Genomic DNA, 126,392 nt, shown 5'->3' on the forward strand with positions numbered 1-126,392 from the left:
ACAAATACCAAGGGCCAGATTATAGATTCCCTAACATAATCCCTCATTATTTGATTAGTCCATGCTTGATGACTCACAGATAAAAATTGTGTGTGTGTGTTTTTAAAGTGCTCTTTTAAAGCAAGATGTTTAGGTTTTAAAGCAAGTGGTTCAGGTTGTTAATTGGAATATTTGTTTCTGAATGGCATTTCTTGCACTATAAAATAAAGTGATCAAAAAGATGCAATTGACCCTGGATACTGGTCTAACAATAAACTGCCTATAAACTGTTACATTTGAAATCTTTAAACAGCCGTTGCTGTTTCATTAAGTGGGTTAGAAAATAGTAATAATAGCTAGACTTGAAAAAATATGAATAATGAATTAAAAAAACAGAAGTGGTTTTTTGGTTTGCTTATTTTTTAAGGCATTTGGATTAAAACCAAGGTTCAAACCAACCAACCCTGTTATGACTCCATTCAAACACGCAAATGTTGGCTGCAGCCAACAAATGATAAACGCCAGTCAGTCCACAGAGCCAAACAATCTTACACCCACAATGGCTATCACTGACTTCTCCATTGCTTCACTTGTCTACATATTGAGGACAGTTAGTCTTCTAACTCAGCAAAATATTTTAATGTCTCTGAAGAAAATAGAATAAATCAAGAATAGCCAACAGAAGTTACAGGGTGTCTCCTCTCAACTGAAAATAATTTGCTTTAAAAGGTTCCTTTGCCCACTGCAACCCTCAAGATCAACATTTTCTAGAAGTCCCATTGATGATCTTTCACCAATTTCAGATCATCTTCTTGAAGTTCTCAATTGCTTCTTCTGACTTCTGCAATTCAGTCTCACTTTGCTTTAGCTGGAAAAAGGGAAGAAAAATGTATTTATCAATGGGACACTTGAATCCTCTCCATCTCTCTATTTGAGTAAAACCATCCTATCCATGAGACCAGTACTCATGGTTTCATTTACCCATGTCAAAACATAACTCTTCCTAGGCATCTGGGGTCCTTCAGTTCATGTCTATGGTCAATTTCCACTGGTGTTGAGCTGGAGGACCTCCAGATGCCTACAAAGAATATCTTTCTAGACACCTGGAGGTCTTCCAGTGTGTCTCTATGGCCAACTTCTGCTGGAAAGTTTGCTATTATCTGTAATTTTCAGTATTCACGGTAAGTCTAGGAGCAAATCTTCCTTGGATACGAGGGTCATACTGTATTAATCTGGGTTATCTCATTGGAAACACACAGTCATTCCCGCTAAGAATCAATGGCGCGTTACAGAGTGCCAAAAAGCGGCACTCTGCCTGCGCTGTCATTAGCTGCGCTGAGAAGCCCCAGCAGCCAAACCGCGAGGCTTCCTGGTGCAGCTAAAAAGCGCCAAAATGGCACTTCTTCTTGCGTTGCGGAAATGAGGCGACAAGGCACCAATGGCGCACTCAACGCGTCATTTTCGCGACGCTACGTGCGTACGCTAAACGTCCGGCACGTAAAAATGGCCGTGCCCATGTGTATAGGGTGCAGCCATTTTTACACCCCCATCACGTGCTGGGGTGAGGGTGGTATGGACGCTAGGTCCTCGGCCAACCCCTAGCACGTGACGGGGGCGCCGCAAAGGCCCATGCGGAATGGGCCAATGACTTCCCTACTTCTTAGGATAGGCTCAGGTACAAACTTCTAATGATAATGTTACCTTGGCGGCATCTGCTTCCTGGACTTTAGTGGGAACTTTAGCAGCATAGTCTGAGCTATCCATGCGCTCACGCAGCCGCAGGATTTGTTTCTGCAACTCTGTTTTTTTGCTAGTCAGTTTGGAGATCTCTTTTTCAGCATCTATCAAACCCTGGCATTGGGGCAGAAAAGTACAGAGAAGACCACAGTGCACATTAATGGATAGCATGGAGTCAATTTGCCCCCAGTTATTAGCTGGACATATTTTCCCCTGCCTCCTTCCTGCTCAAAAGATCAATAGTTATCTTAGTGGATACCATATTGAAGTTTATGCTTTCAGGCTTCAGTATACAGGGTCTCAGCATACAAAATCATAACATTTTGATACCACTTTAACTGCAATGGCTCCATACTATGCTATCCTGGGATTTGTTGTTTCATAAGGTATCCTCTACTAGTACCTCACCAAACTATCAATCCCAGGATTCCACAGGATGCAGCCATGGCAATAAATGTGGTATCAAAGTGTTAACGATTGTGTAGTGTGAAAGAAGTACAGAATTTCTCAGTGGCTCCTCCAGCCTTGTAGAAGCTCTTCTGAAATGATGATACATTATTGTCCTTCCACCAGCAAGCAAAAAGCTTTTATTTATATGGATAATTAACCTGGCCTGTTAGGGTTTTTTTAACTGTTGAGTTTTTAATTAACTGTTAATGCTTTTTCTTTTAACTGTACAATTGTCCTCCATATTTGCTGGTTAAACATTTGCAGATTTGATTATTCATGGATTATTGCTTTTGCCACTGCCTCCACAGCTGCCTTATACATAGCCAAACAAACAAACAAAAGTTATCTCCTGGCATTTCTAGGTCCTCCAGCATGATTCTATGGTCAACTTCTGCCAGAACTGGACCACAGAATTGCACTAGAGGACCCAAAAATGACGAGCGAGAACACTGCTCTAAAAATGCCTACAAAAGTGTTCTCTCAGGTAAAAAACTTTTCCACTTTGGCAGAGATCTTGTGCCCCTAATGTGCACAAAAGTTGAGGGCCGGTTATATTTATTTTATCTGATTGTATCACTAGTCACTTGAGATAAAATTGGAGTATAAACCAAATAAATACATGTGACTTAATACAGCAAAGCCTGTAGCAGATGTGTAGCATATGATAAAACATGAGGTTTACAATCATCCTAGGCTGCATCTGCACTGCAAAAATAATCCAGTTTGATACCACTAACTACCATGGCTCAATGCTATAGAATTCTGGAAACTGTAGTTTTGTGAGACATTTAGCCTTCTCCATCAGAGAAATCAAGTACCACAACAAACTATAATTCCCACACTTCCATAGCATTATGCCATGAAAGTTAAAGTGGTGTCAACCTGGATTATTTCTACAGAGCACATGCAGCACTGGGCTCAAATAAACCTTCACTACACATCACCAAGCACTTTCCAAGCTCCTGCCCATAAACACAAGGGCTAGAAACATGGGTTTCCTAAGGTCCCTAATTCTGTCTCTGATTTCAGTTTTTCTAGAGGTGTTTCAGATGCATAGTTTGGAAAAACATGTAAGAGATGGGGGGGATTACAATGATGAAATTGCAGACTGTTTCCCCCAAATTATGGACATATTGACCACACAACTTCCCATCTGCTTGTCAACTTACTACACATGTATGTGCCTTCTGTTACCTTCAGCAAAAGGTGGACTGTGCATTTATCAGAGGCGATAGCAACAGCACAGCCAGAGGGGGGCGCCTTCCCAGGCTCCAGAACCAACACTTGCTTGGAGGAAGAAAGAGTACGGATGTATTCAGAGCACTGGGTAACAGCCCCCACAGTCTCAGAATCCAGACATTGCAAATAACCTGAGAAATGGCAGAAGAGGCAATCAGAGTCAAAGTTAACATTGAATTGTTTTTGTGGGTTTTTCGGGCTATGAGGCCACGTTCTAGAAGAGTTTATTCCTGACGTTTCGCCAGCAGCTGTGGCTGGCATCTTCAGAGAATTGAATTGAATGGATCATCCCTTTCAGGAGCCTTTGTTCCACACAAATACTGGGAATCATGGGGTCCTCCAGCGGTTGTTTGACTGCACCTCTCAGTCTCTTAGGCTGCATAGGCAATGGTGGGAGCTGTAATCCAACTGTATAGTTCCCACCCCTGCTCCTTGTAAGCTGCCCTCTACAGCCTTGATTTCTCGCCTAATAACTTCCAAGATCTATTGAAAGCACCATTTTAATTATTCCATCTTTCTGCCAAAATGTGATGGCAACAACCTGAGAAAAATTCTCTGCCCAGTTATTAAGGAGACTGCTCCCCCTGAAAGATCACCAAAGTCTCAGCCATATTTAGTGTTGTTGCCTTATTTCCAGGCCTGAAACGATACCAGCGGTGCAGTGATGTCCGTGTGGATGCAGTGCATGCGTGACGCCATTGTCCCGTGCTGTGTATAGACATGGCACCTTCAAAATGGCGCCATCCATACGAACTAGGGCTGGGAAGCGTGCGGTTGTTTTGGCTTCCGTGCCGTCTGTATCAGGCCTTAATTTCTCTAACATGGCTTCTGGGTCTGATAGTTCCAGTGTCTTCGCTGGGCAGAAAAACATGTCCTAGCCTAAACTCTGGAGATGGGCAGCTAACCTGATCCTTCCTTAAAAGTTATATTTTGATGGTACAGGAAGGTACACTGGAAGCAAACAAAAGCTTTTTGTGAGCTCTTGAACTGAGCACTTGTGAGAGTTTCAACCCTATTGAGGAGAGCAACCAGATGATTGTGCATTCTAGTTTAACACATGTAGTTTGGCAAGTTAATAATTAAAAATATTAACCCTCTACTTTGAATTAGAAATGCAAAAGCCATTTCTACATGTCTCTCAAAACACAAGAAACCTTGAAAAGATGTGGTTTTCAGGTTTTGATTTTAATTAACCAAAGGTAAAATTTCAAAAGCATTCTCATCCTGGTTCTCCCCATCCCATTCACAAGGGCCCTAGATAAGTAAATGTGGGGCAGTGCTGAATGGGAAACATGGGAGACTTGAGTTCAAACCCTGGATTAGTCTTTCCATTGAGATCAGTCATGCTCCATCAAGCTGTAAGTCAAAGTGCACAGTCCAGCAAAAAGATCCAATTTCACTGAGCTTTGAAAAGTTACTTTTTTGGATATCCCCCAGAATAAATCAACCACCTTATGTATGTGCGTTTAAGTCGCCTGTCAATTTATGGCAACCCTGAGAATTTCATAGGGTTTTCTTAGGTGAGGAATACTCAGCCAGTTCCTTACTCTGAAAGGAATTTGCTGGTATTTGCTGGCAGTCTCCTATTCAAGTACTAACCAGGGATGACTTGGTTAACTTCCAAAATCAAACAGGATCTGGTGCTGTTAGGGTATTTAGTTCATTGGCCAGTTTAACCACTCTGATTTTTACAACAGAACAGCATTTCACCCTCAGAAGCAGTCTCAGATAACCAGGTTTCTAGTTGGTACTTGGTTTAGTACTGTCCCTTGTACCTTCATAAAAGTCTTCCCTTCTGCCACAGTAACTACTTACAGTCGGCTTTGGTCTTGGTGAGGTTGTAGTCTGCTCGAAGTGAACGCACAGCCTTAATAATATTCAACACAAAGTCAATGGAACAGTCCAGGCTCTCATTTCTCCACCGGTACTGAGATAAGAGGAAAAAATTAATAACTCTCTTGGCTTACAAGTACGTTGGACAACTCAGTTTAATACTGAGATCAATAAATCAGAAGGATGCCTTGAGTTAAATTGGCAAATACTCTCACGACTCAGGATCTATTTTCCTGATTTGGTGACAAGGGAAGTACAGCCTTTGTTAAACTGAATGTGAATAAAACAAATGTTGGGGGGAAGTATTTGTCTTTTCCTTTTTGTTGCATGCATCTTAAACTTGGTCTCAAAATCTATTTCACATTCATTCAGGAGAACACTCTCCCAGGTGTGACTCTAGGAGTCCATCTGACCACAAGCTTGTCACGGCATTTACCTCTTCTGTGCTGGGATAAGGGGTAACACAGATGCTGGGAGGGTCCGAGGAAGGACACCGCCGTGGCAACCGCTGGAACAATTCTTCTGTGACAAATGGCATAAATGGGCTGAGAAGACGAAGTCCAGCATCCAAGCAGGTGTAGAGAATATTCTGGGCTGTCTGGATAGCCACCTCATCTTGACCAGAAAACACGGGTTTTAGGCACTCCTAAGTGATGAGTTTAAAACAGCTGTAAGGATATGGAGCACTGCCTTAATGCAGCCATATAAAGAAGCCTACAAAAGCCATTACTGTGCAGTGTGGATCTATCTATCTATCCATCCATCCACCCACAAATATACATATGCACATTTTTTCACATATATTAATAGCAGTAGAATTCAAAGATATTGTATGCTAGTCTGCAATATCAGTATGCAAAGATTTCTTACAGAATAAGCATTCACAGACTTGGTTTGCTTCCTCAAATGTGTGTATACATGCATCTGAGGAAGTAGACCAAGTCTACAAAAGCTTATGCTACATCTGTTGCTCAGTTCGTCTTAAAGGTGTGACAAGATCCTGTTGCATACAATTATTACCAGAAGAGTAGCATTTACTTCCATGGTTTCTGGGAGAACAGCAGTCCCTTCCTCTGCAGTTGGGGTGAAAATGGAGGATACTAGCTTGTTAGCAGGCTAATAAAATCCAAAATAAGACTCTAGCCATTACACTAGCTAACTTATATATGAGTGTATTATTGGAGTCATCTTCTTCTTCTTCTTTGCAAAATAAATAAATAAGAATTAACCCTCTGATGGCCCTCAAGAGCATAGATGTTCTGTACCACAAAAGAGGAGAAGGAATGCTTCACAGCGTCTACTCACCAGGTATACATCACAGAGCTCATAGAGCCAAAAGTTATACACAGCTGTGGTGATGCCAGGGAAGTCGTATGCTTGGAATCCAACATCACATAACTCCACAGCATGGCTCAGGCGACTCAAGATCCACATGTCAATGAGGCTCTCAGAACCACTGGGCTGCAAGAAAGATGTTTTCTGTTAATGATGAACTGCTCCTAGTGGTTCTGATGAGAGGAGAAGATGTGACACTGGGGACTGAGAAGAATTCTCCCTCCACAGTCTGTGCCAAGTTCACTGTAGGGCTGTCAATACTGCACTGCAGAGTATTTGCAGAATTACCTTTTTTGGAATAGAACCATTAGCTTCCTCTAGTCATCTTGGCCAGTGGACTTGCCAGCTAGGAGATTTTGGCAGGCGTATCCCAAAAAGTAACATTTCCAAGGTCTGAGCATTTGGGGGAGAGAACAAAGAGACAATTCCTTGGACAAGCTTACCTCAGGGCTGGGCTGTGGCTGGAATCCCTCCCCAAGGCCACGGATGGCAAATTTGGTTGCATTCCAGAGTTTGTTGCAGAAATGCCGGTAGCCCAGAATCCGGTTCACATCCAAGTTTATATCCCGACCTAAAGGGAGCAGGAGAGGAAAAGGGAGATCAAAAAGCAAGGAAAAGGCAGGCCAAGACTGAGTAGACAGAAAGTCTCAGATGGAGGTAAGAAAATTACCTTGAGATGTGTAAGCGCAAAGAGCAAACCGGAGTGCATCTGTCCCACATTCAGGGATCCCACTGGGGTAGTCAGATTTCTGTGAAGCAGGCAGAAATATGTATTGCACCCATCTTTTCCAGTAACTTTCATATATTGCTCCCAATAATCTTCTGTTTTAGTCTTAAAGTGCTCTCCCTTGAAACTTTGTAATTCAGATGAACCTTGACGTTAGTGGGTTTAACTTTCACAGATTTGATTTTTCATGTGTTTGCCCCGAATAATTAAATGGGATTTTTTTTTTTGGGGGGGGGGGGAGGGAGTTTTGCAGCCGACTGTAGAAAATCATAGCTGACATGTGTAGACTAGAACATGTAAAGCAAACTAAAAGAAGTTTAGTAAGACTTAAATACATAAAATAACAGTATCCCTGCTTTCCTTTCCACCCCTGGAGCTGTTCACCTTGCCACATCGGCTTTCATCTTATCTGGCCAGATCCAAGACAACAAGGCCTAGCATGCCGCATGAAGGCAGGATAGAAGCAGTGCTTCACTTGTGTTAGCTCATAGAGTTAGGAATATAGAATGAGATAAGGTTTGGGGAGCTTAGGGATTTTTGTGTCTCTTCCCACCTCTACAGAGGACCTGTGAATGTGGACTGCTAACCATACTGCCAATCAAGATGCCAAAACTGTAAGAACTTATACTAAATAAATTATAGTCATCCAAAAATTATACACACACACACTACACACAGATACTGTACTGCACACACCTGTATATGGAGCATATGTTTATTCTATATAACATATACACAGTAGTATATACCTTATTTGTCTTTAAAAGTATTTTGCAATTGTACGTCTCTCTTTGTGTACATGGTGCATTCTACAAAATTCTGACAGTTCTGTCTTCTGTAGCATGTCCAGCATTAGAAAAAAAATTAGCAGTAGGAAATTAAACCATACCTGTCCTTGTTTTGCTCGCTCGATTTCAGCTGGGTCCAAATTGCTGTCTAGCAACTGAGTATGTAAGCCCTATAGAAATAGAAAGAGAAAAAAGTTAACTCTTTTACAGGATGGTGCCAACAGGAGGCAGCTCAGCAAGGTAAAATCTCAGATCATTCCTCTTTCTTCAGCACTCCCAGTCCCAGGGCTCTCCAATCCCTCCAGTCCCCTTCAAACAACCTGAAGGGGGAAAAGTGGTTACTCCAAAGTCCAGCACACAGGACTGTTTGTTTTCTCTGTAACTCAGCTGCACAAATGCCCTTCCCAGATCAAATAAAAAGGGTCCAACCAGGTCTGGTATTCTATCTATAGCAACCTCCTCCAATCTGGTACCCTCCAGATGTGCAGGACCCATTATGTATAGATTGTCTCCTTTATCTGAATGCTTGAGACCAGAACTGTTTTGGATTTTTAAAGATATTGGAATATTATTATTATTATTAACCTTTATTTATAAAGCGCTGTAAATTTACACAGTGCTGTACATACAATCTTTTTAATTGGACGGTTCCCTGCCCTCAGGCTTACAATCTAAAAAGACACGACACAGAAGGAGAAGGGAGTGGTGGTGGGGAAGGGGCCTGTTTAGTAAGATAATACATATAAAATACATAGCAATACATGAAATGATTCAATAAAACAGACAACAAAAGAACATCAAGTAGCAAGTGACAATTATGCAATGCCTGGGAACGCTTCTCTGAACAGGATGTTCTTCTGCTCCGTTTTGAAGCTGGTTAAGAAAGTGATGGCTCTTGCTCGCGGGGGAAGAAGATATACTGAGATATACTGGAGATGGGACCCAAGTCTAAACATGAAATCCATATACATAAGGTATATATAAGGTATATATACACCTTATATACCTTATACACCTTATACTTATAGCCTGAAGGTAATTTTATACATATTGAATAATTTTGTGTACAAAACCAAGTTTGTGTACTCTAAAAGCAAAGGTGTGACTATCTCAGGCATCCACATGGACAATTTGGGATTTCAGAGTATTTCAGATCTGAGAATTCTAAATAAGGGAGACTCAACCTGCAGTGTCTATTTTTATAGCTTTGCTGCTGTGATCTTGATTTAGATTTCCTGCATGGCAGGGGGTTGGACTGGATGGCCCTTGCGGTCTCTTCCAACTCTATGATTCTATGAGCCTATCTATGGCTATTACATTCAAATGTTCTGTCAGTCTGTTTGGAATTGCTTCTAGAGAATCAATTATCACCAGAACCACAGCTGTTGCCTTTGTTAACTTTATTTATACTTCTCTCTTTCCCCAGCAGTAGGACACAAGGAGACTCAATATTGATTGAGGATGGTTTGTGTCTGCTCTTCCCACTGCCCTAAGTGCGAAAGGGCATGACTTCATGTATATGGGATCCACCTTGCTTTTTGTGTGTGTGTATTTTTACTAAACCCCAAAGTCTGCTAATGAGAGTCAGTTGCATAATAGACCCCTGGAGCATTTGTCCATCCACTTGATTTATTAAAGATAACACACAGCTTTCAATACTGAGTGCAGAGCTAAACACATAACCTGCTCAAAGGCACACAATTAATTCCCCCATTTTAAGGTGGGGAATGCGGAAGGCACTGGATAAGCAATGAAGCACAAGGCCATACATGGCAGAGGGTTTGTTTGAATAACAAAGAATAAAAAAAGTCTCAACACAAATCAACCAATGCCTCTAGGTCACAAAATATAACTTAATTACATACAATATAACAAAGCAGCTGTACAGCAAACAAAAACTTAGCACATACACTACTGAGAGCAGCTAGATAATAACACCCAATGGATAAAATAATTGTAGCCACTGGATTAAATGACTGATTAGATTTAACCCGTTATTAATAATAACCTTGTGTCTGCCATGTTTACAAAGTTACAAAGTGTGGGCTAGCTATATTTTCTGCTAGTTATTTTTCTAGAGGAATACTCCTACATTGTTTCTTTATTTGACTCATGATTATTTAGATTTGATTTGCACCTTTAATTGCCAGTAATTCTCAAACAAGCACAGCAGCTTTGGTATCATATTGCTTTTGTCTTTCTCATTAACTCAATTGAAATTGTGTAAAAATGGGTAACTTTCACAGCTGTATATGTAACTTGACAAATGTAAATACTGCTGGTTTCATTTGTGAGGTGGTAAATTTATTAAATATCTGTTAAATTTAGTTAAATTTTGTTATATTTGGTTTCTGTTAAATTTTGCACCTAGTTGGAGTTACATTTTGTTTAATGTGATTATTTTGTATACCAGTCAGCATCTGTGCATTACACTACTGAAGTCTATTGTACTGTCATACAAATGCTTGACCTCACATGCTGAGAGCAAAACAATCGGTCACCTCCAGTGTGATTCCAGTGATAACATCCAATGGATCGATTACGTTTCCAAGTGATTTGCTCATCTTCCTGCCATGGGCATCCCGAACAACAGCATGAAGGTAAACCTTAAAAGGAACACAGGAAATAAAGAGACATGCCGGGAACAATCAACTGTCAAATTCATGCATCACAATAAAAAAAGGTTTTTATGAGCCATGGTTTGTTGCTTAAGCCATTAATTGCATGGCAGATAACAAAAGAAATTATGGCTTGTCTTTCCCATTTCTGGTTTGTTTCTCTCCTCTCTCTCTCTCTTTATTATTTTTGCAGTGGGGAGGGAATCATCTCCTATTTCAGGTTAGGCAGCTGGGGAGACAACCAAGGGGCAAGGCATAGATAGATTTGAAGCCATCCTTTATATATGCCAAAATGTGTAAAGCAACAACAAATCATAACTCTTTGGCAGAGATAGGTTCACATACCACAAGGCATATTTCAGCAAAGCATAGTTTATTGTAATGTGGAAAAACAGTATCAGTTTTCACACTTTGTCAGCAATATTGGAGAGATTTGCCATTTTGAAGTTAACTGAGTCAATTTAAATATAGTACACTTCCCCTGATATGTAGGGTAAAGCTTGAAAATGTGATGTACAATAACTTCACATATTTCTACTGCATGTACATGTGGATGAACACAATTTGCCCTGGTGCCTGAGCATGTACATATACAGTTTCCCCTCTATTTTCACAGATTTGAAGTCCACGTCCCTCGCCAGTTCATGAGCGGCAAACTGAGGGGAACAAATGGGGTGTGCACGGGTGCCCTTGGGCACGTGCCACCATTCAAACCAATGGGGCTTGAATATTGGCAATTTTTTGTTTTTGCAAGGGGTCCAGAACGGATCCCCCCCAAAATGGAGGGACAACTATATTATAAAAGAGACACTTGTGAGGTGTGTATATGATTTCCATGCGTTTTTTTCCTACAGGGAAGCTTAAAAAACAGAAACCCAGATAGGCAGAGTGTAGCTTTGAGTTCTTCAGGTTAAAGACCAGCTTGTCTTCACAGAGTTTGTGTTAAGAGAAAAAGTAAACAAATAATGGTAGCAACATGGGCTTCTAAGGTAGTCTTCCCCAACCTGGTGTCCTCCTTATTTTCTGGGTATGATGGAAGTTTTAATTCAGGACAGCGGGAGGGCACCAAGTTGAGGAAGCCTGTTTTAAGGCAGACATGTTGCATGTCAAGCACATGTCCTCTAGAACCAAAACAAGTTAACTATAGCAGTACTGCCACTTAACCCTTATGGTAATTTTCAGAAAATGAACAAGCATCAAGGTGAGAACTTCAGTTAGTCTTTGAACAAGAACTTGATCAAGTGAGCACTATGGATTTCTCCTTTTACAACTACAACTTGAGGAGCAGGAGGACTAACTCTGTTTAGATTGCAAGCTAAGTACTGAGGATCAACGGCCTGTTACAAACGGGCAGGAAAGTACGTGCTCAGCACATACTAGGGTTAGAAAGAGGCGTCTCTTCCAGAAATGGCAGAGGCCGTTCCACACGGCCGCCGCCATCTTGATGTAGCGGACACACTGCGTCCGCACATCGCGCCCTGGAAATGACGCCGTGAGTGCACGCTTCGGCACTTGCGGCGTCTCTTCCGGGGCGCAGGAAGGAGTGCGATTTTCGCGCTACTTCTTTGCAGCGTCCGGGAACTGCGCCGTTTGGCTGCTGCGGTTCCCGGACGCTGCAACTGGCAGCGGCGCGAGACCGCCCGTTTTGGGTGGTCTGTAAAGCGCCAATAACTCCCAAGACAGTGCCTGCTCAGAGTGCTAGTCCCTGGACAGGTGTTGGTCCCTGAGTCACTGGCTGCCAGTTCCTGGTGAATTTTCAGGAAAGTAAAAAAATCAGCTATATCCAATGGACACAAATATGGTGCTTGTCCTTGGCACACTGGGAAAAATGTCAGCCTCCAATATCAGATAGCTTGAGAAGTAATGTCTTAAAGAGCCACCTGTAAGATAGATAGATAGATAGATAGATAGATAGATAGATAGATAGATAGATAAGATAGATAGACACACACACACACCTGAGGACCTAGACCACTTCAAATCTTACTCTGCAGGTTCTAAGTGTTGATGGTGCCATGCTTTCTATGAGGCTTCCATAATGTCTTGTAACTTAAGAGTTTTCACCATCTAAAATCCTCAGCCAGAAAATTCTACTGGATAATAGATTGCATGCTTAAGCACTGAACTAATGGAAGCATCCATCTAATTAAAAAGATTGTATGTATAGCACTGTGTATATTTACAGCGCTATAAAAATAAAGCTTAATAATAATAATAATAATAATCCAGTACAAACTTTGCTGACCAGTAATGCCTATGATGGGTGGAGAGGATGGGGAGGAAATACTGGATGCATCTACATAAATAATGCAGCTTGGCCTCACTTTAACTGCCATGGCTCAATCCTACAGGATCCTGGGATTTGTAGTTTGTAAAACTACAAATCCCAGGATTCCATAGGATGGCACTATAGCATTTACAGTGGTGTCAAACTGCATTATATCTGCAGTGTAGATGCATTTACTGTCAACAGTGCCAGGGAAGAAAATAATGAAGGTTCTTTCTCACCTCTCTGAATGGCAACTTCCCTGTAAGCTTTAGGCCCAACATAACCATGCGGGCCACCCAGAAGAAGAGAATATCGTGTCCAGTCTCCAGGAGAGTCCCAGGGTAAAAAACCTGGAGGTCTTCACTCTTCTAGGAAGAGAAAAAACAAATTGGAAAAGGTGAATGAGATATGGAACAGAGCAAAGGCCAATGAACACCTCTCCACCCATCTTCACAGCCCAGCTTCAGTCAAACTTACAGGATTTGGCCACCCGAAAATGGAGAAAGGAAACAGACCAGAGGAGAACCAGGTGTCCAGGACATCCTCATCTGGAAATGGGGTACATGAAACACACAAATCCACTAATTAGAGCACAAAGAATAGGATGTTGGCAAAGCACCATTTATTTGATGTTGTGATTATAACTCCCATAACACCCCACTGACCATGGAGGCTAGACATGTAGGTCAAAGCACAAGAAGAATACTAGGTTGCCTGTCCATGAACTAGGGCGCATATTGGTTTTCTTCTTTTTGTTCACAATCAAATCAGCTTTTGATGAAACAGCCTAACCTTTAGCCCTGTCATAGTAGATAGATAAACCATTTTTAAGTACTGGTATTTTGTAAATTAGTTTGTATTGTTGTTGTTTTTTGTTCTTGTTTATACATTTTTATGTGCAGTTTTTATTATTTTATTTATTTTTCACTTACTGTTGTTAACTATTAACGTTGACTTATGGCAGCCGTATGAATGAAAGACCTCAAAGTTACTCTATACATTGGGCCCTTTCTATATATGGGGGGGTCTCAGTCTCAGTTCAGCAATCTTTGCTTCTAAAAAGCTGCTTCAGACTAAATGAGATAAAGGCATATTTATAATAGAGAAAATAAATTAACTATGGTGTCACTTTACATACCATGTTCATCAGTACAAACGTGTAAAGCACTAACTCCCTGAGGTGTGAGGACCCCTGTCAAGGTGACAAGTGACAACAACTACTACTGCCTCACAACCCCCTTGTTAATTCCCCTCCTTAGTCGCCACAGGTTGTACCTTGCCGGAGGGAGATTTTGTCTGGGGTCACTCTGAAGACTTTAGCTGCTTTCTCTTTTGCTTCCTGCTCGCTTCGGCCACTAACCCAATATTTGCCATCTGTATCCTAGGAAAAAGCCCACAGATTATATAAAAATAGCTCTCTGCTGTATCCAGAAATAAGTCCAAGCTTTACACTCATCTGCGCTACTGGCCAATAAAAATGACTTAGGAGATGAATGCCTGAGAGCTAGATCATCAATATATTACAATTATTTAAAATTTGCATACTAGAACAATTCCAGTACTTACAGAATAACATTTCATCAATATAAGCCATCAGACACTGCCCATGTGCACTCAACTTTATCTTGTCTTAAGTCTGAGCTCCAAATGAGATATGAATATGGAAGATAGGGTTGGAAGGCTATTTGTTTTATTGCTCTTTCAAGAATGAAGATTTTGGCCAATCCTTTTACCTCACTATTTGCACTAGTCTACAATTCATCAACACTTTACGTCAATTAGGATACAATGGTTTAAAGTGGAGGGGAGGAATACAGACTTTGGGCTGCATGCAGCTCTCAATCTCTCTAAACCCTGGACTCCCACCTCACAATCAGGTGGGGAAAAAGATCCCCAAAGACCAAAAATACTACAAAACTGCACCATAGCACAGCAGTTTGGGCTGTTATGTCATTGTTCCCCTCTGCCACCCATGAGAGAAAAAAACAGCTAAAATTTGCTTAACATCATACTGGAAGTGATTTCATATGACTGCTGGGTTGCTACAAATGCAGTGATGCAGTTAGGGGATTGCCCACCATTGGTTAAGGGTCTTTCATTCCAGAAGCTAATGTTAATCCTAAAACAATGAATAATTAGTTTAGTATCAGATGATGGCATCTTTGCTTATTGTTTCTTTCCAAGAGGGAGAATATACAACGTAGATAAAAAGCATCCAGGGCAGTGCCAAAGCAAAATGGGTGATGATGTAGTTCATACCGAGGTGGACATTTTCCTACCAAGTATAACATTCCCTGCATTTCAACGCAGGAATGAGCCCCAGTGCAACAGTTTCCTGGACTGTAACTCGAATTCAGTTGAATACAACAGCATTCTGTGTTTCAAACAGCCGCTTATTTCCAATCACTGATCAAAGATAAGAGCAGAAACAGTTCACAAACTGGATAGGAAGCCCCTGTCAGCCAAATTTAGCCCACAGTCTGGATGCTTTTTATCTACCGTACTTTGTATGTTCTCCCTCTTGGACAGAAACAATAAGCAAAGATGCCATCATCTAATACTAAACTAATTTTGCATTGTTTTAGGATTAACATTAGCTTCTAATATCTTGGAAATCAAAATAAAAAGAAGATAAAGTAGCATTTCCCCTACATTCCTCTGGCCCCTCTTCCTCTTATTTATTTATTTATAATTTATTGAAGCATTCTACCCCTCTCTATATCAAAAAGAACTTGTGGGGTGGGCAAGCTTATAAATAACAATTTAAAAAATCAAAGCAATTTAAATAAGCAAAAAAAAAAAAAAAAACCCAACAAATATCAAACGTAGATTTTAAATAGTTTTTTGTGGGTTTTTCGGGCTATGTGGCCATGTTCTAGAAGAGTTTATTCCTGACGTTTCGCTGGCATCTGTGGCTGGCATCTTCAGAGAACATTCTCTGAAGATGCCAACCACAAATGCTGGTGAAACGTTAGGTATAAACTCTTCTAGAACATGGCCACATAGCCTGAATAAACAAGAAAAAACTATGGATGACAGCCATGAAAGCCATGCCCTATGAGGAACGACTTAGGAAGCTGGAGATGTTTAGCCTGGAGAAGAGAAGGTTAAGAGGTGATATGATAGCCCTGTTTAAATACTTGAAGGGATGTCATATTGAGGAGGGAGCTGATTTGTTTTCTGCTGCTCCAGAGACTAAGACCCGGAACAATGGATGCAAACTACAGGAAGAGATTCCACCCCAACATTAGGAGGAACTTCCTGACAGTAAGGGCTGTTCAACAGTGGAACACACTCCCTCGGAGTGTGGTGGTCTCTTCCTTGGAGGTCTTTAAACAGAGGCTGGATGGCCAGCTGTCAGGGATGATTTGATTGAGATTTCCTGCATGGCAGGGGGTTGGACTGAATGGCCCTTGTGGTCTCTTCCAACTCTATGATTCTATGAAACTACAAATCCCAGGATTCCACAGGATGGAGCCATGGCAGTTAAAGCGGTGTCAAACTGCAGTAATGCTGCAGTGTGGCAGCAGCCATGGTCCATCAAGTACCAAGGTCCCAAGCCATTTAGCGGTTTAAATGTCACCAGAAGCACCCTGAATTCAGACCAGAAGCACACTGCCAGCCAGTGCAATTCTTCTATTACCATCCCAACTTGGCCCTCATGCTCAGCAAGCCCTCAGTGACAGCTAGGTTTCTGTCTCTATATCCCAAATAGTTTTCACATTTCATTTCCTTGGCTGTAGAGCCCCTACCATCATGATCTGCTCACAATAGGTCCCTGATCCTACCTCTCCAGGTGGCACAGAGGGGTCACTGACAGTCACAAAATAGGCTGGGATACGATGGCCCCACCACAGCTGCCGAGAAATGCACCAGTCCCTAGAGTTGAAGCAGAAAGAAGAAAAAACTCATAAAGACCTACTCTGGAAGACAGTACAATTTCTGGTAAATTTAAAATGCAATTTGATACCACTGCAGAAATAATGCTATTGAGACCACTTTAAGTGCTGTAGTGCCATCCTATAGAATCCTGAGATTTGTAGTTTCGTAGCACCCTGTGGTAGAGAAAGCCACAGATGCTGGCGAAACGTCAGGAAGAAACTCTGCTAGAACATGGCCACATAGCCCGAAAAGCCCACAAAAAACTATGGATGCCAGCCATGAAAGCCTTCAACTTCACTAACGCACACAGTTATGAAAGTAGAGGAACAAAACTACCGATGAATAATTTTTGTAACTTAGTAAGTAAAATAAGTGAATGCAACAAATGAGATGAGAAACAACACAGAACACATCCTAAACACCATTTGGAATAAACGTCATGCATTTCTAAACCAGAACAAGCTGGAATGATGTAATCTGGACTTAATTGTATACACATAGAATTTTCCCCCCAGCCCCCAAATTTCTAACTTTTTAGTTGTTTCATCACAAAGAAGATATCTAAGTGAATTTAGCATCTGTGTGTGTTAAATTACAGTGTTATTTGACTGTCTCTAGTTAAATGGCAGTGCATTCTTATTATTAAATTTTTCTTTCACTTTATCAGCCTTAATAGTGAAGGCAGGTGCCAAGTATTAATATCTATCTAGCCAAAATAGGTCCACTGGGATCCAAGAGGGGATATTGGCATGGCCAGAAAAAATAAGGATAACTAGCCAGGGATGTATCAAGACTGTAGAATTAAAGCAGTTTCACATCACTTGAACTGTCATGGTTCCATCCTGTGGAATCCTGGGGTTTGTAGTTTGGTGAGGTATTCTGCCTTGTCTGTAAGGGAGCTTTGGTGCCTCGCAAACTACAAATTCCAGGATTCTATAAAATAGAGTCATGGCAGTAAAAGTACTGGCAACCTTCTTTAATTCTGTAGTGTAGACCCTAGGATACTGAACAGGATATACTCCCCTTTCTTCTTCTCCCAAACATATATTCTGTAACACTGCAGGCATTAAAAGAGACTCTCACCGGATATTGTCCATCCAATTGAACCAGGTTTTGAGATGGAAGTCTGGTACAATGCGCAGGTCCCCTCGGCGCACTGCCTCGGCTGCTCCTCGTGCCATTGTGTCACAGCGCACGTACCACTGGGGCTTCAGCAATGGCTCCACCACATCTTTGGAGCGACTGTAGTCACCAGGAAGAAAAATAGCGCTGAATTAGTTCATGCTAAGGAATGCAGACAAGACTGGCAGCTCACAAGAGTGATTCCCCTCTTTCAGGAAGCCCATCCTCCAACTTGCAATGTTGTTTCTTCCGCTATTTTTGCATCTTCTCAGTTCTGATTTATAGATAATCCCCTGTGTGCTAAGATACTGAGACACTAGGAGCACATTGGTGTAACCTATGTAATCCTGGGATATGTAGTTTGGTGTACCCTCCATATCTCACAAAACTACAAAGCCCAGGATTCCTTAGGTTGGAGCCATGGTAGTTAAAATGCTATGAAGGTGCTATGACTGAATAGTGTTAACGAGCTCTAAATACTGACTTGCTGTTGTATGTTTTCAAGTTGTTTCTGACTTATGGCAACCATAAGGGGAACCTGTCATGGGGTTTTCTTGGCAAGATTTGTTTAGAGGAGGTTTGCCATTGCCTTCCTGAGGCTGAGAGTGTGTGGCTTGCCCAAGGTCACCCAGTGGGTTTTATGGCCAAGTTGGGAATCGAACCCTGATCTCCAGAGTCATAGCCCAGCTCTCAAACCACTACGCCATGCTGGCTCTTGGTAAGTGCTGACTTACTAAGTTTCAATTGAATAACTGTATCTACTGCACCCCCTTAACAACTATGTGCTCATCAGAGTTTATCAGAGTAGGCATGCCTGATGGAGATGAAAGGCCCTTTCAATGACTGGTTCACAGGCTCCGGAACTTCCTCCTCAGGGGCCTAGAATGCTTCTATCTTTGTTGTCCTTCCAATGGCTGACAAAGACTTTTATATTTTGGCCAACTACATGAAACAGACTGTTTTTAAAGAAAAGTCTTTCAGAAAGGGTCTGTACGTTTTAAAGTTTCAGTGCATATTTTGTTTTTAGTGTTACAGAATATTGTTGTTGTGTGCCTTCAAGTTGTTTCCAACGTATGGTGACCTTGACCACGCTATCACAGGGTTTCCTGGGCTAAGAGTGTGTAACTCGCTCAAGGTCTCCCAGTGGGTTTCCATGATGGAGTGTGGAATAGAACTTTGATCTCCACAGTCCTAGTCCAATTCCCAACCACTTCACCACACTGGCTCCAATCTCATAGACACTTTTCTTATATTTTGACATTTTTATATATATTTTTTATCTTTACTATATCTATTTTAAATTGAGTTCTGATTCGGGGGGAGGGGGAGTGGCATATACATAAATAAAGTGAGTGAAAGAGCAAGCAACTGGACTGAGGCATATATGATTTAATTGCACATTAACATTACAGCTCTCTTTGGACAAGTGTTATGTGGGCATGCAGACATTAGCATACAGGTACTGCATCACTGGAAAGCCCTTATAGCTAGATGACACTAACGAGATGGTGTGACCTCTCCATGAAGGAAGTGTCATTCCAAAGGTGGTAATAAGACTCTCTCACTTTCTACAGAAGAGACCGAGCCAACAAAAATACAGGTTAGCGACTCAAATTCAAGTTCTCTAGCTTGCAACCTCTCCTCACCTGCAAACTGGTACCACCATGGGGTTGTCCTTCACCTCTCTGAACAGTGTCTTTTCTTTCAAAGCTTCCAGCACTGCTTTACGAGCATCAAATCGCTTCATTCCCTGAATGGAAGAAGAGAGGGAAGGATGAGAATTAAGCATCCATAAGATGGAAAGGCTTGTATCAGTCACTGAGCCAGTGGTTCATAACATCTGACTGTCCCAATTCCTTGGACTTCAACTCTGAGAAGCCCCAGCCAATGTTCAGGGATTCTGGGAACTGAAGTCCAAAACATTTGGAGGATCAATGCTAAGAACCACTGACAAATCCCACTGCTGAAATGTTCCTAAGGAAAATCTCATCCCAAACCCTAAAGTCAGAGAACAAGCATCAAGAGATCCTCTATCACTACCCCAGATGCATCCCACTGATACCAAGAAGGGAGGGGGCACATTGATGAGATAGCCGTCCTCATCAAAAATGGTGATGAAGTTGAGCCCATGTCGCAAGCCGACCTCATAGTCATTCTGATCATGGGCTGGTGTGATTTTCACTGCACCTGAAAGTGATAAAAGAAGAAGAGGGTCATTTTAATCCAGGATTCCTGTCAAGGGAGCAAAGAAGGGCATATCCAGATCAAGTATAAGCTCTCTGGTGCTGTTACCCAATTACCTTCTTTGTCTCTGCTACACAAATGAAGACACAAAGTAGACAAGGTACTCCTCCCATCCTTCCACTGGAAGGCTCTTCTAGGTTAACATTGTGTCCCTCTCCCCTTTCCATGGAAGCCTCTGCTTTCACCACTGCCAAACTGCAGAATTAATGCAGTTTGACACTGCTTTAACTGTCACAGCTCCATCCTATGGAATACTAGGATTTATAGTTTGTTGTGATACCAGAGCGCTCTGACAGAGAAAGCTAAATATCTCACAAAATTACAAGCCCCAGAATCCCATAGCACTGAGCCATGACAGTTAAAGTGGTGTCAAACTGCATCAATTCTGCAGTGCAGATATAGTCTCAATTACCAATAGACATCCGTTCATCCATTTTGGTTCACACCATTTTATTATACTTCCAGTTTGACTCCTGCCCACACCTATCTTCCTCTTTAAAGCAGGGATGGGGAGCACACAGTTTGCAGACCACATCTGTTATCCATGCACATGTTTGCTGCCACTGCTGTATTTTTGCTTAAACAACTACCACAGCCAAAATTGTAGCCACCAAACGTTGGTACTAATGCTAACTTCCTCACCCTAAAAAAAAAACCTATTGGTTTTTGCTTTCCCTTTTAGAAAGAAAGATGCTAAAATTGCAGAGTAGCAGAACTTTGTTGTACAAAAAGGCACCCTGGCACCCTGTGAACTGTGAAGATCTGATTCAGTGAGTGCAGTAGCCAGCCATCAAATTCCAAGGGCAGCAAGCATGCAGTTTCCCACTATAGAATTACCTAGCCCTGCTTTAAAGTTGCCCCCTCCCTGCCACTTCAATCTTTGGCTTCACCCAAAATTTCACTTTTTCCCCCAAGTAAGTCTCTTTCTACTTATTTTTCCCCTCATTCAGCTATGTATATGCATATACCTACACACCCACATACACATGTGCACATTCACACATCCTGGATGCTCTTTTGAGCTGAATCATCTCAAGGTAACTCTCCTAACAGGTGGAAGCAATCCACACTCAGAAGAGTTGTTATTTTTAAAATCAAGGCACACAGAGCTGTGTCTGCTAGACAGTGATCCCAAACGTACCAGTTCCAAATTCCATGTCTACAAAGTCATCGCACACAATAGGCAAGAGCCGTTCAGTGAAAGGGTGAAGGACACTCCGACCATGCAAGTGCTAGGAGAAGAAAAGGATTACTGCAGTTTACCCATGCTGAGGAACAACACCTTTAAAAAGACAACATCTGTACATCTGTGTTTCAATCTATTACTCCTTCTTCAATTCTTCTGTAAACTTTCCTTCCATGATTATACCCCACCAGCTAAGCACTCTATTCTATCTCATACTGTCCTGTACTGGAACTCGTGTCCTAGTTTTATTCCACCAGCATTGCTCTTGCAACTTCAAGTGGCCTATTGGGCAAAACAGGTTGGCTATAGTTGGCCCTCCATATTCACAGATTCTGCATGTACAGATTCAACTAACTATGGTTTGAAAATACTAACACCCAAAAATATTCCAGAGAGCAAACCTTGATTTTCCTGTTTTGTATAAGGGACACCATTTTACTACATCACTGTATATAATGGGAATTGAACATCCACAGATGTTGGTGTCCACACAGGGCCCTGGAACCAAACCACAGTGGATACTGAGGGCCCACTGTAACTGTTTGTTGAAGTGTTCCAAGAACATGACTTCTAGTAGAAGACCCATGCACCATTCTTTGCAAAGAATGAGTCAGGTCCTACTAACTGCATCTGGGAAGGCAGGAAAGGAAGACTTCACCTGTAGCAGTTCCATTGACATCTGAAAGACCACAAGGTCACCATCCCTGATGTAATTCATAAGTGTTCCATCTGTATCTTTATTGTTAGAGTTCCTCACCTGGTACCGGGGATCCTGAGGATGTACTGCAACAGCTGTGTCCCCCAGCATCGTCTCAATACGGGTTGTAGCCACCACTACTTCTTCATCTAGGAAGGAAAAAATGGGTGAAAGAAGCCACAATTAAGGGTGCATCTACACTGTAGAAATAATGCAGTCTGACATCACTTTAACTGCCATGGCTCCATCCTACAGGATCCCAGGATTTGACATTTTGTGAGGCACCAGCCCTCTTTGGTAGAGAAGGCTAAAGACCTTGTAAAACAACAAATTCCAGGTTTCTATAGGCTGGAGCTACAGCACTTAAAGTGATACTAAACTGCATTATTTCTATCATGTAGATGCATCCTAAGATTCAAGGAGAAAAGCTCCAGAGCACTGGTTTTCCAGATGTCAGCTGCACTGTCCAGCATTCTACACTACTGGCTAGGGTGAATAGCAGTCTGACAACACCTGTAAGGGCAGAAGTGGTCCACCCTGGTTCATATCATAATACTTGCCAAAGGTTTGACCACATTGCTTTACTAACCTGAGCCCTCAACCTTGTACGCGAAGGAGACCAGCACTCCAAATTCAACCTTCTCCTTGTAACCAGGCACAGGCAAGAGAGTTCGGCCTGTTAACTCCTTCTTATCCACCTGAGAAAAGGAAGATTCTATAACTCAGTAGAGTCTGCTCACCTGCACGTAACACAGATTAGTTGTACCCTTCATATGTTCTCTCCCACCCAATCACCTCTATATCAGAGATAGCCGAGTTCAGAGTGCATGACCAATTGACAAGGCGTTTGCTGCGATAAATGACCCCTTCTTCATGCAATCGGATAAAAGCCTCTTCAACAGCATGAGAGAGTTTCTGTTGGCAAATAAAAAACAACAAGTAATGGCCATTTAAACTTTTCCATTCTTTAACAGATGTTGTCATAATTCCATTTACTTCACCAAGAACTGCTCTTCCATATTGCATGATTGGGATCACTGCCTTTGCACCTAAAGGTACAATCACACCTGATTGTACTACTCCTATTATAAAAACAAAAATCAGGAAGTAAAGTGCCCCCATGTTCAACATAATACATTTGCCAGAGCAAACTAGAGTAGCAGGCTGGGCTATTTAATAGTCAACAGCATGAGCCACAAATCCCTGGTTCAGTTCTCAGCTCAAAAATGGAAAACTGACAAAGCACTAATGTAGAAGGATGAGGAGTAGAGAAGTCAATAGGTGAAGAAATTAATTAGGCAATGAGCATTTCCAAATAAAACCTTCCTCCAATCTGCTCTTTAACACAATCAGTTTCAGTCTCATCTCCAATTTGTTTTGAAACTCAGTTCTCCACTGAGCCATGACTTTTGGGTGACCTGGGAATGAATCCTTCCTTTTGTCCAACTAGAGCAAATCCATTAATCAATGGGATTTATTCTACATGTTGATTTACCATTCAACAACTCAGTTGATGCATCTAGCCACAATTGAGTTGATATATCTAGAAACAGAATCAGGCCATAGTCCTTGAACCTCTGTCACCTGGTTCACCTACACTGTAAAAATAATCAAATTTGACAGCACTATAAATGCTGTGGCTTCATCCTATAGAATCCTGGGATTTTTATTTTTACAACATCTTTAGCCTTTTGTTCCAAAGTGTGCTGGTGCCTCACAAAACTACAAATCCCAGGATTCTGTAGGATAGAACCACGGCAGTTAAAGTGGTGTCAAACTGCATTATTTCTAAATTCTAGATGTACCCACCATGCCCCACATCTGTATTAGAGACATAAAAACATTAACGTATCTTAGAGGTTTGGTGTAATGCAGTGTTAAGGAGCCTTTGGCCCTCCAGATGTTTTGGACTTTGACTTCCGGAGCCAATTGTATGACCAATTGTAAGGGCCTGTAGGAATTATCATGTATAGCAAATGAAAGGCCAAAAGATCCCTGCCCATATTATGAGGGAGATTGTGCACAGAAGACAACTGCCATATCCCAATCATTCTCTGAACTAGTAGTCATCATCCCTATCCCTCCTGTTTCCCAGTTCTGGACACAAGGCAGTTTACAACAGATTTTTTAAAAAATTGTTATAAGTTCACAAAACACAACAGTTAAGAAGTAATTAAACTATAAAAAATATTAAAAACTAGTTAAAAGCATAAATGATAAAAACACAAAAACACAACCAGACAACCAAAATCAAGCACATTGTACAAGGTCCAGCCCACCTAAACAAAATCAAGCACCTTTTGAAAAAGAATTTTTTTCCTATGTTTACAGAAAGGGAGGGTGCCAGTCTAGCTTCTCTGGGAAGGGAGTTCCAGATCTTCAGGGTACTTGAAAGGCCCTCTCCCATGTTGCCACCAAATGCAACTGTGAACATGGTGGGACAGAAAGAAGGGCCACCTCAGGGAATTTCAAAACACAAGCAAGTTCACAAGGGAAAATGCAGACCTTCAAATAACCTGGACCTGAGCCATATAGGGCTTTATAGGTCAAATCCAGAAACAGAACTCCAGCCAATGGGGGAATTGTGTGCTCCCTGCAGCCAGCTGAAAATCAAGAAATACACACACATACACACATGCTACAAATCTTACAGGATCCATAGTAAAACAGGCTCTGTCCCAGTCCATTGAGGAACCCAGTTTCTTCAGCTGATGGTAAATCCGATCCCCTTTCCTGCAAGAGAAGAGACACAGAAAATCAGGATGAGCACAATATTTGATTAAAAAGGGGTTGGAAAATATACAGATCTTGCTGGACCTAACTGTTAGCACTCCTCACCACTGACTATGCTGACAGCGCTGATTACAGCTGTATCCAGATGGCAGAAAGAATCCAGTTTGACACCACTTCAAGGCTATGAAATTCTGGGACTCTGGTGCCACAACAATCTACATTTTCAGAATTCCATAGCACTGAACCATGTGGTGTCAAACCTAATTGTTTCTGCAGTGTGGACGCAACCTTAATTAATTTATTGAATTTATATCCCACCTTTCTCCCAAACGAGATTCAAGACAGCTTACAAATGGAAGGAACAGCTAAAACCCTAATGTACCAAAGTTTAAAAAGAAATTAAATATTATTGTTATTAAAATCATGCTAGATAACAGTAAAAACACTTACACATATTTTAAATGTGGTTTCAGTTTTAAATAAAATTTTAAAAATTAGAAAACAGCACATCACGTATACACACACTACAGTTCCATCATTCACAATTCAAAAACATGTCTAAATAAAAACTGATGGGTGTTACAGGTCATCAATATGTGAAGGATTTCATAATTCTTAAACTTGTATGACGGGGTGATACAACACAACACACAATATGCTCAGTAAGAAGTAACTCACTCATTTTTCCACTTCCAGACCTCCTTAATGAATAGCTCTCTGCCAAGGTCATGGCGGGTCTTCCCTTGCTCCTTCCAAAGCTTCTTCTCCACCACGACTTGTGTGGCGATGCCAGCATGGTCACAGCCTGGGTTCCACAGGGTGGTCTCCCCCTTCATCCGGTGCCTAGAGGATGGAGGTGTTGATTAACTAATAGTTAATACAGACTATTAGTTGTTAATGAAATGAGCAGTCAGCACTCCTTGGTGTATGATATTAAAGTGTAACACTTTGAGGAAGAGTTTCTGTCTTGGGGATCCTGAATTTTTCCAGCAATAGAATGATAGTACCAATTAAGTATCCCTTAACTGAAATGCTCGGGCCCAGAATATTTTTGAATACAAACAGCTCACTGCCTACTGTACCTGTGAGGCCAGAGAGAGATGCGAGAAAATGAAGAGAGATGCAAGGATCTAGGAAACAGTAGGAATCCAACTGCAGCGCTTGGCACAAATCCACACATTCTGCCATTTCACAGATCATCATGTGTCTCTCCAGCTACATGCACCTCTCTCCAGAATCACTGGAAAAAATACACTGGGAGGAAAAAGTACAAAACATCTCCAGAGAGCCCACCAGCTGCTTGCTTCTGCCTTGTGAATAAGCAATCAGGAGTACAGCAACCACCACTTCTAAGCATCACGTTGGCATTAAAAAGGTTTCTGATTTTGGAGCATTTTGGATAAGGGGATAATCAACCTTTCCCAGCTACTGGTCTCTTTCTGACTCACAGATCTGTCTGGAACAGGGTCACATGAGTACAAGAGGCAGCTACTGGACAATATCCATAACATTCCTGGAGAAAGGGAGGGCTCATCAGTCAATGACCCAAGACAGTCCTGGATTAAGTCTCCAGCACCCCTAGTTAAAAGAACAGTAGTTGGTTGTTTGAGTAAACAACACTGTGCAATACACCTGCACACATATATCTACTGGACTCATTACTAAATGTATGTAACAAAGCCTCACACAGTTCTTTTTCGTTTAACACCAGCAATCTGAAGCAGCCTTAGAAAACAGATTATGAACAGAAGAGTGTTGATATTTTTCCTCACTGGTTCATTTCCCCACTCTGAGCCAGCAATCTGAAGCTGCCTTTTGTCATCTATGAATTCTGTATCTGGAACAATGTAGGGCCATGAGAGAAATGGGACAATTCTAAGTAGTGGAATTAGAAGTGAGAATATGTTAAGTACCTCACCCTGCCATCATTTCTCTGTTCACTATAGTAGTAATCCAAGGCTGGCTTTTATTTAAACAATTTGATATCAAGAACAGCTCAGTTCTGCAACTTCTATAACCCTCTGTCATGTAAGTGAAGCAAATATATTCTGCTATTTTCACATCTTATTCTAATTCGGTTAGGATGGCACAGCTGCACAGGGGACTCTATTTCATACTATCTTTAGAGCCTCAGGGGTCACAAACTCATTGGTGTGTTCTGAATGAAAGTGTAGATTCTCAATAATCTGAATTCTGTACACGGTATTGCACCTGATGGGCTTTCTCTGCATATAGTTCTCAGAATGGTCCTGAGAAGTACAATGGGCCCTTGGTATTTGCTGGGGTTTGGTTCCAGGACCCCCTGTGGATACCAAATCCATGGATGCTCAAGTCTCATAAATACAATATAAATACAATAGACAGTAAGGGGGGGTCCTTTATATAAAATGGCAAAATCAAACTTTGCTTTTTGGAATTTATATATATTTAAAATATTTTTAAACCATGGATAAACAAATCCTGGCTATGGAAAGCTGACTCCTGTCTGGCTTGAAAAGTGAGACTATCTGAATAGGGCAATTCAAAGACAAAGCAAAGTCGGGGCAGAAGGAAAGACTGAAGAAATAGCAAGGTGTCTCAGTGAGGCAGTGAAGCAAACAGTGGGTACACACAGATGCCTCACCATCGAGTCAGGGAGTCCTGGATGGCGTTGGTGAGTGCATGGCCAAGATGTAGAGATCCTGTGACGTTGGGTGGTGGGATACACATCATGAAGAGGCCTTTGGGGTTGGGCTCAGAGACACTGCGACGCTGGCAAGGGAAGAAAAGAGATTTTGCAAGAAGTGAGACTCCTATCTGTGGTTGGGGATGAATGGTTCTCCCAAGAGGTTTTCAGCCGCAAATTCACATTTAAGAGAAATGCAGGTTAGAAAATAAATGCTATTCAGACTGCATCTGCACTGCAGAAACAATCCAATTTGACACCACTTCAAATGCTATGACTCAAAGTTATGGAATTCTGGGATTTGTAGTTTTGTGAGCTATCTAGTCTGTATCAAACCTCTGGTGCCATAACAAACTACAAATTCCAGGCACCATGGCAGTTAAAGTGGAGTGAAACTCAATTATTTCAGCAGTGTGGATACAGTCTCAGAAGCATTTATCCAATAGTAAAGGGACTGGTTGAAAATCAACACAGGATCTTCTCTCACTTCTGCTGAAATACTTTCTACAGAATTAGAACTCACAAGGCTTTCTGAAGAGATAGTTGAATATAGTCCAAAATATTTGAGCCTCATTTTCATACTACCTGTTCAGACAGGCAATTAAAACAGAAAGTATTTAAAGCATGGGCTGGAGTGTTGTATTGTTTTAAAGTATTTTTAAAACATTTTTATCTTGTTAATTGTATTTTATTCTTTTACCATGTGACTTGTTTTAATATGGTAATAATTTTATTCTATTTTAATGTACCATTTTTGTATGCTTTTAATTGTACTGTTTTTTAATGCTGTGAGCCACCCTAAGTCCCAGTGTTTGGGAAAGGACGGATATAAATAAATAAATAATACTTCAAGACAAAATAGTGTAGTCGCTATTGATTTTCAAGATCAAAGCCTGAAGAGGTGAAGAACACTGATTTTGTGTCATGACAGATCATGACAAACTGACCCACTCACTATATTATCTAAGGGGTCGGGGAGGTTTTTGCCTGCTGGAACCCAGAAGTTCATACTCACCCCATACTCTGGTTTGAAATAACCCTGACTCTCCCACCAAGGGTACCAAGCAGCTTCAACATACTGAGGACTGTAGGAGTCAGGCATTGGGCCAGTCACATCTGGAAAGTAAAAGAAAGCAGAAAAAGCATGGAGCATGGTGGGAAAAGAAGACCACTCTACTCACACAACATAGACAATAAAAACTATGGGGAGGGGGGAACCTGGGACCTCTGCCTTCCCTCTGTCCTCAGCACAGAAATGCAGTAGGTTGCTACAGCAAGAACAGAGCAACCGGGGTTGCATGTATACTGCAGAATTAATGCAATTTGACACAACTTTAACTGCTATGCCTCAGTGATATAGAATTCAAGGATCTGTAGTTCTGTGAGTTAATTAGCTTTCTCTGTCAGAGAGCTCTGCTGCCATAAATCCAAGGATACAACAGGATGGAGCCATGACAGTTAAAGGAGTGTCAAACAGCCTCCATCCCTCTTTACCCATTCACAACCACACTTGGGTTTTCTTTCTGTCTCCTTATGGCAGACTAGGAACTTGTACTGTATATCCTTATTTACAAAGTGAGCTAGTGATTAATGAAAACAATGGCCTGAAGATTTGTTTAGGCAAAACACCAATTTTGACACTTCTCCTCCAGGATCCACTCTGGCCTCATCCTTAGTAAAAACACCCCCCCACCAAAAAAACCCTGGAAGTTCACTTTTGGTTTGCAAAAATAAACAAACATGGACACCATGCTTTCTCTCTCTCTCTCTAAACCAAAACCCTGTGTCTTGCTTTAGATAAGTACTGATGATCCTAAAGGCTTCTGAGAACATGATTCTTCTTTTGAGCCACAACAAAATTTGCTGTGTCTGATGCCAGAACAGGGCACCTGGCTGCACCCACCTTTCCATATCTAATGCAGCAACAGGGGGATTTGCAATACTAGTGATGGCATAGCAAAGTAAGGAGTACAGGGGGCCATGTAAACAGCCAAGGTTTGCAGAGGAGTTTCCAGGAAACTCTGCGGCAAACCAGTGTTCAAACTGACAGCTGTTTACCCTGGGGTTCAGACAGGATTCACTGGATCTGTGTCTGGTCGAGCCCAATCCTAGCCCCAGGGTTTTGGTCAGCATCACTTCAATTGGACAATGCGAGGCAAGCAGGAACATGGGCCTTTTGGCCCATGCAGACAACCCCTCAGGTACCCAGGTTGAAAGAGGCCTTTACCCAAGATCACAGGAGAAATCCTGCCAACTTGTACACACATCATTAGGCACAAGCTGCTGTTTGACTACAGGCTCAACATCTACAGTCCTTTAGAAGCAGTAACCCACCCTGGAATTGTTTTTTATGAAGGATAGTATATTAAGTGACCTAACTGAAGGTAAAAGCAATGTTTTGATACTCGATATTTAAAATACTTGTTGTCCTCATGTTCTTACTGTGCCCATAACAAAATGATGCAGTCTGATGCATTCTAGTTGAGCAACTATGCCCTCTTCCAGGATATTCCATCCTATTCACTTTCTCCATGGTTATCCATATTCCCAAACATGCACAGTCCTCATTGATCTGCTTCAGAGTTCCAATGGAAGGTTTTCTCCCTATAGATTTGTTTCTACTTATGCAAACTTTGGGTTTCCCTGGCAACTGTAATGCCTCCCTCTATTGCAATGGTTCCCAAACTTTGGTCCTCCAGACATTTTGAACTTCAGCTCCCAGAATGCTGGCCAAGCTGGCTAAGCTTTCTGGAAGCTGCAGTCCAAACACCTTGAGGACCAAAGTTTGGGAATTGCTGTCTATTGCATAGATGCTGCCATTTTGACCATTGAGGGATCCACCTCTGACGCTGCTGCCACACTGCAGAATTAATGAAGTTTGACACTGCTTTAGCTGTCATGGCTCCATCCTGTGCAGTCCTAGGATTTGTAGCTTGTTGTGCCAGTGGAGCTCTCTGACAGAGAAAGCTAAATATCTCACAAAACTACAAATCCCAGAATTCCACATAATTAGCCCACAGCAGTTAAAGTGGTGCCAGGCTGCATTAATTCTGCAGTGTAGATGCAGCCTGAGAAATTAATGCACTATTAGTACAGTATATTCAATAATTGTATATGATGTGAGGCAAAGTCCTCCCACCCCTCTCATCTTCATCTTCCTTCCACCACTGCTGACCATCAGAGTACCTTTTTTCTCCCCTGGCTTGGTTGGGATGTTATAGGTTATGACCCCAAGATCTTTTTTCTCCTTCTTTTCTGCTTTTGGTTTCTTCTGCAAAAATAAAATAAATCATCATCATCATCATCATCATCATCACAAGTAGTGCAGCTACAATCTCTCACCAAAATATTCCATCTTTCCACAATACACATTTTTTGGGAGGATAGGTGTGCCATATTCTCTACCCCACATTAACACACCAAAATTTCTATTTTGTTGGGATATATAAATTTGCTTTTGCTGTACAATTCTTACTTCACCCTGTTGCTGCTGCTGGCTTTTTTCTTTCTTCTGTTGAAACTTTTCCAGTTTTTCTTTCTTCTTTGCTTCTTTCTTCAGCTGGGACGCACTTTTGGGGGGTGGCTCTGCTAAGTCCTTCTGCTCTGACAACTCAGCTTCAGAGTGTGCCGCTGATTCTTTGAGAAAAGGAGACAACCAAAATGAGCTTATTCTCCATAGTTAATGTGCCTTGTTTAACCATCATGAGGAACCGACTTTCATGGCTACCCAGAAAAAAGATATGCTCTACCCACTATATGACCATGTTAGGGGAGGGTGATGGGAGCTGCAGTCCTACACACCTGGATGATATCAAACAATGGAAGGTGGAATCAACTAGTAGGTGCAATAGTGCAGCCCAATTCCCTACCTGAGTTTCAATGTCCTCTCTGCCAAATCATGAACAGTGTGAACAGCAATGCTCTCTATCCCATCAATGGAAACAATACAAGGAAGAAGGCTTTTGCCACTGGAATACTTTCACTATGGAATATGTAGGTCTTTAATAACCAACTGGCACGAACATTGATTTTTATAAAAGCCTTTGAGGACCAATGACTTTTATCTAAATTTGTACATATACATACACTTGTCCCTCCACATTCTCTGGGGTTAGGGACACAGAATCCCTGTGAATGTGGAAAAAACACAAATAACAAAAAATACTGTGCTTTTACATGAAAGAACACCTCTCTAGGAATCTGTAAGTCCTCCAGTGCAACTGTGTGGTCAACATCTGCCATACATGGACTATAGAATTGTGCTGGAGGAGCTACAAATGCCTAGTGGAGTGTTCTTTCTTGGAATCTCTAGGTCTTTCAGTGCGACTTTTGGTTAAAGTTGACCACAGAGTTGGGCTGGAGGACATAGATATTCCAAGAGATAACATATTAATAAAATCCTTGAATAATCAAATCCACAGAAGTCAAAGCCACAAATGTAATGAGCATAGCTGTGTGCAGATAAGCACCACAGTTCAAGAGGGATATTGAAAAGCTGGACCATGTCCAGAGGAGGGTAACCAAAATGGTGAAAGTTCCAGAAACCATGTCCTTTGAGGAGAAACTTAGGGAGCTGGGTATGTTTAGACTGGAGAAGAGAAAGTTAAGGGGTAACATGATAGCCAGGTTAAAATAATTCAAAGAATATCATATTAAGGGTAGAGCAAGCTTGTTTTCTGCTGCTCCAGAAACAGAGCAATGGATTCAAACAGCAGGAAAAGAGATGCCACCTAAACATTAGGAAGAATGTCCTGATGGTCTGTTTGACAGTGGAATATGCTGCCTTGGAGTGGTGGAGTCTCCTTCTTTGGAGGTTTTTAAACAGAGGCTGGATGGCCATTTGTTAGGAGTGCTTTGATTCTGTGTTCTTCCATGGCAGAGGGTTGGACTAGATGCCCTTGGGGTTTCTTCCAACTCTATGATTCTATGATAATTTCAAATTATTTTAACTTTTTAAACTGTTCAGTTGCTTAGTATGTTTTTAGAATGTTTAAATTATTGTTATTGTTTTAACTTTAAAAAAGTTTAAACTGATCTGATTGTAAGCTATAGCAGCATATATCTCTCTGGCTTTGCTTCGCGAACAAAGATTCAGGAAGGACGCATCCCGCACTTTGTACAAGCGCGTTGGTGACTAAAAAGGCCAATCTGGGACAAACAGATCCGGTTGCAGAATGCACAGCGGAAAGTCTCTTTGGGTGATGTTTCCGGGTTGTGGTTCTTTCTGCGTTGTCGTTTCTCTTCGAGACTCGTTCGCCGTGAGCTTTCGAAAAAGGCTGCAGCATCATGGATAGTGTGTCTGTCTCCATGCCTCCCGATGCGAGGCCAGGGCAGACCATTGTTGGTGATCAATTTGGCCAAGCCTGAGATGTTGTTTCAGGGAGTCCTTGTATCTCTTCTTTGGGGCACTCCTCTTACGCTGACCCGTGGTGAGTTCACCATAGAATACTATTTTTGGGAGGCAATGGTCCTAGAAACGTGTCCTGCCCAGCGCAGCTGCGTCCTCAATAGCATGGCCTCAATGCTGGTGATCCCTGCTTGCTCAAGGATAGCAACATTCGTCACATAGTCAGTCCAGTGTATATTTAGAATTGTGCGTAAACAGCGCTGATGAAAGCGTTCAAGGAGTCATAGGTGTTGGTGATAGGTGACCCATGTTTCAGACCCATAGAGGAGAATAGACAGTACAATGGCTCTATACACACTGATTTTTGTGCTTCGCCTCAAGTGTTTGTTACTCCAGACTCCTTTGTGAAGCCTTCCGAACGCACTATATATCTTTGCCAGTCTGTGATCGATCTCTTTATCAATCTTGGCGTCTGAGGAGATGATTTTTCCAGGTAGGTGAACTGCTGGACGGACTTAAGCACAGATGCACCTACAGTGATGTGGGGATGGTAGTGTTCTTCCTGAGGTGCTGGCTGGTAAAGAACTTCCATTTTCTTCAGAATGACTTCCAGTCCAAAGAGGTCTGCAACTGTTGCAAAACAAGATGTTAGGCGCTGCAGAGCTGCTTCCATATGGGCAACAAGGGCAGCATCGTCAGCAAAAAGCAGCTTACGGACTAGATAGTTTAGAGTCTTAGTGCGGGCCCTCAGGCAGCTTAAGTTAAACAGGCTACCATCAGTACGGTAGCGTATATAAATGCCATCTTCTTCTGTGAGATCTGCCGTAGCCCTTTGGAGCATCATGCTGAAGAACATTGTAAATAGAGTTGGAGCGAGAACACAACCTTGTTTCACACCATTAGTTATTAGAAAGGGCTCCGAGAGAGCATCGCCATATCTGACTTGACCTTGCTGGCCTTCATGTAGCAGGATGATCATTTTGAGGAATTTGGGGGGGGGGGGGGGCATCCTAGTCGTTCCAGGATCTGCCACAGACCTTTTCTACTCACAGTGTCGAAGGCTTTGGTGAGGTCAACAAATGTTACATAGAGTCCTTTGTTCTGCTCTCTACATTTCTCTTGCAGCATATACATACTGAAATAAAACAAAATAAATTAATAAAGGTATTACCTCTGAGTTCTGGTTTTAGAGTATTCACTCCAAGTGCCTGATCACACAGCTTCACTGGACCCAGAATGGCTTGGAATTCTGGCTGGTTGATGCAGGTGAGGAACCAACGTGTAACATTGGTGTAAGAAGAGCGAAGAGATTGGTCAAGGACCTAGGAAACAAAGTGAAGAACAGCACTACTAGTTAAGGATGAACCAAGTCATTACATATCAAGTTACAATTATAAAGAACATGAACTGGGTGTGGGGTGGTGGTGGAAAACACTGGTCCTTGAAATATTTTTATGTCTATGAAGAATAAAACTATCCAGAATAAAATTTCACATAGAATAGTAATTCTTGCCATTGAATCTATCTACAGTACTTACTATACAGGTTGGGTCTCCCTTATCCAAAATGCTTGAGACTTGAAGTGTTTTGTATTTTTTCAGATTTTGGAATATTTGCACATACATACTGAGATATCTTGGAGGTGGATTCCAAGTGTAAACAAAAAATGATTTAGGGGCATTTAAGATTTTGGAATTCCGAAGTCATATTTTGTTTCAGAATGCACCACATAGAGCTAGAACAAAAACATAGGCATTCCTGAACAGCATCTCCAAAATTAATTTACCATGTACATTTTTAAAAATACATAAAATATCCAAAACAATGAAAGTCTCAAAAATCTTTTGTTTGTTATTGGGGTACTTTATTTTGTCCTGGCCAAATTAACGTATTAAGACAGTGTCCCATGCTCTGTTGTCAGGGGAACACAATGCAATGAAGCAGAAGTAGCATGCTCTGAGCCCCAGTTAGGGTCCCCTGGAATTCCCACTGGGGCCAAGGATTACAAGAAATGTACATGAAACTTTAACTGTGATCCTTAGTCTGACCCTATCCCTCAGTACACTGGAATTCTCATGGGATCAGAAAACACTGCACAAGTCACTTAATAAAAATGCTGGTGCAAGAGGGTGTTTGTTGATGTGTGTCTTCCAGTCATTTCCAGTTTATGGCAACCCTAAGGTGAACCTATCATGTTTTTTTTTTCTTCAGAGGGGGTTTCCTGTTGCCATCCTCTGAGGTTGAGAGAGTGTGTCCAAGGTCACCCAGTGGGTTTACATAGTTGAACCAGAATTTGAACCCTGGTCTCCAGAGTCCTGACAGTGAACCAATCAAATACTGATAGCAGAGTAATACCACCAAAATATGCTTCATTACAACAGGGTAGTGAGCAAAAAAGGGGTTGGAAAGAAACAACACAGAGCATTTGGGTACTTTCTTTCCTGGAGTTCTGCTTTGTGGATACTGGTCAAGCCAGTTTATGGGGATAGATCTGATTATCCAACACACTGGACTGGTTCCATTAATCTCATAGCATTTTGCAGAAGCCACTGGAGAATTAACCCTGTTCTGATTTGTATAGCAAATTTTGTTTCCTGACAGGGTTGGCTGGTTTAAAGTGCTCTTTTAAAGCAAGTTCTTTTAATTGAATTTATGTTAAGTGAATGGCACTTCTTGCCCTATAAAATAAAGTTATTAAAAAGAAGCAAATGACACTGGACACTGTCTAACTGGTCTAACAGCCAATAAACTGTTCAAGTTAAAATGTTTAAATGCAATCAGTCATTGTTGTTCTAGTAAAAGAACTGGAAAAGAGTAATAACAGCCAGATTTTTAATAAATGAAAAATCCCTTTTAAAAACCAGGAGTTTTTTTTTTAAGTCATTTGGTATAAACCTTGTTGGTAATTCCAAAATTCCTTTATATTATTGTTTGTAACATCACTCTTTTGTTATTTTGTGTACTTTTAAAGAAATTTTCATGGCCTTCAACCAGCACAATAACCCCATTTTATTAATGTACAGTGATACAATCTATACTTGGATAAAATGGCAAAACCCCTCTAAAGAAACTTGCCAAGAATATCCCATGACAGAGTCACCTTAGGGTCACCGTAAGTCAGAAACGACTTGAAGGCACACAACAACAACAACAACAATTTTGCTTTGTTTTTTGTGTAGGATACATTTCAAATATAACTGCTATGGCAAATATCCCAGTTCCCTCCATCCTGCTACTAAATACACTGTTAGCCAACTTTGTGAGGCACTTCCAAGGCTGCACTGTAGAATTAATGCTGTTCGACATTGCTTTAACTGGCAAGACTCAGTGCTATGGAATTCTAGGATTTCTAGTTTTGTGAGCTATTTCGCCTTCTCTGTGAGAGCACTCTGTTGCCACAACAAACTAAAAATCCCAGGACTCAACAGCACTGAGCCATGGCAGTTAAACCAGTGTCAGACTGTATTAGTTCTGCAGTGTAGATGCAGCCTTAGAAAGAGAGCCTGTTCAGAAACTGCTTCATTACTTCATACTGGAGTTATGCTAGAGCAAGGGAGAGACTCACATATTTGTATGGCAACAGCAGAGCGCAAGCGACTGTCACATCAGCCAACGTCACAGCCTCCCCCACCAGGTATGTCCGGAGCTTCAAGTGACCGTCCAGCACTCCAAGGAGATTCCGGAGCTCTATCACAGCGCGATCTGTTACCTGGGCAGGAGGAGAGTGTGTGACAGGACATACATACAGAACACAGCCTTCTCTGGTAAACAAATGCTTAAATATTGTTCCCCCACCTGAATTATTTACTTATTTCATTAAATAAATGGACCTTCCATCCAATGAGCTCAAGGCAACATGCACAACTCTGCTCCTTCCCTCTTTTTCCTCACAACCCAGTGAGGAAGATTAGTCTTCAAAGGAGCCACTGGCTCAAGGTGAGCCAATGGGTTTCACGGCTCAGAGGGACCAAAAACTCACTCCATCACTGTAGCCACTGCATCTGATGAAGCAAACATAGGATACATCTACACTGCAAAATTAGTGCAGTCTAACACTGCTTTAACTGCCATGACTCAATGCTATGGAATCCCACAGAATTGTAGTTTGTTGTGGCGCCACAGCTCTCTGACAGAGGGGGTTAAATATCTCACAAAACTACAAATCCCTGAATTCCATAGCACTGACACATGACAGTTCAAGGAGTATCAAATTGCATTAATTGTGCAATGTAGATGCACCCATAGTCTACAAAAGTGTATGCTACTAAGGTGCTTTTGCATATCGGCTATGTCTGTGAATTATACTAGTGGACTTATTGTATTATATTTGTATCCTACACTTTTTCCAGCGAGTTAACATACATACACATGCCCTCACATTCTCCCTTTCCCACATATGCATCTCATTATACTCCTAACAAACAGTATGGCTGGGCTGAGAGATGGTGACTGACTATTGAATGGAGATCTGATTGTGAATATCCCTAATGCATGTTGAGCATTTTACAACCATCTGCCTCTTTCTTCCAAAATGTTTAGAATTCACAACATATCACTTCTCTCACAAACATACAAAAGAATAGATTTTTAAAACTTCGGTATTGCCAACCCGTGCTATGACTTCAAGGAAGAATGCACGCAAGAGCCTTCAGAACAGTTGATGTTTCAGAACAGTAAAATGCATATCTACTATGTCCCAACAAGCTCAAAGACCTTATTGTCATAGGATGGCAGTTTTCATTCACAAAACATCTCCCTCAGAGAATATTACTTAGCATTTATCTGGCACTGTTCAAGTGCACAACACCATCACAAGAATAGCATGAACTGGGTAAAAACAAAGTGATGATTACAGGTTGAGTCTCTCTTATCTGGTATTCCAAAATCCAAAATACTTCAAAAGCCAAAACTTTTTTTCATGGGTGGCTGAGATAGTGACACCTTTGCTTTCTGATAGTTCAGTGGACACCAACTTTCTTTCATGCACAAAATTATTTAAAATATTGCACCTCCAGACTATGTGTATAAGAGGTATATGAAACATAAGTGCATATCGTGTTTAGACTTTGGTTGCATCTCCAAGGTATCTCACAATGTACATATACAGTACACAAATACAGATAGTCTAAAAAAATTAAATAAATCTGAAATTCAAAACACTTCTGGTCCCAAGCATTTTGGACAAGGAAGACTCAATCTGTATCATCCTACAAAATGTTACACTACATCTACGCTTCCTAACAACCAGCACTTGTGTCCAGAGTTCCTGTCAAAGAGCCATGCTTTTCTTAATAATACTCCATTACATCTTTATCCGCTTTCCAATTTTCTTTTCTAACTGCCATTCAACATTCTGCAGTTGCTATACAAACTATTTTGTATGCATGTGGGAGGATGCACCTTAAGGTTTCCTGAAATGGGCTTGCCTAATACAGCCTAGCAAATTTGCAGTTAAAAATCAGAGGCTCCCAACCTTTTCTATGCCCCACACATCTAGGAAATGTTTGATTAATGTCCACGCCCCCTACAAAAGTACTATCAGATTTGAAGATGAAGAAGTCTAATTTCTAATTTTTTAATCACATACAATACAGCAGGTGAACAAACAACTTCAAAATGTGGAACTTTCTTGCTGACCACGATCCATAGGTCTGCCTGTGGATTCAGGCGATTCCTAGATTTTGTCTTGATTGACAAAAGAAAACTGAATTCAGATTCACACAAGTATCTTTGTCGCACGCCGTGAAATTTCATCTTGCACCACCTCGGAGCGCAGGCAGTACAAGTTGGGAACCCCTGGTTTAGATAAGGCTGGAGGAAATCTTGAGGTACACAAAATACTATTTGATCTAAAAGCATTTTAAACAATCAAATGAAAAAGAATATTTGGAGAGAGCCTTCCCTGCTTTTTCTTTTTTGAGCCTAGGAGTTCCGGGATCACAGCTCACATTGTTAACCAATGCACTACATGCCAGTTGCCGCGCACTCCACCAAGAAGCCCCCACATCCCCTGCTTCTTACCTGTTTACTTTGCTTGGAGACTCCCAGCACAGAGAATGCCGCTGCACAGGCTGCAGGAGCAATTTCCAAGTCAGCAAAGCTGATCCACTGCCGGACCAGGGCACCTGCTTCAGGACCTTGTCCTCTCAAGGCATCTGAAGACAGGAGGTACGAAACAGCTGCCGGGCCAGACACACAGATCCCTGCCTGCATCTCCAGAGCTGGGAGCTTGGACACAGAGAAGGAAGGATTCTCCAGCTCTGTGTTGGAGGGCAGAGCAACCATCTTGGGCTCCTGATGGCCATACCGGGCTGCAACAAGCACACGGAGGTTCTGGAAGTTATCGGGATGTGGGGAAAGATACAGGGTGGGCATGGTGAGGAGACGGAGTGCCCTGCAAGCAAAGAGCAAGGAAAGAGTTAGCGATGAAGGGCATGAGATACAGATGCTGTATGGAGGTGCAGTGGGGAAACAATGACTCTGCAGATGCTGTTTGATTCCAACTCTCAGCAACTCTAGTCAGCACAGCTAATGAGAAGGGATGATGCCAACCATAATTCACAAAGTACCGCCAATCTGGTACAGAGCCTGATATGAAACAGAATACACAGTTCAACATATATCATTTAACCCTTAAAGCTTTCACATATGGTTAGTTAATGTGCCACAGAGAGCCAGTGTGATATAGTGTTTTGAGCCTTGGATTACAACTCTGGAGATGAAGGTTTGTTCTGCCCTGCAAAACCCACTGGGTGACCTTGGATGAGCCACACACTCTCAGCCCCAGAAAACCCCATTTTAAGGTCACGTAAGGGTTGCCATAAGTTGGAAGCGACCTGAAGGCATGCAAGAACAAAGTGTGCCAGAATGCGACCACAAGTTTTTCTAACGTACATCAACACATTTGTATTTTAAGTGGTGGTGCATTTCTATTGAAAAAGTTACTTGGTCGACCTTCCCACAGAATACTAGCCTATTGACCCATCCATACCTATACTATTGTTCTGTGGCTCACCACCAACCCCACCCCAAAGGAGTCCATCTATTTTCAATCTCTAATAACTCTGTGGTGGCTTGGGAGCTATTCTATTCATAAGAGGAGAATAAGCAGCTTTTTATAACATGCACTGCTTTACGTCACAATAAAACAGACAGACTTTTAACACAGCAAAGGACTCTTTTACTCTCCCAGACATATGAGGACACCTATCAGGATAACACCACATAGGATTAAAGAATTTGCTGCCTTTTAAGACATGCTGGATTAATGCCTGGATGGATTTGAGACTGTCAATTAGATGATGCAATATGCAACAAACCTTTCAGTGATGCATCAGTTTCTATTTAAAGAGGAAAAAGGCTACTGACGCTAGAGAAATGAAAGCCAGTTTTCTGTCCACCTGCCCTGAACACACAGAGCATCTCTATGCAAACAGTAAATATTAAAGCCCTGCACAATGCGGAAAGGCAGAGCAACGTCGATGGCTTCTTTACAACCATATGGTGGATGGGGGGAATGGTTCAAGAGATGGGAGGAGAAAAGAAGTCTTGTTCCATTGTTACCCTAAATATTCTAATCTTATTCCTTTTATTCATTAGGGAACCCTTTCCCATAGGGAAGCATTGGGGAACCCTTTCCCATAGGGAAGCATTGGGGAACCCTTTCCCATAGGGAAGCATTGGGGAACCCTTTCCCATAGGGAAGCATTGGGGAACCCTTTCCCATAGGGAAACATTGGGGAACCCTTTCCCATAGGGAAACATTGGGGAACCCTTTCCCATAGGGAAACATTGGGGAACCCTTTCCCATAGGGAAACATTGGGCAACACAGGGAGGGTGGCTGGGGTTGGGTTGGGATCAGGAGGGAGTCTTATTTTGGGGGAGTTGTTCCCAGCTGGGTCTGCTGCTGCTGGGCTCCAGGCCAGAAATAGGCTGGGTCCCCCTTCAGCCTTCTTCCTTACCTGCAGCTCCAGCCGGTTCCAGCTTATCCCCACGTGCTGCTTTCTCTGGCAGGAAGGACCCCGCCCATAGCTGTCTACAGCGGCGCCTGAGCCAGGACTCTCCAGGGAAGACAATACAGTGCTGTGCAGTCATTCCTCCGCCCTTCGCTGGCTGGGCTTCCCTGCTTGCCACTGGAAAGGCAACCGAGGTCCCAAACACACTGCAGAAATACCCCAGTTTGAGACAACTTTAACTGCCCTGGCTCAGTGCTAGGGAATCCTGGGAACTGTAGTTTTGTTTTGGGGATGTACTTAAACAAATGACTGTACTGTACTTGCCCATAGGGAATCATTGAGGAATACTTCCCCACAGGGAAACATTGGAGATGTTCCCCAATGTTTCCCTATGGGAAAGTATTCTCCAATGATTCCCTATGGGCAAGTATTCCCTATTGTTTTCCTATGGACATGTATTCCACAATGTTTCCCTATGGGCAAGCACTCCAGTGTTTCCCTATGGGTAAACATTCCCCAACGATTCCCCATGGGCAAGTATGGTCATTTGTTTTAGCATATCCCTCACAAAACTCCAGTTCCCAGGATTCCCCAGCAGCACTGAACCAGTGCAGTTAAAGCAGTCTCAAACTGGGTTATCTCTGCAGTCTGCTTTGAACCCTTATCTATTTTAATCCTTCCAAATGTCAGATAGAGAAAAGTGACAGACGAGCTGATAGAGAAAACTCTCCCAATATAGCTCCAAAGGAGGGAGGATTCATTCATAATGTCAATTTTACAACCATCTTGCATCATATACACCACAGCAGTATTATTTTTACAAAGGCAGTTTGTTAGACAGCCCTGAGTAAGGCCCTCTTGTTATTGGTTGGAAATGAACCATAGAGCACAGAAAGGAGCCATTGGGAGTTAGCTGCAGACCGGAAGTGGGAGTCTATGTTTTAAGCACTCCATAGAGATAGAAATATAGAGTGATGAGCACATAACTTGCCTCTGAGGAAGCAGGCTCAAGTCATGCTCCCAGCTCCTTTCTTTCAGTGACTCTCAAAGGTTGCTACAAGATCCCTTTGCAGACTGATTCTTCAGACTAGCACAGCTGTGCCTTACATTTATTCCTTATACACACAGCCTGAAGATAATTTTGTACACTGCATTTGGAATAATTATGTGCATGAAACAAGGTTTGTGTGACACTGAATTTATTTGGTTACGTAGAGAGATCTTGTAGCACCTTTAGGACCTGAAAGAAATAGTAGACTTCAGACTACTTCCTCAGATGCACTGAATTTGTTTGTTTCATTTCTATGCTGCCTTTCTCCCAGGAAGGGACCCATGGCGGCTTATAAGATAAAAACCATTTTGTTCAAACAATATAAAGTTTACCCAAAAACATATGAAAGTTAAAAAAATAACACACACACCCTCCATACAGACCACCCTATCATGATAAAAAAAATGCTTGCCTGAATAAAAATGTTTGAACCATCAGAAAGCAAAGGGGTCACTATCATTGCCCATCTGTGTGGATGATAATTTTGCAATATTTTGGGATTCAGGATAAGCAAGACACAGCCTGAACCCAAAAGGCACCAGTTCCCCTCTGATCTTGGAAGCTAAGAAGGATCAGCCCTGGTTAGCACACTCGTCCCTCCACATTTGCGGGTTTGATTATTCGTGGATTTAATATGTTCTCTATAGGAATAACTAGGTCCTCCAGTGCAACTCTGCGGCCTACTTTAACTAAAAGTTGCACTGAAGGACCTAGAGACTCCTAGAGAGAAGACTCTACTAGGCATTTGTAACTCCTCCAGCGCAGTTCTATGGTCAGTGTCTGGCAGATATTGACCACAGAGTTGCACTCGAGGACCTACAGATACCTAGAGATGTGTCCTCTCGGGTAAAGACATGGCGTTTTTGTTATTTTCAGTCTTTCCACATTCACAGGGGTCCTGTGTCTCTAAACCCAGAGAATGTGGAGGGATGAGTGTAACTTGGATGAGAGACCACCAATGAATACTGGGTTCTGTAGGCTCTATTTCAAAAGAAGGAACTGGAAAAGCCACCTCTTAAATATTCCTTGCCTAAGGAAACCCTATTAAATTCATGGGGTCGTCATAAGTCGACAGTTAACGTGAAGGCACAAACACACATTCCCTTGTAGGAAACAGCCCATGTTTTGGGATCTTCTGGATAACCTCTTCTCTGTCCCTTCACCCTCTTTTCTCAGAGAGGTTAGACTGAGACTCTGTCTTTGTGATGGCAGACACATCCTCCTTTTCCAGGACATGTCCTACATTTCAGCCTTCTGCCCAAGCATTTCAAAATGTTCTCCATTTTCAGTATGACTAAGAAGCATTAATTTGCATTCATATAAAAGTGCTGAGAGCGTTTTTAGCTTTTGTTTTGTCATGTCTTACATTTTTCTTGAATGCCCTACTCTTGCAATGCCTTGTTATGGCATCTGGTCACCCTGATTCCAGCAGGCCTTTGAAAATTGATTCTATCCAAGTGAAGCCTAATGTGGTTTCTAAGGAAGGAACTGTATTGGAAGAAGTTAAACAGGAACCCATTGGGCTGCAACAGTCCTAGGAGGTCCATTTATGAGGATTTCAGGAAGGACTTACTTCATTCAGACTGGACACACCCACAATTGTCAGAGAATACATCACACGAGATGAAGATCCAGCATGGTGTAGTGGTTTGAGCATTGGACTATGTCTCTGGAGACCAGAGTTCAAATCCCAACTTGGCCATGGAAACCCACTGGATGACCCTGGGCAAGTCACACTCTCTCAGCTTCAGAGGATGGCAATGGCAAACCCCTTCGGATGAAACATGCCAAGAAAACCCCATGATAGGTTCACCATAAGTCAGAAATGACTTGAAGGCGCACAACAACAAACAACTAACATGTTCTTATAGTGTATAATTTATACAGAATTGTGCCTCTATTTTGATTTTTGAGAAGCAAAGGTCCCTGCCAATAACCACCACCATAATTGAAATTCAACATTTTATTCCTCCACAGTTTAAATTTTACATATTTGTCTCTCAAAAAAAGCCCTCTGGGAAAACAAAAAATCCCAGACACACAAGCCTAGTAGAAGTCCTAGGATAACAAAATATCAGAAACACAAAGGTGGTTTCTTTTGCTCTTTACAGGAACAAAACCAGAGATGAAGCAAACCTCTTTTGCTTTAAAAGGAAGTGAGCCTAAGCTTCTATTACCCTCTAGTGGCCACAAAAACCACATTACAGTACTTGAATACATAATTGTTTTAAGAGAGTCCAGATGGACACTGGATGGAATAGTATATACTGTAGGACAGAAATGGCATTGGCACCAAAATGCCTTGCTGCACATTTAGGAATATCACCAAAAAGTGTGACTGCCATTGACACAATCTCTAATGATCTCATACACTTGCCAGCATTACCTTTGTTGCTCTAAGCAGTGAGAATCTGGAAAGTGCTCATAGCTAAAGGAGAGCATAGCTTTGGGCCATCCTTTGTGACCGCTGTATAGAACAAGAAAGCTATGGCACTCTACACCAACTAAGGGCCTTCCAGGTGTGTTAGGCTACAACCCAGACCATTCCCTAACTTGCACACAGGAGTAATGGGATTGTATTTCAACATTATCTGGAGGCTCCTGGTTATGGGAGGCAGCACTATGGGAAAGCGTGTGTATGGGTTAAATGGGAACACAAACAACAACAAGAACAACAACAAACCTTTCTCAGCAGTAAACAGTGCTACAGAGATGAAATGCTGAATGGAACAGAGGGAGAACTTGATAGGAAAACCAAAAGCAAGTTACTGGCTCTAAGAATTTAGAAAACAAAAATAACTGCTTTTATCCCAGTAATGAGTTTCATCTGCCTAGCGGAAACAGAACACAATATTTGGCCTCCTTAAAATATCAAAGAGGCAAGATGGTTGCTTCTAAGAGGAACACAGGAATAGAAATCAATATCCACACACATTTTCTCACTCAACAATACACTTGGATGGATGTACACTCACTCACTCACTCACTCTCTCTCTCTCTCTCTCACACACACACACACACACACAGTTGGTTCCCTCCCAAAAGGAAACTGGTATAACTTTCCCACATCCTCCAGCACTTTTGAGGAAGGATTAGGGTGGAAAGGGAAAAAAGAGGAAGGTATCACTGCTTCTGCTGCAGGGCTTCCTTGCGTGCAGCATCTTGTAGTAGTTGGGTGTCAACTTCATCAGCCGGAAGCTGAACGTAGCGGACGACAGAGCCACGAATGAAGCAGTTCTTGACAGACAGCTGGAGGGAGAGAAAGAGAGAACAGTGGAGAGTCAGAACTGTACTGGGGAGAGATGGATTCTGATTGTTATTTTGCTTTATTTTAACAGATAAATTGCCTTGAAATGTCTTCATTTCATTTTTATGTCTTGCCCTGAAAGGCAGCACAATAATATCTAAATGAGGTGGTGTAGTGGCCCAAGTACTGGATTAGGACTCAAGGAGACCGAGATTCAAATCTCCACTGAGCTATGTAAACCCACTGGGTTGGGAAAGTCATGCTATCTCAGTCTAAAGTGATGGCAAACCTCTGAATAAATCCTGCCAAGAAAGCCCTATGATACAGGTTACCTCAATTCAAAGTCAACTTGAAGGCACATAAGAACAACGAATTAAAAAAAAAAAATGAACAGGGGAAGCTGTAATGGGGCATGTGAATTTCACTAAGGTATACTGAACCTCCACCTCTCTCCACACAGATCCCCCAAACGTCCATGCATTTGTTATGCAGCCTTCTAGGGAATGGGCCAAGAAAAGGTGCAGTGAGCCCTTGGTATCCACTGGGGTTTGGTCTCAGGACCCCCGTGGTTACCAAAATTTGTGGATGTTCAATTTCCAGAAAATACATTGGTATAGTGAAATGGTATCCCTTATATAAAATGGCAAAATCAGCTTGCTTTTGGGATCTTTTGAAAAAATATTTTCAAGCCATGGATGGATGAATTGGTGGATACAGAATCTGTAGATATGAAGGGCCATCTGTAATCAACTTCTACAGTAGCATTTATCTACACCTTAACCTCTTTAGCTTCAAGCTCTTTAGTTTGTTTTACTGCTAAAAGCTATTAGCCATCAAAATTCAATGTAATTAAGGTAAAATACAAACAAATAAACTACAACAGTAATTTTTTCTAGACTTCACACACAACCACAACTCTGATCAACTTAGGGGTAGGACTCACCATATGAGGATATTTCTCTGGATCTGTCACGCTGATATCTGTGAGTTTGATATTCAGGTACTGTATATTGAGAAGAGATATTAATATGGGGCCACAGTAAACCCTTCTCTGCAGCATTGAGTGGTTTCTAGGGAGAAGATCTTTGCTGTTGTGGCATCCCAGCTGTTGAATGCCCTCCCCAGAGGACTGCATCTATTTGAGGACCATTTTGGCATTCAGTGAAGGCAATACACCCAAGCTTCTTAAGATCTCTTAATGAAAATGTGGAAGTCTAGATATTGCTGGATTACAACTCCCAGCATTTGTGACCACTTCACTATGCTGACTGGGGCTGACATGAATTGCAATCCAACAATATCTGGAGGTTCCCTGCCCATCTTAAACCTTTTAAACTTCAATCATTTAACCCTTTTTTCATAAATGACTATTGTAATAAGATTACAGAGCAAGCAAGTATGATATAAACTGCATAAGGTAGATGCAGAAAAGATCCATAAAGGCTGGGAAACTAGTGACAAAAGACTGGGAATTGAGAAGGCAATCCTGAGCAAGTGTAAGAAGCCAGCGCTCAGAATGTATCACAGTGAATAATCTAAACATTAAAATAAACCAATAACACTCTTCCCTAACCTTGCCCTTGCCAGACATATCACATTAAATCCCCACACTGGCTGTTGATGATGGGAGCTACAATCCAGCTGCTGTTGCGCTACAACTTCATGCAGATGTAGCCATCAATAGCCAACAGTGAGAAATGTTGGGAGTTGTAGTCCAACAAAAGCTGGAGGACCACACTTTGCCTATCCTTTTCTGAAAGTTGTGCTTATCCCCTTCCCTCATGCAGCCATTCAAACAACATGGCCCTGTGAGACAGTAATAAACATTTTCCTGAAAGCTAGATGATACGTGCAACTACTCCACACCCTGAAGAAAGGGCAGAATGTAATAATAGCAAATACATTCTCCAGAAGGGAAGAAGGAGGATTGGTGTTAATCATACCTGATCCACGGAGTGCAGTGTCCCACATATACTGTAAAAAAGAGGAGGAAAAGACACTATTGAACATTAGCCATGACACATGGGTTCTTTAACAGTCTGATTAAGGCTGAATCTGCACTGCAGAATTAATACAGTTTGACAGTGCTTTAACTGTCATGGTTCAATGTTATGGTAACCTGGGGTTTGTAGTTGTGAGAGATACTCAGCTTTCTCTGACAGAGAGCGCTGGTGCCACGAAAAATTACAAATCCCAGGATTTCATAGGATGGAACCATGGTTGTTAAAGAAGTATCACACTGCATTAATTCTGCAGTGTGGCAGCATCCCTAGTCAGGGCTGGTTCTGCCATTAGGCAAAGTGAGGCAACTGAAGCAAAGGATTTCCCTGAGCAATCTGCCCAGTGTCTTATCTTGAAGGACTGAACTATGTGCATTATACAGCCTGCCCTGAACCCTCTAGTCTGCTCTCTCCATTTGAGATGGACCCTGTCCGACAAACCATGATCAATTAAAATTCATCTGCCATTCCGTTTGCTTCTACACACAGGACTGTGAAGGAAGCAGCCTTACCTCAGCTAGCAAAAACATCTTGGGCTAGCCTACATCTTGTTTGTCAGAGAAACAAGGAATAGGAGCTTAGGGCTGTGGGTCCTTTGGGGATGGGGGGAAAAGGGGTGTGGAGGCTGAGATGTGAAATTAACAGACAGGAGTCTTGATTTCCCTTGTCCCCACCCACCTCAGGAAGGACAAAATTCAACTGCAACTCACACCTGCAAATAAAGACATACCTCAAGTCATTCTTCAACTCGACCACGACGTCCTTCCCTACCAGGGACTTGAAGAAGGAGTAGAAGAGCTGCATGGGGAAAGGTGGAAAAGAAGAGCGAATGAACGCTAGAAATCATCAAAAAAACCAAAAAGAGCACGCATTCAGAAACAATGCAAAAAAAAAAAAAACCATACAAGACAATACAAAGCAAAAACCGTAGTTGCACAACTCAGCGGGAAGGACCACATGCTGAACAAATCGCAACACATACCCAGATCTTGGGAAAGTTACTTTTTTAAAAAGCATTAGCATTCACATCTTCTGAGAGGTACAATCTTCAAGTTCTCTGGTGCTGCTTCCATTTTCCTCTAGGGATGCTGCCACTTCATTTAGCTACTGTTGTTGTTGTAGTTGCTGTGCGCCTTCAAGTCATTCCTGACTTATGGTGACCCTCAGGAGTACCAATCACAAGGTTTTCTTAGCAAGATTTACTCAGAGGAGGTTTGCCATTGCCATCCTGAGGCTGAGAGAGTGTGGCTTCTTGCCCAAGGTCACCCAGTGGGTTTCATGACCAAGCTGGGAACTAAGCCCTAGTCTCCAGAGTTATAGCCCAACACTCAAACCACTACACTAACAGTGAAAACCACTGAAGCCACCTCTCCCAGAAATGTCAGGGCTGAATCTGTCTGCTTGATGCTTCTCTGGAGTGTTGGTCTACAAGGGGCATAGCTTTCAGTTGCTTGTTATTTGATGGCATATAATGTGATGTACTGTTAAACGATGGGACATAGAGTAGTATCTTCATTGCTAGAACTGTTTACCACATTCCTTCATGGTTAATGAGCAGAACAGAGAAGGTCTGGCAATATCTGGAGTTGAAGAAGGAGAGGGGAGTCTCCCATGGCAAAGGGAAAGCATATTTTGCTTTTGCTGTTTTGGATAATAATAATAACAATAATAATAATCCCATTAAGTTCATGCACTCTGCTTTGGAGAGGATAGAAAGCCTTGCCATGCATGCAGCATTATTTGCACTCACCATTTGCAGCAGCAGCAGCAGCCAAAGTCCCGCGTGCAGCAAATAGCCCAGACCCAGAAAGAACTTCCCGGGCCGCGCATGCGCCGTGATGACAACAATGCGGACGCGAAGAGAACGAAGCTCCGGAAAAAGCGACTATTGAAGGCCTTCCGGGAAGAGAATCCATAGAGGTTCTTAAAGGGGCCGCGTCCTCATTATCCAGTGGCTGGGTCTTAAAGGGCCATACACACATATAGTAGCAGAACACATTTCAAAGGAGGAGTTGTTGTTGTTGTTATGTGCCTTCACGTCATTTCTTATGGTGACCCTAAAGCTAACTTAGGTTTTCTTGGCAAGGTTTGTTCAGAGGGTTTTTTTGCCATGGCCTTCCCCTGAGGCTGAGAGAGTGTGACCTCTTGCCCAAGGTGTCACCCAATGGGTTTCCATGGCTGGTTGTGTTGAAACAGGGATTTCAGGTGTTTGTTGTGGTTACCTGGCTGCGTGAGAAGCAAGAAATTCTGCTGAAATGCCCCCAACTACACAATAAGGTTCTCCTGGCCAAGTCACACTCTCTCAGCCTCAGAGGAATGAGGCAAATAAGGCAAACCTCTGAAAAAATCTTGCCAAGAAACCTCACAATAGGTTCGCCTTAGAGTCACCATAAATCAGGAACAACTCTCACATAACAACAATAACAACTACTGTATATATTATTTATGAATTATAAATTATTTGTATTAAATAAATAAATAGATTTACATATATGAGCAATAAATATTTATTGATTATGTAACATACACAATGAATGCAGTGAACTTGTGAAATTATATACGAATGGTTGTCAGGTGCAGCTTGTCCAAAGGCCTTATTTTGTACTAAAACAAACAAACATATAAACAGATTCTAGACTCTGAGTCGAATAATAGCTTTACTGAAGAAAAGTAAACCTTAGAAGACAGGTCCATGAAAACAACATCTACCCTCTATATAAGTTATATAACACTTGGGATTGATAGCATATATTTCATACTATCATCACATATATTTAACCTATATTAATCAATAACTGAACACACATAAAACTATAAACCCATCACTTATTTAAGTATTGAAACTGGTCATTAGCTCTGCTTTTTTTCTAAAACTCAGGTCTCTCTCTTTTGCCAGTTTATCGGTTTCCACGTAATCATCTAATTTAAGAAGCCGTTCTTTCGAGTTTGAACATTATTTTTTTCTCCCCATTGAGTTGCATATAACACCTGTGCAGTGGATTTGAATCCTTCAGTGTGACCCATTCAGGAGGAGGAAAAGCCTTCCACGAAGCACCTGGGACAGTGTAAGTAAGTAACCCCTACAATATACTACGATTAATAAAGGAGGACCTCGCCTTTCCTCCTTTTGGGCTTCTGGACAACAACAGAAAGAATGGCCACGAAGGGCCTAAGGCAGTCCCTGGGCAAATTGAAGCCCTTCCTGAAAACCTTCCCTGAAAGAACTTCTAAGGGAGAAACAGGTTTTAAAGAGCAAGTAACAATATACAAGAAAAAGCCTTCGACAGCCTCAATTCTGAAAAAGCTTATAAAGAGGAAATTACAAAGTTAAAACCAAGACCAAGACTTTAAAGACTAATGTTGAGTAGTCCGCTTGCCCATGGACCCTCTCTTTTCAACACTCTTCCAAGATACAGTGAGACCAGACCCTTCCTGGAGTCCTCCACCTACTAGGCCCCACTTCCTGCCCTCTGGCCCTAGCAGTGCCTTTCCCCCACAACCCTCTCCAGGACCCCTGAGCCAAACCCTCCCTTCTCTTCCAGCCTCGCTCACAGGGGAACCCACTTTCCCTCGGGGAGACTTTAGCCTCATCCTCTCTTCCCATTGGTCTGAGATTTCCATAGCCCCACTCCAAACCCCTCCCACTGCTCTCTCTGCTTTCAAGGACCATCCTCCCTCACTTTCCATATAGGGTTCATTTCAGCTGCTGGGAGGGAAACAGCGCCGCCAACTGGATTTACAATACAAAAATGTACATTTTCTCTTGCTCCTCCTCTCTCTCCTCCTGCCTATAGAAGGCGGGGCAGAGAATAATGGGAGGGACCAGGGGCGGGGTTATGCAAATTTCAGACCAATGGGAAGAGAGGAAGACCTCAAAATCTCCCTGAGGGAAAAAGGGTCCCCCTGTGAGGCAAGCCTGGAAGGCAGGGAGGGTTTGGCACAGGGGTCCTGGAGAGGGCCAAGGGGGGAAGGGGATGCTGGGGCCAGAGGGCAGGCAGTGGGTCCCAGTGGGTGGAGGCCTCAGGGAAGGTTCAGGTCTCACTTTATCTCTGAATAGAATTGGAAGGAGAGGGTTCATGGGCAGTCCAGTGTTCTGGAGTAGTAATAAGGAGTAACAACAGATATGTAAATGCACACAAGTTATTATATTGCATTGTCTAATGTAATTTTCTTTTCTGTAATGTGATTTCTTTTAATTGAGGAGTATAATAGGAGTAGGAGTTAACCCTAAGGAAAAACACCTTACTCCAGAATATGACAAGAGTAACCCTCAAATGGCCACTACTCCCCAGCCCTGGCTTTGACTGCCCTGGGTCAATGCTGGGGCATTCTGGGAACTGGAGTTTTGTGAGACATTGAGCCTTCTCTGTCAGAGAGAGCTCTGGTCCACGGCAAACTGCAATTCCCAGAATTCCCTGGCACTCAGCCAGGATTCTTAAAGCCGTTTCAAACTGGATTCTTCTGCCGTGTGTTTTGAACCTAACCCGCTTCTTCACAAAATCAAAAACCAACCAAATAGTAGTAATAGTATTTCTGTGGGTTTTCCAGGCCATGAGGCCATGTTCTGGAAGAGTGCATTCCTGAGGTTTCGCCAGCATCTGTGGCTGGCACCTTCTGAGGACGCTGGCATGGAAGAGAGTGGGGCACATATACTGTGGTTTATGGGGAAGGGATGCCCATGTGCATCTCTGGATGGTTCTGTTCCTGAAGGGCAAGGCCTGCAGAGGGTCCATAGAGTTGGGGATCTCTTCTCTGCTGGGAGCCCCCCTGACTCTGGATGGTTCTCATCTCCATTTGCTGGGTCTTGATTTTGGGGGTTTTCAGGACTGGGAGCCAAACCTTGGTCCAAAACACACTGCAGAAGTCATCCAGTCTGAGGCCGCTTTAACTGCGCTGGCTCAATGCTAGGGAATTCTGGGAACTGTAGTTTCTTCTGGCCCCAGAGGTCTCTGACACAGAAGGCTAAATGTCTCACAAAACTACAGTTCCCAGAATTCCCTAGCATTGAGCCAGGGCAGTTAAAGCGGTCTCAGACTGGATTCTTTCTGCTGTGTGTTTTGGAGCTTTGTTTACTTTCAGGGTTTCTTCTTTCCTCTTGAAGTTGTCCAAGTGCTTATGCGTTTCAATGGCCTCCCTCTGCATTCTGGCCTGAAAGCTGTTGCCATGGTCCAGAATTCCAGTCTTTTATGCCCAGGACGGTTTCTTCTCTTGCTGGTTTTCTGGCCGACTCAGTCTGCAGTGTCTCTCATGTTCCTTGATTCGTGTTTGAACGCTGCGTTTGGTGGACTTCTCTGCAGCTGCACCATATGCGCTAAACTCCTGCGGCTGCGAGAGGGTCCCTCCTGTCCTTTGCTGAGCGCACCATGTGCTGGATTTCCTTAGTCGGTTTGTAGACCATTTGGAGGTTGTGTTTTCTCACTAGTTTCCTTATTCTTTCTGCGATTTCTTTGATCTATGGTAAACATACCTTCCCTTTGGGTGGTTGTTTTTCTGGATCTGGCAGCCCTTCTGACCACATCCTGGATATGGGAGCTGGCTGGAGGACAGTCTCCACAAGGATTCTCTTTGAACATCCTTGATATATAAAGCTATTCCTCTCCTTTCCTTTTTGGCCTATTTCTCTTTGAAAGGTTATACCCCTCTATTAGTCCTTTCCTTTCATAAGACTCATCCCACCAGGTTTCAGTGCTATTTGCTTTCCTTTGTTAGTGGTTCAAGTTCATATCTGTGTCTGTCTCCTAGTCTGAGACCCCTTTAATGGCCCTTGTGAAGACACACCCAACTAAAGGTGGTGGCAGGTTTGGGTGTGCAACGCCGGTACCCTGGTGAGATCAAACTCTTTACCCAAAAAAGGCTCTGAAGCTGAATGTAAAGTTCAAAAGGGGGGAAATTTAATTTAAAGGACAAAATAAAGAGTTTTCTCCTCCCCAGCTCTAAACAAAAAGTACTTTACAGTTGCAGCAATCTTCAGGTTGTCATCTTTCTGGGTCTGATGTTGGTTTGCTCTCCTCACTCAATGGAGCTGGTGCAGGGTCTTTCAGCTCCTAAATTCCTCTATTCACTTGCTGTAGGTAACTAAATTGACTAAATACGGGTAACTAAAATGGCTAACGTGTAAGAAATGCCCTTTCCGGCTGCCTGGGCCTGTTTGCCACCAGAAGACAGCTCTCTGCCTGCTCACTGCAAAGACTGCTCCAAACGAAAGGCTTCCAGCTACAGCAGAGCATGCTGGGAAAGGGCAAACCAAACCTGGAAATAATGCAGGGGAATCCTACAGCTCCTCCTGCAACTAATACAAAGAACTTTTCTACACTAAAATAATCTATGGCCTGAACCAAAATGAAAGAAAATGCAGAGGAAAGTCAATCAGTCCTGGCAGGACATCACAGCCCTGGCTCAATGCTAGGGCATTCTGGGAACTGTAGTTTTGTGAAACATTGGGCCTTCTCTGTCAGAGAGTTTCCCATGGTTCCCTAGCACTGAGCCAGGGCTGTTAAAGGGGTCTCAAACTGGATAGTTTCTGCCGTGTGTTTTTTTTTTTATTATTATTATTATTTATTTCTATCCCCCTCTTTCCCCAGAACTGGGACTCAGAGTGGCTTCATAACATTAAAAAAACAGTACAATTAAAAACATAACAAAAAAGTACATTAAAAAGGATTTAAATTATTCCAATGGTGTTGGACCCATATTGATGAACAAAGAAAGACAAAAGGTACAAAACAAGTGTCTCAGAAGACAACGGATGAACGACAGCAGAACGGAGAGAGAGATCTAGTGGGTTATTCAGGGACCAGAAACACAGTCTTACAAAGGTATTTGCAGATAGCCCTCCAGAGAATAGGACCCAGAACAATGGATGCAAACTACAGGAAAAGAGGCTTCTTCCCCCCAGACTCAAGGCTGAAGCCCCGCCTCCCTCCCAGAGACAGAGACCCAATGGAAGGCAGGGAGAGGGTGGGAGGGGCCAAGAGCAGGACTATGCAAATTTGGCACCAATGGGGAGAGAGGCGAAAATGTAATTTCTTCAGCTGCTCTTGCAATTCCAGAGGCGTGGCCAGCAGGAGGCGCTGTTTCCTTGAGGCTGATGCTCCACCTCCCTCCTAGAGGCCATGGAACTGAGACCACCTGAAGCTAGTGGGTGTGGGCAAGGGCGGGATCATGCAAATCTTGGACCAATCGGATGTGAGAATAGCCCCAAAGCCTCTCCTGTTGCTGAAGAGTCCCTCTGGAGGCGAGGCTGTGAGGGTGGGGGGGCGGCTGTGGGGGCTGTGGAGAGGGCCGTGAGCGAAGGGGGCTTCTGGGGCTGGCGAGGGAGTGGAGGTGGAGGCAGGCAGAGTGAGGGCTGGGGTAAGGGAAAGGTCTCACTCTGGCCTGGAAGGATGTCCCAAGGAGAGGGGCTCTGGATGGCCAGTGAGGCAAACATGCCCTTTTAGGGTACCATTTACTGCAACAGAAATTAGAGGGAAGAAAATCTTTTAAAGATTCCGACTGGTTTTCTCCATTATTGCAACCATTTGCAATAGCTGCAAATTGTATATTAATGTTTTCAGCCTTTTTGTATCTTGTTGTAACAAAGAAGGCAGCAGAGCAATGACCTTCTTCTCTGTTCTTTTGGAGGCCATCCAAGAGGGAGCCTTGGACAATGGACTTTGCAAGAGCTCTTCTCAAAGGAAAAGAGAAAGTGCCTCTGTGGATGATGGGTACAACAGTCGCTCTGCCATGCGCAGGGTTTGCACCTCTTCCAAAGGCATGTCAATCGTTTCAAGCAATTCCTTTTGGGAAAGTATTCTCCAGTGATTCCCTTTGGGAAATTGTTCTCCTATAGTAATAGTAATTATTATTATTATGCTTAATCACTTGAAATCCAAGCGGATTACAACAATAAAATGAGACACAGGCGGGATACAAACCGCCATATAGTATGTATAGGATACGTACTAGGGTTAGGAAGGGGCGGTGCTACCGCACCCCCCTAACCCTAGTACGTATCCTATACGTACAAGATGGCGGCGCCCCTTCCACATGGGCGCCGCCATCTTTACGTACTGGACGCATAGGGTCCAGACGTGTCGCGGCGCCTATGACGTCGCGAATGCGCCAGCGGCGCCTCGCGACATCATAGAGGCGCCGCAAAAAGACGCTCCGAAATGGAGCTTCTTTTTTTGCTCCGCGCGGGAGCCGCGCGGTTTGGCTGCTGCGGCTCCCTCACGGAGCAAATGGCGCCGGTGGGGAAGCAAAGCTCCAAAAACCACTATCCCTCCCCAGTATAAAAACATAGTACAGTGGACCCTTGTTATACGCTGGGGTTTGGTTCCAAGATCCCCCGTGTATAACAAAATCCGTGGATGCTCAAGTCCCATTAAATATAATGACATAGCAAAATGGTGTCCCTAATAAAAAATGGAAAATCAAGGTTTGATATTTGAAATTTATACTTTTTTGGAACATTTTCAAACCGTGTAAGCTTGAATCCGTGTATAAAAAATCCGTGTATAAGAAGGGCCGACTGTAATATTAAAAAGAGATTAAACCAGAGAACATTAAAACAATAGTACAAAATAACAGTTAAAATCAATAGAGGATTAGTAGGAAATTAGTAAGAAAGAGGATTGGAAAAGTAGGGGGGGAGGAAGGTAAATAGAGGTGGAGCTAGTCTGGAAAGGCCTTCCGGAAGAGATCCGTCTATGATTCCCTATGAGCAAGTATTCCCCAATGATTCCCTATGGGAAAATATTCCCCAATGATTCCCTATGGGCAAGTATGGTTTCCCTATGGGCAAAGTGCTGTCTTTTGTTTTAGGAGGTCCCTGTGGAGTTTGCTATGGCCCCAGAATAGACTAGAATAGAATCCTTGTCAGGGTCATAGACTCCATTTCTAGAGCTCTCTCTCTGACAGAGGAGGCTTCATCTGCTCCTACAACAACAATTTCAGTGACAATACCTCTCTTGTCGAACAATTACATACATAGCCTCAGTCCTGGCTGATTGGTGCTAAAGGGTGGGAGGAAGACTGCAGTCTTTCATCTTTCATAAGAAATTCAGCAGACCTATGGGTCCTCTGAACTCTAAAAATTTGCTCAGATATATTTCTATACCATTCTCATCACTATTTCGTTGCTTCCTCAAGACGAGGAAGGCAAATAATCATTGGCTGATATACTAAAAGCCACAAAACATTTCGTCAGTATTGGGGCCATAAAAAACTATACTATTTTTATAAAAACAAAAGAGACTAGTTCCAATCTTCTTTAATTCTACATTTAAAACAAACAAAAACAAAACTTAGAGTGTGGTGCTAGAGTCATGGGTCAATTGGTTTATAAAAAACAGGGTCAGATTGGAGAGTCTCCAGAAAATCCTGGAGGCACTTCAGCTCCATGACCTTGTTTTCTATCCTCGGCTGTAATATTGACTGAGGGATGGAGGTGGTTGCTCCCTCTGGTGGCATTGACTCCTTCAAGTCTGTTTTTCCTGCCTATTTCGGAGCAAGAGATGGAATCAACCCACGTTTTAGGATATTTCCACCTACATCGCTGAAAACGAACATCTCACAGGTAAGACCCAATGTTCCTTTTCCTTCTCTGTTGTTTTGGAGGCCTTCCTTCAGGGATCCTTGGGCAAAGATGGACTTTGCAGGAGCCCCTATTAGAGCAAAAGAGGCGAGAAGAAGATGCCTCTGTGGATGATGGGCTCAACAGTTGACCAGCCCTTGGATGCAGCTTAGGAAGAAGGCCTGGAGCTCTTCCCATTTGCGTTTAAACCAGTTTGGATCTTCTCTTTTAAATACATTTCATGAAACTGTGTTTGATAAAACCAAAAATGTGCATTTCTTGCATTTTCCCAAAACAAAAAACATTTCTAAATAATATTGTCCCCCCCTTTAATTATCTCTATCTAATTATCTCTATATAAACCCTATTTCTGACTCTCCTCCTAGAACCATAGTTTCTACATAGAGATGCTACTGAACTGTCCCTTGTCATCTTAATAAGATTAGTAAGTTTCTACATAGAAATCAATAGCCAAGACATATAGAAAGTATGAGAAACTCGCCCTCTAAATCCTTGATCCTGATCCATAACAGTCAATGGGAATAATTCCTAGATTGGGAGACCCTTGTCAAGGAAGAGCCTTAGGATCGTAGATTGGACTTAGCCCTTTTCTTTCTCTGATGCTTTATCTTTTGCGCATGCAGCAGCATGGCCCCTCTCTGTCTGGCACTGGCCCTCCAGCAACTGGGAAGAACATCTCTTCTAATGCGACCCCATTGCAAAACCATTGCGCAACCCAGGAACTGAAACCACCCGACAATCGTTTCCAACAAGCGAAGGATTTAGCGGCAAAAGGGTTTGTGTAGTCACACTTAGGAAGTAGCATAGCAAGCGGGAACAAAGTTAGTTCCCTTTGTGTATATATATATATATATATGTATGTGTGTATGTATCTATATAAATATATGTATGTGTGTGAGTATAGATATCCTATGCACGTGCTCACACACTCCTCTATATTTTAAATGGATTTCTGGCCATTTTAGAGGCATTTTGATGGGAAATTTTATGCCATTCTCTTCTCAGGCCGTGTGTGTGTGTGCGTGCGTGCGTGCGCGCCAATATATATGCATTTGTGTGTATGTGTGTATATATATGTGTGTATGTATAGATATGTATGTGCATGGGTACACATATATTTGTGTATGTATATTGTGTGTGTATATGCATGTGTATGAATGTATATGTCTGTGTGTGTATGTATATTTATACATACACACATATGTTTGTGCGTGCAACTATGTATATATATATATATTTGTGTGTGTGTGTATATATATATATATATGCGTCTATATATTTATACATACACATATATATGTATGTATATAATTATGTGTGTCCAGGCATATTTATATGTGTGTATATGCATGTATTTATATATATATATGTGTGTGTATGTGTATATATGTGTATTTATGTGTGTGTGTGTGTGTATATATGTGTATATATGGGGTTGTTGTTGCTGCTGCTGCTGCTGCTGCTGCTGTTGTGTGCCTCCAAGTCATTTTTGATTTATGGTGACCCTAAGGCCACCTATCACAGGGCTTTCTTGGCACGTCTCTTCAGAGGGGAGTTGCCATTCCCATCCTCTGAGGTTGAGAGTGTGTGACTTGCCCAAGATGGAGTTTTTATGCTTGAGTATGAAATGAAACCCTGTTCTCCAGAGTCATAGTCCAATGCTCAAACTTTTTTCTGTTGCTGAAAATGTGTGACCCCAGGGTTTTTATGCTCCAGCGGGGAATCAAACTCTGCTCTCCAGACTACACTACACCACACTGGCTCTCTCTCAAACCTAGGCAGACCTATCGAATCAATGGCACCTACATAAGTGTTAACTTTCTAAATTAGCCTTGATTCAACCATTCTCCTCCATTGGGAACTAGTAATAATTGCACAGGAGGCCTTATCTGACATTTTGAGGAAATGTACACTGTAACAAAGTCTGACTGTGGGAGGGCCCACACTCAAGGTGAACAGTGGTTACTCCTCTGAGGCCAGGAAGGAAGGCTTGGAGAAGGACTTGAACTCGAAGCTGACTCCTCTGATCCGGTTTTAGACTCCTACCAGTCATGGAAAGTACACAGAAAAAAACTGTGGTGGTGTTTGGAGCCACAGGTAAGGTGTGGAATTAGAGCATGAATTATTCTGTCATTGTGCACAGGTTTTTTGCAAGCCATTCTCTCCAAGATCAGTGAAAGACCAAGCCAGAGGCTGTGTGGCTTTCCAAATAAACTCCATTGCAAACTAGAAGGAATAGAAACAAGCAGGAGATTGGGATGGGGACCTTTACAATTAATAATTAGGTGAATGGCATCTTTTTGTGGGGACAGGGGCAGGCATAAATTCAGGCTATGCTTGCATAAAACACAGATTTCACTTAATGCAGCAGTTCCCTGCAACAGCGTGTGTATGTGTGTTGTTGTGTCTTCAGGTCTTTTCCTACTTATGGCCACCCTAAGGAGAACCTATCACAGCGTTTTCTTGGCAAGTTTCTTCAAGAAGGGGTTTGCCATTACTATTCTCTGAGGCTGAGAGAGTGTGACTCACCCATGGTCACCCAGTGGGTTCTTTATGCTCAAGCGAGTAACTGAACCTTGGTCTCCAGAATCGTAGTGTGACCTTTAAACCACTACACCACGCTACTGCCCTCCCAGATGATTACCAGTTATTTATTAAAATTAAAATCAATATCATTGCAAGTATATGCATGTTGTGTGAAGTTTGCTAAGGAACTGCTCCTCTCCCTTCCTTACAGAGACCACCACTTGGGACAGGTGTTTGGTTTCCTCCATTATATGTGTGTGTGTGTGTGTGTGTGTTTATTTCTGAGCCCATTCCCTCTTTTATTGTGGTCACCGCGGCTGTGTTTCTGTCTCTCTACAGAGGAAGGCACACACATACTTCTGTTAGAGTTTTACAGAGTTTTATAGACAGCTTTTAATATTTTAATGTGTAATGTTTTTAACTTCTTAAAATTGTTTAATTGTTTTTAAAATTTTGTTATCTATATTTCAGTGCTTTGTATTGTTTTTAACTTGTGCTGCTTTAAATTTTGTTAGCCACTTGAGTCCCTATCCTGAGATAAAGGCGGGGTATAAATAAATAAATACTTATTATTATTGTTATTATTATTATGCCAGGTTATGAAATGTAGAGAAGGGATTTGGGGCTCAGAGCCAATGGTTCTGTTTGAAAATCGGGCTCCAGATGTTGCTGAACTACCCTTACTGTTTGCTAGGAATGATACCTGGGAGTCACAGTTTAGGGATAGCTGGAGAGCTGCACAATTCTTATCCCCTGTCAAAATGAATTAATTGGTTTGTGTCCAGAAGAAAAATCCAGGTTTAGGTGACTATCCTTATAGGCTGCATCTGCACTGCAGAATTAATGCAGTTTAACACCACTTTAACTGCCATTGCTCACTGGTATGGAATTCTGAGATTTGTAGTTTTGTGAGATATTTTCGCTTTCTCTGTCAGAGTTCTGGTGCCACAACAAACTACAAATCCCAGGATTCCGTAGCACTGAGTTGTGGCAGTTAAAGTGGTGTTGAAATGGCATGGCTTTTGCAGTGCACATGCAGCCATAGTGAAGCCTGATGTATATATGTGTGTGTGTGTGTGTGTGTGTATAGTTAGTTAGTTGGGTAGGCAGTATACTTTCAAATCCTTTCTGACTTATGACAACCTCAAGATGCACCTGTCATGGGGTTTTCTTGGCAAGGATTTTCCAGACAGCATTTGTCTATGCCTTCTAAGGCTGAGAGAGTGTGACTTGCCCAAGGTCACCCAGTGGGTTTCTGTCACCAAACATGGATTCAAACTCTGGTTTTCTGAGTTGTAGTCAAACCACTACACCACACTGGCTCAGTGAAGCCACTTTGTTGTTGTTGTGTGCCTTCAAGTTGTTTTGGACTTATGGCAATCCTAAAGTAAACCTATCCTGCAGGTTTCTTGGCAAGATTTGCTCAAGGGCCCCCAGTGGGTTTCTTGGCCAAGCTGGGACTCGAACCCTGGTCTGCAAAGTCATAGTCCAGCCCTCAAACCAATACATCAAGCTGGCTTGGACTCATGAGGAATTCTTATTTAGCTAGAATGATAGCGTCGTCTCTGCCTCCATCTTCTCCCCATCTAAAATATTTTGGGAGCTCTCCCCACTCCAAAGGGTTAACTCAGCCTTACGTCCTTTTGTAACTCATGAGTAGCCAGCTTGTTGGGGGTAATTAGCTTACACTTGTAAACCACTTGGAGATTACTTAATTCAGTATGAAGCGGTATAGAAGTGTAACTGCAATTGCTATTGCTGACCCAAACTGACCATGCTTAGATTCCAAGATTAGACAGGACCTGGTGTCTTTTCCTTATTCATGTAAAGTCATCATAAGTTCAAAGTTGCTTTGACAGTACATAGAATCATAGAATCATAGAATCATACTTTTTCTTTAATAATGCTCTTATTTTGAAAATATTCAAATTGTTGACGAAGTGAAAGGTTTTTCACTTTGGATCAGTGCTAGTCTTTCTTGCATCAAACACTTGTTTTACAACGTATTTTTTCATCTGATCCTTCTCAGCCTGTCATGCATTTTCAAGTTCTTCAACTTGACATTGGGCCTGACTCAGATCCTTTTGACAACTTTCTAAGAACAAGGTTTTCCTCTGAGAGTTTCTCATACAGTGCATAATATGTGTACTCATAGAGCACATATATTATAATTTCATGCTCTCTGTCACCGTTCAAGTTCCTGAACAGCAGAACTCAAACGAGAATGAAATGAATCAAGTTCCACTTCTAGTTTTTCCTTTTGTTCTTTAATACATTATTATTTGGATGTTATCATTGCAGCCTGTATTTTTGATACATTTATTTGACCATTGTATTGAAAAACTGTTAAAGTCAAAGCATCTTCATTCAGTTTCAATTCTTTTTTAAATTCTTCTAATTTTTTCTTTCAAAGCTTCGTGTTCTTCTAAATATTTATTTTCTTCCTCCTGATGCTGATCAAGTTCTCATCATAATACAGCAAATTCATTGTGGAGTATTTGATTTTTGGGTAACAGTTCCTTTTCTTGGTCATGATGATCACTCATTTGTGATTCATAAGCAAAAAAGCACAGTTAATTAAACATTTGCTAGGAATTCTTTGATTTTCTTTTCATACTCAAAGAACTACATTGTAGCTGTCATAATGTGGGCATTATGGAGTCTCTTTCTAAGTTTACCTCTTTCACTAAACTTTCCCTCCCATAAGCTGACAAATGAATTAAAGAAAAAGGTTTAGATATTAAATGTCTGTGTTTTAATACACATATAGTCTCTTTAACATATTATATTTTGAGCATGTAGTCATACTATGCATACTAAAACCTGCATTCTGAACTATGTGCTTTAGTTTGACCCACGCCTCCCATACAAGCTGTGTTTGAGTTTGCCCACCCCTACTCTAAACAGAAGCTGAGATAACAAGTTATCACAGGCTGAGCACTGAGCACTGATTTATATTTATATTATTTGTTCAGCCAGCAAGACTAAGGACTCATTCACACTAATGTTAAATGCATGGAGAAATTTGCATTAGTGAATCGATTCAAAATCGATTCACCATTCTACCTATATTTTAGGCCAGCAAATCTCTACATGGCACTTAAGTCTGGTCACACTGTTCACATTTGCCACTGTTCTGGATCGAAATGGGGGCACCTGCATTGCCAGAACAGTGGCTGCATGAGCCGATCACTCATACTACCAGAGAGAAAAAGCACTGTTAAGAGATCCGGTCTAAATGCACTGGCTTAAGTGGGCTTTTTGCTCGCTTCCCTGCAGACTGCACCAATTGCGGATGGGGAAAGTATGAATGTCATGGAAATAAACTGGTTCTAAACCGGTTTATTTCCATAGTGTGAATGAGATCTAACTTGGCCCCTCTTCCTGGTGAAGAAGGTTCTATTTGGATCCAGACAGAATGAATTAAGCACCCTGCCATTCAAACAAGTCCCCAAGGCAGTTTTCATTCTAAAAAAAAAAAAGCAGGGGGAAAATGGAAATGTATGAACATCACACTAGCTGTAATGTCTAAAGTGGTTTGCGTTGTTAAAGTAATGCACTAGAAAACACAGATAATCAATTGAAACTTAGTAAGTCAGCACTTCCTAAGAGTCAGTGTGATGTAGTGGTTTGAGCATTGGCCTATGACTCTGGAGATCAGGGTTGATTTCCTGCTCAGCCATGAAACCCACTGGGTGACCTTGGGCAAGTCCCACTCTCTCAGCTTCATGGGAAGGCACTAACAAACCTCCTCTGAACAAATTTTGCCAAGAAAACCCCATGATAGGTTTAGGGGTTTTAGGGAAACAACTTGAAGGCAAAGTCGAAGGCTTTCATGGCTGGCATCCATAGTTTTTTGTGGGTTTTTCGGTCTATGTGGCCATGTTCTAGAAGAGTTTCTTCCTGACATTTCAGCAGAATCTGCGGCTGGCATCTCCAGAGAATGCCCTCTTCCAGGTCAGCATTCTTTGAAGATGCCAGCCGCAGATGCTGGCGAAACGTCAGAAAGAAACTCTGCTAGAACATGGCCACATAGCCCGAAAAACCCACAAAAAATTTGAAGGCACACAACCCATACTCACAAAAGGAGCAGCCACCAGAATAAATACAGCCCTACCCTGCTGGCAACAAGGAAACAGGAGCCTTCTCCTGATAAAAAGCATCAAAGTAGTTATGCCAGGAATTACTCTGGATGTTTGAGGCAAAGTTTGCCTGGATTTTGGTATGCAGAGCAGGGCTGGGATCTAATCATCATTTTAATTACTCACAATGACCCAATCTAACATTGCCCCGAGGTCGAGGACAATACGAAGCTGGATCTAGTCTCCATTTTAATTTCTTACAGTGATGCAACATAGCATTGCCCTGAGTAATAGGTGGAAAAGTTAAAGTATGGTGAGGGGAATACAGTGCTGTCACTAGGTTGTTGTTAACTGCCCTCGAGTCACCCCGACTCATGGCAACCCTATGGATGAGACATCTCCAAGACCCCCTCTCCTCCACTGCTCTGCTCAGGTCCTGCAAATTCACACTTGTGATCTCCCTGATTGAGTCTATTCATCTGGTGTGGTCTTCCTCTCTTTATACTACCTTCTACCTTTCCTAGCATCATTGTCTTTTCTAATGATTCAGGCCTTCTTATGATGTGGCCAAAGTACGACAGCCTCGGTTTGATAATCTTGGCTTCCAAGAGGATTTCTGGTTTGAACTATTCAAGGATCCATTTGACTTTTTGGTTGTCCATGGTATCCTCACCACTGTTCTCCAGCACTACATCTCAAATGAGATGATTATCTTCTTATCTGCTTTTTCACTGCCCAACTCACACATCCATATGTGGTGATGGGGAATACAAATACAACTGAGCTGCCATTACAAATGTGCATTGTATGTTCACTGAAGCCCTTTACCGGGACGGCAAAAACCACTTTACTATATGGCCCACATGGCTACACCTGGATATGTTTCCTGTGAAGCTTGGAAACTTTACAATAGAGGAAGAACAGGCAAAGGCTGCTGCTGCCAGGAAGCAGGTCATGGCTTTATTTTATAGCTAAAACAGTGCATTGTTTTCATTATTCCCTTTTACACAGCTCTGTTACTCTTATTATTGCTGCTGTTGCATGCCTTCAAGTCATTTCCAACTTATGGCAACCCTTAGGTGAACCCTAGAGTTTTTCTTGGTATGATTTGTTCAGAGGTGGCTTGCCATTGCCTTCCACTGAGACTGAGAAAGTGTGACTTGCCCAGGGTTACCTAGTGCGTTTCATGGCCAAAATGGTAATTGAACCCTGGTCTCCAAAGTCATCATCTAACACTCAAACCACTATGCCACACTGGCTCTCATTAAACATTGTATTATTGTATCGGAAAGAAAAATAAGAGCAGAAATGAAACTCAAAGTACAAGTTGGGTCAGCCTTATCTGAAATGCTTGGGATCAGAAGCATTTTGGATTTCAGATTTCCCCCCTCCCCCCCCCCCAGATTTTGGAATATTTGCAATTTATTTAAGAGTATAGTTTTATATACTTGTTGGTGGAGTGGTTTAAGCATTGGACTATGGAGTTTATCAGAAAAGGGAAATTGGAAGTATAATCCAATGGTAATCTGAACGCAATCATGGGGTATAACGTTATTGGTGATAGCCTACTACATGCAAATTCGGGCAATGGAAAGTCAGTCCGAGCACAATCATGGAGTTTCACATTATTGCATGATAGACTACCACACGCAAATTCGGGCAATGGCATGCTTTTTTTGGGCAATGAGATGCCAGTTCGAACGCAATTCACATTCACGTAAATTCGCTGAACTAGTGAATTCACATGAATGTGTTCTGGCCTCACTTTCTTTTCATTCAAAATTAAGAGAAATTCCTCATGTGTGATAAAGTCCTGTGATTCTGGAGATCAGGGTTCAAATTCTGGCTCAGCCATGGAAACCTACTGGGGGACTTTGGCCAAGTCAAACACTCTCAGCTTCAAAGGATAAATTTGACAAGCAAACCAGATGATAGGGTTGCTTTAGGGTCACCATAAGCTGGAAATGATTTGAAGGCACACAACAACATACCTTTGTAGGGGAAGAGTGAAGGTTAATTTAGCTACCTTCTTTATCATTACTATGTTCATTCTGCTTTCTGTGAGAATAATACAGTTTGCAGGGGAAGGTAAAAGAGCCTGGGAAGATTTTCATGAGAAGATTTGTTCAGAGGAGATTTGTTGTTGCCTTCCCCTGAGGCTGAGAGCATGTGACTTGCCCAAGGTCACTCAGTGGGTTTCATGGCCAAACTAGAGACTCTGGTCTCTAGAGTCATAAACCAGTGCTTAAACTACTAGGCGGTTTCAATTTGGGATAGTTTAGCACCTCAGCATGTCTCAGTGTAATCCTAGTCCTTCCTCTGCAGCAAATAGAATGATGGATGGTCCAGTAATGACCCTGTTCTCTTGGCAGGTGCCCAGGGAAGTTCGGTTGCCCATGCCCTCTTGGACGATGGTACCTTCCAGGTCCGGGCTGTGACCCGCAACCCCAGCCAGCCAGCAGCTCGGGTCCTCCTTAAGCGTGGAGCAGAAGTGGTGAAGGGTGACCTACACAATCTGACAACCTTGGAGGAGATTATGGCCGGAGCCTATGGGGCCTTCGTGGTCACCACTTTCTCTCATGATTTCAACAAGGAGGAAGAAAGCCGTCAAGTAAATCAAATCCAGGAGTATGGTTCCCCATCACTCTTTCCCTGGCATGCCTGCATTACTGATTTAAACATGGGGTCCTTTCACACTGCACACAATAATAGTGCTCCTGTATTCTACTCATGGCTCTATTCCATGTAATCCTGGGATTTGTAGTTTAAAGTGGGGTGTTTAGAATACTCATCCAGGGTACTCTAGTGCCTCTTGTTGTTGTGTGCCTTCAAGTCGTTTCTGAGTCTGACTATGGCAACCCTAAGGTAAACCTAGCACAGTTTTCAACCTGAATTGATTGATCAGTTTTTAGGATCCACACTTATCCTAATTAAACAAGATTTGTAGTTTTCAGGTTTCCTGCTCTAAAATACTAAGCCCTGTCGTCTTATTTTCCAACTGAGGAACTTTCAACTACCCCTTCCTCTATTGCCAGTCTCATCCATTTGGTTTGTTTGGCTTCATCTATGGTTGCAGTGATTAGTAGGAGCCAGCATGGGTTTATCAAGAACAAATCCTGCCAAACTAATATCATGTCTTTTTTAAAAAAAATATCAGGTCACCACTTTAGTAGATGGTGGAAATGCTGTGGATGTCATTTACCTGGATTCCAGCAAAACATTTGATAAGATCTGCAATAATATTTTGATTAGCAAACTGATTAAATATGGAATAGGTGGAAACAGCATCAGATGGATCAATAATTGGTTCGAAAACTGTGCTTAAAGAGTTGCCGTCAATGGCTGTGCTTCACACTAAAAAGGGGTCTTGAGTGGAGTGCCTCAGGGCTCTGTCTCAGGGCCATGACTCTTCAACATTTCTATCAGTGATTTTGATAAAGGGATGGAAGGATGGCTAGTTTACAGATGATATAAACCTGGGGGAGGAGAGGTTAACACATAGGAAGATAAGAACAGAATTCAAAAGGACCTTGATAAACTAGAAAATTGAGCAGAAATTAATAAAATAAAATTCAGTGGAGACAAATACAAAATTTTACATTTAGGCCACATAAACCAAATGCGCAGGTATAGGATGGGGGATACATGGTGCAGGTTGAGGGAGCTGGTGTTCAGCTTGGTGAAGAGAAGACTTGGGGTGACATGGTTGCACTCTTTAAATACTTCAAGGGCTGCCACAGAGAGGAGGGGACAGGCCTGTTCTCTGGCATAATGTCTATATCAAGGGAAGTAATAGCACCACTCTATTCTGCTTTGGTCAGGCCCCACCTGGAATACTGTGTCCAATTCTGGGCACCACAATTCAAAAAGGAGGTTGACAAGCAGGAGCATGTCCAGAGGAGGGCCACCAAAATTGTGATGGGTCTGGGAACCATGCCCTATATGAGGAGAGACTCATAAATATTTGAAGGAGTGTCATACTGAGGCTAAAGCAAGCTTGTTTTCTGCTGCTCCAGAGAATAGGGCCCAGACCAATGGGCTCAAACTACAGAAAAAGATATTCCACCTCAACATTAGGAAAAAACCTCCTGATAATGAGAGATGGTCATTGGAAGACACTCCCTCTGGAATCTCCTTCTTTGGAGGTCTTTAAACAGAGGCTGGATGGCCATATGTCAGCCATGCTGTGATTGTATATTCCTGCATGACAAAACAGGGTTGGACTGGATGGCCCTTTCAATTCCATGAGTCTATGATTCTATAATCTAAATAGTTAAAGAATCCCCATACCTTGGATCAAAGTTTGACAAGAATGATGATTGCAGTCAAGAAATATAAAGACTAATAATGGGAAGGGCAGCCATGGAAGAACCATATGATCTTAAAGAGTAAACATATACAACTAAGCACTAAAGTGAGAATCATCCAAGCCATTGTATATCCTCATCACTATGTATGGATATGAGAATTGGACAGTGAAGAAAGCAGATAGGATGAAAATCAACTCCTTTGAGATGTAGTGTTGGAGAAGAGTGCTGAGGATACTGTAGACAGCCAGAAACACAACCAAATGGGTCCTTAAACAGATGAAGCCAGAACTCTCCTTGGAAGCCAAGATGATCAAACTGAAACTGTCATGCTTTGATCACATCATGAGAAGGCACAGATCACTAGAAAAGACAATGATGCTAGGAAAAGCAGAGGGCGGTAGAAAGAGAGGAAGACCCACACCAGATTGATAGACTAGGAAGTCACAGGACTGAATCTGCAGGACCTAAGCAGAGAAGTGTAGAGGACAAGGAGTCTAGAGATGTTTCATCCACAGGGTCACTATAATACACACACACACGCACTTGTATATTGTGGTGGTAAACAAGAAAAGTTTTCACATCCTGCCCTCCTATCAGTTCCCATTTTCCATTTGTGCTCTGACCCATCTCTCTTCATTCGCCCCACAGGGCAAGAACACTGCAGAGGCAGCCAAACGCCAGGGTCTGAAACATGTCGTCTTCAGTGGATTGGATCATGTGGAGAAACTGACAGGTGGGCGCTTGAAGGTACCATATTTTGACAGCAAGGGAGAAGCCGAGGCCCGTTACCAGGAGCTTGGAGTGCCCTTCACAAGTGTCCGGATGCCTGTCTACTTTGAGAACTTTTTCAACTATAATCGTCCACTTAAGGAACCAGGAAAAAATGCTTACACCCTAGGTATGGACCTGAACATAAATGTAGACGATTCCACACTTATTTGTTGTTGTGTGCTTTCAAGTTGTTTCCAACCCTATCATGGGGTTTTCATGGCACGTTTCTTCAGAGGAGGTTTGCTGTTACCATCTTCTGAGGCTGAGAGAGTGTGACTTGCCCAAGGTCACCCAGTGAGTTTTGGTGGTCAAGCTGGGATTCGAACCCTGGTCTCCAGAGTCATAGTCCAATGCTCAAATCACTACACCAAGCTGGCTTTTGGCCCTGCTCTTATTTAAGGTTGGGCCAAAACATTTTGAGAACCAATGTGGTGTAGTGGTTTGGGTGTTGGACTAGAAGTGGATCTATACTGTAGAAATAATGCAGTTTGACACCACCTTTAACCGCCATGGCTCCATCCTACAGAATCTTGGGATTTGTAGTTTCGTAAGGCACCAGCACTCTTTGGCACAGGAGACCTTGTAAACTACAAATCCCAGGATTCCATCTGATGGGAGCTATAGCACTTAAAGTGGTGTCAAAGTCCATTATTTCTACAGTTTAGATGCACCCTAGGAATCTGGAGACCAGGTTTTGAATTCCTGCTTGACAATGAAAACCCATTGGTGACTGTTGCAAGTCTATAAGATAAAAGTAGGACCTGTGCTCAAATAAATACATGCATTACTTTTACTTTGCAGCAATACCCATGGGTGATACTCCAGTCCATGCCATGTCTGTATCTGATCTGGGCATTATCGTGCTCAACATCTTCAAAGCCCCTGAAGTCTATATAGGAAAGATGATTAATCTTTCTGTGGAGGCACTGACTGTCCGAAGATATGCCGATATTCTCTCCCAATGCTTGGGGAAAGATATCCAGGATGCTAAGGTAAAAAAAGGTGTTTTTTTTTAATGAATATCATCTATGTGGTGAAACAATAGTTGCAATCATTATGGGCACTGCAGTAATAAGCCAGAATAGAAATGAACAGATTTAAGTGCCAACAGTACCATGGAAATGCCATTTCATATTCTATTACAGTATTTGTATTGTATTATTCCAAACAGCAAGAAATTTCAGAAGTGCGGCAATTATTTGGTTCCCTTTGGAAGGGGTCACCAGGCCTTGCTTATTATGATAAATGGGGATAATTTGATTGCCTTCTGGGGATCTGGGGAAGTGGAGATCTTTGGCAAAAATCTCAGTGAAGGGGAAGACTTGGAACAGGCCCTAGAAAGGCAGAACAGACTAAGAGTAATCTCTGATTAAAATCCTGGTAGCAGATCACCTACTAGAGCAGCAGCATAGGACAATTTTGCAAAGTTTAATTGATTTGTTGCTACAACTTGCAAAGTCTCGCCAGGGGGATTTATGTATTTGCTTAGTCTGAGTCCTTCTTTCTTTACAGTTCTGGCACCAGGGCTCACCCTCTGCTCTGCTGTGCATCCACCTTCTGGCTAAATGTTCCTTTTCTCATCTCTCTAAGTAGATGAGAAAGAATAATCCCCTCATTTCACCCTGTGGTGTCACTAGGGTTGGTGTCACCCAGTACAGTAACTCATGGTGTCACACACGCACCCATTGACCTCCTCCCATACCACACCATACAGAATCATTAGTAATGTCTTTTTGTCCTAATGCTACCTGTAAATCATCATTCCCAAATATCACTGAATGTGATGCCAATAGTTGTGAAATGAACAACCAGCAAAATTAAAATTATACCTTTAAATGGCAATATCATATGCACCGTCTAAATGTATGTACATGCATATTGTTTCATGTGATTAAAGTGACACAGTGGCTAAATGTGGTGCAGTGGTTAAATGCTGATACTGCAGCCACAAGGTTCTGAGTTTAATCCCATGGCTCCAGGGTTGACTCAGCCTTCCATCCTTTCATAGGTTGGTAAAATGAGTACCCAGTTTATTAGGGGCAATTGGCTTACAGATTGTAAACTGCTTAGAGAGTGCTAGTTCACTGATAAGCGGCATAGAAATGTACAGTCGCCCCTCCTAACTTCCAGATCTCAGATCCACGCCCTCGAATATCTGCGGAGGGGTGACCTCCGCTATTTCCTATGGTGCACATGTGTCCAGGCTGTGCACACCGGGGGGGGGGGGGGGGGATTCAAGCCTATGAAGCTTGAATATGCGTAAGCCTCTGTTTTCACCGGGGGTGGTCCAGAAGGGATCCTCTGCAAAAACAGAGGGCCAACTGTACTTGCTATTGCCATTGCTATTCCCACTAAGCCTTCCCCCATTCACACCATCGCTTCAGCATTTTAAAGGAATACAGGTGAAAACCACCACCCATTTTTGCCAAAAGGCAGATATTTCGGAAGCAGTGGTGTCACCCATCTTAGGGTGTCACCTGGTGCAACCCGCACCCCCCTAATGTCACCTCTGATTTCACCTAGATCTGGGAACATCCCCTTTAGTTAAGATTTCTGTTTTAATTTTTAATCAGGAAAATATGTTCTCATTCTCTGATTTGAATGGCAGACTGTGAGCAACACGTTAGTACTTAAAGCATAATACTTGATGACATCACCAGGAGTTGTTCCAAGGTTTGAGGATGTGGCCCAGAAACCTCAATGCCTGGGAGACTCCTGAACTAGCAACCCTTGGTAACATACACAAACACCAGCTGTAGCATGCCAGCAGACATTGGATCACTCATCAATGAATGCTATGCATATATTCAAGAATGAAAATGATTGATTCAATCCTTTGCTTGCAGATCTCTGTGGAAGCTTATGAGCAACTGGCTCCCAAGCCAGTTGCTGACATGTTCCGCTACCTCCAACTCAAGACAAATTATGACCAGACTACCACTCACCAACTGAATCCCAGAGCCAAGAGCTTCCAGCAATGGGTGGAAGAGAATAAGCCAAAATTTGAGGATCTCTAAATCCACCATCTCTAAATCCACCATGAAAGATACACAGAGATGGAGGACATTAAAAGGCCAAAGGAATCACCTGCCCCTCAAACTGCCCACAATCTGTGCAAAATAATAACAAAAATAATCTTCCCTGTGGAAATGCAACACAGACAAAGATTGATAGAGGGAATTCTTCTATGTTGGGGTGAGCACAATGTGACCATACATCCTCCTTTTCCAAGACATGTCCTACATGTCAACCTTCTGTCCACTTGAAGGACAATGATGACAACGGAAGTGGAATGATGTAGATGCATATCATTTGATTGACAGAACAACCAAAAAAGACTTGAACATGATCGAATGTGATTGATATGGAGGATCCATTTTGAATCGTTACTTTGGTCCATGTGAACTTCGAGAGGGTTAATTTGCACCAGAGAGATTTGATCGGGGTAAACATAGTGGAAACTTCAATTCAGGTCAGATTTGGTATTGCATTTTTGAATGCATTATCGAATCTCGCCAGATCTCCCCAGCACAAAAATGCTAGTGTGAATGGGCACCTGGACTTTCAGTATACATTATGAAGAAACCTTGCTTGCTTTCTTCCTTTACTGCAGATTGTTGAAATAGTTGTTGTGTTACAGCTGAGGGAAGTTGTGAAATGGCCTCTTTTCCATCTTCCTCTGCCACAATTTTTAGCCTGTAGTAAAAGGACAAAGGAAGAGGAGTTGTGTGCATATATGGTAAACATTAACAGCAGATTCTATGATGCCAAGTTACTGTATTTTGGAATGGGAAAAGGCAATTGGAGCGAAACCCAGCCCTCTATCTTCCTAGATTAACAGTATTGTTTTACAGCAACAGATAGTAGTCTCAAAACCTAGAGGAAGTGCCATGATGTTATTTTTATCCACGGATTGAAATAAATTGATGGGGGGGAAAACAAAACAAAACAGGCTGCGTAGGAAACAACACATATTCATTGTCTCCACCAGGTGGCAGAAGAGACCCAATCTCTTGCTTTCCTAAAGAATTTTGATCGGGGAAGATTCTCATTAAATTAATTCTAAATTGACATCCTTTGCAGTCCTTATTTCACATGCCATGTAATTCCTTCATCAGTTCTATCTGAAGATACAGCTGTGGCCAGGATGACCGCTTGCCCTCCTTTTCCAGCCCTCCATTTCAACCTTCTGTCCAGGAGGAATTCCAAAATGTCCTCCATTTCAGGCATGGCTAAGAAGCATGAATTTATATTTATATTAGTGTTTTTAGCTTTCATTTTGTCATGTCCTCCATTTTTCTTGAATGTCCTCCTTTGCGGTTAGGAAATCTGGTCACTCTGGCGGTGGCACATGTTCTAGTTACTGGAGAGATGATGTCCAGAATGACTTCCCTGGGGTGAATCACCTATGTACCCATCAAAACACAAAAAAATAAGAGCAGGGCTATGGCAAACATTTTGCTGCACAAGGCAAGGGGTGAGAAGATACCCTTTCATTTCTTCTACAGAAGTCAACTAGATTGGCGCATGAATTTTATTTTGACACTGATGACAAGACAGTGTCCATTTTACCTGAGGGTGGGCAGAGTAGTTTTGGTGGTGAAAAGCAGGCTGGCTGAAGCAACCAGCCTAATAGCCAAGCCATAGCTGCCACTATTGCCATTTCCACACCACTTAGCACCTGCCTCACTTTGCTGAGCCAACTGGCTCACTGGCCCTGAAGACAACAAATCTACCATTGGTGCCTTCAGATTGTGAAGTCTTCCCTTCCACATTCCTTGTGGCACCTATGGAGGGAGTGGAGAAGCGAACATCTTGATGGCAGTCCATGTGGAGAGTGTCACCAAAGTGCAAGCTGAGTGGATATAGAAGAGATTTTAGTATCTTTTTGTGGTAACAGGCCTGAATCCAATTACTAATCTCAACTAGAGTCATTTATGTACAGTGGAGGTCAAAATATTGCTTTACGCAGGGGATCCATTCTGGATCCCCTGCATAAAGCGAATTCTGCGTATGCTCAAGATCCATTTAGATGAAAGGAGCGCACTCCTGTGTACGGTGTGGCACACATGCCATGGGCACGCACACCATTCATCTAAATGGGGCTTCCCGTCCTCATGACTTCAAGTCCGCATATGGGAAGCCTGCGTATAGGGCAGACTGGCAATACTATCCCTTCTTTCTTCCATTACTATAGCTAAGGTGACTTACAAGAGAAATTAAAACAATAATTTTTAACTATCCTATCCTCCACTGTTCTGCTTAAGTCTTGTAGGTTCATGCCCATGCCCTCCCTCATTGAGTCTAGCTATCAGGCATGCTCTCTTTCCTTTCTTTCTACTGCCCTCCACCTTTCCTAGCATTATTGTCTTTTCTAATGACTCATGCTTTGTCATGATGTGGTCAAATTATGACAACCTCAAATTTATCATCTTGGCTTTTCAGGGAAATTTCTGGCTTTATCCACTCAAGAACAGGTATGCAGGGAGCTGAAGTTTAGCAATCTCTGGAGAGCAAGGGACAGTTCCCATTTCTTGTCACTTTGATAGCATTCAAATCAATATTCTCTTTTGTCCTCATCAACAAAGAAGTTGACTCTTCCAAACACTGAGGAAAGGATAAAAGTTCTAGGATTACCAGAGTGAAAACTGGAGAGGGCTCCTATACTTTCAATGGTTAATATCAGCTGGGTGTTGTCAACCAGACAAAAAGTGACACCTGCTGACATCACCTATTCTACATAACCCATTAAATCTCTCTGTTTTACTTTAGTAACTCTAGATCAGTGGTTCCCAAATTTTGGCCCTCCAGGTGTTTGGGCCTTCAACTCCCAGAGGCCCCAGTCTGCTTGGCCCACAGTCAGAAATTCTGAGAGCTGAAATCTAAAATATCTGGGAGATCAAAATTTAGGAATTGTTGTTCTAGATAACAGACACATTTTGTTATTCTCTTCAATACAGCAAGGGGAGAAGGCAAATACTCCTTTAGTGCTATTTCAGCTGGGGCTGTCTGAAGCTGAGCACAACCCCACACATACCTTTTGCTAGTGTTGCAATACAGCATGGGGAAGACAAGTTTAAATCACCTTTCTCTACATTGTCCAGTATCACTTCCTCACCTTTCAGCAATCACTTTGAAACATTGCACAACTTTAGCAGAGAGAGGATGCCAGCCTTAACTCCCTCTATTCTGTCCCGTATACACCCCTTTGTGGCAACACTGCTATAGATCACTGAGTGTGAAAGATTACATTCCATTGTCAAGGTAAGCATGAGCAATGGCTGAGCGGCAAGGAAAGGCTGACATCAGCATGGAGTAGGAGGATGATTGTATGGTATATGCACACCGATAGATGTGTCACTATATCTGCGTTGGTAGCCATAATTGTTTATGTGTGTGTGTGTGTTTGTGTGTGGAGAGAGAGAGAGAGAACAACCTGGAGCTGGAAACCGACAAAGATTATTATGATTTGGGCTCAGATCTCTGGATGAGTGTTCCTATTTAATGAAGAAAATAAACTATTATTTTCTCTTTCCAGCCCTAGGCCAGTCTCTCCTATTGTTCTTTGGCATATTTTATTTTTTAAGAGAATGGTGTGCGCCTTCCTCTTCCCTTGAGGGAAAAAGAGGTTGTTTGTGTGTGCTTTTGTGCTGTGTTTTCATAGATGTGCAGAAATGGAACCTTCAGCAGAAGGTCATTCTTGACAACTTTTATGCCTGCTGTTACTCATTTAAAACAGAGGCATGGCCAAGTGCAGTATTGCCCTAGGGCTACATGTGCCCCACAAGACTGCTGTATGGCTCTCAAGCCATTCAGACTCCCTGGATTATTTTTGCGTCTGCCTGCCTCATATAACTTACCTCTCCTGGAAGCTGAATGGGTGACCTTGTACATGGCACACTCTCTCAGCCTCAAAGAATGGCAATGGCAAACCCCATCTGAAGAAACTTGCCAAGAAAACCCAGTGATAGTGTTTTTATTGTTTTTGTTCATTTTGTATTGTATTTTATTTAACTGTATTGTATTTTATGATTGTTGTACACCACCCTGATTTTATAGAAGGGCGGTATATAAATAAAATTTTTATTATTTATTTATTATAGATTTGCCTTAGGGTTGCCATAAGCTGGAAATGACTTGAAGGCACACAACAACAACAACAACAACAACAGCAATGCTCATATTCTCAGGCAGCCGAAATGTACTTATGCCATTGGGACCATTACCCAAGTGGAGCCACCATCGTCCCATGGGTCCCACTGTGCAATTTCTTCGGTTGCACAACAGGGGCCCCATTGCATATCAAGGCATCTCGTGCAGTATCCTGTTATGCAACGGGGCTTCCCATTGCACAATGATACAATACCTTACAACTGTCCCAATTTGGTAAGGACAGTCCCAATTATTCCTCTATCATCCCACTTTTTCAGATGTTTTAAAAATGCCCCCATTTCACTATCCTCTTCCCACTTCCCTCCTTTATCCTCAGCTTTCTTCAGTTTCTGCAAACTGAGTTCAAAGAAAAAAAAGTCCTTTGGACTCAATAAATTTAGGGAAAGGGGAGGAGTAAGCAGCCTTCCTTCCCAGTGCAGTCAGAAATGAAGTAGCATGTTCTAACCTGCCCCTTGTTCACAGCAAAATCTGACAAATCATCAGCCAGATGAAGTCCTGGCTAGAATTGTGCTTCAGCCCCTGTTGTAGAAGTGCATCTGAAGATACAAAAATTCTTATTTTCTGTTACTACTCCCTCTGCTACTGCATTCTAAGCCTGTTTCTATGTGTTTAACTTTTGAAGTGGGCTTGTTCATTTTCCCCCTAAGAGTTTCTAAGCCATCTCAGAAACACTTAGAAACTCCATCGTGGGAGAATGGTGGCATGTAAATAACATAAAATATTCTGGTTTTATGGTTCTTGAGCAATTCATTCATCACACAAAAGAAAACCATTTAATGGAGAAATGCAATCAGTCCCAGTTTCCTTAAAATTGGGCTTCTTAAAACATTTTTACAACCCGTTGTTTCTCCCATACCTGAAATTCTTGGGACCAGAAGTGTTTTTGGAAGTTTTCAGAGTTTGGAATATTTGTGTATACATAATGAGATATCTTGGAGATGGGGCCCAGTCTAAACGTGAAATTCATTTGTTTCATGTACACCTTTAAACAGCCTAAAGATAATTTCATACATAATATTTTGTGCATGAAACAAAGTTTGTGTACACTGAATCATCAGAAAGCAAAGATGTTACTATCCCAGCCACCCATGTGGACAATTTTGGATTTCAGAATTTCAAATAAGGAATACCCAACATGTATTACAAATGTGTCTTATTTACACACTAAGTGTAAACTTAAAACATCCAAAGTGTGCACATAAAAATATTGCAAAGGGACACTTTCTAGCAGCTGCCCTCTCTAACACTCAGTGGCCTCCATGAGAAGACATGAGTACCATATTGCACAACTTTGGACTGGTGCCAAAATATTGTTATTGTTGCTGCTACCATTATCATTCCAATTACCTTTGTAAGTCAACCCACTCCAAGCACCTGATGAAACTGACCACAAAAAATAAACTGGTTAGAGCTCTGAGCACATCTAATCTCTCCGAAGGCTATGATTGCAACCTGCACTGAAAATGTGGGAGCAGCTTCTGTGCACTTTATGGAGGTCAGATGCCTCCCAAAATTATGATTTTGTGTGTTTGTGTGTGTATGAAAACAAAAAATCATAATCATAATAGGGGCGACTATTCTTTGTCAGATTTGAAAATCATTTGGGATGCATCTGACTTTGTACAGATAAGCAACCTTGTGCCTTCCAGCTGTTTTGGAAAACAACTCTCATGGCCAATGTTTGGTATTATTCGTATAATATAAAAATAGATTACTTATATCATTACATGTCATTACATGTCTATTCAATATAAGAAGCCACAACTCTGAGTTTGCAAGAACTGAGCAAGGTTGACGATGACTTGCGCTCTAAGAAACCTCTCATTTAGAGGGGTGTCTTAAGAGCTCAGTCATCAATCAGAGCAGAGACTGCAGTAAAGAAATCAGAAGAAGACTAGGACTTGGAAGGACAGCTATGAAGGAACTAGACAAGTTCCTGAAGTGTAAAAATATATTATTGAATGTTAAAATTGGGATTGTCCATGCCATAGTATTTCCCATTTCTATGGTTGTGAGATCTGGACAACGAAGAAAACTGATAGGCAGAAAATAAACTCATCTGACATCTGGTGCTGGAGAAAAGTTCTGTGAATACTGTGGACCACTAAAAAGACAAATAAATGGGTCCTAGAGCAAATGAGGTCCAAACTCTCCCTAGAAGCCAAAATAACTAAATTGATGTTGTACTGAGAAGGAAGGACTCACTAGAAAAGATAATAATGCTTGGTAAATAGGAAAAGAGAAAGACTGTATACCAAATGGATAGATGCAATTGGAGAGGCCACAGCCATGAATCTACAAGAGCTGAGTAGAGTAGTTGAGGACAGGGTGACTTGGAGGCCTCTCATTCATAGGGTTGTCTTCAGGCAGTAAACAAAACTGAAAAATTCCTCCCAACAGAAAATATATTGGGGGAAGATCATAACTCAGTGGGTTGCACATCTCTAGACAGTGATGTATTCAAGTCTTTTATTCCAAGTCTCATAAAGTTGGAAGGGAATCCCCTGCCATGCAGGAACTCACAAAGCATCCCTGGCAGATGGCCATCCAGCCTCTGCTTAAAGACCCCCAAAGAAGGAGACTTCACCACTCTCCATTGAGGGAGTGTGTTCCACTGTCAAACAGACCTTACTCTCAGAAAGTTCCTCCTAATGTTTAGGTGGAATCTCTTTTCCTGTAACTTGCATCCATTGTTCCATGTCCTATTCTCTGGAGAAACAGAAAAGCTTGTTCCATTCTCAATATGACACCCCTTCAAATACTTAAAGAGGGCTATTATATCACCTCTTAACTGTCTCGTCTCCAGGCTAAACATACCTGGTGCCCTACGTGTCTCCTCCTAAGACATTATTTCCAGACCTTTCACTATTTTGGTCACCCTCCTCTGGACATGCTTCATCTTGTCAACATCCTTTTTAAATTGTGGTATCCAGAACTGGACACAGTATTCCAGATGAGGCCTGACCAAAACAAAATAGAGTGGCACTATTATAGAATTAGAAAAGCATAGAATTGTAGAATTCAAAGGGACCGCAAGGGCCATCCAGGCCAACCCCATTCTGCCATGCAGGAAGTCTCAATCAAAGCATCCCTGACAGATGGCCATCCAGCCTCTGTTTAAAGACCTCCAAAGAAGGAGACTCCAGTACATTCCGAGGAAAGAGTGTGTTCCACTGCTGAACAGCCCTTACTGTCAGGAAGTTCCTCCTAATGTTGAGGTGGAATCTCTTTTCCTGCAGTTTGCATCCATTGTTCCAGGTCCTGTTCTCTGGAGCAGCAGAAAACAAGCTTGCTCCCTCCTCAATATGGCATCCCTTCAAATATTTAAACAGAGCTATCATATCACCTCTTAACCCTGTTTGGCCTATTTCTCTTAAAAAGGTTATACCCCTCTATTTCCACATTCCAATCATGAGTCTCATCCCATCAGGTTTCAGTGATGCCTATTATATCATATTTGCTTTGTTGTACTAGGAGTTCGAGTTCATCTTGCTTATTTCCCATGCTCTGTGCATTAGTGTAGAGACATTGCAGACCATGGGTCCCCTTTACTTGCTGCCTGTGCAAGTTTTTTTGCCTCCCACTGTTGAGTCCTTGCACTTTTTTTCTTGTTTCCTCTATGTCAGTTTGTCTATTTTTACCATCCCTTTTGCTTTCCTTAATATTGTCTCCCTTCCCCACGGAACTTAGTTTAAATCCCTCCTGATCAAGTTCTTGAGACTGTTGGCAAAAACATTTCTTCCAATTGCCATGAAATGCAACCCATCCGTTGCAAGAAGTCCCTCCTCATGGAATCGCGCCCATGATTGAAGAATCCAAATCGTTCTCACCGGCACCAACTGCGGAGCCAGTTGTTCACATCCGCTATTTTCCTCTCCCTTCCTGGACAGTGCCCTTTGACTGGCAGAAGAGACGAGATGACAATTTGTGCATCCATTTCTTTCAGCTTATATGTGGGGAGTAACATAGCCACCCAGTGCGCTAACAGACTCCCTGGCCGAGCTGACACAGCTGGTCTCGGAGCTGGTGTTGGAGTCCCCTAGACTTCTTGTCCTGGGGGACCTCAACATCCCCTTTGTGGCCAGCTGTGGTCCATCAGGTGCGGCTCGGGAGTTCATGGATACCATGACTGCCATGGGCCTGTCTCAATTGGTCATGGGGCCTACGCATTCTGCTGGTAATAGGCTCGATATGGTCTTTTGTACGGACATGGAGACTCCGTGGGCAGAAGTAACAAATATTTCCGCCTTGTCATGGATGGATCATTTCCTGGTAGAGGCTAAAATCAAGGCATCTACCCAGATCCCTCCCGGGGGTGGTGGACCTATTAGGATGGTCCACCCTCGAAGGCTGATGGAACCCAAAAGGTTCCAAGAAGCCCTAGAGGGGTATATGGTTGAAACTGATGGCGATTCTGTTGATGCCCTGACTACCATCTGGGACACTGATCTCTCCAGGGCTATACACAGTATCGCTCCCAAGCGTCCTCTCAGGCCTGCTTCCAAAAAACAGCCCTGGTACACAGAAGATCTCCGGGCAAGGAAGCGGGTTCTGCGACAACTAGACTGCAAATGGCGGAGACATCAGGACTTATCCGACAAGGCACTCCTAGATTCTCTTTTGGAGGACTACGGAGTGGCGATAAGCACAGCAAAGAACTCGTTCTATGCTGCACGTATTGCGTCCGCGGAGTCGCGTCCGGTAGAGCTGTTCAGGGTAGTGAGGGAGCTTACTCAGCTCCCCTCCTCCCTGAACTCTATTTTGGAACCATCCAAGGCCTGCTGTGACGAATTTAACAACTTCTTCGTGGATAAAACCTCTCGGATAAGGGCTGATCTCGACGCCAGTATTTGTTCAGGAACCAGAGTAGAGGTCTCCAGAGCTTCCGTGGACTCAATTGTACTGGATCATTTTGAGTCGGTAAGTACTGAGGAAGTGGACAAGATCCTTAGAAGTGTTAGGAAGACAACTTGCTCTCTCGATCCCTGTCCCTCGTGGTTAGCGGCTCAGGGGGGAGCGGTTGTAACCACCATGTTGCACCGCATAATTAATGGATCACTCAGGGAAGGGTGTTTTCCATCCAGCTTAAAATTGGCCATAGTAAAACCGCTGTTAAAAAAGCCCTCCCTAGACTCCCTGATGCATAATAATTATCGGCCTGTTTCGCTATTACCATTCTTGGGGAAGGTGATCGAGAGGGCAGTTGCAATCCAGCTTCAATTGGTCTTGGATGAAACTGATTTTCTGGACCCATTTCAAACCGGGTTCCGGGCGGGCTATGGAGTTGAGACTGCCATGGTTGCCCTTGTCGATGATCTCCGTCTGGGCATGGACGGGAGTAGCGTGTCCCTGTTAGTGCTCTTAGACATCTCAGTGGCTTTTGATACCATTGACCATGGTATCCTTCTGGAACGCCTGGGAGAGTTGGGAATCGGGGGCACTGTGCTCCAGTGGTTCCGTTCCTACCTCTTGGGCAGATTCCAGATGGTGCAGCTGGGGGACATGTGCTCCGATAAGAGGGCCCTTACATCTGGTGTCCCTCAAGGAGCCATTCTGTCCCCCATGCTATTCAACATTTACATGAAACCGCTGGGTGAGATCATCCGGAGACACGGGGCGCGGTGTTATCAGTACGCTGATGACACTCAAATATGTTTCTCTGTGTCTCCGACTGATGCAGTGACCAGGGATGGCATCTCTCCTCTAGACACCTGTCTGGACTTGGTAATGGGCTGGATGAGGGAAAACAGACTCAGTTTGAATCCAGAGAAAACAGAAGTGCTTGTGATAGGTTCCCTGGGCCCGGGGATGGAAGTTTGTCCACCTGTCCTGAATGGGGTCACACTCCCCTTGAAGGACTCCGTCCGCAGTCTGGGGGTGCTCCTGGATTCGTCGCTCCACCTTACATCTCAGGTGGATGCAACGGCCAGGAGCACCTGCTATCAGCTTCGGCTGATATGCCAGCTGCGACCCTACCTGGGCCGGGGGGACCTTGAAATGGTGGTACATGCTCTGGTAACCTCTCGGCTGGACTTCTGTAATGCGCTCTACATGGGGCAACCCTTGTACCAAACTCAGAAGCTACAATCGGTTCAGAACATGGCAGCAGAATATGGTCACTGGAGTTTCCAGGGCCAGTCATATAACACCTGTCCTTAAAGATCTACATTGGCTGCCCATTCGCTTCCGAGCGCAATACAAGGTGTTGGTTATTACCTATAAAGCCCTAAATGGCTTGGGCCCAGGGTACTTGGAGGACCGCCTCTCTCCATATAATCTGCTCCGCACACTCAGGTCGGCTGGGAAGCAATTATTGTGTGTTCCTGATGCTAAATATTCAGCAACATCACAGAGGGCCTTTTCCACCTCGGCCCCACAGCTCTGGAACTCGCTTCCCAGCAAACTCCGCTTGGCCACCTCCCTCGACCTATTTAAGAAGGGGTTAAAAACCTTCCTGTTCCAGCAAGCTTTTCCCTAGTGTCCCTAATTGTAACTTCTGCTCTCCCTTCACTGCTGTTGTATTCTTGTGCTAGCTTGGATGTTGTAGATTGTAGTTTTTAACATATTTTATTGCTGTTTGTAATGCATTCTGTGATTGTAACCCGCCTTGATCTATGGAAAGGCGGGCTATAAATAAAGATTTTATTTATTATTTTACTATTTAATGTTCCACCTGTTAGGAAGGATCAAATTAGGAAAATTTTAATTAGCTCAAATTTAGCCGAGAGGTGGCCCTAACAATACCACGTGCCGGAATCATGTCCCAAAGTGTATACTAGAGGTCACCAGCACACCCCAAGAGAAAGAGACGCTGATACCAACTAGGTCCTATTAAACTAGTAACATTTATTAAAGCACAGGGAAAATCACACAGCAAAAGGGGAACACACACACACACACACACACACACACACACACTCAATGCTACAGCAGGGGAGGGGTGAGTTCAGGGAGATAGATTTGAGAAAGAGAGGCACCACTAAGATATACTACCTTAGAAGTCTTCTCTGGGAAGTCTGATGCAGCTTAGTTGGACAGTGATTCATGGCCACGGAAGTGAGGGGAAGAAGGCCGCGGGAGCTAGGAGCAGGGTTCAAACTGGTGTGGACCAATTTGCAACCTGGTAACAATGTAAACTCAGCTCAGCTCAAAACTCAAAGGGTCCGAAAACCCAGGGTTTATATAAGGTGAAATGTATCCCGAGGCTATAGGACTCGCTAGACAAAGGTGTTGATTGCCTGAGCTTTGTTAAGCCAAGAGCAAGCAATGTGTTGCACAATGCATTCGGTCCGGACACAATTCGGAGGGGCATCCGACTTGATTACTGAGCCATTAAGCTGATCACTGGCTCATTAAGTGAGAAGCCAAGTCTATTGTCTTATTTGGGCAAGCAGAGGCAATTTTGGTTTGGCGACTCCCAAACTTCCTATGGAAAATTTCTAATTCCATCTCTTTCTAGGGCTCTGCCTGGGTCAGGTGAGCTGCCTATGTGGTCTCTCCGCTTTTAGGTTAATGGTGGGTCCTCCATGGGGTCAGTCAGAGGTCATAGTACAGACCAAAATTTTATTAAATCCAAACTTGGTAACACACCTCAGGCAGCAAAATATAATTCCACATTTCTTTCTTGTTAATTTAAGGTGCTGCTTCCCTTTCTCACTCGTGTTCACTAGCTCTGGAGCAATATCCAGCAAAAATGTGTATGTGTGTGAACTAAAACCAGTTGTCCTTTGCACACATGAGGACATCTAGGCTCTTTGAACATTCCTTCATGCATGCATGGAACAACTGGTTTAGTTCATGCACTGCTTGTCAGTCCATTGTTGGCAATGTAGCACAGTATAGCCTCCTTTCTTTACATGGCCTGTATTCTGATCAGGTAAACAAAACAGCCTCAGCAGACTATTATTTCTGATTAACAGCTCCCTGCTTTTATGGCCACTTATTATTTTCTCAGCTAGACCTCAATTAGAAGATCTCATAGCTGAAAATACCAAACCCACAGAGTCCTTTCCTCCATTCTTTCCCTCCGTGTCTTGGATATCATTAGACCAGAGCTCAGGAAAATGGTTGTGGTGGTGGGGATTCTTGGAGTCGTAGTCCAAAAGTTAATCTTTCCAAGTGCTACACTATGCTCCCAAATAGTTGTGATAGTCCCTCCCTTTTTCTCTCTCCAAAGCTAGAACTGAAAAGGTTGTTCATTCTTGTGCCTGGAAAGGTTTACTTTTGTAAATGCCAGAGACATAGCCGTGTTAATCTGGAATATCAGTATGCAAAGGGACCTTGTAGCACCTTTGAGACTAACTGAAAGACATTGTAGCACAAGCTTGCGTAGACTTAAATCTACTTCATCAAATGCATGGCCTCATTCTATTGAAGAAGTAGACTTCAAGTCTATGAAGGCTTATGCTACAAGACCTTTCTCTCAGTCTCAAAGGTGCTACAAGACCCCTTTATATTTTGCAAATGTGTAAAAGTTACATTTAGCTGCCCATGAAAGAACCCAACCCTTATGTTTCCCTACATGAGTCACTGATCTGAGTCTCCTTCTCTTGTCTTGTCTTTTATTTCATTTTAAATATCTCTAGCTGCCTTTCAGGCTCATAAGCCCTCTCAAAGTAGTTTATTTAAAATCAACATAAAACTACCATTTCAGTAAAAGAGTCACTTGAAACAGCATTAAAACTAGCTTTAAAACTACCCCAATAGTCAGTTTGTTAGTCAAACCATTTGAGAAATAGGAGGAACCTGCAATGCCCAAACTGTTAACATGTCAGTCCTACATTTGATGAAAAAACATCTCAGCTGAAAGCAACTGAAAACAAATAAGTTTTCAAGGCTTGTTTAAAAGCTGGAACATATAAATCTGACTGTACATCTCTTGGAAATGAGTTTGACAGAGAAGGGATTACCATCAAGACGAATGTGTCTTTAATATCCATAAATCTAACTGATCTTGCAGGTGGAACCATGAGAAGGAAACCAATCATGGCTTGGGTAGTTTCATAAGGCTGGAAGGCATCCTAGATAAGACTGTAGAAGGAGAAGGGGGGGAAAACAACAAGATTTCATTATTTGGTGCAGGAAACGCTGTATCTCACACAACCTGTCCTTATCACCTTTGCCCCATTAAACTCCAGTCTGGCACTGCTTTGGAATGGGGGCATTCAGCCCTCTTTAAATGCCAGGGATACTATAGAGGCAAAGATGAACACCTCCCCATTATTCATCCTTATCACTAATAACATCCGTTGCTGTTAACACACCCTTTTATCAGTATCTATCTGCCCTTCAGAACTTGCCCAACTAACTACCTACACAGCAGCTTCTGGGAAACCCACGCAATATTTGCAATATTTGGATATTGGATAATTTTATCACATTTATTGTGTTCCCATATCTGGCAGAGATGAAAAATGCTTAACATAAAGGAAGGCCATGGAAACTTTTGCAAAACCAACTTTCAATGCTTAGCTGAAGTGTCTGTCCGATTTTTTTTAAAAATCCAGACACTATAGTTAGATGCTTATTTGCTGTGATGAAATGTTTAGATAAGGCTATGTCACAATGAACGCATGTAAACATCGCAGTGATCCATGTTAGCAGCACACGTGACAACCAGACCTTTTCAACAGGCAAGTCTCCTGTAATGAACAGTCTTCTCTGAGAAAGAAGGCACAACAGTTATCTATTTCAGCAGAAGGAGAAATGAGTCAGGTGCTTTGAAAAAGCCACAACTATCTGCTTAAACTCTCAGTCAGACCAAGACATTTTGCTGGCTGAAACAAAAGACAAAATGACTAACATTCTCCATTTCACAGACAGAAATATGATGGGCTGTCATTTGAATTTTCATAGAATCATGCAGTTGGAAAGGGTAACAATGGCCATTCAATCCAACCCTCTGTCGTGCAGGAATACACAAATAAAGCACTCCTGAAAGATACCTAGCCAGCCTCTTTTTAAAAACCTCCAAAGAAGGAGAGTCCATCACCTCTGAGACAGACTATTCCAGACTATTCCAACAGTCCTTACAGTAAATAAAATGTACTTCCTTATGTTTAGGTGGAATCTTTTTTCTTGTAATTTGAATCCATTGGTTTGTGCTCTAGTTTCTATAGCAGTAGAAAACAAGCTCTCTCCGTCTTCTATGTGACATCTCTTCTACATGAAATTTGTCCAGATATTTAAAGATGACTATCATGTCACCTCTCAGTCTCCTCTTCCCCAAGCTAAACATACCCAGATGCCTCAGTCATGTCCCATATAGCTTGGTTTCTAGATCTTTGATAATCTTGGTTGCCCTTCTCTGAACATGTTCCAGCTTCTCAACATCCTTTTTGAACTGTGATGCCCAGAACTGGACACAGTATTCATGGTGAGGTTTGACCAAAGCAAAATAGAGTGGCACTATTACTTCCCTCGATCTATAAGCTTATCAGACGACATTTCCAACCCGATCCAGGGAATGGGCTGGGATTGGAATGGAATGGAATGGAATGGAATGAGGGAGAACAGCTGTTATCACATGGAGTTTGCTGCCAATGTTTCTAGGAGTCCCCAAGCCATTCCCCAGCCGTGCTTTGGCCACCAATTTTCAAGAATGGAAAGCTTTTGTTCTTCAAAATCAGCAGCCATATCATGGCTGGGGAACAACTTGGGGACTCCCAGAAGCATCGGCAACAAAATCCATGCAATAATACCTGTTCCATCCCATTCCTTCCCAACCCCAGCCTGTGCCTGGATTGGGCTGGAAATGATGTCTGATAAGCTTACTAGACACTATATTTCTATTGATGCAGCCCAGAATAGCATTGGTTTTTTTGGGCTGCTGCATCACACTGTAGACTCATGTTTAGCTTGCAGTCTATTAAGACTCCTAGATGCTTTTCACATGTGCTACTTTCAAGCCAGTTTTATTTTAGCACTGGAGATGGGCTGGTGTTCTTCATCACATGAAGAAGCAAGCCAGTTTAGAGGGCCCTGGGCTGACACTTGAAGGATTACCTCTCTTTACATGCTTGTCTAAAGATTGAGGTTTGCTGGAGGGGTCCTCATTTGTGTTCCACCATAGAGGGCAATACAAAGTGGGAGAGAGGACCTTCTTGGCTATGGCATCCCAGTTGTAGAATCCCTTTCCCTTGAGAGTCTGACTGGTAGCAACACTGTTTTGCTCTTGAGGCAAACCAAAGCATGACATTTTATTATAGCCTTTGGGGACTAATTTACTTCAAAATGTACAAAGATTTGCTTTTAAATTGTTGTAGCATTTAAAGTTGTTTTAACTGGCATAATTTCTTATCATACTTTTCATCACAATAGTGCTTTGGTAATCTGGGGCCACATGATCTGTTTTCTGGGCTGCTAAATTCCACCTTCAGGGATGAAGGGTAGAAATGGGCAATCATGGCTGCTAAATGCACACAGCAGCTGGCTTCAGGAAGGTGTTGTTCACCATGATTGCTGCTCTGCCCCCCTGAAGTGCAGGGCTACTGTGTGCACGTTCACATAGAAGCTCCACATGGCCATTGCCATGCCAGCCACCTCCCCACACCAGCTGCTATGTGAATGTGCACACAGCAGCCAGCTTTGGGAAGGTGTTGGCCGCCACGATCACTGTGTGGAGAAGAGGAAGAGGGCAGAATCATGTCCATTCACACTATGCGACTGGCTGAAAAAGGGAACTGCCATGCAAGGCACTAATGGAATAGCAGCAAGACTCAGAGCCTATTAATGGGTTTTGCCTGTCAATGAAAAGGTGCACAGCAGTAACAAATGGAACACAAGGAAGCAACAGGACAGACATGACACAGTGGGCCCTTAGTATCTGCTGGGGTTTGGTTCCAGGACCTCTCAGGGATAATCAAAACCTGTGGATGCTCAAATCCTATTATATACTCAATGGTACAGTAAAATTGTGTCCCTTATATAAAATGGCAAAATCAAGGTTTGCTTTTTTAATTATTATTTTTTAATATTTTCAAGCTGTGGATGGTTGAAGGATGCAGAAACTGTGGATACAGAGGGACAACTGTACAGGCCAAGGATGATTCGATCCTGTTAAAATGCCACTTTTCTAACCTTGCGTGATAATCTCCTAAGTGTACAGTAATAGCCCAAATATTAGCAGGAGTTCCCCAGTTGCCACCATAATATGTGTGACAAAGTAGCACAACAACCACAACACTGCTAATTAGGAACCATTTCAAGCACTTACTAATAGCATTGCAAAATTCATGCTAACTGGCAAAGGGATTAGATTTAATCCAGAGCTGCATGCTGAAAGAAATCGATGCTGAAAGGCAGATTTAGTTCAAATGTCCAGTCTTTTTATGTCTGATGTGAAAATGGGTTCATCAGTTAATGGGCCTAAGTACTGAAGATAAAAGAAGGGATGAAAATTAAAGAAAGGATGAAAAAGTTGCCACATATCCTACATTCTGTCCGTATTAAACTTGAATTGTATGACACCTGCAGAGTGAATGAAAACTGATTTGTAAAGGGACATTGGAATATGACACACATGCTTTCCCCTTTTCCTGTAATAGGTTCATAACCCACAACAGCCTGTTTTCCATGCTGTGTGTGTGTCCACGTGTGTCTGTCTTCAAATCACCTATCAATTTATGGCAACCACATAAATTTCATTGCGTTTTCTTAGGCAAGCAATGTTCAAAGGTGGCTTTACCAGTCCCTTTCTCTGACATACAGCCTACAGCCCTTGGATGGACCAAATACACTGAATGGATGAGTCACACCCCACAATGACTCAGTGGTATCTTATTGTATCATTTGCCTATGCAAATTCACCGAAAAGCAGGCACACAGTCATTTTACATCCCACAGAACCACTTTGTCATGTAAGAGCATAATACTTCTAGAATGGTCAGAGCAAATGACCAAGATAGGAAGGTTAGTGGGAAAGAGTTCATACATTTAGTCAATTAAAAAGCAAAAATAAATCTAATTAAATTACATGTTATCGAGTCATAGAGCTGGAAGAGGCCATAAGGACCATCCTAATCCAACCTCCTGCCATACAGGAACACAAAATCAAAGCACTTTTGACATATGGCTGTTTATTTATGTTAGATGGAGTAAAAATTAACTGCCATCACTATATTAAACTTCCAAAAGCCTTCCCATAATGAAGCTGAAAAATGCTATTCGTGATTCTATTCCACATCCCTCTGTTCTTGATTTTTTTCCCTTCTTTACTCTACATGGATTTCAGGTGTTTCTACCACTTTCTAGAGACCATTAGATTTTAATTGCTATTAAGAAATTTCTGATCTGATTAATATGGATCTTTCGTTACATTTAGAAATAAGAATGAGGGGGAATGATTTACTGAGACTGGTAACTTTAAAAGCCCTTAACATAATTAATCCTGCTGGAATCTGTCTTGAAAATGTGGGTTGATCTAGTGATCTAATAATTGTAACTCTTCAGACCTGAAGTAATAGTGAAAAGCAAGAAATGATTTTTTAAAAATCCAGAACAGTTAGGCTTTGGGGGGAAATCCAAACTCTAATTTTACATTTGGGAAATGTAAAATAGGTTGGCTCTTCAGTGGAATCTCTCTTTTAATTAGTTAATAAGTCAAATGAAAGCAAACAAACAGCAAAACCAAAAGTGGATGGAAATTGGTTTCTAGTTTTGAAAACCTGCCATTTTCAAATATTAGGCAGGGTGGGGAGGAACAACATTTTAAATAGATGGATTCCTGCCCTTGGAAACTTCCAGAAGAGGCAGCTCCTGTTTTGGGGTGGTTGTCATGAAAGGAAGGTTTGGAGTGTCTTGAGGAGCCAAGGGACACAAAAACAGATTTAAGGAGCTCATGTGGCCCAACATTGCCTATCCCAACTAGGGTTGCCATAAGCGAAGACCTCCAAACCGGGACAAATGTAGGACAACATATCAAAATGTAGAACTTTTTTTAAAGTCCTACATTTTGATATGTAGGCCTTGCCGGGGCCCGGGAGGAAGTGTCTCCGCAGCCGGAGCTCAGACCGCGGAGAGCCCTCCCAGGCCTCAGCGAGGCCTTGGAGGACCCCGCGGCCACAAAGAAGGCGCGCGTGGGGGCGGAGGTGGCCACGGGCGGAGCAGTCCCGGTTTTGGTGCGAAACTGGACCGAGACCGGGCCGGCACCGCCAAAAGCGGGATTGCCCCGCCTACAGGTGGGATATGGCATCCCTAATCCCAATATACACTTTTTAAAAAGCCTCATGTATCATATACATGAGAGCCAGTATGGTGTAATGGTTTGAGTTTTGAACTATGATTCTAGAGATCAGAATTCAAATCCCCATTCAGCTATGGAAACCCACTGATTGACCTTAGGCAAATCATATGCTCTCAGTCTCAGAGAAAGGTGAAGGCAAACCCCTCTGAAAAAATCTTCCCAAAATAACCCCATTATTGGTTCACCTATGAAATGTTTTGAAGCCACACAACAACAACAAACATACATTTACTTCATTGTCTAATGGAGGTTGTGGTCCCACTCAACCAGGCAAGTCCCCCCCCCCTCCATTTTACTGAAACTATTTTGTATTTCTTATGCAATGTCAGTTCTCTTATTTTATCTATTAATATCTGTATTGAGATATCCGCATCAACATCTTTGCCTGCTTTCTTCTCTGGGCAGCTTTAGCAATTCAACGCTATGATGCCAAAGAATATTTATTATCCCCGAGGGTGGATAATGGATATCGTTTAAGTTATAAAGCTCACTTAATCTTTTTTTTTACGACTTCTCCTTGCAAGGAAAAAAAAACACCTTGATTGTTCTGTCTTCTGTAATTTTCTCATATCACTGAATACTGATTATGTTTTCCCATTCCAGGAATCCCAGTTCTGCCCAATTCAAACCCTGTGGCAAATTGTGCCACATTTCCCATGCTGGTGGCCACTTAGTTGTACAATGTTCCACACATTTGATTGAGGATTGCCCACAAACCACAACATCCTATTGTGTTGACAAAAAATTATCTCACAGGCCTGTACAGATTGTAGGCTGGTTTGGTGCGAGAACAAGTGGCCACGTGCCAGACACAGTTCTACCCCAAAAGAGAAGGGAATAGGAGCTCAAGAGGATGACCTAGACTAGAGACTATGGACTAGAGCAGTGATGGCGAACCTATGGCACGTGTGCCAGAGGTGGCACTCAGAGCCCTCTCTGTGGGCACACATGCTGTCTCCCTAGCACAGGGTTTGCCAGAGTTTCTTACTAGAAAGCCAGAGGGACGTGGCACTTTGCAATAAATAAGTGGAGTCTGGGTTGCAGTTTGTGCACTCGGTCTGTAAAAGGTTCACCATCACTGGACTAGAGGCTACGGATTCCTACCATCTGTCGCCAAAGGCAGTTGCCTTGTTGTTGTTGTGTGCCTTTTACTGGCAAGATTTCTTCAGAGAAGGTTGGCCATTGCCTTCCTCTGAGGCTGAGAGAGTGTCATTTGCCCAAGGTCACCCATTGGGTTTCATGGCTGAGCTGGGAATCGAACCCTAGTCATAATCCAACTCTCAAACTACTATGCCACACTGCAGAGTGAAACAGATGGCCCCAAAAGTCCACCTTTACACCATCCCTTTGAGTGTTGCATGCCACGGCCCCGATCTGATATTTTTCCATCCCCCCCAAAAAGTGGCAAAATGCAGCTCCTTTTGGGGGCTGCAGCTGTGGGTTTTTTGGTGTTCCTGCGGTCAGTGAGGCAGCATGTTGCTATCTTGGGGGAGGCATTGGGGCATGCACCATATGTACACCATGCCCCCATAGCATCCCAAAGCCAGCATTTTTTACAGGTCTGTTTTGGCCCTGCTTCAGTTGCCTTGCTTTACCCAGTTTGCAGATGACACCAAATTAGGAGGAATAGCTAATACCCCAGAGGACAGGATCAAAATTCAAAACGACCTGAATAGACTAGAAAGCTGGACCAAAGCTAACAAAATGAAATTCAACACAGAGAAATGTAAGGTACTGCACTTAGGGCAGAAAAATGAAATGCACAGATATAGAATGGGGGACACCTGGATGAACAAGACTATGTGTGAAAGGGATCTAGGAATCCAAATAGACCACAAGTTGAACATGAGTCAACAGTGCAATGCGGCAGCTAAAAATGCCAATGCAATTTTAGGCTGCATCAATAAAAGTATAGTATCTAGATCAAGAGAAGTAATAGTGCCACTATATTCTGCTTTGGTCAGGCCCCACCTGGAATACTGTGTCCAGTTCTGGGCACTACATTTCAAAAAGGACATTGAGGAACTGGAACGTGTCCAAAGGAGGGCGACTAAAATGGTGAAGGGCATCGAAACCATGTCCTATGAGGAACGACTTAGGGAGCTGGGGATGTTTAGCCTGGAGAAGAGAAGATTAAGAGGTGATATGATAGCCCTGTTTAAATATTTGAAGGGGATGCCATATTGAGGAGGGAGCAAGCTTGTTTTCTGCTGCTCCAGAGAACAGGACCCGGAACAATGGATGCAAGCTACAGGAAAAGAGATTCCACCTCAACATTAGGAGGAACTTCCTGAGAGTAAGGGCTGTTCAACAGTGGAACACACTCTTTCCTCGGAGTGTGGTGGAATCTCCTTCCTTGGAGGTCTTTAAGCAGAGGCTGGATGGCCATCTGTCGGGGATGCTTTGATTAAGAGTTCCTGCATGACGGGGGGGTTGAACTGGATGACCCTTGTGATCTCTTCCAACTAGGGTTGCCATTCATCAGGACCTCCAAACCGGGACAAATGTAGGACAAAATGTTCAAATGTAGGACACTTTTTTTTTTGTGTCCTACATTTGAATAGGAGCCTCCGAGGCTTTCCCTCTGGGCCTGGGCCCCGCCCTCGGTGGGGGCGGAGCCCAGGCGGGGAGGGACTCATCCCCTTCAGGGAGGCTTTCCCTATGGGCCTGGGCCCCGCCCTCGGTGGGGGCGGAGCCCAGGCGGAGAGGGACTCCTCCCCTTCAGGGAGGCTTTCCTTGCAAGCCTGGGCCCAAGCGGCAAGGGAAAGCCTCCCTCAGCTTGCTATATCTCGTCCGGGAGCAGGGGCAATCCCGGGGGCGGGGCCAAACCGGGCCGTGACCGTGCGGCCCCGCCCCAAACCGGGAAAGTCCCGCCCCCAGGCGGGATATGGCAAGCCTACTTCCAACTCTACGATTCTATGATTCTAACAGGGCTGGCCAGGATTCAGTGGCATTCTCCCTCTCAGTCTGTAGATTCTCTGTGGAGAATGCTATCCTGTCACTTGTATCACAGTAGGTTTGACAGTCGATTCAGTCAGCTTCTGTAGGCTGCATCTCCCTTATCCAGAATTCCAAAATCTGAAATACTCCAAAATCCCAAATTGTCCACCTGGGTAGCTGAGATAGTGACACCTTGGCTTTCTGATGGTTCAGTTTACACAACTTTGGTTTCATGCACAAAGCTATTATAAATACTGTGTATACAATTACCTTCAGGCTGTGTATTAGGTGTATACGAAACATGATTTGCCTGTTTAGACTTGGGTCATGTCTCCAAGATGATATGCAAATATTCCAAAATCCAGGGGAAAAAAGTTGAAATTCAGAACATGTCTGGCCCCAAACAGTTTGGATGACTGAGACTCAATGTGTATTAAACTGTGGGGAGTGGGTGATAATGCCACTGACTTGGGTGGCAAAAAGATTTGGGCCAGGCCAGTTGAAGGTATTCTTTACATTACATTCCAGATTTGTGACTTACTGTGGGCCTGACTCTTCCTGACACTCTTGCAGGCACTGACTAGATCTTTATTGTCATGTAATCAGTGGAGAATTACACAACTCCTCCTCTTCCCACACTCTTTTTAGCTTCATTTCTAGAGGTTTGTCCTTTCAATTCAATTTATTAAGTGAATACACACACTCTCATGCTGCATGAACCTTACCTCTTGGGCATTTATCCATCAATTATTTTTAGCAACATCTCCAGCACTGTGGTTTCTTCTTTCCCCCTCTCTTGCAATTCTACTGTTTAATAAACTGTTACTGTTAATTTCCTTTCAGGTTTTTCAACTTTCTGCTGTCACTTTTCCTCACATGTAGGCAAAGGTGCATCTAACCTGTTTTGGGTTTTGTTATATTTTAAGGAGGGCAGGGTGAGAGTGAAGGAAAAAACAGCATGATTGTTGCTTCACTACAATGCTTTCCATCCACTACACTCCTCCTCCGTTTTCCGCTCTTCCATACTGCAGAAATTAAGCAGTTTGAAACCACTTTAACTGTAATGGTTCCAGTCTGTGGAATTCTGGGATTTGTAGTTTGGTAAGGTATTCAGCCTGCTCTGTCAAAGAGCTCTAGAGCCTCACCAGTCCAAATCCCAGGATTCTGTCAAACAGCGTCGTGGCAATTAAAGTGGCATCAAAGTGCTTTATTTCTGCAATGTGGATACATCCCTGCTCCTTCTCCATGTATTTGATTATGGCCATCTGTTGGGGGTGCTTTGAGTTCCTGCATGGCAGAATGGGGTTGGAGTGTATGGCCCTTGTGGTCTCTTCCAACTCTTTGGTTCTCTGATTCTATGAAAAGCAATTGAGAAAACAGAAAGGAAACACAAACCACAGAAGGCCTCTGAGTGAATTAGTACCAAACCACAAAAACAGGTGTATAATACAATTAAATTATATATGACTGTTTATATGCATGTAATAAAAAAATTACATCACACATTTGGTTGAATATGTATCCTCATGTAATTGAAGTTTAAGAATAAATAATAATAATAATAATAATAATAATAATAATAATAATTTTATTTTGTATTTTCCTGCCTCTCCCAGGTGGGAGCCAAACTAATTTTACATTAATAAAAACAACTGTATTGCATAGTGAAATCAAACAAAGTAGTATAGATGAGGGAAATCAGGCTCATATCGGGACTGATAAGGAGTTCATCAGAAATCGCCTAGTTAACATAAATGAAATCACATCTGCAGAGACTGGTGAACACCATCCTAGATTACTGAAATAACTTGCTGACATACTCTCAGAATCACTTGCCATCATTTTTTGAGAAATCTTGGAGAATAGGTGAGGTGCTGGAGACGAGCAAAGATTTTCCCTTTCTTCTAATAAGACAATAAAGAAGACCCAGGAAACTACAGAGCAGTCAGCCTGACCTCAATACCAGGAAAAATATTAGGATGGATATTACAGCAGTCTGAATATCTTGATGACAATTCAGTGATCAGTAGGAGTCAGCATGGATTTGTCAAGAACAAATCCAGCCAAACTAATCTTATATCTTTGTTTTTTAAATAGGTCACTAATTTAGTAGATGGTGTGGATGTCATTTATTTGGATTTTGGCAAAGCATTTGATAAAGGTCCCCCATAATATTTTGATTAAGAAACTGATTAAATATGGGATTGCCATAGATACCATTAGATGGATCCATAATTGGTTGGAAAACTGTGCTCAACGAGTCATGATCAATGGCTGCCCTTCAAAGTGAGAAAGGTTTTGGAGTGGAGTGCCTCCGGGCTCTGTCCCAGGGCCATGATTCTTCAACGTTTTTATCAGATGAAGGAGTGGAAGGAATCCTTATCACATTTGCAGATGATACAAAACTGAGAAGGATGATTAACATGTAGGAAGAGAATATAAAAGAACCTTGATAAACTAGAAAATTGACCAGAAATTAATAAAATGACATTTTAGAGGAAAAATGCAAAATTCTACATTCAGGGGATAAGAACCAAATGGACAGATATAGAATTGGAGGAAAATGCATGGCTCCATAGTACTACATGTGAAAAGGACCTTGGGATTATTGTTGATCATAAATTGAACATGGGCCAGCAGTGTGATACTGCAGCAAAGAAGATGAATGCTGTTTTAGCCTTCATAACAGAAGCATAGTTTCCATGTCAAGGGAAGTAATAGTCTCCCATTTTCTGCACTGGGCAGGCCTCATATGGAATACTATGTTCAGTTCTGGATGCCTCTCCCTGTCTCCCTGCTTCCCTTCCTCTGTTTCCTCTGGAACTGCCGCTCTGCTGCCCCTAAAGCAACAGCAATCCACGACCTTTTTCTCTCCAAATCCCTTAATCTCCTCGCTCTCACCGAAACCTGGCTCCCAGCTCATGATACTGCAAACCCCGCTGCCCTTTCTTTTGGTGGTCTCTCCTTCACCCACACTAGCCGCCCTGAGGGTCGAGGAGGAGGGGTTGGTATCTTGCTATCTAACTCCTGCCAGTTTCAAGTTCTATCTTTTTCCCCCAGCTATCATTTCTCTTCTTTTGAGTTTCATTCTATTAGACTCTTTTCTCCTCTACAGCTCTGGGTCGCAGTTATTTATCGCCCTCCTGGCTCTGCCACCCAGTTCCTCTAAGACTTTGAATCATGGCTGACATTCTTCCTTTCAGATTCAGTCCCCACTTTGATCCTAGGTGACTTTAATATCCACGTTGACGATTCCAATAACCCTACAACACCTCACTTTAACTCTCTGCTAGCTTCTTTTGGCCTCCAACCACACTTCAATTCATTCTCTTGGTCACTGTCTTGACCTAGTTCTTGCTGCAAACTGCGCCATTTCTGACTACCTGGCACTTGACTTTCCACTATCTGATCATCATTTAATCTCTTTTGCTCTCACTTATACTCCTCCTCCTCGTCATACTATTCAACCCCATTTTCGTGATCTTCAGTCTGTTGACTCTAACCATCTTGGTCTGACCCTGGTTTCATCTCTCTCTTCCCTAAATCTCGGGGATTCTGCTGATTCAGCTATGTCTTTATTTAACTCCACTCTTTCCTCGACTCTCGACCATTTTGCCCCTGTCTCTGTCCGCACTTCTTCCTCTAAGACTAGGCCTCAGCCCTGGCTTACACCCAACATTAAGTTTCTCCGGTCCTGCTCTAGAGCAGCCGAACGTCTTTGGAGAAAGTCCAAAGAGTGGGCTGATTTTATCCATTTCAAATTTGTTCTTTCTTCCTTCTCACGCGCCCTTTCTATGGCTAAACAAACTTATTACAAATCATTGATCTCCACCAATGAGAGGCGCCCGCAGCGTTTGTTCTCCACCTTCAACACTTTGCTTAAACCTCCCTCTCCTCCTGTCTCTTCATCATTCTCTCCTAATGACTTTGCTAATTATTTCATCTCTAAGATTACCACTATTCGCTCTGAGATAGTCCCCCCCGATTCTTCTTCTGCTCTTAATCTTTTATCGCCCTAGCCTAACAAATTTTCTGTGTTTTCTCCTGCCTCTTTGGATGAACTCTCTACACTTCTGAACTCTTGCAAACCTGCAACCTGTTCTCTTGATCCAGTTCCTACTCGTTTTCTAATCTCTATAGCTCCCTCTTTTCTGCCCTCGCTTCTCCATTTCTTCAATCTCTCTCTCTCTCTACAGGCTCCTTCCCGTCGGACTTCAAACATGCTCTCATTTCCCCAATTCTGAAAAAACATTCTCTTGACCCCTCCTCTTTGTCTAGCTATCGTCCGATTTCTCTTCTTCCCTTTCTTTCTAAGGTTTTGGAACGAGTTGTTTATTCTCGCTGTCTTGAGTTTCTTGAAGCCAACTCCATCCTCGATCCCTTTCAGTCTGGTTTCCGCCCAAGGCATTCTACAGAGACAGCTCTCACTAAGATCTCGAATGACCTTTTACAGGCCAAGGCTAATGGTCTTTACTCTGTTCTCATCCTTCTCGATTTGTCTGCTGCCTTTGACACTGTTGATCACTGTCTTCTAGTTGATATACTTTCTGACCTTGGGTTCTCAGACTCTGTTCTCAACTGGTTTAGATCTTACTTGTCTGGCAGATCTTTTGCAGTAGTTGCAGGGGCCAGATTTCTTCTCCTGTTCCCTTATCTGTTGGATTTCCCCAGGGCTCTGTTCTGGGTCCCCTTCTGTTTTCTCTCTACACACTGTCCTTAGGAAAACTCATTAGCTCTTTTGGTTTTTCCTACCATCTGTATGCCGATGACACCCAGCTGTATCTTTCTGCCCGTGACCTTTCTCCAAGGCTTGAACAGCAAGTTTTGTCTTGCCTCACAGCTGTCTCACAGTGGATGCGCCATCAGCGTTTGAAGCTCAACATGTCCAAGATGGAGCTTCTTGTCTTTCCTCCTAAGCCCACCCTTCAACTCTCCTTTTCTGTCTCTGGACAACATTTCTATTCAACCAGTCCAGCAAGCCCGCAGTCTTGGTTTTATCTTTGACTCTTCTCTGTCGTGTATCCCTCAGATCCAGACCACAGCCAAGGCTTGTAGATTCTTTTTGTACAATATTGCCAAAATCCAACCATATCTCTCTGCCTCTACTGCCAAGATCCTGGTCCATGCCATAGTGGTCTCACGACTTGATTACTGTAACATCCTCCTGGCTGGGCTTCCTCTTTCTCACCTCCGTCCTTTAATCTCTGTTAGCGTTCAGCTGCACGCATTATCACTTCCACCCACCGCTCTGACCACATCTCTCCTGTGTTGGCATCCCTTCACTGGCTCCCCCTCCCTTTCTGCATTCAGTATAAGCTCCTGCTGTCGACGTTTTAAGCCCTCCATGGACTGGCCCCTCCTTACTTATCAGACCTTCTTTCTCCTCACCTTCCCACCAGGGCCCTCCGTTCTGGTAGTCAAGGTCTGCTGTCTCAGCCCAGGATTCGCCCCTTTTCACTTGCTGCCCCTCACTCCTGGAACCTTCTTCCCCCACAAGCAAGAGCCATCACTTCTTTAACTAGCTTCAAAACAGAGTTGAAAACCATCCTGTTCAGAGAAGCCTTCCCAGGCATTGCATAATTGGCGCTTACTATTTGATGTTCTTTTGGTGCCTGTTTATCAAACCATTTCCTGTATTGCTATGTACAGTATATGCATTATCCTACTTGAGAGTATGTAGCTTCCCTGGAAAATGATTAACCATCCATTATGAACCCAAGCCCTTCCTCCAGTCCATCTGCCTTGGTCCAGGCCTTGGAGGTAGGTAGGAACTGCTGGACCTCTTATCCTTTCCCTCCACCACTCCCTTCTCCTTCTGTGTCATGTCTTTTTAGATTGTAAGCCCGAGAGCAGGGAACCGTCTAACTAAAAAGATTGCATGTACAGCGCTGTGTAAATTTACAGCGCTTCATAAATAAAGGTTAATAATAATAATAATAATAATAATAATAATATTGAATTGGGGATGGATATTTTGCATTGATAGAAAATTACTTTTCTCTTTGCATTTGATGTCTGATTGTGATATTATTTTACATAGTTGCAATAGTGTTTTAAAAACACACGAGTACGTTCTCAGTGGTTCATTGTTATATTGTGGTGTTGTTGTGTGCCTTCAAGTCATTTCTGACTTATGGTGACCCTAAGGCTTCATGGGGTTTTCTCAGGCTAAGAGTGTGTGATTCAACCAAAGTCACCCAATGGGTTTCCATGGCCCAGCAGGAAACTGAATCCTGGTCTTTGAAGTTGCAGTGCAACGCTCAGACTACTACACACATTGTAGTGTAGTGTGCCTCTCTCATTGTTAAGCATCCACATATTTATTCAAATGTTTTCTCATCCACTTTGGGGAGTGTTTGAGAGTGCCTAAGTATAGATAATGAAACCATAGATAGGCAATCACACTTAAAACAAAAACGCACAGGAGATCAAGAGCTATAGATATATGGCCAAGTGGATATAGCTATCATCAAACATGCATTCCATCGTGGTGGTACAATTCAAAGATACGTTAGCCTGGGAAATCAGTATGCAAAATCCTACAAGATCCCTTTGCTCCTGGAATGCCGGCAAAAGTAGATTGCTTAATTTCAAAGAATGCATTGTCCTGAGTCTTTTGAGACAGCAACATTGCTTCACCTCAAGCCATGAATCCCACCACTGAGATAGACAGAGAATTAAGTCATGGAGGTGACAGATGCCTTCAGGCTCCAGTGCTGCTTGTTTTAAAAATTCTCAAGCATGTTAGGATTTCTTTAACATGCACATTGCACACACCCGGTTTCCCAGCTCAATAAACTGATCAACTTTATGTTAAGGGAGGCTGATATACTTAGCCTAGGGAAAGGTGATACATAGCCAACTTTATGTCAATATCTCTCACGTGGAAGATGAAGTAAGCTTGGATTTTGCTATTACAGAGGGAAGGACCTGAACCTATGGCTTCAAATTATGAGAAAAGACACTTGGACTAAATGTTAGGAAGAACCTCCTAATGGCAAGAGCACTTCATAGTGGAATGGGCTACTTAGGGTGCATCTGCATGGTAGAAATAATGCAGTTTGACACCAATTTAACTGTCTTGTCTCTATCCTACAGAATACTGAGATGTCTAGTTTTTGTGAGGCACCAGCACTTTGGCAGCGAAGGCTAAAGACACTGTAAAACTATAAAGCCCAGGATTCCATAGGATGGAGCTAAAGCACTTAAAGTGATGTCAGACTGTATTATTTCTACAGTGTAGATGCACCCTTAGAGCATGAGGAATTCTCTTTCACTGAGAGGCTTTCAAGCTGTCGTCAGGGATCCTTTAGCTGTGGATTCCCGCAGAGGTAGAGGGGGTGGACATTTGGAAAATCCATTCCACTTCTGCATATGACTCAATGCAAGGATTGCAGCAAAATGTGCTTCCCACAATGAAAGTGCTACACCTATTGAGGCAGCTAAAGCACCTTGCAAAGTCACTTGTTTCTGGCTATTATCACTGCAGCTATCTACTGTGAGGAATAATTGTACCTTTTAAAAAAGAGATCAACACAGATTCCCTCTGCTTCTCTTTGGCCTAGTGTTCCAAAGAATTCAAGGCACCTTGATTCAAGCTACAAATCCAAGCTGCCTTGAATTCTATTTTGGGAGAAATAGAAATCAAACAAATAAAGAATAAAGAATCCAGGAAGATGGTGAGTATCAGGCATATTCTACATTGGAGTAGGCAAACGGTGGAAGGCATTGGGCCCTCAAGAGATCTTGGAGGACTACACCCCACCCACTGCTCATGCAAATACAAAGTTTCTGGGGGCTTCCCAGATGCCCTCACAGGGACATGGACATGGACATGGGTGGCATTCTCACTATGTTTTGGAGTCTTCACAGGCCATTTTTGGCCCAGGAGAGGACTCTTTTTAACAACAGAAAGTGAGCAGAACTCTCTTTCTGTTAACTCCCTGTGTTTTGTGTGTGCATGTATGTTTTATAAAGCCTCTACTGGGCACAAATTGGCCCAAGGGGCCCTCAGAACATGGTGGGACTGCCTTTCATGGGCCCTAGGGGATCCTTAGGAACTATTTGAAGCAAAACAATTATTGGGAGGAAAAAACGACACACACACACACACACACACACACACACACACGAGGAAATATTGGGAACCATAAAAAAGGGTCCCAGGGGGCACATGTGGACACTTTGCCCACCTTTGGAGTCTAGATGGGAGTTGCTCAGATGGGAGACTATGGATTGCATTATATTCCATGTTCACTGCCATGGCTGCATCCCATGGAATCCTGGAATCTGTAGTTTGGTGAGGCACTAGAGGAGGTCTCTGGCTTTGAATTGTAAGCACCTCTCCCTAACTGTCCAGGCTTAGGATTCCATAGGATATTGCAAAGAATATAAATGTGTAGCATGAAAGGTCTCCTTGTTCACCCTGCAGTCTAGCTAGATCTTTCCAGTTTTTAGAAATTTCTTATCATTCTCATCTTCTTGGGCTTTTTAAGATTGATTCTGTACTGGTTCTTATGTTTTGTTCTTGTTGTTGTGTGCCTACAAGTCATTTCCAACTTATGGTGATGCAATGACAAACCTATCATGGGATTTTCTTGGCAGAATTTGTTTGTGTGCCTTCAAGTCATTTCCAGTTTATGGTGACACAATGGCAAATCTATCATGGGGTTTTCGGTTTTTTGTTTTGTTTTGGGGTTTCCCCCCCAGAATATGTTTAGAGTCTTTGCCTTCCTCTGAGGCTGAAAGAATGTGATTTTCTCAAGGTCACCCAGCGGGTATCATGTTCACCAGAGTCCTAGTCCACCACCCAACCCATGTTGGCTTTTATGTTTTATTGTTGCCTTACTTGTATTTTCTGTTGCATTATTTTAATCTATATGTTACAGGATTCAGATTGTATCACATTGATACCTTGGTGGGAGCCGCTCAGAAGAATGTTATTTTTAAAGGTTGCATATGACTGATTCAAGGACTAGAAGAACTGCACTTATTCCCTGCTGCTTACAAAACATATCTCGTCGCGTTTTTCCCTGCACACAGATTTATTTATTTGGCTTATTTGACATATGCAAGCATTCCACTCCCATTATCTCTGTAGCCCACTTCATCCTCTCATTGCTGCTGAGCTGTTTGCCAAGAAAGACAGTCTAACACAGTAGTTCTCAACCTTCCTAATGCCGCGGCCCTTTAATACAGTTCCTCATGTTGTGGTGACCACAACCATAACATTGTGTCTCGGTTCCTAAGACCATTGGAAATATGTGTTTTCCTATGGTCTTAAGTGACCCCTGTGAAAGGGTCGTTCGACCCCCCCAAGGGGTCGTGACCCACAGGTTGAGAACTGCTGGTCTAACAGGTCTTGGGTCAAACTGCAGATTTACCGTAAGTCCCCACTATTATTATTATTATTATTATTATTATTATTATTATTATTGCAGAGTAGGGTAGGCACTCATACACTGCACACTCTCCAACTCTGTCATCCCACATTTTCCAAACATCCCATTTTCTTTCTCCCCCTTTGTCTTCAGTTTACTGAGAGTTTAATTGTAGAACTAGGGATAAAGATTAGGAACATGTTTGCAGAATAGGTAGTATTCAGCACAAAATGAACCCAGTACAACAACAGACTGTTTTAAAGATCACATCTCCCCATGCAGACCTATCAGAACTCTAATAAGATCTATGCAGTGTTGTTTGCCTTCAACTCATTTCAGACTTATGGCAACCCTAAGGCATATACCCTATCATAGGATTTTCATGGCAAATTTCTTCAGAGGGGTTTTCTCATTGCCATCCTCTGAGGCTGAGAGACTGTGACTTCCCCAAAATCACCTGAGGGGAGGTTCTATGGTCATTTGAGGATTCAAACCCTGGTCTCTAGAGTCCTAGTGCAACATTCAAATCATTACACCACACTTACTTTATTAAAATCTATAGGGGAAGACTTTATCTAGGGACTTTATCACATGGGGGGGGGGTGATTACCATGAATAAATTGCCATGCAAACATAATAAATCATTTTAAAAGTGCAATCGGGGCTCACATGCCTGCGTACTTCTCATCAGTGAATCATTATGGACACGTCCCCATTCACTTCTTCCATGACCAAAGTGTCCTTAGAGCCACCCTTTGGTAATAATGGGATCTTCCGTTATGCACTCCATGACACTTTGGTCATGGAAGAAGCATGTGGGGACATGTCCATGACGATTCACTGACAAGAGAAGTGCACAGGAATGTGAATCCCAATCACACTTTTTAAATTACTTATGATGTTTGCATGGTGATTTATTCATGGTAAGCCCATCATGTGATAAAGTCCTTGGTCTGGCCACCATCCCAGTCTTGCTTGGTGAGGACATGAGAGAGAGACTTCTCAGTGGCTGCTCCCACCCTTTGGAACTCTCTTCCATGGGAGGCTAGGCTGCCTCCTCACTGCTTGCCTTTCGCCAGCAGGCAAAAATCTTTCTTTTCAAGTGGCTTTTAAAATATAACTACACTCAGAGAGGTTTCTAATTGGGGTGTTTGTGCCCGTATGTTTTTAATGATTTTATATTTTAACTTGTTATATTAATGTGATATTATTAATTGTGTTTTGAAATTGTACATTTTTAAGCACCTTCTGTGAACTGCCTTGGGCCCAGTTTAGGAGAAAGGTGGCATATAAATAAAACAACAAGCAGAAGAGTTCTAGGTCTCCATCTCTTGAAGCCTAAAAATTTGGAGACTGAAGGGAAAATTTCATTTGACTGGGCCAAATTCACAATTCTCATTGATACATAGCAACACCCTTACCAATAAGCATGGACCATGGAATACCATGGTTGAGAGCCAGTATAGCATAGTGGTTTGAGTGTTGGATTACGGCTCTGGAGAGCAGGATTCGATTCCCAGCTCAGCCATGAAACCCACTGGGTGATCTTGGGCAAGTCCCATGCTCTCAGCTTCAGGGGAAGGCAATGGCAAACCTCCTCTGAACAAGTGGAACAAACAAGGCTGTTTTGAATTCAGATAGCATATTCAGCTGTCAGATCTGTTCCAGCAGGTTATTCCACAGTCTAGGGGCAGCTGAAGAAAAAGTCCTCTGACTGACTGTTGCTGGCTGACTGGAGTAAATCTTGGCCAGAGGATCCGACTGTACAGGTGGATTGTAAGGGAGGTAGAGATCCCATAGGTAACCTGAACTCAAACCATACAGGGCTTTAAAGGTAATAACCAGCACTTTGCATGTTGCCTGGAAACTAACTGGGCAATTAGGAAATGACCCAATAGGTTGTGAAACAGCGATGGGGAAACTTTAGCCCTTGAGAAGTTGATAAAATGCTCTTCCCATCATCCTTCACCACTACCCATGATGGCTGTGGCTAATGGGAAGGAGCCTTGTTGTAAAGTATGGCTGCAAATTAACATCTGCCCCCCCTGTGATGTAAGATAAATAGATGCCCACACTCAAGCATTGAGTTGTGCCACCTCAATAGTAGCAACAATTAGAGTTGGGAAATGTGTGACTTCACCCATGATATAAGACACTGTTGGTTCTCCTGCTGCCAAGCATATCAGTAGACATGGGTGTGGGTGGTATCACAATTCTTGTTAAGAATGCCTGTTTCCAAATTAAAGGTTATTAGAGTAGGTGGCTATAACCAGCAAGGGTCAATGGCATGAGGAGCCAACGGTAAGGAAGCTGAGATTGTTGGTAGTGCTTTTAGATGGATATTGAGAAAAGCATTCCAGATTTTAAGAGAAGGCTAACTTGGGGAAAATGAAGCTGGGGAATCAGTGGCCTTTCAAATATTGCTGGACTACAGCTCCCATCAGCTTGCCTAACAAAGCATACCCTCCAACTGTCCCAGTTTGGTAGGGACAGTCCCAGTGAATCAGCTGTTGTCCCACTGTTTTCCAGCTGCTTTTAAAATGACTCAGTTTCTCTCTCCTCCTCCCATTTTCCTCCTTCATCTTCACCTTACTTCAATTGCTGCAAACTGAGTTCGAAATGCAAAAGTAGTTTTCACTCAATTAATTCAGCTGGGGGAGAAGAGAATGAATCTTGCCCTTCCCCATAGGCTCAGGGAAAGGCCAACTGCTGCAGCCTCTACCAGCTTATATGTTTTGTTGTTGTTGTTGTTGTATGCTTTCAAGTCATTTCCGAGTTATGGCAACTCTAAAGTGAACCTATCATGGGGTTTTCCTGGCAAGTTTCTTCAGAGCAGATTTGCCAGTGCTGTCCTCTGAGGCTGAGAGAGTGTGACTTGCACAAGGTCACTCAATGAGTTTCCTTGGCCAAGCCGGGATTTGAACCTTGAGAGATTATCACACGGGGGAAAAGAAGCGGTTTGAGGAGGTACAGTCGCTCAATTCCACCGAACGCTTTCACACGGCATCCGTTTGTGCTGTTGCGTACTTGAAATAATATTGCAATAGTGTTTTGCACACATCCACAAATATATCACAATTGATAGTTTTGCACATGTGTGCCATATTGGCGCAACTGTGCACATCAGCTAATCATGTTCCCAGACCACAAAGAATAAAGACAGCAAAATAAAATTTATTACTTCAAGACATTGTTTAAACACGTGTTAACTAAACTGTGCCCCACAGCTCAAGAAAAGACTGAAATCCACTGCAAAACCAATCCTGGCAATGCAAATTGATTGCGACCACCGCAATGCATTCTGGGTATCCCGAATTGCTTCTTCAATAGCATTAATGCAGCGTGATTGATGTCCGCACTCTGCTAATTGAGCTTTATTCCCGCTATCTTGAATGAATTCAGGGGTGTTCCCCGTGAATGAAATGTCGCTCTCTACTGCTGCTGTGGCTATGGATTTTGTGCAAAGTCGTGTGATAATACACAGTGCAATTGTACAATTGTACTCCTCAACCAGCTTATTTTCCCCTGTGTGATAATCTCCTGGTCTCTAGACTCCTAATTCAATGCTCAAACCACTACACCACACTGGCTCCCACTTGTGTGTTTTGCGTCATTAATATTTTTTGCCATCTTAACCACACTTTTATATTGGTTGATCTCACATATCCTGGATTTCATCTGGAGCCCACTCTGGAAGAAAGTTGGTAAAATAAATACAGGAATAAATAAATGCATCTGTGAAATGTTGGAAGGTATGGTATAGGGAGAAGTTCTGCATGCTATTAGTTTGTCCCAACTAGAGGAGATGCATTGTTTCTACTCTAGTTGGAGCAAACAATAGGATTCAAGCATGTATTTTCACTTATTCTCAGTCATTTCAGGGCGCTGTTGCCTGGCAGAAAGGCAGGATATAAATGTTTTAAAGAAACAAATACAACAGCTAGGGAGTGTCACTATCAGATGGTTGTGTCAAAGTTCAACTGGTGATAGGCTGTGAAGTCATATTTAATTTGGCTTAGTAAACAGAAAGATGGAGTTAATGATAATAGGCTGCCTGTGGAACTCATTGCAACATGTCACATATGTACCTGAAATGGTCAAGGGGGCTGTGTGTATTCTGCATCCTGGAACTATAAACAGGTTGTAATCATCCCATGTTAAGGTTGATTACTTGATTTATTTAAGGTGTTCAAATACAGACCTCTTCCATGTTTGAATTTAGTACAGCTTAAAAGTGAAAAACATAAGCATAAATGTACTGTAATCCAAATCAAGTGTACCCTCCAGAATTTCCCAAATGAACACTTGGACCTGCATGGCCAAGCAACTTCAATGTGGTCAAAATGTCATAAGGAATAAATGAGGAAGCATACACAAGCTGGGAGAGGCAGCAGCAGTTTGCTTTTGCCTGAATCTACAGGGAAGGGTGAGACTGAGATCTTCCTCTCCTTTCCTCTCTGACCCCCTCTACTCTCTCTTCGGTCCAGCCTTAAGAGTAAGAACAAAGAGTTATGTCTGCTGGAATTTTGTAAATCCTTTGACATTGTTTTGCTTTGCTTTGCTTCATCCTTTAGAATAGATCCTTTGCTATATGGCCCTAAACTTTACCCTCGACATATCCATGGGTCATAGTAAAATCCATAATTTTGGCCCCAGAACTTGCCCTCGATTTATACATGAGGTCAATTTATAGTCAAGTATATACGGTAATTGCTATGGCTAAATACTATGGAATTCTGGGATCGTTTTGGGAAACATTTAGCCTTCTCTTTCAGAGAACTCCAGTGCCACAACAAACAACAATTCCTAGAATTCCTTAGCATTGAGCTATAGCAGTTAAAGTGATGTCAATCTGGATTATTTCTATTGTGTGGATGCAGTCTAAATGGGACTTTCTTCCTAACTGAGACAGTTGGAGGGTATGGGTCAAATAAAATCACAGCATTCTCAGACTGCGAAACTTCTTCTTGGGCTATATCTGCACTGCAAAAATAATACAGTTTGACTTTGCTTTAACTGTCATGGCTCCGTCCTATGGAATCGGGATTTGCAGTTTGTTGGGGCACCAGAGCTGACAGAGAAGGCTAAAAATCTCTCAAAACTAGAGTCCCCAGAATTCCATAGCGCTGAGCCTTGTCAGTTAAAGCCGTGCCAAACTATATTATTTCTTCAGTGCAGATGCAGCCATGGATGAGTTTCACTTAGCTCCTTTTGTTTTATGCCGCAGGTGAATTATTAGCGCGTGTTTATTTATTTTGCTGAACTTTTCATGGGAGTTAAGAATGTTACATGCCTGCATTTATGCTGAATTCTTTTGCCCTGCTCCTGGATCATTATGTGAAACAGATTTTTTTACTAATTCAGATGGTTTCTCCCCATTTCATTACTTCTATGCACTCCCTCCCTATTTTCTCTTTTGATTAAGCCACTTTAAGTATCAGTAAAGAAAGGATGTGACTTCAAAATAGTAAAACACAACAGGTGAAGAAATAGACCAATGCAGTGAAAGGCAGCTTCCTGTTGCTCAATATTATTTTAATAGCTGTCAGTATATTACATGACACTTAACGTCTCTGTCTAAGCTGTGTGCAGGGAAACTCTTTTCAGTTATATAACGCTTGTACTAAGTAAACAATATTGTTTCATCTCCCCGCCCCCCCCCCCACATCTGGGCAACAACCACAGTGGGCATTTTTCACATTACACAACTGTAGCACTATGACTCTCCACTTTAACTGCCATGGAAAGATAAAATTCTATGGAATCCTGGGATACATTTATTATATGCAGTATATCACCCTTTAACCTACCAGGTCCCCTGAGGCAATGCACCATTGATGAAATCATTTTTAAAACATGAAATAAGTAACTTTGTTGTTGTTGTGTGCTTTCAAGTTGTCCGACTTATGGTGACCCTAAGGCAAACCTATCACAGGGTTTTCTTGGCAGATTTCTTCAGATAGGGTTTGCCAATCCAATCCTCTGAGGTTGAGAGAGTGCAACTTGCCCAAAGTCACCCAGTGGGTTTCCATAGCCAAGCTGGGATTTGAACCCTGGTCTCCAGAGTCATAGCCCAACACACAAACCACTACACCACACTGGCTCCTAAAACCAAAAACTAAACTAAAATAACGAAAGCTAAACTATCCTAAACTAAAAATTAAATAAAAATTATTAAAAACAAACAAAAAAGTGGAGAGCCATTTCTTCACAGGTGGGGATACAAGAAAGGGCCTTCTTGGTGGCTGCTCCTAAGCTTTGGAACTCCCTTCCTAGGGATACCACAGTGGTCTCCTCCTTGCTCTCCTTTTGTTTGTAGGCAAAGATATCATCATCATCATCATCATCATCATCATCATCATCATTCTGACAGGGTTTTAGAACTTAAAGCTTTTTTAAAAAAAGGTTTTAGAGGATGCTGTATTGTTATTTTTTAACTGCATTTAAGCCTTTTTAGGTATGTAAAGAGATCTTGGAGCATCTGAGCCGATATTACATCTGAGGAAGTAGACTGAAGCCTATGAAAACGCAGGCTGAAAACGCCTCTTTCTTTCAGCTAGTCTCAAAGGTGCTACAAGATCTCTTCACATACTGATTTTACGGACTAATACAGCTATATCTTTGAATCCTTTTTAGATGTGTGTTTCAAATTGTTTTAATATAGTATTATGCATAATTTAATTCGATTTTAATGTTGACATCTATATATTTTTAAATGTTTGATTATAAATTGTAAGCCACTTTGACTCCCCATTTTTGTGGTAAAAGTAAGGTATAAATAATTATGATGGTGATCACAATTCCTTCCAAGTTGGGAGTCATCTCTACATCTTGTGGTGGTAGAGAATGCCATGTTTTAACTACCTGTGGCATGTTACATCTACCAAGCTCATGAATCCTGAGAAATGCTAATTGTTACAGCCATATTTGGTTCACTGGGCCAGCCTGAGGCTTGAGCTAAACATCCACATGTGGTCTCATCTTCCCAAACTGGTCACCCCTCCTTATCTTTTGGTTGGCAACTATGACACATCGAGGATAGAGGAGATGTTTTTACTCATATTGTAGAACCATCTTTGCACATTTCCTGCTTTCATCTCCAAACTACTACTCTCAATTAAGCATTTGGAGGTTTATGAAGCATCTTTAAGGGGCAGGAATGCATTCCACTGCCACCTCAGGCTCCCATGACTGAGCTGAAATTAAACGTTTACTCACCGACACAGATCAACAGGTTACCAATCTGGCCAGCACAAAGTGTCTTCACAGCGATTGTGAAAGTTGCAAGAGTGTCTCCACCCATCACTTCATTAGAGGCTAATCCTCACACTGGGCAGGACAGAAGAACCTGGGACCTGCATACATAAGCCACCTGAGATACTCAGAAGATTGAGACATCACCAAGAGAAGATACCCAGCAAAAACATCACTGCCTTGTAAGTCCATAACCGCTTTGGTCACTAGTAGAATAATAGGGCATTTGCCTTCCGAGCTGAGGTCAAAGATGTGTGTTTGTTAATGAAAAAAGAAAACAGTTAAGTTAGTCAGAGGATCTATACTGGGGAAAAGAAAAGGGATGCAGAAGGACAGATGGAGCAGTGATGGGTGAGCCTTCCATCCAGAGACTGGATGGGTTCAGTTACCTGAGCCATCTGAAATTATTATCTCTGTTGGTGATTTTTCGCAGTGCTTCTGTTCTGGTTTGAGATTCAGGGCCCCGTCATACTGTAGAATTATAATGCTATTATTCCACTTTAACAACCATGGTTGTATTCGATGGAATCTTGGGATTTGTAGTTAGGGAGGGGCACATACACTTCTCAGCCAGAGACCTCCTCTAGTGCCTCATCAAACAACAAACCCCAGGATTCCATAGGATGGAACCATGACAATTAAGGTGGAACCATTGTGCTGTGATTCTGTAGCCCTCGAGCTTTTTGTGATGCTCAATCACATATATTAGTAGTAGTAGTAGTAGTAGTAGTAGTCTCCAATTGTTTTTTTCTTCTTCGTGTTTGGTTTGTAACATCTTGCCTGATGAAGAAGCCCATGAAGTTTTGAAAGCTTGCAACAAGTATATTGTGCATTTCGGTTGGCCAATAAAGGTATCACAAGTGGATTTTAGTAGTAGTAATAGTAGTAATACTACTAGTAGTAAGGAAAATAAGCCACCACCATTTTTACTTAGTTTTACAAGTATTGCTTTCAATAACATCACTTTGTTGCTGTGTGTTTTCAAGTAATTTCTGACTTATGGCAACCCTGAGGCGATCCTATCATGGGATTTTCTTTGTTCAGAGGAGGTTTGCCTTTGCTTTCCTCTTAGCTGAGAGAATGTAGGTTTCCATGGCCAAGCAGGGTTTTGAACCCTGGCCTCCAGAGCTGTAGTCCTACACTCAAAACTATTACACCACACTGGCTCTTAATATTACTATTTATACATATATAATCAGTGGTATTATCACATCTGTTTCTTCTCAAATGTTTTCCTTGAGACAGAGAGAAAGAGGGAGATATGTGTGCCTCTGTATCTCCATGTGCATGGGTGTGCTACAGTTTAAAGTGTTTGTCAGTCTATTGGTTACATTATGTAAAAATCCATGTGCTTGACCACAAACTTGGTGGGCTATCTAATGGGGCCAAAGCACAGACCACAGTAAGGTTAGGGACCTGATCCGACAATTATGGTAACCTCCCAAACAAACATTTTGGATTCCTGTGTTTTTGCTCCAGAAGACCCACATATGGACTGACTAGCAAACAATAATCCCCCTCCTCCTCTTCCTTCTCCAAAAATTGGTTTGGGTTCTTTTTGCATGGAATCTGGCATAAAACAAATAATAGGTTTTGCTGGTATTGTGAGTTAAACTTTGCAGCTAACTGTGATTTAAGCTTAAATAATCAATGTCAGTCAGGGCAACATTGGGGTCTGTGTGTATGTCTGTCAGCCACAGAGGCTGCAGTCTTTAGGCTGAGAATACATGAGTTTTAAAGACCTTTCCAATGTGAGTTTTCCACAACTTGGGTCCAGGCGATTTGAAAGACTATTATTCTCCCATATATTCTCCCGTTATTCTCCCCCTCCAGGCTTTTTGAGCTCTAAGAGACACCCTTATTTTGGTCCCACCACCTTCACAAATACATCTGTTGCAGACAAGAGAGAGAAAGCCTTCTCAGTAGCTGTTCTTCATTCATAGAACTTCATTCCAAAGGCAATTAAGCTAGTTCTATCCCTCTTGTCCTTCCATTAGTAAACAAAGACCTTTCTATTTAGCAACTCTTTGTTTTTTGTTTTTATGCCTTAGAGCATAACCATTGGTTATAACATTAATGTGTTAGACTTTTTCATATGTCACTGGCTATTTTACAATTGTTTTAATTGGTGTTATCATTTACACATTTAAATACACATTTAATGTGTATGTTAAAAGGTCTTTATAACGTGTGTTATAACTGACTGTCCAAAATCCAGTAAGCATGCTGGCAGAGTGTACACTTCTGCCAGTTCACTGATCAGCCAGGAAATTTTCAGGGCCAACGCCACCCATGCCAGTTGCTGATTGACTATAGTGGTGCAGCCAGGTGTGTTCCAGCTGCCCTTGAACATCTGGAGAAGAAAGAGCCCCCAGCCAGTGGTTGGTGTCACCGCAATGTGGTGACACCCCCAGGCTCAGAGCCACCAGGCCAATGGTCCATCATGAGTAGATCAATAAGATCTATGGAAAAGAAAGGCTCTGGTCTATTTGCTGCTGATGGCTAGCAGACCAGGACCCCCAGGGGCTGTCCATTGTCTTGGTCTACCTGCCTTGTTCAAAAGTCCTAAAGGGGTCCATGCACCATTTGGTGATGGACATTGTCTCCAGGAGTTTGCCATGGCATGGCAACAGTGTCCCAGCCAGCCTCTTTGCTGATTCTGGGCAGGGGGACCAGGTCCTTCCCAGAACCTTCAGTCTCTGGGAATCCAAGTCATACCTATGGAAAGGTACAGTGGCACAGTCCACACCAGGGGCAGGTGCGGGGGTGCGGCCCACACCACACAGCTTAATGTTGATACACCAGAAGAGGGGTGACACTTGATCAGGTTGTTTTCCTGCTGGGAGTGCACTTGGCTTTGTCCGTCACTGAAGTGGCGATGGTCTACTCGCAGCTAGGCTGCCATCACAGTGAGAGATGAGGCAGAATATACCTAGCCCTGCTGTATTGCAGCAAAGGAAAAGGGGAGCATGTCCTTTTGGCCAACCTCCCTGGCAGCCCTCCCATACCGGGTGACACCAGGAGTGGGGACACCACTACTCCACACCAGAAGGCAGACTCTCCTTCTGAGGTGTCATCCTCTGTGGTCCACACACCCTGCACCCTGCTAGAAACACCCTTGTCCCCAGTGCAACTGGGATGAAGCTGTTGTGGAAAAGGGCACAGGATATCTCCTTCTGCAATAGTGCAGAAAATATGTACATTGAGCTAACTAGGGGTTACCTCCGTGTACATCACTAAGAGGATTTTCTTGGAATGTATTATAATTATTTTGGAAGCTTCCTTGTATCCCAACCCTGAGGAAGAGGTGGTTCATAAATAAATTAAACACACGATGCATCCCCATCCCTAATCCTGCAGTTGTTTTTCTTCCTGCTGTATCCCATTTCTTAACAGCTTCTTTCCTCCTTAAATTTGGAAGGAGGAGCATAAGGGGAAATTAAGCATTAAGGGGGAGAGATAAAAGGAGATAAAACAGCAATGGAATTAGAGGCCGCTAGAATTCAGAATCCTTAAGAGGCAGAGATTGGGGTGGTATTAGTGAGTATAGCTTGTAACCAGACATTGGGGCTCGGATTAAATACCATATCTCTTACTTCAGCCTAATGTTGTTATGTCGCTTGATTTCCAAATGCCACGATGATTATAACTTATTGAAATCTGAATCGCTAAAGTATTGGGTGTGCTAATGTTTGCCTGGGAAGCACCCGGCAGGGTAATCAGAATATGGCTATCAGATCTGGATCTTAATTAGTATCATCAAACCTTGTGAAGCAAATGTTCTGGGTGTAAATAAACAGGAAGAAGGAGCACCCACAGAACACCTGGAGGCAGTTGTGTCTCAGAGGCTGATGTCACCATTCAGAAATGGTGAAGGCAATTTTGCTTTGCACATAAATGGCACTCTTTTCCAGAGGAAGAAGATGAAGAGGAGGAGGAGGAAGGAGCGCATTCTATGAGACATTGCTTTGATATCCCAAGCAGAATAGTTATACAGTGGATCCTTGGTATCCACTGGGGGTTGGCACCATGACCCCTGTGGATACCAAAATCGGAGGATGCTCAAGTCCCATTAAATACAGTGGCATACAGTGGTGTCCCCTGTATAAAAAGGCAAAATCAGGGTTTGCTTTTTGGAATTTATGTATGTAATAAAATATTTTCAAACCATGGATGGTTGAATCCGTCGATAAAGGATCTGTGGATACAGTGGGCTGACGGTATACAACTAGGTACTCACCCAGTCATCTCTGGGACTGTGTGGAGAGACCAGTGGCCTTTTGAGATTTCCACAGTTGTATGGGTACAATAACTGTAGGAGGTGGTGCCTCTCCAAAGAACAGGATGGAGACCCTTTAAGCCCTTGAGATAATTTGGACTATGGTTTCCTTTGCACTGCAGAAAGAATGCAGTTTGATACCACTTTAACTGCCATGACTCCATCCAATGGAATCACTAGGATTTGTCATTTGTTGTTGCACCAGAGCTCTCTGGCAGAAAAGGCTAAATATCTCGCCAAACTACAAATCCCAGAATTCCATAGCATGAAGCCAAATTGCATTATTTCTGCAGTGCAAATGCAATCTACAACTCCTGCTGTCCGTACCTCTGATCAGACTGGCCAGGATTCTGGGAGCTGAAACCACAAATATCTCAAGTGCCAATGGTTCCCCTTCCCTGCTGCCAAGGCTGTACATGTTGGTGTAGTGATTTGCACAACTGAATCACTTGGGGATGTATTACAATACACAATTATAGTATTATGATTCGGTTTTAACTGCCATGACGTTACTCTATGGAATTTTGGGATTTGTAGTTTGTAGAAGCGCTACTGTATATACTCGACTATAAGTTGACCTCATGTATAAGTCGAGGGCAGGTTTTGGGGCCAAAATTATGGATTTTGATATGACCCGTGGATGTTGAGAGTAAAACTTAGAGGCATGCAACAAAGGATCTAAATGATGAAGAAAAGGAAAATGATGCCAAAGAAGTTACAAAATTCTGGCAGGCATAATTGTTTCTGCTCACACTAAAGTCTGGATGTTTGAGAGGGAGGCAGTATTTCCAGGACACCAGGGAATGGTCCCCCTTTTTAATAAGACTTAAACTACAGTATTTACATTGACCCATGGTTTTAGGGGTCAATTTTTTGACTAAAATTTCTAGACCTATACATGAGTATGTACAGTAAGAGCTTGTCTCCTCTCTGTTTGCTGCTTGATTGACTACATGCTTCCAGTTCCTTATTTATTCAGAATTCTAAATGCCTCTCGCTAAACTTCAAATCCCAGGATTCTATAGGATGCTGCCAGTTAAAGTAGGATCATAGCGCTCTAACTGTGTTGTGTGAAAGGGCTCTTGAAAAAGACGTACTGTGGTTGTAGCAAGCTATTGTACCTAAAAGATATCGCAGTGGAATATCAGTGTCTGCACTGAATCAAAACTTACAGAAAAACTTACCAAACTGATAAAGGACCTGTGTGTGGCACATTTTTATTGTATTTTTCAAATTTCCCTAAATACATTAAAATACATTAAAAACTGAGGCAATATTGAAAAGTTTTTTTACATTGCTGACCTGTATAAGCACAAATTTCTACTAAGCATCAGCCATTTGGAAAAGGGGAGATACCCCTTTATAAACTTATAAGGGCTAATTCGATTTATGGTTGGGGTAGCGTTTTCGAGTTCCCATCAGAATTCCATACACAGGCGTAATATCTGTGTGAGCACGAGGCTTGCAGGTCTTTCATGCAATAAGATGTGTGATCCTAAAGTGATAATAGAGAAGAAGATAAATTAATTCCTTGCCTTTTGCCTTCTGAATATAAGACATAACTTGTCAGTGTGCTGCAGTGTTCTGAGAGGTGGACTAGGGCTAAGTCAGCATGGGCCAGAATACTCTGGGAGTAGCCTTGATCATTCTGGCCCTGGAGCAGCCCCCAAATCCCCCTGTTACCTGGGGCTCTTTGTCGCGATGCCAAGTGGTTGTTCGCATGTGTGGCTTGCTGTGGCACCTGCCACCACAGATCACTCCCTCTGAGGCCATAAGAAGGCACCCAGCATCGATCACATGGGTGGGTACCTGAAAGATTCAGAGTGCTCTGTTGCAACACCGGTTGGCTGTTTACAACGTCCTGCTGTGGTGCCCAGTGCCTCTGCCGCCACGGTGAGTCAGTCACTCTAGGTCAGAATCAGAGTAAAACATTTAAAAAAAAAACATTTTAAGGGGATATATAGAGTGGGTTCGGTGCTGAACTGGCTGATGTTGTCTGAACAGTTCGCACCAGAACTGAGGATTAAGCTCTGCATCATGCAAACTCCCCACAAAGAGGACGGCAGGAGGATGTTTTATTTGGGCCTGTGCAACAACCCCCAGAACTCAGAGGCTGTATCCACACTGCAGAAATAATCCAGTTTGACATCACATTAACTATCATGGCTCCATTCTATGGAAACTTAGGATTTGTAGTTTGTTCTGGCACCAGAGCTCTCTGTCAGGGAAGGTTAAATCTCTCACAAAATTCCAGTTCCCAGAATTCCATAACATCGAGTCAGTTATTTCTGCAGTGCAGATGTAGCCTAAGAGACCAGGGCTGAAATCCTCACTCAGCCTTTGGAAACATTGGGCAAGTCACACTCTTTCAACCTTAGAATAAGGCAATGGCAAACCTCCTCTGCACAAAGTTGAACATGAGTCAACAGTGTGATGCGGCAGCTAAAAAGGCCAATGCAATTTTAGGCTGCATCAATAAAAGTATAGTGTCTAGATCAAGAGAAGTAATAGTGCCACTGTATTCTGCTTTGGTCAGGCCCCACCTAGAATATTGTGTCCAGTTCTGGGCGCCACAATTCAGAAAAGACAATGAGAAACTGGAGCGTGTCCAAAGGAGGGCGACAAAAATGGTGAAGGGTCTGGAAACCATGTCCTATGAGGAACGACTTAGGGAGCTGGGGATGTTTAGCCTGGAGAAAAGAAGGTTAAGAGGTGATATGATAGCCCTGTTTAAATATTTGAAAGGATGTCATGTTGAAGAGGGAGCAAGCTTGTTTTCTTCTGCTCCAGAGAACAGAACCCGGAACAATGGATGCAAGCTACAGGAAAAGAGATTCCACCTCAACATTAGGAGGAACTTCCTGACAGTAAGGGCTGTTCGACAGTGGAATGCACTCCCTCGGAGGGTGATAGAGTCTCCTTCCTTGGAGGTCTTTAAACAGAGGCTGGATGGCCATCTGTCAGGGATGCTTTGATTTGGATTTCCTGCATGGCAGGGGGTTGGACTGGATGGCCCTAGTGGTCTCTTCCAACTCTATGATTCTATGAAATCTTGCGAAGACAATCCTGTAAGAGTGTTGCTATAAATTGTAGGTGCCTAACAGCATGTCAAAATGAATGAATTGTATTTTTCTTTTGGCTGCTTAATATTTTTATTGGCATCTGTGTTCTGCTTGGTATCGGCTATAGTTCTATACACATCTTTGGGGGTAAGCCCCATTGAACTCAGTGTGCCTTGCTTCACAGTAAACATGTATAGGTTTGCACTGTTAACCTGATCTGTGTCTCTGGTTGTCAAAAAAATCCCACAAGCTCCATGTATAAATAGCTTTTCCTATTGTTGTTTTCATTATTATTTAGGATAATAAAATATATTTCAATAAGATATATTTCAAGGTTGGGACAGGGAGGGAAAGTGTGAAGCAAGGTAACCTGTGTCACCGCTTAGTGTCCTCCAGATGCATTGGACTTGAACTCCCATCATCCCAAGTCAGTGTAGGGATGCACCAGAATAAGGAAGGCTGATCCAGCTCTTATGATTTTTCTGTGTCCTCAGTCTGAGCTGGAAAGGAAATCAATACAGGGTGATATAAAGCAGGCAAGGATGACAGCAGGGAAGAATGTGTGGTGAGAAAAAACACTGTGGAATAACCTTTAATGCCCTGGTTCTTGGGCATTGAACAACAGCCTGAGATACAGAAATAAAGCCAAGCCTGCTTTTTTCTGGTTTGGAGATGTATGGGGGGCAGGGTCATCTTTACTTAACTTTTGCTATCTTGGCTCACTGTTAAAAGGAAAGGAGGTAGATCAGGAAAAAATGGGCAGGTCAAGGGAGAAGATGGCATGCCATATATTACCCTTCCGGATTTTCTGGAGGTGCTGTGATAATCTTTCATCCCTTTTTTGTCATTTTGTATCTTTTGTCTTTGAAGGAGTTTGTTTTAAATAGTTTTAATTCTATGAATAATTGAATTACATATTAACAATTATTTTGTGTATGTTTTAATTACGTTTTTGCATATGCTTGTATCGGTAAATGAGAGGAAAATGAAATATAAACGAAATAATACACCTCGGAGTGTAGTGGAGTCTCCTTCCTTGGAGGTCTTTAAGCAGAGGCTAGATGGCCATCTGCTGGGGATGCTTTGATTTGGATTTCCTGCATGGCAGAATTGGGTTGGACTGGATGGCCCTTGCGGTCTCTTCCAACTCTATGATTCTATGAATAATAATAATATGTTTTTAATATTTGTAAATGGTTTAAATTTCATCATTATTTAATTGTATTTTTAAAATAACTTTTATATGTTTTATCAATGTCTTTGCATGCTTTTAAATCTGTATTTGATTTAATTTGTAAAAGAGTATTGTCACTAATCCCAGTATTGGAAGCACACATTTATTTGTGTTTATTTTTTTACATCTCCTCCTGTGTTGCAAGATCTCAGGACAGTGTACAAATCGCAACAACAATAATCCCAATTTCTACACTACAGGTAAAGGTGAACCCAGCAAGCTCCCAAGATGTGTAACTTGGATTGTGTTGCAAATGCATTCAGGGCAGTTTTTCGGTTGTTGAAGGGCATATTTGACAAGGCGAAAGGTAAGAGAACTGGGCTGATGGAGGAGGCTATACCTTGCATACAAAAACTGGGGATGGGGAGGCTGTGTGGCCCTTGTAGTTGTTTCTAAAACTGGGGATTTCTGCACTATTGGCTATGCTACCTTGGACTGCTGGGAGTTACAGTCCAGTGTCTACAGGACTGCATGATTTCCAACCCAGTGCCAATGACTGCCTTCTATAGGATAGTCTCATATTGTTGATTTTACCTGGTCAATAGAACCAGGTAACAACCAGAATGGTGTTGTGGCTTTAGTGTTGGATTAGGATTCCGGAAGACTAGATTCTGAGTCACTGTTTGACCATGGAAACCGACTGGGTGAACTTCAGCAGGTCACATATAAACCCCCCTCTCCCTCCCTCTGAAGTGAACCTGTTACAGGGTTTTCTTGGCAAGTTTTGTTGGAGGGGTTGCCTTTGCCTTCATCTGAGGCTGAGAGGGTGTGACTTGCCCAAGGTCATCCAGTCGGTTTCCATGGCCAAGTGAGGATTCGAACCACTACACCACACTGAGTCATTGCCCTTTGAAAATACAGTGGTACCCCGGGATACGAATGCGCCGCCTTACGAAATTTCCGGGTTACGAAAAAAATCCATTGAAAAACATTTTTCCGGGTTACGAAGGTTATTTCGGGTTACAAAGAAAAATTTGGTGCTTTTCGGCGCGATTTCACACGGAATCGCGGCTTTCGCTATTAGCGCCTAAGGGCTTTTCGGCTAGCGAAAGTTTCCGGGTTACGAAAGCGGCGGCGGAACGAATTAATTTCGTAACCCGGGGTACCACTGTAATTAGGAGTTGAAGAATGGAATAGAAAATAGACAAAATAGAACCAAACGTGATACATTAAATTTTAGGGCCCGGAACATTCAAATAGCATTTCCCAGATGTTTTATCACTTGAGCCCTGTTCAACAGTATAAAAATGGTTGCAGGTAACAAATACTCTCACACTTTCAAACATACATGTTTTTAATTACTTGATAAATTCATACCATCTGCCTTCAACCATAAGGATTTCCAGGGTGAATAGGGTGAGCAAACTGTTCTTGTTTTTAACTGCCTTTGAGTCAATTTTGACTCATTGTGACCCTGTGAATGAGACATCTCCAAGAAGATCTCCTGCCCTCAACCTCTCTGCTCAGGTCCTATGGGCCCAGCCCAGGCCTGTGTCTTCCCTGATCAAGTCTAACCATCTGGCATGTAGGCTTCCTCTCCTTCTAATGCCCTCCATCTTTCTTAGTATCATTGTCTTTTCTAAAGATTGATTTTTTCTCATGAGGCATCCAAAGTATGACAGCCTCAATTTAGTCATCCTGGCTTCCAGAGAGAGTTCTAGCTTGATCTGTTCTAGGACCCATTTGTTAGTCGTTTTGGCTGTCCACAGTATCGTCAGCACTCTTCTCCAGCACCACCTCACAAATAAGTTGATTTTCCTCGTCAGCTTTCTTCACTGTCCAGGTGTCACATCCGTACATGGTAATCGAGAATATGATGGCTTGGATGATCCTCACTTTAGTGTTCAGTGTTATGTCTTTGCTTCTTACATTTCTCCATATGTTTTTCTCTTGCAGAAGTTGCAGAACATCCCTTTGAGGCACCCCCTAAGCCGGCGATTGAAAAGGGGGACTGAGGTTGAAGACAGCAGCTGCTTATTTTCTTTGGGAATAAACCCCGCTGTTGTCTCCTTTTCTTCCAACCCTGTTGATGGCAGGAATATTCCCTTTATTGTCAAGGGGCTCTGTGTTACATTGACACAACATTCCAAATAAGAATAAAGCTCATTTGGATCTGAACGCTTCTGTCTGGGTGTCTTTGCCAGGTGAATCACATTGGTACAGCCTAAAAAAGGAGCCACAAACATGAACTTGGAAAGGTAATGTACATTAATTGGATGGGAGTTACGTGACACAACAAAATAATCTTAAATCATAATAATCTTGCTTCTGAAGCTATCTGATATGGGGGGCTGGAAACCTTTTCCCTCAATGTGTCAAGGACTGGTACCATATTTGTGCCCATTGGCTACAATTGTTTCTCTCCTGGAGGCTCTCCAGCAGAGGTGTTACATGAGGGGTGGGGGGTACAGACTGCACTGCGTGACACCCCAGATGTCCCCCTCCACACCAGGTTATTTATTATTTGTATGCACAGCACTGTGCAAATCTACAGCACTATATAAATAAAGCATGATGATGATGATGATGATGATGATGATGATGATGATGATGATGCCACTGTCTCCAGGCACCAGCAGCAGATGGCTTAGAGACTGGCATGGCTCCATGGACCACCACTGAGTAACACTGATCTCAAGGATGGGCAAATCTGAAGACTACTAAATACTTCTTCTTACTGTAAAGTGCTGATTACCAAACTTTAGCACTCCAGATGTTTAGGACCTCAGACCCCAGAAGCCCCAGCCAATGTGAGATCTGAAATCCAAAACATCAAGAGGGCAAAAGTTGGGGGACCACTGGTAGAAAGGCTACATCACAGCTGCTACAGCATTAGGATTTTGTCTCCTGATGGAGATGCTCACTATTAGTTTGTTTCTGTGGTCCCTTTCCTGGTTTTTTTAACAGCAGATGGTCAAAAGTTGAGAAATAAAGAAAGATGGCAAATCCCTTGATTTAGGACCTTATCACATGTGGCTTTTAAACCACCATAAAAGTTTGATACTGTAATAGCCAAACCTATTGAAAAACACCATCTCCCTCTCATCACTGCCTTGTCTTCAAAGTGTGGTTAGCCTGCCATTTGGCAGAAAAACTCAGCAATAATCTCCCAATAGTTTTTTGTGAGTTTTTTGGACTATGTGACCAGGTTCTAGAAGAGTTTATTCCTGATGTTTTGCCAGCATCTGTGGCTGGCATCTTCAGAGAATGCTCTGAACACATAGCACAATGCATGCTGGTTAGGACAGGGGGCAGAATTAAGAACGAGAAGAGCACACAAGGGACCAGCAACAGCCCATTTGCGCTAATAGGGGTGTGTGCAGTATGGAGCGTTCCTAAGGTAGTATGTATGTACTTCCTTTCATTAACGTGATTGCAGCAGGAATGGAAGTGATGTGATAAAGTCCTTAGGGTTGTTTTTTTAAAAAAAATCTGCAACACAAAGTGCCATCCCTACATTTTGCATGAAAGCCTTCGACTTCTCACTAAAAGAAAGTTCATAAATAGAAACATCTGCTTTTACACCATAAGCACATCAAAGACACAGTTTAAAAAGCACTGAAAAGATACGCCGGTTTTATCCATCTTTTCTCCAGGCCCTTGAACAAGTCACATACTTCCTTTGAAAAATCACAAAGGCAAATTATGAGTAATGTGGGGAAACTGCAATTGGATCTCCCAGTGCCTTTTTTTAAAAAGGGCTTGGAAATATGTCAGCCCACAATATAGCTGACTCAGGGCAGAGAAACTTGATGAAGGAATGTTTAACCTCTTCCCACTTGGTGTCATTTTCCAGATTGACTCCTTTCTTCCAACAAGCTGCTATTAGCACTTTAAAGAAAATATGGTGGAAATACTGCAGTAGGAGATGAAGGGTTTGTCTGCACTTGCCAGATTCTCTGGGCTGCCTCTGGAGTATTCTGGCCCCACATTCCCTCCAGATTCACCCCTTTACCTGCTGAAGATGATGGGCATCTATGGTGCCTGCGAGCTGGGCAACACTGTCACTGCAGGCATGAGTCGCTCTGATGCCAGAATGAGGTGCCCAAACCACTGGCGTCACTAGGGTTGGCATCACCCAGTGCAGTAACTCATGGTGTCACCCCGCAATGACATTGTGTCACTCCACACAATACCACACCATACTGAATCCTTAGTTCTACTTTTTGTACTAATGGTATGCATACATCGTAATCCCCATATATCCCTGAATGTGTTGGTAAAAGTTGTGACATAAACAACTAACAAAATTAAAATTATACCTTTAAATTATAACATCAGACGCACAGCCTAAATGTAGTTACATATGCATAGTTTTAGGTGCTTAAAGTGAAAATTTGGTAAAATGTGATGTTTTTGAAGAAAGTCTTAAAAGAATAAAAATGTTATTTTTTAAAAAAAATCAACAATTTTTTAAAATTTGAAATTTAATTTTTAAAAAACTATCTGGGGCCCCTCCTTTCTCCTCTCACTCAGCGTCACCCAACTCACACTATCTCTTATGGCATTTTGAATACAAAGAGGCAAATGCCAAAGCCAGTTCCTGCCAAAATGCAGGTATTTGAGGAGCAGTGGTATCACCTCTCTTAGTGTCACCTGGTGTGGTCCACACACCCCATGCCCCCCCAGTGATGCCACTGGCCCAACTTTCTTCTGATCTCAAGCAAGCCCAACTCACTTCGGCAGAGTAACTGAGAGACTGACAGCTTCCCATCTCATCAGGTTTTCTCCAGGTTTTTTTGGAGAGAGGGGTGATTATCAAGGGACATGCCTTTGCCTCTATCTGGATATACTGCAGCAAGAAACACATCAAACTACAGGAAAGAGCTGGATGTATCTCCACTCATCTCCCTGCTCTCCGGCAACATGGAAATGGCCGTCTTAGAGTAATAGGCTACATAGCATATTGACAGTGGAGGTACTAGGGAAGTACTGGGAGGGCTCCCCAAATTCTAACCCTAACACAGAGTGACCAGATGTCATAATCACAAAGGAGGACAAGGCACTGCAAAATGTAGGACATTCAAGAAAAATGCATAATGTTACCAAATCAAAAGCTAATAACACTAACAAATTTGTGCTTTTTCATCCTCAAAATAAAAGGTGTTTTGAAATTTCTCCTGGACAGAAGGTTGAAATGTAGGGCAGGTCCTGGAAGAGGAGGGCATATGGTCACCCTGACCCAAACCCAATGCAGAAAAGCTAAAGCACAAGGTATAGCTATGAACGTGAGACTGAAATCAAAGTGTGAAAGGTAATGTTAGAATCCTGGTGAAATAACACCAATATGATTCCTTCCCCAGATGTAGACCTACACATTTTATTCAGAAGTCCAGTAATTACATCTACTGAAATCAGAATTGCCAAGTGAAATAAGGAACTGGGCTCCTGTCCCTTTAGTGGTGTTGCAGAAAGCCAGTGTGGCATAGTGGTTTGAGTGTTGGACTACGATCAGGATTTGACTCCCAGAATTGAAACCCATTAGGTGACCTTGGACAAGTCACACTCTCTCAGCCACAGGGAAGGCAATGGCAAACCTCGTCTGAACAAATCTTGCCATGAAAATCCGACAATAGATTCATCTTAGGGTTATCATAAGTCAGAAATGACTTGAAGGTACACAACAACAAGAGGGGGACAGTCATACAGTCAACAATTGCTGAAGTGCCTTCTTCAAATCATTAAAGGGGCAGGAGTCCTGTTCCTTATTTTACCTGGCAGCCAGTGCATGCCATCCATGGTATAGAAGAAAAAAATCTGGAGGTTTGGTTATTGCTGGATAACCACCCATTGCCTGTATTACATTGACTATATTTCCAAAATCAAGGCTCTTTCCTTAAAAAAGAAAACCAAAAAGATCTAGCTTTCCTCACTCAGGATATATGAAACATTGTTTGTTGTGTGCGTTCAAGTCATTTCCAACTTATGGCAACCCTAAGGTTAACCTATCACTGAGTTTTCTCTGCAAGATTTGTTCAGAGGGGAAGCTGCCTTTGCCTTCCAATGAAGCTGAGAGAGTGTGAGAAGACTGGGGCACAGGCTAGTACAGTACTGTTAAACCTCTGCTTTACAATACAGCAAATGAAGTGGCATTGATTTCACTTTACTCCTTAAATGGCTTTTCCTAGCATCAGCAGAAAGAGAGAAGGCTATGGAAGATGGCACTAAAATTTTGCTCCTGAGAACCTCCATCCAGGAGAATTGTGTGTGTGTTTTTAAATTCCTTTCCTATTCCTGGTTTTTAACAAGATTTGTCATCATGATCTTTGTACACTTGCTCTGGCTTTGCTCTGTATGAAGAATCGATTCATTTCCCTTTATTCATTTATCATATTTATTTCATTTGTTATTTCTCCCCCACTATCAAATATAAGGCATTCAAAAACAGTAGCTTTTAAATATATTTTTAACTGAAACTTTTTCTATAGCAAACAACATTTTGGCACATTCTGTTATAACATCTGTATTAGTATTCAAATTTAAAAAGAAGCAGAAATATGCTGCAGTTTCCCTCTTTCTCTCCCCCTTCCCACTTCTAATGGAACTTCTTTCTTCATCTTTGTTGCCTCCATCAATAACTGTACCGCTCATCAACGAAAGGAAGATGAAGCCTCATTCCCCCTCCTATTTCATTTCCATGGCAACACCAGAATCCAAGTTAGAGGGATTTACGGTATGGCAACCAGGAGAGACAGTTGCTGTGGCAACCACTGGCATGGAAGTGCGGATGCGCTAGGCCGCCCTGGAAAGGGTGCTAGGGTGGTGTTACTCTGCCTCCCAGCAGAGAACTCATACGCAGCAGATCAAAGCATCTGCAAGCACCTGGCATTGGAAAGTCAACAGGTAAAGCGTCCCCCCAATAGCTGCATTCCTATCAAATAGATTTGCCCTTGTGAACTTCAGAAGATCTTCCAGGAAAGAGGTGGCAGGACCACCTCGTGACTCCTCTGGTTTTCCTTGGGGATTGTTACCCAAAATGTAAGGATCCTGAGAGGGCACCCACAATCAGTATTCAAACTGAGGAATTTTATTCGCTCAAATAACAGCAGCAGAGAGGTCTTGGGCAACTAAAGTGGGGACCAAGCCTCTGTATACCGGTTCTTGAGAAACATGGCTCCAGAGTGCAGGTCCAAACGTAATTTTATTTGTAATCAAATAAAATTTGAATTCAAAGTTGTCACCATTCACGCAAGGCTCTCACTCACACATTCAAGAACTAAATGGTGGTATCAGATAGTGATTTAAAGGGGTTTGCAGAGGGCAATACTGTACCGATTCCTGATCTAGAATTCAAAGATATAGCTGTGTTAGTCTGTAAAATCAGTACGTAGAGAGATCTTGTAGCATCTTTGAGACTAACAGAAAGAAAGGAATTGGCAGCATGAGCTTTCATAGAGTGCACTAATGACGACTGTTAAAATTGAACATACAGCTTCATTTCCATACATAAAGGACTCACATAGCAATGGCATATACAGTGTCCCCACACCATACGCAGGCGCACTATACACGACTTCCTGCTTATGCAGAAGCTGCACAACAATAAAAACAATGGCGCACATGCCTGCGCGCACACACACCACCGCTGCATGCACGCGCCCCATTGTTTCCTATGTGGTGCAAACATACATGCATTTTCCCTTATGCGGGGGGGCAGAACAGATCCCCCGTGTAAGGAGAGGGCCCACTGTATATGTCTGTACCTGGCTTCCACTCCACCAAATGCATCCGAGGAAGTAGACTGAAGTCTACGAAAGCTCATGCTGCCAATTTCTCTCTTTGAGTTAGTCTCAAAGGTTCTTCAATATATCTCTACGTACCGATTCCAGATGTGTAGATCATGGTGGGGGGACACTGCAAAGTGGAAAATGGCTCAGCAGCTGCCTTAGGAGCATGGTGTGGCCAGCTTATACAGAGGAGTCAGGTGAGATATGGACAAAGTGCCTGTCAAACAAAACCAAATTGAAGGTGCCTGGGCAATATTTACAGGGCAAAACAGGCTACAGGATGTGAAAAGCTTTCCAGAAGGGCAAGAACAAGCAAGTAAGTTGAGAATGGCTGGACAATTAGTGCAAATGTCCTTGAACAAAGGAGTATCGCTCCTGGATGGAAGTGTACTTGGATACCTGTTCATGTGTAAACACAAAATCTATTGCCCACTATCACTCCTATCAGTGGAGATTATGCAGATTCTGATCATGGTTGATCTATCCATCCTGTCTATGTGGCCTCTAGTTCCCCCATGCTGAGCCTACTGGATCTTCATACTGTATATAATAAAGCATTTTTTATGCTGGAGCACTCCCGTGGATATGTGTTGTAGACATCCCATTTTATATCAGTTTGATATCAATACAGAGGAGAGGTGCAGAAGGATACCTTTGGGGTAACAGGGTTTTCTGGATTACAAATATAGCAAAGAGATTCCAAGGCTGTCAGGGATTGAATGGAGGAAGGTAC

At 42.5% G+C, this 126,392-nt stretch overlaps 3 protein-coding genes across 4 annotated transcripts; 1 reads left to right on the forward strand and 2 right to left on the reverse strand.

The window, feature by feature from the left end:
- Positions 1-596: 596 nt before the first annotated feature.
- On the reverse strand, positions 597-40,906 carry VARS1 (valyl-tRNA synthetase 1). Its single transcript, XM_089514991.1, has 31 exons — positions 40,814-40,906; positions 38,873-39,245; positions 36,417-36,560; positions 34,023-34,173; positions 30,980-31,140; positions 30,691-30,775; positions 28,520-28,620; positions 27,463-27,590; positions 25,518-25,682; positions 24,758-24,839; positions 22,902-23,021; positions 22,696-22,804; positions 22,167-22,255; positions 21,365-21,455; positions 20,042-20,166; positions 19,626-19,729; positions 17,941-18,099; positions 16,764-16,854; positions 14,251-14,356; positions 13,453-13,523; positions 13,215-13,343; positions 10,590-10,694; positions 8,190-8,258; positions 7,244-7,322; positions 7,017-7,144; positions 6,544-6,699; positions 5,675-5,884; positions 5,221-5,332; positions 3,361-3,536; positions 1,681-1,830; positions 597-847 (listed from the first exon to the last, which is right to left on the reverse strand). Exons 2-31 carry the CDS (start codon positions 39,224-39,226, stop codon positions 779-781), a joined length of 3,819 nt encoding a protein of 1,272 aa, XP_089371117.1. The 5' UTR covers positions 39,227-39,245; positions 40,814-40,906; the 3' UTR covers positions 597-778.
- Positions 40,907-43,806: 2,900 nt separating this feature from the next.
- Positions 43,807-48,996, reverse strand: LOC149321046 (U6 snRNA-associated Sm-like protein LSm2). Its single transcript, XM_089489784.1, has 5 exons — positions 48,856-48,996; positions 47,836-47,903; positions 47,049-47,079; positions 46,049-46,108; positions 43,807-45,107 (listed from the first exon to the last, which is right to left on the reverse strand). Exons 1-5 carry the CDS (start codon positions 48,856-48,858, stop codon positions 44,982-44,984), a joined length of 288 nt encoding a protein of 95 aa, XP_089345910.1. The 5' UTR covers positions 48,859-48,996; the 3' UTR covers positions 43,807-44,981.
- Positions 48,997-58,473: 9,477 nt separating this feature from the next.
- LOC149321047 (nmrA-like family domain-containing protein 1) lies at positions 58,474-72,467 on the forward strand. Of its 2 annotated transcripts, none has more exons than XM_089489918.1 (5): positions 58,474-58,776; positions 65,660-65,898; positions 68,246-68,495; positions 69,170-69,360; positions 71,215-72,467. In XM_089489918.1, the coding sequence occupies exons 1-5, from the start codon at positions 58,731-58,733 to the stop codon at positions 71,383-71,385; spliced, it is 897 nt and encodes a 298-aa protein (XP_089346044.1). In that variant the 5' UTR covers positions 58,474-58,730; the 3' UTR covers positions 71,386-72,467. The 2 variants fall into 2 exon arrangements, with proteins under 2 accessions (XP_089346044.1, XP_089346129.1); XM_089490003.1 differs by having other exon boundaries at positions 69,170-69,370; positions 71,215-71,313.
- Positions 72,468-126,392: the final 53,925 nt, after the last annotated feature.

Source organism: Sceloporus occidentalis, unplaced genomic scaffold (assembly GCF_023333645.1).
Source record: "Sceloporus occidentalis isolate IW3139 unplaced genomic scaffold, rSceOcc1.0.p SCAF_1, whole genome shotgun sequence".
Classification (NCBI taxonomy): domain Eukaryota; kingdom Metazoa; phylum Chordata; class Lepidosauria; order Squamata; family Phrynosomatidae; genus Sceloporus; species Sceloporus occidentalis.

What these genes read in the sequence shown, in the direction of transcription:
- VARS1 (XM_089514991.1), bottom strand. Translation starts at nt 39,226, where the DNA reads ATGCCCACCCTGTATCTTTCCCCACATCCCGATAACTTCCAGAACCTC. An exon ending in AATTGGATGGACAATATCCG is followed by an intron (nt 16,855 to 17,940) that starts GTGAGAGTCTCT and finishes CTTCAACTCTAG; the next exon opens with GGACTGGTGCATTTCTCGGC. An exon ending in TCACTGGAATCACACTGGAG is followed by an intron (nt 8,259 to 10,589) that starts GTGACCGATTGT and finishes CTATTTCTATAG; the next exon opens with GGCTTACATACTCAGTTGCT.
- LOC149321047 (XM_089489918.1), top strand. Translation starts at nt 58,731, where the DNA reads ATGGAAAGTACACAGAAAAAAACTGTGGTGGTGTTTGGAGCCACAG. An exon ending in AAAAAATGCTTACACCCTAG is followed by an intron (nt 68,496 to 69,169) that starts GTATGGACCTGA and finishes TTTACTTTGCAG; the next exon opens with CAATACCCATGGGTGATACT. An exon ending in AAGATATCCAGGATGCTAAG is followed by an intron (nt 69,361 to 71,214) that starts GTAAAAAAAGGT and finishes CTTTGCTTGCAG; the next exon opens with ATCTCTGTGGAAGCTTATGA.
- LOC149321046 (XM_089489784.1), bottom strand. An exon ending in GAGTTGAAGAATGACTTGAG is followed by an intron (nt 47,080 to 47,835) that starts GTATGTCTTTAT and finishes TCTTTTTTACAG; the next exon opens with TATATGTGGGACACTGCACT. An exon ending in CAGAGAAATATCCTCATATG is followed by an intron (nt 45,108 to 46,048) that starts GTGAGTCCTACC and finishes CTCTCCCTCCAG; the next exon opens with CTGTCTGTCAAGAACTGCTT.